The 121,896-nt window shown below is 48.9% G+C and overlaps 5 protein-coding genes across 31 annotated transcripts; all 5 read right to left on the bottom strand.

The window, feature by feature from the left end:
* Positions 1–254: 254 nt before the first annotated feature.
* On the bottom strand, positions 255–20,970 carry Akap8 (A-kinase anchoring protein 8). The gene is made up of 14 exons (XM_052746765.1): positions 20,867–20,970; positions 18,465–18,503; positions 16,903–16,935; positions 16,150–16,429; positions 15,281–15,770; positions 14,761–14,890; positions 14,530–14,576; positions 13,116–13,149; positions 11,288–11,375; positions 8,290–8,431; positions 7,920–8,013; positions 6,895–7,025; positions 3,222–3,317; positions 255–2,086 (listed from the first exon to the last, which is right to left on the bottom strand). Exons 1-14 carry the CDS (start codon positions 20,883–20,885, stop codon positions 1,631–1,633), a joined length of 2,079 nt encoding a protein of 692 aa, XP_052602725.1. The 5' UTR covers positions 20,886–20,970; the 3' UTR covers positions 255–1,630.
* Positions 20,971–21,224: 254 nt separating this feature from the next.
* Akap8l (A-kinase anchoring protein 8 like) lies at positions 21,225–55,058 on the bottom strand. Of its 3 annotated transcripts, XM_052746767.1 has the most exons (15): positions 54,929–55,058; positions 49,366–49,440; positions 43,007–43,039; positions 42,698–42,755; positions 42,515–42,595; positions 40,365–40,818; positions 40,175–40,271; positions 40,026–40,096; positions 39,686–39,749; positions 38,710–38,818; positions 37,150–37,291; positions 36,956–37,061; positions 36,624–36,754; positions 21,708–21,803; positions 21,225–21,595 (listed from the first exon to the last, which is right to left on the bottom strand). In XM_052746767.1, the coding sequence occupies exons 1-15, from the start codon at positions 54,939–54,941 to the stop codon at positions 21,299–21,301; spliced, it is 1,827 nt and encodes a 608-aa protein (XP_052602727.1). In that variant the 5' UTR covers positions 54,942–55,058; the 3' UTR covers positions 21,225–21,298. The 3 variants fall into 3 exon arrangements, with proteins under 3 accessions (XP_052602727.1, XP_052602726.1, XP_052602728.1); XM_052746766.1 differs by having other exon boundaries at positions 42,515–42,755; XM_052746768.1 differs by lacking the exon at positions 42,515–42,595.
* Positions 55,059–58,833: 3,775 nt separating this feature from the next.
* Positions 58,834–86,679, bottom strand: Wiz (WIZ zinc finger). Of its 24 annotated transcripts, none has more exons than XM_052746739.1 (13): positions 86,548–86,679; positions 84,820–85,082; positions 78,393–78,465; positions 73,724–75,873; positions 72,161–72,550; positions 67,651–67,821; positions 66,254–66,757; positions 64,892–65,281; positions 63,756–64,307; positions 62,168–62,695; positions 61,592–62,011; positions 61,166–61,361; positions 58,834–59,955 (listed from the first exon to the last, which is right to left on the bottom strand). In XM_052746739.1, exons 2-13 carry the CDS (start codon positions 85,022–85,024, stop codon positions 59,796–59,798), a joined length of 5,739 nt encoding a protein of 1,912 aa, XP_052602699.1. In that variant the 5' UTR covers positions 85,025–85,082; positions 86,548–86,679; the 3' UTR covers positions 58,834–59,795. The 24 variants fall into 24 exon arrangements, with proteins under 24 accessions (XP_052602699.1, XP_052602703.1, XP_052602700.1 ...); XM_052746743.1 differs by having other exon boundaries at positions 72,227–72,550; XM_052746740.1 differs by lacking the exon at positions 86,548–86,679 and adding an exon at positions 85,888–86,372.
* A 1,297-nt stretch (positions 86,680–87,976) lies between these two features.
* Rasal3 (RAS protein activator like 3) lies at positions 87,977–101,527 on the bottom strand. 2 transcript variants are annotated; one of them, XM_052746737.1, is made up of 18 exons: positions 101,486–101,527; positions 101,020–101,357; positions 98,035–98,174; positions 97,828–97,906; positions 97,661–97,722; positions 94,966–95,036; positions 94,447–94,573; positions 94,264–94,362; positions 93,302–93,838; positions 92,704–92,848; positions 92,353–92,497; positions 91,300–91,536; positions 91,004–91,205; positions 90,779–90,897; positions 89,650–90,040; positions 89,293–89,450; positions 88,638–88,701; positions 87,977–88,544 (listed from the first exon to the last, which is right to left on the bottom strand). In XM_052746737.1, the coding sequence occupies exons 2-18, from the start codon at positions 101,342–101,344 to the stop codon at positions 88,389–88,391; spliced, it is 3,057 nt and encodes a 1,018-aa protein (XP_052602697.1). In that variant the 5' UTR covers positions 101,345–101,357; positions 101,486–101,527; the 3' UTR covers positions 87,977–88,388. The 2 variants fall into 2 exon arrangements, with proteins under 2 accessions (XP_052602697.1, XP_052602696.1); XM_052746736.1 differs by having other exon boundaries at positions 101,020–101,520.
* A 7,544-nt stretch (positions 101,528–109,071) lies between these two features.
* Pglyrp2 (peptidoglycan recognition protein 2) lies at positions 109,072–118,232 on the bottom strand. The gene is made up of 4 exons (XM_052745686.1): positions 118,169–118,232; positions 114,273–115,277; positions 113,114–113,324; positions 109,072–109,099 (listed from the first exon to the last, which is right to left on the bottom strand). The coding sequence occupies exons 1-4, from the start codon at positions 118,230–118,232 to the stop codon at positions 109,072–109,074; spliced, it is 1,308 nt and encodes a 435-aa protein (XP_052601646.1).
* Between the last annotated feature and the right edge of the window lie 3,664 nt (positions 118,233–121,896).

Below are 121,896 nucleotides of genomic sequence, written 5' to 3'. Positions count from 1 at the left end.
GGTGCTGGCTGCCAAAGAAACCCGATGCCCTGAACTGGATCCCTGGGATCCAGCACACAGTGGAAGGGAGGTCTCTCACAAGTTGTCCTCTGAACTCCATATACACACCATGGCACACTCATGTGCACATACTAAATAAGTAAATGTAAAAAGAAAAAAAAATGCTGCTTGCCAGGAGGCCCTAGGTTCCATTCACAGAACACACACACACTCTTCAGACCACATCTACCCAGCAGCAATGATGAACAGCAATGTTTCAGTGGTATCACTTTATTGCTTATTAAGTTTTGACATTGATATTCCCATTAAAGTTCATCTCATATCCCAGTAATGCTCCTTGACAGAAGTGCTGCTGGAATTGCTGCAGTATTTTATTGCCTCTTTTGTAATTAATAATTCCCCACTGGCTGTTTCCAAGATGTGAGCTGTGTACAGTCAAGGATGAACACAGTATTGTAATGTCAAAAGGGAAAACAAAAATCTTCATTCTGATTCTACAAAACCTGGTACATGCTACCTTAAAGACATGCTAAGCCTCCCTTTCTCAGATTCAGAACTGCCAAAGAAATACTATTTGCTTAAATTGAAAATATATTCACTAATTGTATTAGCTTTTTACAGATAGATCCCATCTATGGAAATTAATATTTGTTTTCCATCAATAAAATAATTTCACGTGTTTACTTTTTGGTGGGAATAACGGAGTTAAGAGCAACAACAACAAAAACACAGAAATGCTGCAATGGAGAGGTGGAACACAAAGAGGCAAGACATGAAACGGATTAGCAAGCACTGAACAGCGAGAACCAATACCCTTGGCAGTGTCCTCCTAGGGGCTCCTAGGGGCTCAGGTGTGGAAGCTTCCTTGGGACTTTCTCAGACCGCACGCACAGGCCAAGGTTATCGCTGTGACATGGCAGATACCCAATGCTAACAGGATGCTGCCATCTCTGGTGAGGAACATGGAATTACAGTGGATTATAAAAAAACACCCAAAGCCCAGCTGAGCACGGCTGTATACACATGGTCCCAGTTCTCCAGAGTCTGAGACAGGAGGATTGAGTTTGAAGGCCAGTGTGGGCCAAGCAATATGCTATCTCAATGCCAAAGCTAAAATAAAGACCCAAATAAAAAAATTTTTGTCTGATCTTAGGCAGGACATCTTAGGAGGACGACAGATGGGGATGGGGGTACAATCTCACTCTCACCCACATGGATGGTTGAACTGTATGTCCCACACTACATGCCATGAGGGTGAATAAGGGAATCCTCTTAAATTAAAAAACTTGAGCAAGTTATAGTCCTATCAAGCTGCTTCCCAAGCAAAAAACAACCAACCAAACAATAGAAAACAAAACCCCACATTCTGTCAGTTGCCATATTTACCAAGTATTAGGAAGATCTACTTTTATTATTCTAACTGCAGCGCACAGAGAGCCATCAAAGGCCACTTGGGAAAATGGTTTACCTCTTTGTATTCTAACAGAGGTGGGAAGCCATCCACTGTGTAGCATCAGCCCTTGAGGTACATTGGGAAGGAAATGGCTGAGTCTTTCCATCAAATAACACACACCTAGTACTGCTTATAAAACAAAGAGATAACACATCCCTTGAAACAGGGAAGAAAAGGTCATTCTGTGGGAGTATCTTTAGAGTCTGCATCAACTTGTCCCACTTCATCGTCCATGATTCCTGGGATAGCTGTAACAGGTATGGTGCTCTCTGCTTCTGCTGCTGCCATGACCGCTTCACTTCTGGCCTGAGCGGCCTCACTTCGGACCTTGTCTTCGGTGTTCCCATGTTCAGATGCTGTTTTGCAGGTCTGCTCTTCTAGCAGCTTTTCAGTGTGCGGCGGGTCACTACTGGTCTCGGCTGTGTCCACAGAGCCTTCTACTTCAGCCAGGACTTCATCATGCTCTGCAGCTGGCTCGCCGTCCCCCTCCACAGCTCTTACCGCTGCTGTAATCACCTCTGCTAAGACTTCTGCAGCGACCTCCTCTGGTGTCTCCTCCTTCTCCTCTCCTCCTACATTCTCATCTCCTTCTGTCTCAAGATCAACTGTTTCATTGGCAAAAGGATCCTCACCCTGGACAAAGAGGAAACACAAGTCAGTGCCAGAGCCAGACAGAGGCCCAGTTTCTGAGGAGCTCCTGTTTTTAGGAATGGAGTCTGCAAAGCAGCATAGGATAGTAGTAGACTGCAGCTTTCAGTTCTCAAAGCTTACAAATTCAGAGTTTGATTATTTTTATTTATGAGAATTTCACACATATACTGCATTTACGCCATTTTCCCTCTCCTCGCTCCAACTCTTCCCACGTTCCACCTTTCCTCAAATTCACGGCCCCTTATTTGTTAACTGCCACGCACATTTTGGGAGGGGAATGTCGGAAATTAAATCCAAGTTATCACACATGCTAAATAAATACTCCACCACTAGTGCCACCCAGAGACTCTATTTGCACTGTTTTCAGCCTGGTTGTTACTATGGCCTTGGCTGGCAGCAATCCTTGGGCATATGGCTCCCAAGTGCTAGCATTACAGGTGTGTGCCACCATACAACCTTCTTTAATACTTTTCATTTCATTGATAGTTTGTTTCATTGTTTTGTTGTGAGACCAGGTCTTCCTATGTTCCCATGGTGATGTTTTCTGGGCTGAACAGATTCTCCCGAAGCTCCAGGGTAGCTTTGGACTACAGGCACGTGCCACTGCACTCAGCTTGGATGCTTTCTACAAAGCACAGCACCAACATTTGCTCAGTACTTTACAGCTAGACAAACAGGGCTTTTTGTGGTGTGTCTGAGTAGCATGGTACAGTGATCTACTAAACAGCACCATAACCCAAAGTCACAGACTGGCAAGAACCAAGTCTCTAGAAACCCCCATTGCCATAGATCCAGCCCTCATGTGTTTCAATGCCTTCAGTTATTCCAAAATCCAGAAATGCTAGTTGGGTATGGTGACACATGCCTTTAATCTCAGCACTTGGGGAGCAGAGGCAGGTGGATCTCTGTGAATTCAAGGCCAGCCTGGTCTACAAAACTAGTTCCAGAACAGCCAGGGCTGTTACACAAAGAAACCCTGTCTTGGAAAAAAACAAGTAAAATTACACAAATAAACAAAAATTCAGAAATGCTCAACACTTTAGCATTCTGTCTACATTCCATACAAATCTTCCATTCCCCAAGGCTTTTCTGGCTCACTAGATTCACAAATACAAACCTTGAGGTATTTTTCCAGCATCTTCACTATATGTTTGTTGTTTAAAACACTCTTAGCCACATGGAGACTTGTTTTCTTGAACTGCTCAGCAGCCAACTGTAAAAGGCAACCAAAAATGTAAAGTGAATAAAAAACTTCTTAAAAAAAACAAAACAAAACAAAAGGCAACCAAAAGTAGGCTTTTTAAAACCGCCAGCCAGACAACTAGGCAAGGTGTCTCAGATGGTTAGTTTAACTGTCAACTTGACACAACCCAATCGTCTGGAAGAGTCTCAATGCTCTACTGTCTAGATCAGGCTGGCTGAAGTCAGGGGGTGGCACCAGCCTCTGGACTATGTGAGAGAGAGAAGTATGCTAAGCACTAAGCATGCATGCATGCATGCATTCTCTCTGATCTGGACTATAATGCGACAGTTGATGCAGGTTCCACCTTGACTTCCTTGAAATGATATACCGTAACCTGGAATTGTAAATCAAAGGGTTTACACCAAGTTGCTTTTGGTCGGTGTAGCCAAAGTTTTCCTGTGTTCCACAGCTCGGTCCCAAATAAATACAGAGGCTTATTATTAATTATAAACTGTTTGGTCTAAGGCTCAGGCTTATTGCTATTTAGCTCTGACATCTTAAATTAACCCATTTCTATTCATCTATATTTTGTCATGTAGGCATGGTGTTACCAGTCTGCTGGCATCTTGTTCCTTGGGCAGCTGTATGGTGTCTCCTTGATTCTGCCCTTCTTCTCCCTGTATCCTTGAATTTACCACTTGGCTCGTATCATGCCTTACCATAGGCCAAAGCAGATTTATTAACCAATGTGAACAACATATATTCACAGCATACAGAAAGCTCGCCCCACAGCATTTCCCCCTTTCTGTCTAGTCAAAAATGAAAGTTTTCATTTTAACATTGTATCCCCTCCCCCAGATCCACACCCCTTCCGTCTTCCCTCAGAGAAGAGCAGGCCTCCCAGGGATTATCAATCAAACAGGGCATAATATGTTCCATTAAGACCAAGCACATACCATCACATCATGGCTGGCCAAGGTATCTCAGTAGAAGGAAAAGGGTCCCATAAGTAGGAAAAAACGTCAGCTGCCCCTCCTCCCATTGTTAGGAATCCCACAAGAACACCAAGGTACTTAGCCATAACATATATGCAGAGGACCTAGGTTCAGATACAAGGCTCCCTGATCTCTGTGAGCCCCCATGAGTCCTGGTCAATTGATTCTGTGGGCAGTGTTCTCATGGTGCCCATGGTTAGGGTATTTTATCAGTGAGAAATGAAACTAGGACACTCTGCCAAGCTGTCATGACATGCAACTGCCATCTTTCTTCATTTTGGAGAAAAATCTCAAAATGCTTTTGAAAGAAAGTACCAGAGAGCCCCTGAAATAAAAGCAGAGCAACTAAGTGGAAAAGTTTTAAGACAAAAACCGGTGTGACCCTGAAGACCATGTACTGTATGCAGAGGTAAGGCTAAAGAGTGAGCACTTAGGCATGGTGGTGCTCACCTTTAACTCTCCTGAGTTCAAGGACAGTCTGGATACATACCAAGTTCCAGGACAGCCAAGGCTACTTAGTGAGACCCTGTCTCAAAAAACCACAAAAAGTAAGTTGTGTGGACTAAATAGAAGAAAAGGGCAAATCTTTTCTTTTCTTTTTTTTTGGGGGGTGGGGTGGGGTGGGGTGGGGTGAGGTGGGGGAGAATGTTATATTGTCCTCATAGTAAATCCCAGCAGCACTAGTCAAAACTTGACAGACTGTGCCAAGCATGGTGATGTACACCTTTGAGCCCAGCCTCCACAAAGTAAGATCTCAAAAAACAGTTCATGGACCACTCGACTGCTTTGTTTTTTTGTTTTTGTGTGTCCCCCCCACCCCCAGACAGGGTTTCTCGGTGTAATTCTGGTGCCTGTCCTGGATGTCATTCTGTAGACCAGGCTGGCTTCGAACTTACAGAGATCCACCTGGCTCTGCCTCCTGAGTGCTGGGATTAAAAGTGTGTACCACCACTGCCACCCGGCTACTTGACTGCTTTGGCTTATCACTTCATGTAGACTGCTCTTCTGCTGATCTCTAAAAGTCCTAAGAGGAACTGGAGAGATGTCTCAGTGGTTAAGAACACTTGTTGCACTTGTAGGGGACCCAGAGTTGGTTCCTAGCACCCACACGCAGCTTACAACTGGAGCCTCTACAGTTCCAGGGGATCTGGATCTTTTTGGACATCCACAAGACCAGACACTCATATGATGCATCAGGTATACAAACAGGCAAAACAAGTGTACACAGAAAATAAAAATAAATCATCGGGCAGTAGTGGTTCATGCCTTTAATCTTAGCATTTGAGAGACAGAGGCAAGCCTGATCGACAAAGAGAGTTCTAGGATAGTAAGAGCTGTTACACCGAGAAACCCTGTCTTGAAAAACCAAACCAAAGCAAACCAAAACCACCCCCAAGCACTAAGAGATGGGTAGTCAGTCACTGGTACTCTATCTTGATTGAGATGCTAACCCAGTGGCCAGCAATGTAGCCATATCCACTGTCAACTGTGGTTGCTCCTACATATCTACAGCAGTTACCACACAGCACAGATCAGATGCTCTGGACTCCAAGAGCCATCTTAACTGCAGGGAACTGACTTTGTGGTCCCTTCAGATAACAAACTTCAAGGACATCCAAATGTCCTCATCAATGGCCCAGATGTTTGCAGAGAATCTATGCGTATGCTCCCTGTATTTTTGATGACTTATAAGCCTAGCATAACTAAGGCTGTGCAAACAGCTCTAAGGTATTGGCTGGGGAACACTGAAGTATTGCAGTGTGTTCAGTACAGCTGCAATTCCTCTACCAAATGTTTTCAATCCTCTGTTGGGTCAATCTATGATTGTGGAATTCATCGATGAAGGCAAACTATATTTATGATCAGACATTTTATGAAAGAAACAACAGCAACAACAAAACCTTGCTAACCCCTGGGTTAAGCCTATAGCATCAGCTTCATCATCAACGAAAAACCAAACCAGCTCTAAAACCCAGGTTGGTTCCCCAGGCCACTGAGCTCTGAATCACCCTTGGCCTCACCTTACAGAAACCCAGTTTCAATTCAGAATGTCAGCTACTATATACAACCAATCCATGCACCAAATTTCTGTGCCCACCCCACCAAGAGACAGAGCCAGGTGTGTGTGGAGGCATATACATTAATCCCTGGGAGGCAGAGGCAGGTGGATCTTTAAGCTCCAGGTCAGCTGGGGCTACACAGTGAACCTGTCTGCAATGAGAGAGAGAGAGAATAAGAGAGAGAGAGAGAGAGAGAGAGAGAGAGAGAGAGAGAGAGAGAGAGAGAGAGAGAGAGAATGAAAGAGAAAGAGAAAGAGAGAAAGAGAGAAAGAGAGAGAGAGAGAGAGAGAGAGAGAGAGAGAGAGAGAGAACAAGAGAGAATGAAAGCTTGCCTCTCAAATTAGTCTCCAAGTAGGTGGGAATAGGTTCATTCCACCAAATCCAACTTGCATTTTAATAGAATCGGGGTGATGGTTATAGTAAGACGACAGGCTCACTGCAAAACCTGCTAGTGATATGAGCATTCCTGGTACATCAAGGGTCTAATCTCACCCAACCGGCAGCAGAGGAATGGTCACTCCAGGAGCCAGCCTGCATCAAAGGAAGGCTTACCCTTCGGTTATGGTTATGGTCCACAGAGTGCAGATGCCGCTGGAGGAGCTGGTGCTGTGCAGGAATTAGCATGTCACAGGCCAGGCAGTGTGCGGCTTCAATCTTCTTAAAGAAATGCTCCTGGCCAATCCCTGGAATGGAACCCAAACAAGCAGTTCTCTTCCTCCTTTCCAGCACACATTATCTCCCCGGGCCACCCTCTAAGGATATCATTAGGACAGGGTGAGAGGGTGGAGCTCATTACACTATATGCTCCCGTAGGAGACCTGTCCCCACTGTGTGGTGCTGTGTCCACATCTCATCCTTCCAGCTGTGTCTATAGCAAGAAGAGGCCCATCAGGCTGTCTCACATCACTCTGATGAGCTGTTGTTACGTGTGTTTCACTGCACCCAGGGCTTCTCTCCACTGAGTGCTTTCCCCGAGGCCCATCAGGCTGTTTCACATCACTCTGATGAGCTGTTACGTGTGTTTCACTGCACCCAGGGCTTCTCTCCACTAAGTGCTTTCCCCACAGGACTTGGCTTCACATTCTTGGCAGTCCTGGGCTAGCACTGCATTGTTGTTTTTTAATTTTTAAAAAAGACTTGCATTTCACTTGCACATATGTCTGTTCACCACATGTGTGTCTGGTACCCAAGGAGGCCAGAAGAGGACATTGGATCTCTTAGAACTGGAGTTACATATAGTTGTAAACTGCCACGTTGGTGCTGGGCATCAAATCCAGGACCTCTGGGATTGATTATTTATTTATTTATTTATTTATTTATTTATTTATTTATTTATTTAATATGGTAGGGATTCTGTACCATCTTTTTTTCTTCTTCTTCAATCTATTTTATGTGTACAGGTATTCTATCAATACCTATGCCTATGTGCACAGAAGCCAAAAGAGGGCATTCGATCCGGGGACTGGAGCCACACATGGTTGTGAGCTGTGGTAACTGGAACCAAACTTGAGTCCTCCAAAAGGAGCAGCCAGCCTACACTGAGTCCAGAATAACCTGGACACTGGATCACAACTGACCTTTGAATGGATCTGGTTTAGGTTTAGGACTTTCCTTTTCCAACAATTCCTGACGCCGCTTCTCAATTTTCTTATTCCTGTTTATGATGTACTCCTAGAAGGATGGAGAGATGCCACCAAATGAAATGAGAACACACTATGCTGGGCATTTCTCAACTACACAAAGGTCGAGAAGATGCTACTGTGGCAGCTTCATGGGCAAAATCTGTTGTGGTTAGAACTATTATCACTCTGTGACACAGGTACAGATACAATAATTTCAATTTGGGAAAAGAAATTGGATCATGTTTGGGTCTCTCATTCCCCTTAACCCTCTGAAGGCTCCTAACACTTGCGGGCCTTTCCACGAACACACTGCAGCATCCTTTACCTGGAGGAACTCCACCGTCTTGTCAGGCAGTTTGGTACTTATAAACCGCAAAGTCTCTTTGTGAAATTTGCTTTGCAGATGCTTCTGGATTTCGTCATCTTCAAAGCTACGAAACTTGCATACAGAACAGGCAAACTGAATCCTGGAGAGGGAACGAGAAAAGAAGTGGCAACACAGGGGTCACCAGCTCATCTCTGGGTACAGAAAGGCAAAAGGAAACAGGGTACTTTTTGCTCTTAAGGGAGTCAAGGAGAGCGTCTCCCCATCTCAGTCTCTCAGGTGTTGAGCCACTAAGCCCAGCGAGGAAACAGAATTTACCAAACGTCCTTGTCTGAAGAGTGAGACACAGACTCAAAAACATTTCCTGAAAACTATTCTATCAGTAGCATACCAACTGTTCTGGGCCAAAAAGAATTCTCTAAAGTGATGAATGAAAAGGAGACATTCATAGGCTCTTTGAGCAGAGCTGATGATTACGGGCTGACATTTTCTGTTGCAATTCTATTCTCCTCTCTGACAATTTTTTTCTTTTTTCCTCCTTTCCCCAAGACAAGGTTTCCCAGGGCTGGAGAGATGGCTCAGCAGTTAAGAGCACTGGTTGCTCTTCCAGAGGACCTGAGTTCAATTCCCAGCAATCACATGGTGGCTCACAACCATCTGTAATGAGATCTGGTGCTCTCTTCTGGCCTGCAGGCATACATGCAGATAGAACACTGTATACATAATAAATAAATAAATCTTTAAAAAAAGATAAGGTTTCCCTCTGTGTAGCCTTGGCTGGCCTTCCCTGCCTCTGCTTCCCAAAGGCTGGGATTAAAGGCCTGCACCACCATGCCCAGATCTGTCTGACAATCTTAAATTCCTTTGAAATCTTGGGTCATTAGTGCTGAGACTGAAGATTAAAAACCGAACAAAAGGGGGCTGGAGAGATGGCTCAGAGGTTAAGAGCACTGGCTGCTCTTCCAGAGGTCCTGAGTTCAATTCCCAGCAACCACATGGTGGCTCACAACCATCTGTAATGAGATCTGGTGCCCTCTTCTGGCCTGCAGACATACATGCAGGCAGAACAATGTATACATAATAAATAAATAAAAATCTTTAAAAAAAAAAAAAAAAAAAAAAAAAAAAAAAAAAAAAAAAAAAAAAAAAAAAAAAAAAAAAAAAAAAAAAAAAAAAAAAAAAAAAAAAAAAAAAAAAAAAAAAAAAAAAAAAAAAAAAAAAACCGAACAAAAGGAAACAAAAAAAACCAACCAACCAACCAACCAATGCACGGGGCCACAGATGGAATTCAGTATTATAGCATTTACTTGGCATACACTGGGTTACACCCCCAACATCACAAAAATAAGTGTCACCTCACCTCTCACTGGCATGACAACAGACCCAAACCCTTTCATCATTTAGAAATAAGGGGTGTGTACATCTGCTTGCTTATGTGTGTGGGTACATACACCTATCAGGAGGCTAGAGGTCAGATGTCCTGTTCTATCATTCTCCACCTTATTCCTTTGAGACAGGGTCTCTCACTGAACCTGGAGCTAGGCTATCAGCCAGCAAACCCCTGTGATCCTTCTGTCTCATCCCCCGGTGCTGAGGTTACAGATGTATATGGCTATGTTGGGCTTTTCCCGTGTAGGTGCTGGGGATCTGAATTTAGGTCCTCACGCTTACACGCTCATCTACAGAACCAATGCTCACCCCAGACCAAAATGGCTTTTTTTTTGTTTTTTGTTTTTTGTTTTTTTTTTTTGAGACAGGGTTTCTCTGTATAGCTTTGCGCCTTTTCCTGGAACTCACTTGGTAGCCTAGGCTGGCCTCGAACTCACAGAGATCCGCCTGGCTCTGCCTCCCGAGTGCTGGGATTAAAGGCGTGCGCCACCACCGCCCGGCCTCAAAATGGCTTTTTTAAAATCTTCATTTGTTGGGGAGTGGGGCAAGTGTTTGTGCAGAGGTCAGAAGACAATCTGTGAGAGCTGGTTCTCTCCTACCATGTGGATCCCAGCAATCAAACTCAGGCCAACAGGTGTGCAACAACTGTCTTTACCCACTGAGTCAACACACCAGCCCAAATCAAGGGTCGATGAGCTTCTAGGAAAAGATAACTTTGTGTTTTGTTCTTGGATTCCTAGCTTCTACTGTTAAGTCTTTTGCTAAGGATTTCTCTGCAGAGGAAAATTATGGTAGTACCTGAGCTTTAAGACCAGGGATTATAATCTGGAGAAATTGCTCAATGAGTAAAGGCACTTGACACCAAGTTTAAAGACTTGCGTGGATCTGTAGGAAAGCACACGATGGAAAAAGAACCAACTCCTACAAAGTGTCCTTTGATCTTCGTAAGCATGCTGCAGCAAACACACACACACACAAAACCACCTCAGCATAAACATGCCCTATTCCACAATAAATAAAAAAACTAAGAAGTCATTTGGTCTGGGGAGATGGCTTTGCAGGTAAGAGCATCTGTTATGTAAAGACAGTGACAGGAAGCAAAAGACACTGATACAGCCACCAATGACTCTGATTCTAGCCAGTAGCTGCTTAACCAATGAATCATGAGGGACAGACCTATGGTGTATTAGAGCAGCACACTGTGGGCCTGGCATTTTTACCTTTCTTCTATTTTGAGACAAAATTTGACCAGCAGAATCACACACACAAGTAAGCAGACAGAATTGGGCACCCCTTTGGCCTGCTGAGGAGGCAAGAGATCCCCTGATGGGCATGTTTGACCTCCACAGTTCTAGCATCAGGGCCCTAATTCCAAAGGTGAGGAAAGACAGTGGTCTCAGAGGTGGATTCTCCAAGCAAAGTTAACTACACCCATCTTTCACACACTTCTCTAAGCTGTACCTCTTGGTAACTGGCTAAGATTTCCTGATAGTTGGAGTTACATCAAACTAAACTCCTGTGCATAACAGAAGGAGGACAGTGCCCAGATTCGACTGCCTTCAGTGGGGGATCTTTACCTACCTGCCAACCTGCCTCAGTGGTCTCTTACCTGTCAGCTGCTCGGTCCCGCATCCTGTCTCTCCTCCTTTGCTTCTCTCGTCTCTTCTTCACATCCTCGTCCTCATCCTCCTTTTCTCCTGTAACAGAAAAGTCCCCTCGAGACACTGAGGAGCCTGCAGGCAAGGTCAGCTCCAGGGCCAAGTTGGATGCTGCAGCTTGGCAGCCACACCTTGTGCCCATCTTCCATTTCTTTTGTGGCAGAGCCAGGATACCCCAAGGCACTGAGGAGCTATTAGAGGCTCCTGATGTACCAGGACCTTTGATGAGAACCCAGAGGAGTTGCCTCACTCCTCCCACGGCCTGATGGGCAGAGGCCCATCCCACTCATGGCCACCTACTCTGTTCTGTCCCAGTCTACTGGTCCAATATAGCACTCTGTTGTTGGGTCTTCTCCCACGACACTCAAAGAGCAGCAAATATCCCCACAGAGGCAGCAGTTGGAAGGCCTCAGGAAATAAAGCAAGCTGCACTGCCGCCCTCCATCCCACCTTTAGGTGGGCTGTGGTGACTGTCCAGTTGGCCTCACCTGAACTAAGGACTCAGCAGGTCTGACAGTCCTTGCTGGCCCGGAACCTATCTTCCACTCACAAAACAAAGAACCTTGGACTTTCCCAAGGCTGAGTGGGAAACAATCCTAGAAACAAAAATGGGAAGAGACCAATTGGTCCTCCCATCCACTCCCTGGGGCTGGCATAGCTCCCAGGAGAGCCCTGTGGCCAGCATCTCAGCATGAGACCACGTCAGATCCCCAGGCTCAGGGCCAGGGCTGGATGCTGAAAAAAGGTTGGATAAGCATCTGAACTGTAACCCCTACCCCTGATGCCAGTCCCGAGACTGTCCCACGAAGATGGCGACCGGCGTGCGCTGCTCAGAAGCCTCTCAAAAGGACGTGTGGGACTTTTGGCAAGAGGTCACTGCCTGAAACTATGACTGCTGTTTAATAGCAAAGTCATCCCGGTTGGGTAGCAGGACCTGTGCGCAACAAACATGTCACCTTTGCTTTAGCATTTACCCGGCCGCACGAGCTGCTGAATGCTGGGGGGGGACATCTGAGGGTTAGCTAACCTGAGAACCTTAAAGGAGCCAAGGGCCTTCACATCCTGGGGGGTGAGGGTTAGCCTGTGGTCCTTGAGGGGAACAGACTAGGACAGGCCCACCAAACAGGGAGAAAGACCAAGCGGCTGCAGGGTGAAACTAAGAACTCGCAGCACAGGCTGCTTCTCCAACTCACCCTAGTGAACAACCTTGTTGGGCTCTTGGTCCCCTGGCCTAGAACTGACAAGACCTGTTCAGTGGTAACTGCTTTTGAAATCTGGGCCTGAGAGCACCTTATAGGCCAATCACAGGAGGTATATGCTCTCTGTCCACACGTACTGAAGTTGCCACTATTTCTGACAGAGGCCAGGGCACAGTCTGAGGCTCACAACTGAGAAGAACAAAAAAACAAAATAAAACAAACAAAAACCCAAAAAACTAGATGGTGGCAATAGCGAAGATGGGCTAGAATATGAGAAGATGGGAATAAAAAAGGAGCCTCTTTCTCTTCAGATTTTGGAAACACACTTTCCTACCATGGGTATCACAGATACCCAGAGATGGGCTCCCCAACTCCTACTACCTGTATCTGCATCCACTGAGGCAAATGAACTCCTTTCAAGCAAATCTTGCCCCAAACATTGGAGCCAAGTTTTGGGGGTGGTTCCCACAGCGTAGGCCCACACTGCACAGCTGCGGCTCCTTGGCCATGAGCCATCCAGCTTGGCAATGAGTGTGGGTCAGAGAGAGGAAGGCTGCAATGGATACTGGGTGATGCCTACCTCTCTGCTTCCTGGAGTCAGAGAATTCATCCTCCTGAAAAAAGATACACGCAATGTCAGGCAGTGAGGTGGAAGTTCCAGAATTCTCTATAACCAGCCCAGGTCCCTAATACCTAGTGTGTGGTTTCACCATAGACCTTGGCCTACTACGGTGCTGGGAAATGAGGCAGTGTAAGGGAAGCCTCAGAGCCATAGAGCAGAGCCCAAGTGTCCTGTCATGTTTCACTACCATTAAAGGCCTACAAAGGTAACTTCTGTCTACAGTCACCAACTTGGTTCTCTCCAAAGTGACAGAACCTACCTTGGGGAGTGGGGGTGGGGTAGGGTGGTGGCAGCGGCAAATCCCATCCTGTTCTGTACCACAGAACAAGAGTTCATCCATTGGTAAGAGAAGCAGCTCCAGTCTATAGCATTCAAATTCCAGCACTGATTGGAAATAGGCTTTCCCAAATTTCCAAGTGTGTGTTTATCGTTCTAACAAATTAGGATAAACACAGATCCTAGGATTCTCTAAGGAGAGCCAGGTCTAAGAGAGCTGCAGAGGCCAGGCGGTGGTGGCGCACGCCCTTAATCCTAGCACTCAGGAGGCAGAGCCAGGTGGATCTCTGTGAGTTCGAGGCCAGCCTGGTCTACAGAGTGATGGCCAGGACAGGCACCAAAACTACCCAGAGAAACCCTGTCTCGAAAAACCAAAACAGCTGCAGAGACTTCCAGCATCAAGAGCTAAGTCAACTGAATGGGGAACAAGCAAGACTCTTAGAAAAGCTTCAAAGGGCCCTGTTTACACCCTGGATTCTACCTCCTACCACCCAAAAGAGAAAAGCTATTGAAGACCCCGTTAGCCCACCCTCACCCCTTCTCTCCACCTGATCACCAAAAGTACCCACAAGAAATGTTCTAATACCACACACAGGGAATAAGAAAAGTACCCTCTTCAGAAATGCAGTGTGGCCCGAGAACGGGCCTTTGCTGCCACTCCCCAGTGACTGGCTGTCAGGACAACAGGCCACAGACAGGGTCAGCAGCACCCTACAGAGTCCCACAATTAGGAGGCTGATGGCTAGACTCAACCCTGTAAGGCAAGGGAAAGGGTTTGGGAGATTTTTCTGGTGAAGAGAGCTCTGTGTGTGTGTGTGTGTGTGTGTGTGTGTGTGTGTGTGTGTGTGTGTGTGTGATGGGGGGCGGGGGGCGGGACACAACGACTGGGATGAGTGGAGGGAGGAGAAACTGTGGTCGGGATGTAACATACGAGAGAAGAATAAATCAGAGAGAGAGAGAGAAAGTTTTTACAGACAGGATGCTCCCTGTACTTGTGTGGTTGAATCCACCAAGACAGCTATTTTCACCTCTGTGAGGAAGAAGATAAAGAACAGAAGAAACCCCAGAGACAAAGAATCTGTGCAGGTGAACTTACCCCCTTGAATTCTTCATCTCCTGACCGTAGGTCACCAGCTCCATCATCTGCCAGACACAGGAAACACAAGTGTTAGCTCCTAGGTGGGTGGGCCCCAGAGCATGTTCGTGCTCCCAAGCTCACTGTCCACTGACAACAGGGTCTGAAGCTGCATCAAACAATGTCCTCAAGTCCTGAGCAGGCAACTGACTCATCTTACACCCGCCTGGTGCAGTGGTCCCCAGAGCATACCGTTTTCAGATAAATCTCCTTCACTGTCAGCACGGGCCAGTTTGGCATCAGGTTCTTCATACAATGGAAACTGCTTCCGCTTCCTGCCCATGTTGTCTGGTCCAAAGCGCTCAAACCCTCTCCTTCTGGGCTACAGATATAAGCACATGCCATGTACCGCTAACCTGGGCCAGTAAGATGCCCCACAGATGAAGATCAGGGTTTGTAAGAACAGAGAACAAAGGCAGGGAAAAGTCTTCAAAAAGCAAGAAATACGACATTTGGAGTTCAATGCCAGTGTCACGCCTGAAGAAGCCAGACACACGAAGCCACATGTGTGATTCTACGGCTATGAAATATCCACACCAGGCCAACCCAGGGACAGAGAACAGATGGGCCGATGGGGTGATCTAAAAACGAGTGGAAAGGCACACTGGGGAGTAGTAGCATCTTACAAGTACAGGAAGGCACACAGCTTTTACCTCAATAAAGCTGCTGGGAAGAAAAAGCAAGAAGGCCTGAGAGAACTTGGCAAACTTACCCAATCTCGTATCCGAGTCTGGGACCGGCCACATCCATAAGGCATGGTGTTACCAAAAGTGCCCACCCCCTGCATGCCCATCATGCTGTAGTCAGGGGTCATGGACTGGGAGAAGAGGGAAGGAGGTGGCCTGTTGGTGGAGGGCCCACCCAGACCACGTCCGCCCATGTAGTTCAGCTCACTCCAGGTAGTGGGTAGGGGCTCTGAGGAGGCTGAGGGTGGCATGAAGGGGTCACCACGTATGAAGGTGCTGGAGTTGCTCCGGTCCTGGAAGCGGCCCTGGCCCTGGCCCCGGCCCCTCATGAAGCCATCAAGGGAGCCCCGTTCTGGTGTTGGGTCCCGACAGTCATTGAATGTCCCACCAAAGCTACCATTTCGGTCAGCCCCCAAGTCAAAGTCATAATCATAGCTGTAGCTAGGGCGATAGGGATTATGCTCAGGCAAACAGGGCCTGGAGTCATAGGGCTCATACGGCTGGAAGCGGAAGGAGCTGCAAAGAAAGTATACAACCCATTAGGAGCAGCAGCAAGATTTGCTAATTTACCCAGGCTACCCAATCATCAGCCCTCAGCTTAACTTTACATTAAGCTGATCCCCTTCCATTCAGAACAAGAAACCAAACCAACCCAGAAGGCAAAACAGCCCAAGACCCTCATTCAAACACTGCTAACAAGAAGGAGCATGAAGCCCTTGTCAGATGAAGATGGAGTATGGGATTGAGTCCTATTGCAGCACCCCTTTCCCGTCGGGGTCCAACTCCTGTCTAACACACAGGAGCAGGGAAGAGGTCTTTCTAAGTATTGGTACCCACTCCCACCTCATGATGTCAGAAAGCGATTCCACCAGGGAGGGTGCAAGGCGATAATCACCTGTCTCGGTCCTGCATGCCCTCCCCAGTGCTGCTGGTCCCACCCCTGCCTCCTTCCTTGGACAACATGTCCAGACGTTGGTTGATCTTGGCAATGAGCGAGTCAGAATTGTCAGTACACGGCTCTGGGGCAAAAGAGGCCATATGCATGGCAGGGCTCCCAGCTGCCAGGCTACTGTCACTGGCCTTGGCGGCCTCCCATGAGGCTGGGCCATAACTATAAGGTGCTCCTGCAGGGACACTGGTGTTCTGGGCGCTATAGTAGTTGTAGCTCTCGTAACCTATCAGAAGAAAGAAGAACAACGTCAGACCTTAGTACACGAGGCCGCCCATGACATCACTGTGTGCAGGAGCACTCTGCCAAGAGGGGAAAAGTTCACCAACATCATACCACAACATACAAATGGTCAAGACTAGACAGGTGGCCACAGGTTGTAATAGCAGGCTTTCTTTAAAGACAGTAGGATTTATTTCCTAATCAAAGCCAGAGGTGGCTAAGAGCCTTGGAATAGCAATTCAGGGTACTGACAAAGACATTTGAATGCTGCTGTTTTTGCACTGCATCCACGATCCATCTCCAACAGGTTCAAACTCCCCCTCAGCACAGCCTAGCTCTAGAATTCCTCAGCACCCAGTGTCCTAGCAACTCTTAGCCATCAACAGAGCTGTGTACACAGCCAGGATGGGGAATGGGAACCTGTAACTGAGCCCCTCTGGGTGGCTGGCTGCTCAGCTTCCCTTCAGCAACTCTTACCTTGCCAGCTGGCCACACCGCTTCCATATGTACCTTAGGAGAAACAACACAGAGGAGCTTCAATGTCAGAACTACAACCCCTCTAAGGACAGCTGCACTTCACGGCACCAGAAGACAGGATGTGACAGTGGCGGCAGTGGTCCTTGGCATGCTCATGTTTTACAGAATGAGCACAAAACAACATCAATTATTTCTCTCCCAGGCAAGCCTGAGTCCTCCCCTGAAAGCTAGGGAAAGAAAGTAAACAGCAGTCCCCAGGATGCTGACCTACACTACAATGTCAACTGAGAGGACAGTCTGGCCTGGACCTTAGAGGGATTCCCCTATATAGGCTCAGTTCTCACCAGGAGCCCAAACCTAGTTACTGCCAATCATACCAATAGGGCATCAGTGGAAAATCACACTCTCAACTGAACAAGACCATATTATGTAGCATGGGTGTCCTCAGAGACCACCTCCTGGGACACAAGTTGATATAAAGAAAAGTGGCAGCCGGGCGGTGGTGGCACACGTCTTTAATCCCAGTACTTGGGAGGCAGAGCCAGGTGGAGCTCCGTGAGTTCAAGGCCAGCCTGGGCTACCAACTGAGTTCCAGGAAAGGTGCAAAGCTACACAGAGAAAACTCTGTCTCAGAAAACCAAAAAAAAAAAAAAAGCAAAGTGGCTTGCCTCCAATGGTGCTAGGGACATGTCATGTCCCAGTACTGGGAAAACAGGGGTGAACAAAAGCCAAGGCCATATCCGCTCACTGTTTTTGCAGAGTTCTTGAGTTAAAAATAGGCTGGCTTTCTTTCTTTCTTTCTTTCTTTCTTTATTTATATTTAACCCCAGCACTCGGGAGGCAGAGCCAGGCGGGTCTCTGTGAGTTTGAGGCCAGCCTGGCCTACAGAGTGAGATCCAGGGCAGGCACCAAAACTACACAGAGAAACCTTGTCTCGAAAAACAAAACAAAAAATAATAGGTTATTTCTCAAATTGGTCACAGGAAAGGTACCACCAAAACAAAAAACTCTCCATGACATACCAAATACAAAAGGAAACGCACAATTTGTACACACAGACTAATAGGGGTGAATGAGTGCTACTGGGGCCCAAACCTGGGGCCACTTGCAATGTTAAGTATCTACTGAGTCCCTTCAGATTTTAAAAGAAAACTGAGTAGTGGGAGGGTGGTGGAGCAATACAAGCAGTATTCTATTTACTAACCAGCCTCCTCTGCTCGTTTGCAGTAAATCATTCTTCCTTTTTTAGGTCCCCCCCCCCCCCCCCCCCCCCCCCCCCGACAGGGTTTCTCTGTGTAGCTTTGGTGCCTGTCCTGGATCTTGCTCTGTAGACCAGGCTGGCCTCAAACACACAGAGATCTGCCTGGCTCTGCCTCCTGAGTGCTGGAATTAAAGGCGTGCACCACCACCGCCCAGCTTCCTTTTTGAGAAAGAAAAAAAAAAAAGAAAGGAAGGTTGGGTGGGCAACTGTACCCTGGTGAAGGCAGATGTTGGATTCTACTACAAAGGGGCATCCAGTGTAGGGGACCCATGAGTAAACCCACCAAGCAGGATCCACTTACCCTGAGTGTTGGCAGGTCCAGCACTCCATGTTCCATAGCCTGTGAAAAGATTATGTGTCAAGATTCTATCCACCACCAAGAAAATGTGGGTTCTGAGAATCTCCAAAGTCTAAAGGGATTTCCCCTTTTAGAAGTAAGTGTCGCTGGGCGGCAGTGGCGCACGCCTTTAATCCCAGCACTCGGGAGGCAGAGGCAGGCGGATCTCTGTGAGTTTGAGGCCAGCCTGGGCTACAGAGTGAGATCCAGGACAGGCACCAAAACTACACAGAGAAGCCCTAAGAAATTGTCAACTTAGAACGAGGGAATGTAATACATCGCCCTCACCCACCCCTGCAACTGCAGACCATCACACTTTAGCTGGCTGAGCTGAGGTAAAGCAGGAAAATGAGGGAACCAAAATTGGGAGGACACAGGGCCAGCTAGGCAGCTTAAGCCGTAGTGTCCACCCTACTGGTCCAGCCACCACATAAGCTCAGATTGCTGTCAGAAATGCCCCATTAACTGAGAAACAAACCGAAGGGTTTTCTTCCATGTAACTAAACACTCAATGTCCCAGGCTTTCAAGCCTCAGCCTGACCCCCAGTGTTCCTTGCCTAAAGTCACTCAACACCTGTCTGAACAGAAGGGGGATTACATTCTCTTCATCTGTGCTCCTGGAGCCTCGCATACAGCTTTCCACAGCCCCGAGCTGTGTCAACAACCTAACTTTGGTAAAGTGAAGTGATATCCAGACTATATCCCTCACCCACCATTAACAAAGTCCCTTCAATATGTTGACTGAACAGGCACTCAGCAAGTACTGCCAAACCCAACCACTACTTAAGAGCAAAAAAAGGAGCTGAAGCTTCTAAGTTAGGGAACTCATCAACTGTCCTGAAGCTGTTTGTCTTCTCACCTCTGCAGGCTATGGCTTCCTGTCCCTGCCCTACCCTGTTAAGCAAGCAGCCCCTTTAACAGTAAGTGATCCACCTCTGGGCACAAACCATGTCCCTCTGAGACACTAGTCATTAGTCATTCTTTTTGTTTTGTTTTTGTTTTTCCAGACAGGGTTTCTCTGTGTAGCTTTGAAGCCTTTCCTGGAACTCACTCTGTAGCCCAGGCTAGCCTCGAACTCACAGAGATCCGCCTAGTCTAATTGCCATCGAACAGTCCTTGAGAGAAAGAAACCAGGGAGGCTGCAAGTACTTTAAGGGAGGCTGTAAAGTTTTTGGCAGGTAGAAAGTGGGGGTCACCATGAAGTTCTCTAATCTAAGGAACATAAAGCAGGGTTGTGACAGATACCTGGTGGGAAAAGCTAAGAATGGAAGACCTAGCTAGGATCTGAAAGGTCAAGAGTGCTAGACTGTCCCTGAAGATACCCAAGCACATGTGCTCATCACACCTCATGCCTCTGCCAAGGCCAGTTTCCAGGGATCTCAAGATCCTTCCTCTAGCGGCTGTAAGCCGCAAACAACTCCGTAAGACCACTTCCAGCCCCACTCCATGTGTTCCAACTGTCTCCTACAGGTAAATTTCGGCCCAGAGTAAAGGCCTCCCAGAAGTTCTCTAGAATCCTAGAGGTTAAAAGCAGATAGCTCGAGAAATGAAGTCTAGATGCAAAAAGGTGCTGAAATTTAAATTAGGAAAGGCAACGTTCCCGCCGTCCCCTTGGTCCCTCCAGGCCACCGTAACGTTACAGTCAAGAGTTCTAGTCCCTCAATAAACTGACACTTGGAGAAGGACAATTAATCTGTGGTCCTGGTTGGAGAACATCAGGTTTTGCACAAAACCACGCAGCATCTGTCCCTCAATGTCCGGTTCTTGGAGGAGTCCACCTCCCAAGGGCAGCACACAGCGCACACTGCAGAGACCCAGCCAGGCTGTCCCGAGGGGTCGCACAGCTGGGCTGACCGCGCGCAGCCCGCAAGGTTTCGGGAAAACAATCGCCGGACGCGCTCTCAACGATGGCCTGCTGTAGATGAATTCCCGAGACCCCGCCAGCTGCCGCCGCCGCAGCCCCAGCGACCCCAGCCAGACCTCGACCCCGGCGCGCTTTAGCCCCGCCCCTGGAGCCGCCATTTTGTGGCGTCTTCCGGAGAGAAGGCGGGACTGAGGCCGCCGGGTCAACGCGTCTGGGCCGCGACTAGATCCTCTAAGTTTGCGTGGTGAAAACGGCCCAAGGCGTCTCCAGAAATCCGCCACGGCACCGGCCTCCGCGCCTCATCCGCCCCCCAGAGTCCTACCGGCCAATCCACACGCAGCGCCCCGGGAACGATTGCGTGGAGGCCCAATAAGCGCGGCGCGCGCGCGTCCCTGCCGACACTCCGCAGGACCGGGTTGCGGCAAGCGCGTTCCGCCCGCCGGCTAGGCCCGTGTACCACCGCGCGGCAGTCTTCCGTGCGTGCATAATAGCCCGTACTAACCTCCGTAGCCTTGCTCCATGTCTTCGACGCGACCCGCCAGCAGACCCTGTTCTTAGCTTCCCTCAGAACGCATGCGTTCAACGTGCCGTCGGCTACTGAAAACGAAGGACGTACGTCTCTCCTCCTGGGCACTACCATTGGTTGGCCTCCAACTGAGCCCGCCCCCGCCGTCCCGCCTAGCCTTCCGGGTTGCTAGGCTATGGAGTTGGGTTTCAAGGGTAAGCTAGCGCGCAAGAGCGTCCAGGTTCGCGCACGCGTGAGCTGCTCTAGCGCGTCCACCCGCGCGCAAGCGCACTTAGTCTCCGGACACTTTCCAGAGCCCCGCCCTCACTAGTCAGGAACAACACAAATAAAGACCTGGGGTAGGAAAGCACTTTATTAAGCTGGGCTTCCAGTCTCGGCTACGCGAGCCCTGCCCGCTCTCGGAACGGGTTATGGAGCACCCCCACCGCCCTCCTCGTCGTCTTCCACGTCGAGACCCGGGATCCCTCGGATCTGGCACTGCAGCGCCCCGCCCAGCAGGGGTACTGCGCCCTCCTCCTCCTCTGGAGGCGGTGGAGGTGGCGGTGTTGTAGTCTCCGGGGCGGGCTCCAGGGGAACCGGGGGCTGTGCCGGCACGCCCTCTGCGAGCTCTGAAGCTTCGCCTGATGCTCCCTCATCCAGAGCGCCACCCTCCACCTCGTCTTGCTCCTTCTCCTCCTCCGGGCTGTCGGTGAAAGGATTCTCACCCTGTAGAAATTGATGGAGACCTTAAATGGAGGAAGGATTGTCGGGGCAGTACTGGGACCAGGCCCACGAAGAGATCAAGGGCTAGGACAGCGCCTTGGTCTTTTTGCCTCACCTTTAGATAGCGCTCCAGCTTCTTGCTAATGAGCTTGTTGTTGAGAATACTGCGGGCCACCATGAGAGAGGACTTCTTGGACTGCTCCATCATGAGCTATGGGTAGGGCAAACAGGGCTGGTGAGGCTGCTCTGGGAGTCCAGCAAACCCAGCTGAGGCTCAGATTTCACCAATAACTATACCTAATGTCCAGTCACTCTACAAGCATGGAAGTAACTAGGAATGTCCAATCTTGCTGAAATGCTCCATTTAGCCACACCACATTTACTGTATGTGAAATCTGATTTGCTTACAAAGAAACTATAGTACAAGCTGTACCAGCTACCCAAAGCCAAATGCAAGGCCTACCTGGACTTCAGAGTTCAAAGGCTACCTGGGCAACTTAGACTATGTCTCAGAAAACAAAAAGATGGTTGGGGGCTGGAGAGATGGCTCCGTGGTAAAAGCACTTGCTACTCTTTCAAAGACTCAGGTTCGATTTCCAGCACCCATACCGTGGGTAACAACTATCTCTAACTCCAGTACCAGGGGATCTGATACCCCCTTCTGGCCACCACAGGCAACCCAGGCACTTGATGATGAGCATACATATATGCAGACAAAACAAACAAAAAATAATTAAAAAAAGGGGGGGAGGGAGCTGGAGGTTCAGTGATAGACTGCTTACTTAGTATTCCTGCAGCTTCAGGTTCAATTCCCAGATACGCACACACACATACACACACACAGGTGTAATAAAACCTATTAAAAGTACAATGTAAAAACCATAAAGGGGTAAAGGAGAACCAACTCCCAAAAGTTGTCCTTTGACTTAAAACACACACCCCTCCTGCAAGGAGCAAATTGCCCTAGCACACAAGGAGGTTGGTTTTTTGTCTGTGGTTTTATTTTGTTGTTATTTTTTGTTTGTTATTTTGAGACAGGGTTTCTCTGTGTAGCCCTGGCCAGCCTCAAATTCAGAGATCCACCTTCTTCTGCCTCCTGAGTGCTGGGACTAAAAAGGCATGCACCACCACGCCCAAGGAGGTTGTTTAGAGTCTATAAGCACACCTATAAGCCCAACATTCAGGAGGCATCGAGGAGGACCACTGCCAGTTCAAGGCCAGGCTGACCTATATAGTCAGTTCACCTTGGGCTACATAAGACTGCCTCAAAAATACTAAAACAAAATGGGAATACAGACGAAACTTTATTTAAATGTTGTACATCACTGGACAGTGGTGGTGCCCGCCTTTAATCCCAGCATTTAGGAGGCAGAGGCAGGTGGATCTCAGTGAGTTTGAGGATAGCCTGGTCTACAAATTGAGTTCCAAGACAGCCAAGATTGTTACACAGTGAAGCCCTGTCTCGAAAAACCAAAAAAAAAAAAAAAAAAAAAAAAATTGTGCATCCTTTTAACTTGTAGGATCTGGACATAAAGAAACATATAATGGTAAGGTTGAAAAGAGACACTTCTCTACTGATGTATCAGTTGGTTACAGACTTTGGAAAGCTGTTTGAGAGAATACACCAGAAGTACAAATTTGCCTGAGTAATTCCTATCCCTGAGTTTAAGAACTAGAAATATGAGCTGGGCGGTGGTGGCGCACGCCTTTAATCTCAGCACTTGGGAAGCAAAACCAGGCGGATCTCTGTGAGTTTGAGGCCAGCCTGGGGCTACAGAGTGAGTTCCAGGAAAGGCTCCAAAGCTACACAGAGAAACCCTGTCTCAAAAACAAACAAAAAACAACCCCCCCCCAAAAAAAACCCCTAGAAATATGTATATTTACTAGTTGTAGGAGAACTGGAAAGCATTTATGTTCTTTAGTGGAGAAGTAGGTAAACCATTCAATCTAAAAGAATACCCTGCATCTTCTCCTATCAGGCCCTACTGGCACAGTGTGAAGTCTGGACCTTTTGTTTTGTTGAGACAAGGTCTTGCTGTGGCAGTTTAGCATGTTTTGGGGGGCTTGTTTGGTTGCTTTGGGATTATTATTTGTTTGTTTGAGGCATTTTGTAGGCCAAGCTCATCTGAGCTCACTATGTAGTCCATGCTGGTCTCTCAAACTTGTGGCAATTCTCCTGCCTCAACCTCCCAAGTGTTGGGATTACAGGAACATTTGAATATGCCTGGTTTATAAACTGGCTTTTGAGTGCTAGAATTGCAGATTTGCACTATCACATCTGAGTCACTGTATCTGGAAGACTTTACATCAACATGCTGGGTCATTTCTTCAGAGGTAGGAGTACAAACATGATTATTAAACAAAAGAAAGAATGAAGGGGAGTTTGTTTTCTCTTTCCATCATGTATGTACCAGGGCTTAAATGCAGGCTGCCGGGCTTGGCACAAGTGCCTTTACCTACTAGCCATCTCATCTGCATTCTGAGGTGTTTTTATACATTTTATCTCTTAACAGACTGAGTAACAGGTTAAGGTCATACAATCAGAATACTACTGTAGTTCCACAATAATTCTCACTAGCCAATACATTGTCCTGTCCTGCCCCCTCTATGTCTAGAAGCTGAAACACAGCTGTTTCTAGGTTTTGGTCATAATGACCAAACATGAGAAATACTTAAAAAGTACTGTACAACTTATATACTTTCAGGTTGGTGCTTTTAATTCTAACCAAATAAGTATCCCAAGGACCGGGCGGTGGTGGCACATGCCTTCAGGAGGCAGAGCCAGGCGGATCTCTGTGAGTTTGAGGCCAGCCTGGTCTACAGAGTGAGATCCAGGACAGGCACCAAAACAACACAGAGAAACCCTGTCTTGAAAAAAACCAAAACCAACCCCCCCCCCAAAAAAAATCCCAAGTGGTAGTGCCTGATTATTTAGTGCCTCCTCCAGCCTCTAGTCCAATAGTGACTCACACTTAACTGCAGTAGCCTTAAAACAACCGACTGTACAGCACTCAGGAAGAAAACAGTCTGAATGCATGTGTGCCAGCTACTGCAGAAGCAGAGGCAGAAAGATCAGGCTACACAGACCCCTTTTACCTGGCTCTTCTCAGCATTGGTTGTTAAATTTTTGCTGTCAGATAAAAAGAATGTTCCCTCTTCTGGTACCTTGGTACCAGCAACCCTGAGTGCTCTGATGTGCACACTGAAATAACCGTCCAGAGTTTCTATAAGGTCAACTCCCCTTAGCTTCTAGATTGCTTGGCCTGCTCGTGAAGATTTATTTGAACAGTCCAAGTAAACACATGATCTAATTTTCTCTCTGATCTCCTGATTTTTTATTTTTCACATTTAAAATCTCTAGAATTCAGTACATGGTACAAAGCAAGGGTACCGCTTTCTTTTCCACAAGTTTATAAAATACATTAGTATTTTCCTACTAAACTGAAATACAAGTCTATAATCCTACTTTTGTTTGTTTGTTTTGGCTTTTGTTTGTTTGTTTGTTTTTTTGTTTCTCTGTGTAGCCCTGGCTGTTCTGGAACTTGCTCTGTAGACCAGGCTGAACTCGGAGATCCACCTGCCTTTACCTCCAAGTGCTGGGATTAAAGGTGCGTACGTACAACCATGACCCAGAAATCCTTTTTTTTTTTTTTTTATAAATTTAAAATCCAGAGCTAAGGATGTAATTTGGTGAAGCAATGGCATAGAATGTGTAAGACCCTGGACTTGATCTCAGCACACAATCTCACACACACACACACACACACACACACACACACACACACACACACACACAGACATACCCTCATACCTCCATAAGGGCTCTAGAGAACAAGTTTTCTTCTTAGTCATTTGGTGGCTAGACATAAGCCAACCTTAGGTTTTTATTCCACCTTTACTTATCCTTGACAAATTATTTGTTATTCAACTATAAGATTCTTTCCCAGATCCAGACAGGTTAGAATAACACCAGATTGGCTTTCTGAAACTCAGAGAAATTCATTAGACCCCCTCTGGTCCTACCTGCATGTAAATAACATTGAGTTAAGCAAATGCTGAGTTCTGAGACACACAGGGCTCTTGTCAGACTCTGTCTAGTTTTTATCACTGGCCAACATCAGCTTTTTTTTTTCCGAGACAGGGTCTTTCTGTGTAGCTTTGCACCTTTCCTGAAACTCGCTTTGTAGACCAGGCTAGCTCGAACTCACAGAGATCCACCTGGCTCTGCCTCCCGAGTGCTGGGATTAAAGGCATGTGCCACCACCGCCGGCCAACATCAGCTTTTTAAATATTAAATTGTATTGGCTTTGCAGTAAGTTTTAGTCTGCTTAGCAAGTTCCTGAACTCACAACTGTCCTTTGTCCAGTATTTTGGCCACTGTTAATCATGCCATTTTTTTTTTTTAAATCCCATCTTCTTACCCCTTACCATGTTCTACTAACTTTAAGATCACTTTGCTATAATCATTTGGCTTCTCTAAGAATGTTATCACAGGGCTGGTAAGATGGCTTCAGTGAGTGAAGGTACAGCCTGCCAAGTCTAGGGACTTGAGTTCTATCTCTGGGATGAACAGGATAGAGGGAGAAAACCTAACTCCCAAGAAAATTGTCCTCAGATTTCCACATGTGTGTAGAATTAGTACACATGCATGCCACCATACACAAATAACAAAAGAATAACTGTACTTTTAAAAGAGATTACCGTTACATTGTGCACACTTTCCCTTCCAGTATTTTTTTTTTTTTTTTTTTTTTTTTGGTTTTTCGAGACAGGGTTTCTCTGTGTAGCTTTGCGCCTTTCCTGGATGTCGCTCTGTAGACCAGGCTGGCCTCGAACTCACAGAGATCCGCCTACCTCTGCCTCCCGAGTGCTGGGATTAAAGGTGTGTGCCACCACCGCCCGGCTCCTTCCAGTATTTTATTTCAAGAATGTTGCTAGATTCTTACTGAGTCACCCTTGCAGTCCAGGTAAGAGATGCACATGCGACCCCACCCCCCACCCCTCCAGACCGTCAAGACAGGATTTCTCTGTGTAACAGCCCTGGCTGTCCTGGTACTTCTTTTGTTTATAAACCTGGCTGGCCTGGAACTCAGAGATCCACTTGCCTCTGCCTCCTGAGTGCTGGGATTAAAGGCGTGCGCCACCACTGCCCAGTGGCTAATTATGATTTACTATGTGTTTAACTTTATACCTTCCCATCTTTAATAGCAAACTAATTATAGTTTCATCTTGGTATTATTTGATCTGATTTTTGGAATTAAAGTTAAAAAGCCTTCATAGGTGGGTGTAGTAGGCAAATGCTTGTAATCCCAGCACTTGGAAGTAGAGGCAAGGACACTGAGACTTGAAGGCCAGCCTAGGCTACACAGTGAGAGCCAATCTTAAACACAACAAAACACACACACACACACACACACACACACACACACACACACACACACGTAAGCAGTGGCTGGGGAGATGGCTCGCATGAGGACCTGAGTTCAATCCTAAGACACTCTATAAGAAAGTGGATGTGGTGGCATGTGTTTGTACTCCTAGCAGAGGAAGTGCAGACAAGCTGGTCCCTGGGGCTTGCTAGCCATCTCACTTAAGACTAACTACCTGGTGGGTTCCAGGCCAGTTAGGAGACTGACAAAAGCAAAAAGGAAGGAACGAAGGCAGGCAGCAGGAAGGGGTTCATGGTGACTAAGGAATGACATCCTGCGGTTGTCTTGTAGCCTCCAAAGCACATGGAATATATGTGCCAGCATGTATTGTTCATGCCTACACAACCCTCCCTAACACACACACACACACACACACAGTAACAAACAGAAAGCCTAAAATTTTACCTAAAGCTGACAGACTTCTAGCACAGAAGCCCGAGGGCTCTGTGGATTCCAAGCTCTAATGAAAGTGCTGAAAACTTAAAAATAAAACCTACCATTTGAAGTCTCTGGAAATGTTCTAAAGGACACACAGTAGATGAAGAAATGCTTAATGAAGAAAATACTTTGACCAGTGACAGCAATAATTACATTTCTCTTCCTGCCTCTGCTACCTGTTACTGAGGCTCAGTTCTAGATGCAGAGATAATAACGTAGTTGCCATACAACAGCCAAGGCTTTCTTAGGGCACAGCACGATAAGAATCTAAGGGCCACATATCCTTAGCTTGTTCATAAGGGAAGGGCCCAGGCTGAGAAAGAAGCTAAGAGAGAGGATCAGCCAGTTCATGTCCTTCATCTCTCTCTAAAAGTTAAGGAGTAGCACAGAGAGAAGTGCTTCTCTGTCTTCATCCTTCAAGCCTTGGCTTGAATTCTGCCGAGCGAGAGTCCCCCCCCACTTAGAGCACTGAACTCTCAGTATCTCCCAAAGGGAATGGACTTCATCACCAAGAATGAAGTTCAAGATGAAGGGCTCTCTCAAGCCAATGGAGAATGTGGAGAAAGAAATCTAGAAGATAGAGTGATATAAATCAACTTGAGGCTGGCTATGTTGCCACAAAGAACCAGCACAAGAGGTAAGAACAGCCTCCCTGGATTGAGAATAAATCTCAGATAATAATTTCAAAAACTGTAAGAAGCCCAAACTGGGTTAAATGGGTGCTGAACTCAGGCTATCAATACATGCTAGAGAGACATGCCACCACTGAGCCTCAGTCCAAGAGCCAGGATTTAACCAGCTCAGATTAGAGAGCAAGTTCAATTCCAGGGCACAGCTAAAAACAAAAGAACAACCAACCAGCCAGAAATTAATGTAGTTCATTAGCTGGTGTGACTAGGAAAGAGATTGATGGCCTAAAACTACTCTAGGTGCCAGGCGGTGGTGGCGCACGCCTTTAATCCCAGCACTTGGGAGGCAGAGGCAGGTGGATCCCTGTGAGTTCAAGGCCAGCCTGGTCTACAAAGCAAGTTCCAGGAAAGGCGCAAAACTACACAGAGAAACCCTGTCTTGAAAAACCAAAACCAAACAAACAACAAACAAAAAAAACCAAAACAACAACAACAAAAACAAAAAACAACAACAACAAAAAAACCACTCTAGGTGGTTCACGTCATCTTGCGGTAGCAGTAACATGCCCATGTTTTCCTCCCTCAGAGGATAACATCAAATTCTCACTATAGGGATGAAAGAGACCTCACTAGCAGATACTTCATTAAAGAATTTGGCTTGTCCTGAGAATGCAGCTTAGTAGTAGAGAGCTTGTCTAGAATGTACAAGGCTAGGAGTCTAACTCCAACACCCACAGAAAGGAACAAAACAAAACAGAATTTGGCTAGTCATTAAACAGGATGCTACATACGTGAAGGGTGAGGATCAGTGCTCAGAGAGGTCAGTCACAATGTGGTTTCTAAGACATCTAGATTATGAGATATCCAAAGAAAACTGATCCATGTTTAAAACAACAAACAAACAAACAAAAAAACCCTAAACAGGAAGCAATCCATGACAGTAACTGGATGTCAGTTTCATCATATTGCCTTTTTTTGTTTTTTTGTTTTTGTTTTTGTTTTTTTTTTGGTTTTTCGAGACGGGGTTTCTCTGTGTAGCTTTGCACCTTTCCTGGAACTCACTTGGTAGCCCAGGCTGGCCTCGAACTCACAGAGATCCGCCTGCCTCTGCCTCCCGAGTGCTGGGATTAAAGGCGTGCGCCACCACCGCCCGGCTGTTTTTGTTTTTTTTTGAGACAGGGTTTCTTTGCATAGCTCTGGCTGTCCTGGAACTCGCTCAGTAGACCAGGTTGGGTTTGAACTCAGAGACTGGCCTGCCTCTGCCTCTTAAGTTCTGAGATTAAAGTCCTGTGTCGACACCACTACCGCTGCTGCCACCGCCAACCACCAGCAGAAGTCCCTTTTCTTATAGTGATCTGATACAACTGTTCTCCTTATGTAACTGAATGATATTTGAGTACTCATTCACCAAAATGGGTGCCACCACAGCCTAGCAGTTTCATCAGACTTCAAAGTGGCAATTAAAAGCACATTTTAAGCTGGATGTGGTGGCACACGCCTTTAATCCCAGCACTCAGGAGGCAGAGGCAGCTGATCTCTGAGTTTGAGATCAGCCTGGTCTACAGAGTGAGTTCCAGGATAGCCAGGGATACCCAAAGAAACCCTGTCTCGAAAAAAATAAAACAACAACAAAAAAAAAGGGGGGGAAAAGCCGGGCGGTGGTGGCGCACACCTTTAATCCCAGCACTCGAGAGGCAGAGGCAGGCGGATCTCTGTGAGTTCGAGGCCAGCCTGGGCTACCAAGTGAGTTCCAGGAAAGGCGCAAAGCTACACAGAGAAACCCTGTCTCGAAAAACCAAAAAAAAAAAAAAAAAAAAAAAAAAAAAGGGGGGGGGGCGGGGGAAGCTTGAAGGCAACAAGAGAAAAATAAATCCTCACTTACAAGCTGATGTTTCACCCAGCAGGAGAAACCCAAAGGCAGTAAGAACACAATAGAAATACATTAAGAAAACAAACTGTCAACTTGGCTCTGGCTGGCCTTGAACTCAAGAGATCCAACTGCCTCTGCATCCTGAGTACTTGGATTAAGGGACTATGCCACCATACCAGGTATAAATCATACTTTGAAAAACACCGTTGAAAGGAAAGAAAGATTAAAAACAAACAAACAACCCCCCGACAAATAATCATCAATTAGAAGACAATACTGTAAAACTAAACTCTGCCCACTGTACCAAGAAGTAACAGAAAACAATACTGTAAAATAATAGGACTTCCCAAATTCATCTAAAAGTCAACATAATTCTATTAGAATACCAACAAGGTTTTTCAGAGAAAATGACAAGTTAATCCTAAAACCAAATAGCATACAATAACCAAATCAATCTTGAAAACAGTGTCAAGTTTAAATTTAATCATGAAGTTATGGTACCAGCTAACATAAAGACAGAACAAGTCCAGCATGTAGGCAGAGACACAAATAATACTTCTAGTTTGAGACTAGCCCAAGTTAGAGTGAGAATTCCTCTCAACAACAACAAATAAACAACCCCCCCCCCAAAAAACAACAACAACCAACAACAATGGAATAGAATTTAGAGTCCAGAAACAAACCCATACAGTTATGGTCAACTTTCTACATGGGGCAAAGTCATTTACAGGGGAAGAGAACTGTCTTTCAAGTGGTACTGGGATAACTGTATATTCACATGCAAAAGAATGAAATTAGGACCTGACCTTATACGATAAAACAATTAAAGGGTGGATTAAGGCCTAACTGTAAACAGTGAAACCAGAAAACTCAAGGGTTAAGCACAGTGGCTCACACCTGGAATATTAGCACTCAAGAGGCAGAGACAAGAAGACTGCCCCGAGTTCAAAGCTAATCTTTCTACACAGCCAAGTTCAAGGCCAGCCAGAGACACATACATAGTGAAACTCCATCTCAAAATGGGGTGGGAATGGAGGTGGAGGTCCTACATGACCTTAGTTTAGTGCATTTTTAGACAGTAACACCCTAAGCATAAACAATAAAAGGAGAAACAGAGACAGTGGATTTTATCAAAATTAAACTTTTGGCTGGCCGTGACAGTGCATGCCTGTAATCCAAGTAATCAGGTGGCTGGAGCAGGAAGGTTTTCAGTTCTAGGCCATTTAGGGGTAGCCAAACAAATTCCAGGCCAGCCTGACCTACACTGTAAGATCATGCCTCAAAATAAAACAGCTGAGGATGTCACTCAGTGGTAAAATATTTGTCCATATGTACAAAGTTGTAGGTTTGCTCAATTCCAGCATGGCAAAACAGACAAGTAAGCAAGCAAACCAACAAACAAAAACCATTTGTGAGGGGCTAGAGAGATGACTCAAGTGGTAAGGGTTAATTGGTTTTTCAGAGGACCGAGTGTGTTCCTAGTATCCACATTTAGGTAGTTCACAACCACCTGTAGTTCTAGCTCCAGGAAATCTGATGCTCTCTTCTGGCCTCCACAGACATCTGCACTCACATGTGCATATGCGCGCGCGCGCGCGCGCGCGCGCGCGCACACACACACACACACACACACACACACACACACACACACACACACACACACATTTAAAAATAACATTTAAATAATTTAAAACAACAATAAACATTAACAAATCCTTTTGTCAAGTAAAAGACATATTAAGAAGGTAAAAAAAATAGCCGGGCATGGTGGTACATGCCTTTAATCCTGGCACTTGGGAGAAAGAGGCAGATGGATCTCTCTGAGGCCAGCCTAGTCTACATGGTGAATTCCAGGACAGCCAGAGCTATATAGTGATACCCTGTCTGGAAAAAATAAAGTGGAAAAACCCACAAAATGGGAAAAGTATTTGCAAATCCTATCATATAAGAGATATGTGTCTCAAATATACCAAGAATGATAGGACTGGGGATATAGCTTAGTTAGTAGAGTGCATGAACAAGGTCCTAAATCCAATCCTCAGCAATGCAAATACAAAAACATCTAAAAGCAACACAAAACCCGAGTAACTGAAAAGAACACAATTTTTAAATGATCCAGGAATCTGAGTAGACTTTTACCCAAGAATAGCACTTTTTACTCACTAGGATGGCTAGACCAAGTGTTAGGTAGTAAACATGGTTGAAAAGGCTGGGCATGTAGCTCAGCTGGCAGACTGCTTGCCTAGCATGCATAAGGCCATAGTTCCATTTCCAACACTATGTAAACTTGGCATGGGGACACATGGCTATAATTCCAGACAGGAGGAGTAGGAGTTCAGCTACCGAGAGAGGTGAGTCTGGGCTACTGAGATCTGTCTCAAACTAATAACACTCGTGAGACTATAGAGAAGCTTGAACACTCCCATGATGCCTGTGAGTATATAAAATGGTGCAGCAACTTTGGAAAACAATTTCATAGCTGCTTAAAGCAATTAAGAATTACACTTTAATACAGACATTCTATTCCTAGGTATATAGCCAAGAGAAATAAAAAACATGTCCACACATTAACCTGTAAACAAATGTTCCCAAGAGCATTATTCATTATAGCTAAAAGGTGGAAACCCAAATGCCTAAGAACAATGGTTCTCAACCTGTGGGTCATGACCCCTTGGGGGATACTGAATGACCCTTTCGCAGAGGTCACATATCAAATATTTACATTATGAGTCTTAACAATAGCAAAATTACATTATAATTCATAACAATACCAAAATTATTATGAAGTAGCAACTAAAATAATATTATGGTTGGGGGTCACCACAACAAGAGAAACTGTATTAAAGGGTTACAGCATTAGGAAGGTTGAGAACCACTGCCTAAGATGAGTGGATTTAGAAAAACAAAAAACCCAGTATATTTAAACAATGAATACATTAATTCATACAAAGAATGAAGTTGGTACATGCTACAATGTAGAGATCCCTGAAAATGCCATGCTCACAGAGAAAGAAGCAATTACAGACCATGCATTATATAAGAATCTATAGACAATGTTAGAAATAGGCAAACACACAGGAAACTGGAAATTCCCTAGGACCAGAGCTGGATGAAACATTGGGGGGTGGTGGTGGTGGTGACAGCTAATATATTCTATAGTCAACTGTGGTGTGGTTGCAGAACTCTGTGGTCTGTGGGATCAACTCAAAACCACTGAATTCTAATTTCAAGAAAAAAAAAAGTTGTGTCTATATAGGATGTGTATGTAGTGTGTGTACACATGTGTACTAGTTAGTGTATGTGTACTTGTGTATAGGAGCTAGAGATGTTGGCTTATCTGTCTTTATCACTCTCCACCATTTTATTTGATTCAGGATCCCTCACTGAACCTGAGGCTCATCAATTTATCTAGACTGGCTGATCAAAGAGCTTTAGGAATCTACCTGTCTCTGTGTCCCTGGGACCTGAGATGATTATAAGAAGCCAAGACTGCCTGTTTCCATGGTGTTATGTAATGCTACTAGCTGTCTCAAACTCCTGCTAAACATGGCTTCCCCACCATGATGGGCTGTCCCTTTGGACTGTGAACCAAAATAAACTCTACCTTCTTTAAATGGTCACAGCAATGATAAAAGTAACTAATCTAATTACCTAGGTAGTTCTTAAATCCAGTGACAAGTGTCCTTATAAGAGCTACATAGAATAGCCAGGCAGTGGTGCTATAAACCTTTAATCCCAGCACTTGGGAGGCAGATGCAGAAGGATCTCTGTGAGTGCAAGGCCAGCCTGGTCTACAGAGTGAGTTCCAGGACAGCCAGGGCTACACAGAGAAACCCTGTCTAGAAAAACAAACAAACAAACAAAGCCACACAGGAGAATCATACAGAAAAGAAAGCTTTGTAAATGCCCAGAAGACATGGCCACCAGCCAAGTAAGCCAAGGAACATCTACAGTCAGTGATCAGAACACAGGTCTGCACCCTTGCACACCAGGCTCTTTATCAATTGAGCTACCCTTCTACCCTTGCCTTCCCAGTCTGTCTGTCTGTCTCCCTCCCTCCCTCCCTTCTTTTTCTTCCTGACATTGTCTAATGTAGTTCAGGCTGAATTAAGCTTGCAATCCTTCTCAGTTTCTCCAGTGCTAGGATTACAGGTGTGTACCACCAACCCAGACATAAACATACAAATAACATTATACAGGTAGATTTCTGAGACAGGGTTTCTCTGTGTTATAGCCCTGGCTGTCCTGGAACTCACTCAGATCTGCCTGCCTCTGCCTCCCAAGTGCTGGGATTAAAGGCGTGCGCCACCATCTTGCCACAATCTGTATATTGTAAAATGGACAGATTGTGATGCTGTTGTTGTTGTTATTATTATTATTATTATAAATGTACCTCAATTACAACTTAGTATTCAGTTACCAAAATATTAGTAATATATAGAAGTTTTTCTAGTCCTTCTGTAGTCTGAAGCATACTTTTCTTTCCTAAATAGAGCTTTACTCTGTAGCCCAGGCTGGCCTGGAGCTAACAACCCTTCTGTCTGGGCTTCCCACATGCTGGGATTACAGGTGTGAACCCACCATCATATCTGGCTAGTCTGAAACTTTCAAACATGTAGCATTTAAACTGCATTAAAATTGCCTCACCTGTAATTTCATCAAAGGCAAAATCTCTATGTCAATTCTGACTTTATATTTTCTTAGCTATTGCTAATTTTTCCTACATTTTATTAATGTCATGCATTCTCCATCTTCAATAACCTCCCCTCCCTAATGGGACTTAAGGCCTGTTCAACAGGAGGGAAATTATGCTGGTACTAGAAACCCAGCCACCTGCCAAGGCTGGTGAGGTCATGGATCTTGGAGGAGAACCTACAGCCACCACTTGACTCTTACAGCATAATCCTGAACTACATTCTAAATCCTTGTCCTTGTCCCCACTGCTTAAGTGCAGTCTCCACTCCCCATCAAGGAAACTTCTCTTTGTAAAAGTCAGGGACCATTACAGAAAACTACAACCAATCAAAATGCAGATTGTGGAGCTCAGTCCCAGCGTATACATTTATATAACTTCTGTGTCTAAGGCTCAGGAATTGTTGAGGAAGAAGGAGTGAAAAGACTGTAAGAGCCAAAGGAACAGGCAATTTGCTGAGATTGTATCTTCTAGAAATATCAGAAGCTACATCCATGAAGTCTCATAACATGGCTGCCTAAACGTTATTTGAAAAGGACAGGATGAAACCAATAGATAATGCTTATGTGAAATGGAAAACTCAAGAGGCCTCAACCTAGACCAAGAACTACAGGCAACTAAAACACGCTGAGAGTGGGAGAAACAGCCTTCCCCAGGGAAGAGTGCAGTTATCCAATTTTAGATCAGCTCTGGAGACATAAACATACAAATAACATTATGCAGACTGAGAAGGTTGCATTTATCTACTTAGGAATACACACACACACACACACACACACACACACACACACACACACACACACACACACACACACACGTTCTCATATGTAACAAGAATTAAAGAAAAAGAGGCCATGAATTTGAAAGAGAACAAAGTAAAGGAGGCATGTGGAAGATTTGTAGGGAGGAAAAAAGGGAGAAAATGATGTAATTCTATTATAAGCTCAAAACAAAACACCACCAAAACAAACACCATTACTTTGGCCTCAGAAAGGCCTGGGAACATATAAACCCGAGTGGTAGATGCGGCGAGCTGGTGTGGGCAGAGCGGACTCAGCACCGGCCTCTAGTGGGCCGACCTAGCAGCGGGTAGGGGGCATAATTAAAAACAAAGAAAGAAAGGCCTGGGAACACACTGGAAAAGGAGGTACAATGTACCCATTTTCCTACTAAGTGTGCTTCTTTCCCTGCCCCGCATACCATATACTTCTGTCCACAACCCTAACAGCATCACCGTCTACTCAGTTCCTGGGAATGGGAGTCATCCAAGGCTCCTGGTTCCCTCCCACAGGCCAATGTCTTGTTCCTGTCTTTTGCCAGCATTTCTCCTCTTCATTCCCAAAGTCATTCTTATCCACATGGCCCCAGACCAGCTCCCTATATCCTTCATGGCAGATGTCTCTAGTTCATCACTAACTGGTACTTTTACTCGACTACTTGAACACTGCCAGTGACAGAAGCAAGCCTCTGAAGTTACTTCCCTTCTCTCCTTTAGCCACATTAGTACTGTTCGTTGGCCTGTGTTTTCTGAAACTAATTTAGCTGTTGATCCTTGTGTATATGAAGGACCCATATCCCAAGGTGCTCCTTAAAAGTTCAGTTCAGCCGGGCGGTGGTGGCGCACACCTTTAATTCCAGCACTTGGGAGGCAGAGACAGGCAGATTTCTGTGAGTTTGAGGCCAGCCTGATCTACAGATTGAGTTCCAGGACAGGCTCCAAAGATACACAGAGAAACCCTGTCTCAAAAAAACCCAAACCAAACCAAACAAACCAAAAAAAAAAAAAAAAAAAACAAACAAACCCAAAACAAACAAACAAACAAACAAAAAAGGACAAAAGTTCAGTTTAATGTCACATCTGTCAAACAGTTTACATGTATCTCCTTGGCCTTCCTTCTTGTCCCTGCCTCCCTCCCAGTCCTTCATGGGTAAGCAGAGGCTACAACCCCAGAACACCCGGGCCCCAACTCACCCTGCGGTTCCGGTTGTGATCCATAGTCTTGAGATGCTTTTGGATGATTCCAAACTGCATCGGGATGAAGAGGTCACAGGCTGCACAATGGGCTGCCTCCACCTTCTTTACAAAATGCTCCATAGCAATTTCTGTAGGGGCAGAGGAAAGCAGTCATCATGGTCTCAAGTGCCAAAGACATCAGACTCGCTTAACTTTCCCTGCCACTTCTCCAGGAGCCTGAGACTCAGTGACCAGAGGCACATCACATCACTGCACTGAGAAGCAGAGAAGGGCAGGCTAGGGGCCTGCCTACCTGGTGGCAGCCATCCTGGTGGATGGAACCTCCTCACCTTGGGTCAGATCTTGGTCTCTGTAGATTTGTTGGATCAGACCATCAAGGTCCTCCACAGTTTTTCGGAGCTCCTCTGTCTTCTTGGTCTTGTTGGTGACATATTCCTATCAGAGACATAGATGTTTGTGTCGACTGCCCAGGGGTGCCAGAGACTGGAGACATCAGCAGCAGATGCGCTACTCAGAAGCTTACCTGCAGGAAGTCAGCAGTCTGCTTGGGAAGCTTGGTGCCTACATATTTGAAGTGTTCCTTGTGGAACTTGCTATCAAGGTGGCTACCCATCTCATCCTCATAGAAGGTCCGGTATTTGCAGAGAGAACACACAAACTGGATCCTGCCACAGGAGGGAAAGAAGCAGATGAGGCTGCAAGGGTCCCAGGAAATGTCACTGCTACTTCACCCAACCCAGCTGCAGGCCTTGAAACAGGCCTCGATTTGAAGTGCAGTCCCAGCAGAGGGGTAGGCTGGGACTGATAGGGTCAGGAGCAGGCTGCAGTTACAGCAACGTGGGGGTTAGGGGAAGAACTCTTCCTTCCCACAGGCAGGAGGCTGGGACCCGAGGCAGCTACTGCTGCAACAGGCCAAGAGTCGCTGGAAGGTTGTCGGAGGGCCTCTCTACCAAGGCTGGGCAGGAGCTTGTACATTTGGCCCAGATGGGGACCAGAAGGAAGGATGCCCTGGCGAGAGCCAGGAGGCTCTGAGGTGCAGAGTGGAGTACGCAGTCCCGAGGCAGTGCCTGAAAAGGTGCTGCATCTTCCTTCTGGGGTCGGGGGGACTCAAAGGCCCAGCCCATCCTCTGCTCAGAATGCCTGGGGGTGGTGTCAGGAGGGACGGGAGGCAGCAGGCCTGGGCACCTGCTGCCTCATCTTCCTCTTCCAAGAAGAGACCAGTCTGAGCTGGAAGGAGGGTGCCCGCCTGGCCTGCCAGAGGGCAGCCTGGAATCACTGGGCGAGGTGCTCTGTCTGGGCCTCGTGTCCACAGCAGAAGCCTGGGGTCTAGGGCCTGGGCTGGAACAGGCCGCCGTGGCAAGGGGCGGAGGAGGCCAGCCGCCACCGAGGCCTCGGGGCGGGTCCCTACCTCTGCCGGACGTCCTTATCTGGGCCACGGGGTCAGCTTTGTCTGAAGAGCCCAGGGGCCGGGCGCCGGCGAGGCTGAGTGGAAGGTCCAGCAAGAGCAAGAGTCTGAGGCGGAGGAGGCAAGCGCCATTGCGGGAGCCCTGAGGGCAGACAGACCCGACCAAGGGGCGTGAAGGGCTCAGCCACAGACAGGCCCGGCCAGAGGGGGCCGGTGGGCAGGGCCAACAGCAGACCCAGAGGCTGCCATAGCCCACTGGTGCTGTTATCTCTCCTGGGCACGGCGGCGGCCTCTTGGCAGCTAGCTGGGGTGGCACAGGCGCCTTGGACCTTGAGTCTCTGATGAGCTGGCCCCCTCCCTCAGGGGCATCGGGCCCCCTGCGCACCTCAGGGCTTGTGCGCTGAGTGACCTAGCGCTGGAACTTCTGGGTAATCGTGCTGAGCAGGGCCAGGTCTCAGGCCACAGGTGGCAGCGGTCGCCAGGTGGCCACAGAGGGGCAGGGGACGAGTCTGGACTTGGGAGCTGGGCCTGGCGGGAAGCAGGGTCCATGCACAGCAGAGCAGGTGGCGGCTCCCAAGGGAGGCCAGAGGGCGGCGAGATGGCAGAGTTATGGCCCTGCTCTCCTGGTAGCAGCCCCAGAGCGAGGCAGAGTCAGGGGGACAGAGGGAAGACAGTTACCTTTCCACCATTCGGTCTCGCTGTCGTTTTTTCTGCTTGTCTTGGCTTTTCTTGCTTGCCTGCAACTTGCGCTTGGCCTGGCTGCTCTCATCCTGGGCGGTCAGGGCCCCTGTGGTAACAGAAAGGCAAAATTACGAGCAGGACTCTAATAGATTAGACCCTGTGGCCTGTGGCTGAATCACCCGCTGTCCACTCCAGAGGGTCCATCTGAGAGCAGCTGTATACATAAAGCCTCAGGCCATGAGCAGGGCTGGGTGCCCTGGGCTGAGCATGAAGTAGATTTGGCTTAGGCACCAGGAGAGGGGGTACACGTGCTGACCCCTCTATTTTCCGGAACACGCTCACTCTCTGCAGAGTGGGTGCAGAGAAGCTAGAAGGCAAAGACAGGCTGTCTTGGTGGGAACACAGGCGTGTTCAGAGGGACTGGGTGGCGGGATGCAGGGAGGCCGATCGCATGGCCCTGCCCACCCCCCACCGGGCACCGCGGCAACAGTGGGCTGAGGCTGGATTTACTGTTAGGTACCTGCTGGCGCTCATCACTCAGGTGGGGGGACACGGACTCCCAACAAGGGCTGGAGAGGCGCTAAGGGAGAGGACACGCAAACCAGAGCCGTAAAAACTGCACCAAGGGTCCCAGCTCGGACACCAGCCACTGAGGACTCGGAACTGTGTGTTACTGAGGGACCAAGGGGAGGGGGTGTGCCTGGGGCTCCCCACATTTTTGCTTGCTGCCCCCACCTGAAGGCAAAACCAAAGTGCTAGGCTGGGGGCCACACCATTAATAACCTTCTCTTAGGAAGAACAGGCAGACTGGGAGGGCAAAATAAGACGAAGCCGTTCCTACATATACCCAGTCCCATAAGGAAGGTCCCCAGCCAGCCATATTTCTGCCACAACCCTGCCCTCAGCTGGATCCCTCCCACTACAAGCACCTGGAAGAGCCTCCCCAGTACCTAGGTACCCCTGGAAAACTTACCTTTTTCTGAATCTTCTTTGCCTTCTTCTCTCCCATCCTCTTTTCCCTCCTCGTCCTCTCCTTCCTAACACACAATTTTAAAATTCCACTTTTTAAAGGGCAGTTACTTATACTGGCTCTAAAGGATTAAGGGTCAGGACCGGGAGCATCATCCCCTTCCCATCATCTGCTGCACAGAGGCCTGCACATCCCCACCTCTCCCAAGGAAACACATTGCTAGTGTGCTAGCCACTCACCACCTATGCATACGGGTGACACCACATTGCCTGTGACCCCTGTAGCAAAGCCTCCTAGGCCCCCCCCTGCAGAAAGCAGGAGCCTGGGGTCCAGGGTTACTTACTGCTCGGGAGCCTTTCTCCATTGCCTCAGCACTTTCAGTACCCTCTGCAGCTTCCCCCTCAGTGCCTTCATCTACAAAGGGAGAATAGGCGAGCTCAGTCCAGGAGCCTCCTGGGGGCAGGGAGCAGGACCCCAGGCTGCCCAACTTACCATTGTCCGAGTCACTGTTGTCTGAGCAGTCTGTTCTCGTAGCTTTGCTGTCTGGCTCATCAGGACTGCCACCCAGCTTTCTCTTCTTCTTTTTCGTCTGGGTCAGAAAGAATGAGCCAAGTTAGAGGTGGTAGCCATAGTGGTAGCCATACCCCAGCAAAGGTCAGGAGAGGTATGCCAGCTTACTCACCCGGAAGTCAGCTGTGGTCCAGGTCTTCCAGGTCCGCCTCATCTGCTTCATGCCATTGCCAAATCCAAAGCCAAATCGGGAGCCACCAGAGAAGGCACCCCCACCACGCATGCCCTGGAACATGCCATACTCGGGGATGATGTTCTGGGAGAAGAGGGAAGGCAGCCGGGAGGCACCAGGCATGCACTGGCCCCGGGCCCCCATGGGGTCTTCCCACATGCGCCCATAGCCCGAGGCCATTGGCCGTCCACTCCGGGCATCCCGGGCCCAGCCCTGAGCCCTTGGACCAAATGTATCTCCTCCACGCATTCGAAACTGGTCACGGTAGGCATCGTATTGGCCCTCATAGGCCATTTCCATCTCAGGGTCAAGCTCGCCATAGTCATAGCCAGACCTGTAGAGGTCTCGTTCACTCAGGATGGCCCTTGAGTCACAGGCCTCATAGGAGTCATATCTGTGGAGACACATGGCAAGCATCAAGGAGAGGCCCTTGAAGTTCCTCAACTCCAAATGGCCTAGCCTATAGCTCTTGCCCTGTCCTACTCAGTCACTCCCAGTCTTAGCCCAACAGAAAATTCTATAAGATAGGCTTGTTGTTGTTCAGAAAAGCCACAGAATAGAAGATCAGAGGCAGCAAGAGTTCCTCATGGGGAACTTGAACACAGCCATGCACCTGTTTGGAGACCCTAAAGAGTGACAGATGGAAGGATAGCTCTTATCCAACTGAGGGACAAGGCTGCTTCCACAGCCTTTCAAGAGTATTTAACCTATGGTAATTACAATGGCCAAAGCTATTCCTTATGATCAGAGCTAGGCACAATGAATGCTTTTTCAATATCTATGAGAACACTGCGCTAGTTCCATCTTCGATGGTTGGGGGTACCCTTAAATCCTGTAAAGCTCTTACTACCTAGAACAAGTGATACGAAATGTGGAACATTTCTCAGGAGATATTATGAGCTTACCAAGGGGTCAGAAAGGGCTGGGTTTGTAGTTCAGCTGTAGAGCACTTGCCCAGCTTCAAGGCTGGGGGTTCTAGCTCTAGCACTGAAAACAGGCAAACAAAAAACTCAACACAGCACCTAATAAGGAGGCTGGACCACTTGCCTAGGACAGAGATGGTTTACCCTCAGCTATAGCCCAGGCTTAGGCTCACTTCCCACACACCTCACAGGTATAGGGCCCTCTCTGCACTTTCTTCTCCAAGCCTCACTGGGAAGCATCAACACTTGCAAAAGATAAGGCATCTGACATTTATCCCAGGCACCACTCCAAGGTATTATGGTATAGCAAGCTGCCCTGCAGCAGTGTGGACCATGTAAGCCAAGTCTCTTGCTCTTCCTCAGGAGACCTGGGGCTTTATTTGGTCCTCCCAGAGACCAGCCCAGCCCCTCCCTCCTCACTGTCTGGTCTCCCTCATCTATCACTCGAAGCTATCCAGTGTCCCTTCATCCTATGCTAGAAATATATGTGCCCTTCTTACTATGGCACAAGCACTCCTGAACCAAACTGAAACCAATTCAGCCAATGACCACACACATGGGGGATCCTCTGCAGTAGGACAGATTTGAGGGTGAGGAGCAGTCCTACCATTTATTTACACTCAGGCAAAGGCTGTGACCTGCTTGCACTTCAGTAGCCCTATCTACAAAACCAGGACAAAAGTTTGCCCCAGGGATGCTTTCAACAAGTACACACTTATAAGACACCAGCAAGTGGCCATTAAGTACTCTTATCTGCCTAACCTCTTGGGTGGAGATGACTAGGCTCCCAGAAGTTAGCCCCAAAGGCTTATCTCATCCTTCTCAGCAAACCCAATTTGCCCTGCCCTGGCACTATGCAAGATTTAAAATTTAGACTGAATACCTAACTGTCATGATACTCTACTCCTGAGGAGCCATTCTGTGGGTTTGGTAAAGACAACTGGGGCCTGCTTGCTCCCCTGCACACGGGGGAGTTGGCCATGGGGTTAGCAGGGAGGACGACAGGTCAGAAAAGGGGAGCACAGTGGACCTCATTAGGAGCACAGCATCTGGGGAGCACAGAGCAAGGAGAGAAAAAGCAGACACCAAGGCGTGTTCCGGAAAGATTCCAGCAGATAGGAGTGTTAACCCTGAAGAACCTTAGCCCCTAGCAGCACCCCAACTCACCTTTCTCCACCTGAGCCGTACACACCTCCTTGTATCATGTCTGTCTCCAAGTGCGGCATCATATCTAAGCGCTGGTTAATTCTGGATAAAACGGAATCGGCACTGGCGCTACCCGAGGCACTAGGGTTTGCATTTGTGTCAGAGCTAGCCATTTCCCAAGAGTGTGAAGTGGCCATACCATACCCATAGTTGGTGGTGTTATCCTGGCCATAGCCATAGCCATAACCATAGTTCTCGTAGCCTGCAGATAGGGAGACAGAGGGGTAGAGATAGCCGGGGTGGGGATAAGGGAGGAGGAAGCAGACACAAACAGAAAAAAAAGTGGTTTTGGTCAAAAACAAGCTAGGGGAACTCTTAGCCACTTGAGGCTGGGTAGGCCTTCTCATTGTGCTAGCCCTGGAGACACCCACCTAAACCCTGCTTGACCACATGGGCAGTTAGAGAAATATAAATGGTACTGTCCAAAGGAGAGGAGTATGGCCAGATACTTGCCTCTATTTGTCCCAGAGTTCCAAGTTCCATATCCTACAGAAAGCAAAAAGGGCAATTATTCCTATAGTAGCTTCTAGTACAATATGAACTTAAGCTTAATACAATTTAATTCCAAAGTAGTTGCTCTCAGTACCTGACTCAACTTTCCAAGGTGCTGAACAATAAATACCATACAGACAAACCTGGCCACTCCCTGCCCTGATACTCAGCTCTGGGGATGTGGTAGTTAAAGAGCCTCCTGTTTCTAACACTCTCAGGTAATAAACTTGGCTTCTACACTCCTTCCCTACAGACTTAGAAGAGGACCTTCCCACTTGTGGATAAGCACTAACTGGAGGAAGCAAAGAGCTCACAGTGCCTCAGAGACTGCAGGTTACAGTATCTGCCTAGCATGTGCAAGGCCCTGAGAAGCCTTGTATATAAACATACTGGACACAGCTAATTATGAGGTCTAGGAATAAAACTCAGAGTTTTATCCTGTATGACAAAATAACAAATGACTGAATGACTGACTGGTGAGTGACTTACTGACTGAATAAACATTAAAAACCTCTGTACAAAAAGTACATATTCACAATGAAATCATCACCCTGCTGTGGAACTCTGTCCTCTGAGTATTACATGGCCATTGCTGTCTTAAAGTCAGATCAGGTGTCACTGCCCTCATGATATCCTGCAAGATTGAGTCTACTTTAATTCACTTATGAAAGTGGTGAACAGCACACAAAGCTCCTTCCCTGCCCAAGGACATATGTACAGTTAACGATTGCTTTGAGGAAAACGCTTCTGTGATGTAGATGTCTGCAAGTTGTGTGTGTTCCTAGAAATAACCCCTCACCCATCTTCTGTAAGTAACCCCAGTTAAAATCAAGTTCACCAAGCTAAACTGGACTGGATTTTCTTCCTTTGGTCAACTATTGGTGTCATACCTAAGGTATAGACATTTGTTCCCAGTGCCCCAGGAAAAGCCATGCAACACACACTATCACCCAACTGGAGCAGAGAAACAAATGGTCCAGGAACCCTAACCATCTGCCTGAACAGGGAGGGCCAAGAAGTCCTTGAACGACGCCATTATGTCTAAGTGCACAGTTTGTCAGGGGAGGACAAGAAGTCCCTGAATGACGCCATTATGTCTAGGTGCACAGTTTGTCAGGGAAGGACGATAAGGGGCTCTCAGAACCAAGCGTGGTGATGCACATCTGCAACTCTAGCACTCAGAGGCAAAAGGACCTGTGCAAGTCCCAAACAAGTTTAGGCTACATAGTAAGTCCCAGGCCATCCTAGGCTACAGAGAGAGACCCTGCTTAAAAAATCCCAGGGGGCAGAGGCAAGCAGAACTCTGTGAGTTCAAGGCCATCGTGGTCTACACAGGAAGTTCCAGGTTATGAGATTCTGTTTTGGATGTTTTAAGACTGTCTCAAAAACAACAACAACAACAACAACAAACCCAAAAAACAAAACAACCCCTAGCTTAAAAAAAGTCTTTGAAAGAACAATCTGAATCATAAACTAAATGTACCCTGGGTCTGATCATATGTAGTAAAAATCCACACCTTTTGGAGAATAAAGTCCAAAGGTGCAAAAGCCACTTGAGAATTGAGTCAATGGGATTCCCCAGAGGGACACACAGTACAGATGCCCACTTTGCTCGTATCTCTGGTGAGAACCCAGTCATCTCCTAGTGCATGCTATCTCTGCTCCACTGACAGACAAACCATACTTATCCTTGGACAGGAAACCAAACAGCAGTGAGAAGACAGCATAGTCAATGACAGAAACAGGGAAACTAAGTGGCGACCATCTGCATTTGGGCTACACACAACAAAATGGGAGGAAGATGGAAACCAGTTAGAAATTCTAGAAGACTACTTCATTTAATAAACTGTGGCATGAGAACTCACAAAGCAAACATCCTTTCAGGATGAGAAAATCCAAACTACATGTCTGTGCAACAAGTATCTCAGAGCAACCAAACACATAGATGCTGTTCATACTGGAATGCTGCTTGCTGTTTAGAGAACATACGGAAGAGAAAGACCTTAGAAGAGAAGAGTGATCTAGGAGCCATTTCCACAGGCAAGAAAGAAGGTCAGCAGAGTCACAAGGAGAATCAGAGCTCAGAGCCTGGCCACAAGGTTGACAGTATCACAAACAGTGGACACCAGTTTTCAGGAGACAGGACTGGGAGTCAAGCACAAACACACTAGGACTCTGTGGGGCAGGCTCTAAGTGTCATCCAGGCTTTTGCTACCAAGGAGCTCCTAGAACCAAATAAGGTAGTACAAGGGAAGGCAGTGGGAGTGAGCCAGTGGACGACTTTACATTTCAAGGATAGACAAATGGCCTCCTATGACAGGATTGCCACCAGATGTTAAGCATAGGCCTGTAATCCCACTTACTTGGGAGGATCCCAAGTTTAATGCCTACACGAGCTACAGGCAAACATTCACTACATGCTACTTGCTATACCTGGAATGACTGCAACTCTCTGAGGGACTCTCAGGAGGTGGAGGTAGGGAGCTGTTCCTTCAGAAAGAAGCTACATCTAGAATGTGCGTCCATGAGAACTGCCTCTTCAGAAAAGGCATCTCTACTGACTCTGTCTAGAGGGAATGAATTCATGGTTGACAAAAGAAATTTATGTATGTATGTATGCACTGGTTTTTCGAGACAGGGTTTCTCTGTGGAGCCCTGGCTGTCCTGGAACTTGCTCTGTAGACCAGGTTGGCCTCAAACTCAGAGATCTACCTGCCTCTGCCTCCTCAGTGCTGGGATTAAAGGCAAATGCTGCCACCTGGCATAGTTATTTTTGAGACAAGGTCTCACTATATAGCTCTGGCTGCCCAGCTATGTAGACCAGGCTGACCTCAAACCTCACAGAGATATGCCTACCTCTCTTTCCCAAGTGCTGATGAAAGGCGTGTGCCACCACACCTGGCTATCAGAGGAAATTTCAAAAGAAAGCTAAGTTGAGTATGGTCCTCTGCACCTATAATCCCAGTACTGAGGGAGGAAAGTCAGGAGGACTAGCAAAAGTTCCATGCCATCTGGTGACACAAAACAAGATCCTGTCTCAAAAAGAGAAGATGACCATATTAAGAGATGCCAGCAGACCAGGTGAACATGTTCTACTGGATCAACATTAAGGATTATAATCTACCTGCCCAGCGAGATGACAACCAGGTTGTCATGGCTAATGTTGGTTGTCATCTGGACTTGACATCTGGAATCAACTAAAATCCAAGCAGCTGGGCAGCCTGTGGGGGATTTTTCTTGACTGGATCATTTGAGGTCAGAACCCACCCTAAATCTGAGCCACACCTTGTGGTGGCAGCCCACAGAAAAGGACATGGAAGAAGGAAGCTTTTGCTGTTTGCCTGCTTGCCCTCACTCTCGCTGGCAAGTTCCTCTATCCTGCTGCTGAGGTACTCCTCCGCTGGTTTGAGAACCTTCTTCTTCAGGAGTCCAGTGCAGACTGGAGACCAGAAGTTCCCTAGGAAGAATCCTCCAGGGGACTCCAGCACCAGCTTAGGACTACTGAGACATCTAGTCTTGTGGACACTACCAGATTCTTGGCCTTTCTATCAGGGTACAGTCACTGTTGGATTACCTGGACCACAGCCTATAAGTCACTCTAATAAACCTCCTTTTAATATGTACACACACACACACACACACACACACACACACACACTGTCAATTAGTCCTGTTCCTTTAGAGAACCCTAACTAACACACGGGTAGTTATCAACACGGAATTTTTTTTTTTTTTTGCTTTTCTAGACAGGGTTTCTCTGTGTAACAGCGCTGACTATCCTGGAACTTGCTTTGTAGACCAGGCTGGCCTCAAACTCACAAAGATTCACTTACCTCTGCCTCCTGAGTGCTGGGATTAAAGGCATGCACAACCATGCCCAGCTAAAATTAGTGGAAAAGTAAGTTAGAGGAAAAACTCATAATGCACTTGGGTGGTAGAGGCAGGTAGATCTCTATGAGTTGGGAACCAGTTTAGTTTTTTTTTTTTTTCCAATTACAAATAACATGGCCATGGCCTATGGCTCAATTTTCTTGCTAGCTAGCTCTTATAACTAAACTTAGCCCATTTCTATTAATCTGTATGTCGCCACGTGTTCTGTGGCTTTACCTTCAACACAGAATTTATGATGTAACTTCAGTACTAGGGGAGTCAATGTCCTCTCCTGGCTGCTGAGGACACTATGCACATAAACAATGCACAGATACACATGCAGGCAAAACATTCATATAAATTAAATTTTAAAAATGAAAATAAATTAATTAAAAAGTCAATGTATGGCTAAACACAGTGGTACAAAATGCCTTTAGTCTTACTAGGCAGAAACTGGCAAATCTGTGAGTTTAAGCCTGGTTTACGTAGCAAGTTCCAATCCAGATAGGGTTACACAGTGAGAACTTGTCTCAAAACAAAACAAAAATCTCTTCAGGATTTATTTTGATAAAATATGATGCAATGACTTTAAAATTTTATGTGCAAAAGCAAACAAATTATAAGTAAGACAGTTTTTTAAAAAGAGTAAAAAAAAGTCAGATGTGGTGGCACATACCTTTAATTCCAGCACTTGGGAGACAGAGGCAGGTGGATCTCTGTGAGTTTGAAGCCAGCCTGGTCTACATAGTGAGTTCCAGGACAGCCAGGGGTACACAGAGAAACCCTGTCATGAAAACCTCCAAACAAAACAAAAGAAACAAATAATTAAAAAGACAAGAAAGGTGGCACACGTCTTTAATCCCAGCATTCAGGAGGCAGATGCAGTCAGATCCTGTGAGTTCCATGCCAGCCAAGGCTACACAGTGAGACCCCCTGAACCCCTGCCTCAAAAAACAAACAAACAAAACCAGAGAAAAGAAAAGAAGAATAAATCCAGGCAGAGGCTGAAGTGATAGCTCAGCATTTAAGAACACTTGCTGCTCTTGCATGGGATCCTTTCAGCACCCACATGGTAACTAATAACTTTCTGTCCATTTCTACAGGATCAGCAGGGCACTGCACACATATGGTGCACAGACATACATGTAGGCAATACACCCACACAGATAAAATAAATACAAATAAATCTGAAAAAGAAAACTGGCAAAAAGTTAAAATGAAAGGACAAATCCATGGGACTCAAGACTTAAGAGATTTCAAGACTTATATTATCCAATAATTAACATACACTAGGCCACTGAAAAAGAACAGAGACTTCAGAAATAGTAATAGATAATGGATGTTCAATGGATACAAAGGCAATTCAACAGAACTACCTGAGTTTCATTCTGGAAGCCACATAAGGGGAGAAGGAGAGAACCTATTCCTAAGTTGTCTCCTCTGACCTTCACATGCATGCGGTGGCACACACACATAAATAAATGGAAAGAAAAGGGAAGAGAAGGACGCAAACAGGCCAGCTAGATGTCTCAATGGGACGCAAACGGTGAAAGAGGAGAACAAACTCCCGAGACCAGCTCTCCTCAGGTCTGGGCTGCACTGGCAGCGGAGCAGCACCTGCGGCGCTCACTGGGTGACTACTTCCGTTTATTCCCAGTTCACTTATCAACTGGGAAGTCCCTTCAATGTGTGTCCACTGGCTTAGACAGCCTAGCTGCAATCCTGCAATGCAGCTAGATACTCGGGGGCGGGAGGGTTGAAAGAACAGCTTGCTCTCTCCTCCATCAACCTTTTCCAGTTGCCTTCAGCAGATGGCGGCTCTGAATGGACTCAATACAAAAACCATAAACTGGGGGCTGGAGAGATGGCTCAGAGGTTAAGAGCACTGGCTGCTCTCACAGAGGTCCTGCGTTCAATTCCCAGCAACCACCTATGAGATCTGGTGCCCTCTTCTGGTATGGAGACATACATACCATAATAAATAAATTAAAAAAACAAAACAAAACAAAACAAAAAACAAAATCATAAACTTTCTCTAAACACTATTAAATTTTTTTTGCAAATTTTATTTTGTAACGCAATTGTAATGCTCTCTAGTAAAAACTTTGTAGATAACAATGTCATATGTTCCAATGTCAAAATCTGCTACACTCTAACAGGCTTCTTCCTAGATCCTCAAGGGAGATTTACTGAAGCTCTATCTTTGGTCAAGAACCATATTACTTCCACAAAATGTGAAAAAGTCAAAAGAGTCAATGTTTTACAGGCCAGCTCACTCAGTAGCACAGCTATCACTTACAGACTGCCCCAAAGAAGCACAAGCTATTCAAATGGGCCACAGTACCATTCCTCAGTTTGGATTTAATAAAGCAAGACACGGTGAGAGCAAAGCCTTAGAAGCAACCAAGCAGAAGGCAGAGCACTCTGGTTCCCACCAGGGCCACACTTACCATAATCACAGGTGGGCTGGGCGCTAGTGTCAGAGTATGTCGACTGCAAAGTGGTTTCGGATCCTTGGACAAAACCTAAACATATGTACAAGGTGGTTAATTTCCCCCAAACCAGCCATAGGAAAGTGACTAAGACGACATTTCAATAGAAACTAGCAGGCAGGTCTCCCTTCAGCTGAGAAACCTCTAAAACCTAGTGGTGCACAGATATGCACTCAGGCAAAATACTCATATGCATGAAATTAAATAAACTAATTTATTTAAAAAACAAACCAACCAACCCACAGAGGGGCTGGACAGATGGTTCAGGAGTTAAGAGAAACTGCTGCTCAATCATGAGGACTAGAGTCAGATCCCAAAACCCACATCAAGCAGCTCACAGCCACCTGTTAACTCCAGCTCCAAGGGGTCTAATGTCCTCTTCTGGTCTCCAGGGGCACCTTCATACACATGTCTGATACACTCACACAAACACATACATGTAAATGCACAGACACATATAAACAAAATACAAACTTAAATACACAAAACCGCAAGCCTCTGAAAGCAAGGCTGGGGAAACAGTTCAGCTAGTAAAGCGTTTGCTGCACAAGCGTCGAGACCTGAGTCTCATCCCCAGACCCATATAAAGGGTGGTGTACAGTTCCCAGAACTGGGGAGACGACACCCGTGAATCCTTGGGCTTGCTAACCAGTCAGCTTAGTGCAATCAGCAAGTTCTAGGCTAATGGGACCCTGCTAAAAAAAAACCAAGGTAGTTGGCACCAGAAAAATGACACCAAAGTTGACCTCTGGTTTATACATAAACCTGTACACATATTATGTGCATACACAACACTAAACACGAAAAACATTCACTGGGGAGTTCAACTGTAGAGAATAATCAGGATATTGTATCCAATCCAACCTTTTCCACTGCTTTTTTTTTTTTTTTTTAAATAAATCCATTAACAGCCCTGCCACCAAAACGCCCCCAGACTTTATGTAATATGGTAACTTGAGGTCTCACTGCACTGCTTAAGCTGTAATAGCTGGAACTGCAGGCATGGATTATCACAGTCAGCTATGTAATGTGGCTTCTCTTCAGGTTTTGTTTTGTTTTGTTTTCCACCCCAGAGGTGAGGATCTAATTCAGGGACCTGGACTCCACTACTGAGCCCTGATTTGGATTGTTCAGTAGGGTCTCGATACAGAACCTCAAATTTGTAATTCTCCTGTCTCCATCTCCCAAATGCTGGGGTTACAGTATGCACCCTGGTGTGGTGGGTAGTTTATTAGGCAAGCACTCCATCACTGCACTGTATCTCCAGTCCTCCTTTTTTATTGACTTTGCATTTTGAGATGTATTCACTTAGTTGCCCGTAAAGGCCTCGACTTCATTCTGTAACCCTGGCCGGTGTTGAACTTGTGACTCTCCTTGGATGTTAGAATTACAAGCCTGTGCTACCAGGCCTGGCACATACTGTGCAATTTACGGATAGCTGTCAGTTATCTGCTAGGGACTTATTCCAGAACAGGCTCTCCCATTCAAAGAAAGGTAGATTCGCCGGGCGGTGGTGGCGCACGCTTTCAATCCCAGCACTCGGGAGGCAGAGCCAGGTGGATCTCTGTGAGTTCGAGGCCAGCCTGGGCTACCAAGTGAGTTCCAGGAAAAGGCGCAAAGCTACACAGAGAAACCCTGTCTCGAAAAAAAAAAAAAAAAAAAAAGAAAGGTAGATTCACAAATGCTGAAGTCCCTTTTATATAAACTCTGTACATGGTTAGTAGAGATACACTCCCCCCGCAAATATTTTCAATCCTCTATTGGCTGAACCCACAAAAACAGAACTAGAAGATGTAGAAGGCTGAGTATACTGCAACTATAATGAAACACTACATCTTGACGGACACACATTCTGAGTTCAGTAAGAAAACTGCAGAGCAAAGCGTTTATGTTTACTCATAAGAGAGTCTTAGCTCCTCCATGAACAACAACAAAAACCAACTAAAGATAGGGACTGACAGGTGGGGCAAATCTGTATCTCCCAGACAGACATAGACATACAGACACACACACAGACACACAGACACACACACACACACACAAAGTGAGTACTTGTCGGGCACGCAGGAGTCCCTGAGGTTCCATCCCCAGTGCTGCAAATACAGAGATGGAGAAAGATGCTGATAACCAACCTCTGATATGAACTGGAATGATTCTGCCTTCCTGAGATGACAGTCTCCCCCACCTCACTCTAGAGTAACAGGTAGCTGGTGTGATCACTAAGTCATGTAGAAATGACTGACTTTTGAGCCTTCTGAACTGTTCTTGGATCTTTCTAGTCTGAGGAAAAACAGCTGCCACATTGTTAGAGTTCTTCTGGTGGCCCTACAGAGCAACCCATATGGCATATAACCACAGCTAGAATTAATTTGCCAGATACAGGAGCTTGAGTCATGTTGGAGATAGGGATTCCAGTACCAGACAAGCTTTCAGATAACAACTGTCACCCTAAATGTAATCTAGGCCAGAACCACCAGCTATTAGCACTTGTGGCATTTTGAACACAACGAAGCCGTGAGATAAGTGTTCTATAAAAAAAACAGTACATGTCAGACCTTTGTTCGAAGGCCTGATTATAGATTTTTTTTTTCCTGCTGTTTTCTCCTGTTCCCACCCTCCCCACTTCATACTAGAGATGGGTTCCAAAGCTGAATGTGCTGCTCTTGCAGAACTGAGTTTGGTTCCCAGCACCAGCATGTTGGCTCATTACCACCTGTAACTCCAACTCCAGGGGATCCGACATCCTCTTCTGGCTTCTATGGACATCCACACACATGTGCACACACCCACATATAGGCATACACACATACACATAATACCAGTGACATACAATTCAAAGCTTCCAGGACTTAACCTCTAAGTTATACTAAAGTGACTTAATCTAACACAAAGGAAAATGAGTTCAAGGCCAGCCTGGGCTACATTTTAAGATGGGAAGCCAGCCCAAGATATAGTGTGAGACTCTTTTTTGTTGTTGTTGTTTTTTCGAGACAGGGTTTCTCTGTGTAGTTTTGGTGCCTGTCCTGGATCTCGATCTGTAGACCAGGCTGGCCTCAAACTCACAGAGATCAACCTGCCTCTGCTTCCTGAGTGATGGGATTAAAGGTGTGCGCCACCACCGCCCAGCTTTAGTTCGAGACTCTTAACAAACAAAAGTGTCTTAAAATGTCTTTGAATTTAGTAACCTTTTACGGGTTTTTGTTTTCTGAGACAGAGTTAGCCTAGGCTGGTCTTCAACTTACATTCCTGTCTCTTAAGTGCTGGGATTATAAGAATAAACCACAAGGCCTGGTGGCAGTGGTGCACATCTTTAATCCCAGCACTCGGGAGTCAGAGCCAGGCAGATCTCTGAGTTTTAGGCCAGCCTGGTCTACAGAGCTGAGATCCAGGACAGGCATCAAAACTATATGGAGAAACCCTGTCTGGGGGGGGGGGAGGGGCGGGGGGGGGGGTGATGTACCACAAAGCCCAGCTTTCTGGTTAGTTTCTTTAAAGGGAAAGAACCATATTACAAAGTTACTGCTGGCTGGGCGGTGGTGGCACACGCCTTTAGTTCCAGCACTCGGGAGGCAGAGGCAGGAGGATCTACAGCTCGAGATCCAGGACAGGCTCCAAAACTACACAGAGAAACACTGTCTGGAGAAAAAAAACAAAACAAAACAGTTACTGCTGGCTTTTAGTCTAACAAGAGGAAAGGGAAACTAATCAGCTCATTAGCTTGGCTACTTCAGTGCCCACAAAACCCAGGATTACAGCCTAACAAGACCTGAAGCTGAAATTCAAACTTGGCCATTAGTAAACTAATTCAGTTTCCTCATCTGTAAATATAAATGCCTCATTCTCAAGCTATCTCATAAGATAAAATTCATCCTCTTGTTCTTCAGTAGCCCTGTTTCTAAATGCAGAAGAACAGTTTTCAATTCTTGGTCAGACCTGGTGAAGAGAATTACATCTTAATTCTAGAGACATTAAGCATTAGTTCTACTTAACGATTTTCCTTTCCAACTAATATTGCTGCAAAACCTCCCAACACTCCTACCTAACCTCAGATGTTTAGCATTTAAAAAAAAAAAAAATTGCGGTGGAAGCCATACTAGGTACTCCAGGCTGCAGAGCAGTAGTCCTACCCTTTATCCACTAGATGTCAGTAGCACTGCATACTCCCTTCCACACTCCAAGATGAGACAACAAAACAGGACTCTAGATACTGTCAACTCCCCCCCCCCCCCCCCCCCCCCCCCCCCCCGCCCGGAGGTAAGAGGCAGGCAGAATCACCCTGATTGAGAACCACTGGCCTAGGGGATGCTTGTTAGAAAACCCAAGGTTCTTGGCAAGCTTTTAACCAAGGACTAGCAGAAAGGGCCTATACAGAAGCCAGCAGCTTAGGTTCCATTCAGAGCCTTGAACATTCCTAGCAGAATGTGGGTTACCCAGCAACCACATTAAGTTCAAGCCTGAAATACCTCCAGCGAAGTAGGAGGCACTGTCTATGGCTCTATGGCGCTAACTGGTAAGTTTCATTGGTCACTGGCAAGGCAAACCCAGGCAGCCTTGGCAACTCACCCAGGAATGATTTACAGTCACTCAAACATATTCCACACCCCCTCATCCTGCTCATCACCCACCTTCCTCTTTGCTCAAATACCACTGATCTCCCTAGCAAGATCTAAGGAGGTAGGCAGTTCCAGTCCAGGACGGTATTGGGCCAGCTATCTATACTCTCTTTTATTCCGCTCACATCTCTTCTTAAATCTCACCTCTTCCCAGAGGCCTCGAAGCTCTCTGTGTAATGGCCGAATCCCTGCAGGTTACCCAGGACCCAGGAATACAGTGTGCACTTATTTATTGTTCTACTCATGTCTGCCCTCGCCTATAAGCTGCTTAAGAAAATTTTGTCAGTATTCCCAGTGCCTACTCATCACCTTTTCGGTGAGTTGAATCAATTATGTGGAGAATAGTCATTCCTTGCCAAGGTTCAAGCTCGGTCCCTAAAGCTCCCTGCATAGCTCAGACCTTCATATATTTACCGATCTCCCCCTCCCGGGGGCCTGGCGCTCCTCCCAGCTTTGGCCCAGATGAAGAGGGGAGTGGCGAGAGTAAGGATCCACGACGTTTTGCACTGAAACTGTGCGGGGGAGGCAATGGCGACAGCAGCCGAGACAACGGACTGATCTCAAATGCTCAGGCCTGAGAACCGACGTCTTAGGACGTGGAGGTCCGTGGGGCACTAGCCAGGGCCGTGGGCCGTGGAAGCTGGGACCTAACGCCGAGGCTCGGAGCCTACGGTCACAGAAGACACAAGCCAGGCTTCGAGCAGCCAGGAGTCCGGGATGCCCGGCTGAGGTCACTGGGAGCCGAGACTTGACGGATGCGACCCCGAAGCGAAGGGCCTGAGGCGCCATTTTGTGACCGCAGAGGGCAGTGACCGCGACGCCAAGGGAGGCGTGGGCGAGCCTGGCATGCCTCAGCCCGTCTTGACCCTCCCCGGCCCGGAGCGCGTCCTTCACCCTGCTGGGCCTACCTGTGTAGCTCATGACGGCAGCGAACACCCGAGCCGTGGACAGAGACCGCTGCTCCGCGCGTCTGACGCCACAACAATCTTTGGGGGCCCTTCCACACACGCCCAGCCCCACCTCCTGATCTCATTGGCTCGTGCCAGCCTCGGACTTCACGTCCATTGGGCCAGTTAGCTGTCTATTTCTATACTTCTTCGCAACAGTGGTTGGAGATACTGCCAACCCCTAATGGCCCCGCCCTACCACCGCCTCCTGTTACCCAAAGCCTGCGCTGATAGGCCAAATGGAGACGACGGGGAGGTAGAGTTCGAAGGGGCGGGGCTACGTGCAACCCAGAGGCCGGAGCCCACGCGTGGCGGGTGCCGGTGTCTGTTTGCTGGACTCCTGCCAGTGGTAGCGCAGGCAATTGTCCTAAGCTCCGCCACTGAAATGCTAGCCAAAGCCATTCATGTATTCCTTTGGCATTTGAAATGATAGCCAAACTCGTTCGTGTATTCCTCTGGCTTTTCAGTTCCAAAACTAGAATGGTAAAGCTACGCTGAAATGAGAAAATGAAGATCTAACTGCCAAACAAGGTCCTGACAAACATTACGTGAGATAATGTTTAAATAAATGAGCCTGGACACGTGTGGTAGGTGGCTCCTGTAATTCTAAGACACAGCAGCCTGAGGCATAAGAATGGCTTTGAGTTTGAGGTCAGATTATGCTGTATGAGTTCTTAGGCACTCCAGGTTACACTGAGACCCTGTCTCACGAGGTGAAAAACAGCTGGGGCCAGTTTCACGAAGTAAATATTATTTTCTCATTAATCATTACATAACAATCAATAGTATTTGTAAGGGTTGAGGATGTAGCTTGGTGGTAGAGAACGTTATCCTAGCATATATGGAAGGCATGTGTGAGATTCCAACACTGCAAAACAGGAAAAAAATGCATTTTAAAACAGAAAAAACCTGGTCATGGTGGCTTACACCTGTAATCTCAGCATTTGGGAGACTGAGCCTGAAAGGACACTGAGTATATGACTTTGTTTTAAAAATTAATAGTTGGACTTGGTGGCACCTGCTTTAATCCCAGCACCCAGTGGAAAGCAGATCTCTGTGAGTTCAGGCACAGCTTAGTTTACATAGCAAATTTATGGCTAGCCAGGGTCACCTATGTATAAAAAAATTATTTTTTAGATAAATGTTTGTGTATGGAATTTGTTATGCAAGCAATATATCTGATCGTATCACGCATTATTGCAAATCTTCACACATGAGAACCTGTGCTCAATGCTCAGTTCTACAAAACAAAAAGCGCAGCTCAGTACCAGCCTTGCTTTAAGCACCATGCCTGGCTGTGTGGGAAGTCATCATGAGACAGATCTCATAATTCCTGGGAGGGACACTGTAAATAAAACTTAGCATTTGGGAAACTGCATCAAGCTGTGCTTCTATCATTCATGCACCTTTTTGTGGTCTGGGGAAATTTTAAAGTAGGGTGTTGTATTAGTACTAAGTAATGGTTATCCGTTCATTTTTTTAGTTTTTTTTTTTTTTTTTTTGTTCTGTTTTGTTTTTCGAGACAGGGTTTCTCTGTGTAGCTTTGCGCCTTTCCTGGAACTCACTCTGTAGCCCAGGCTGGCCTTGAACTCACAGAAATCCACCTGCCTCTGCCTCCCGAGTGCTGGGATTAAAGGCATGCCACCGCCCGGCCATTTTTTTAGGTTTATGTATGTTTCGCTTGAATGTATATCTGTGCAGCCACACACATCCTTAATGCCTGAGGTGGTCAGAAGAGGGTGTTGGATACCCTGGGTTGGAGTTACTGGCTGTGAGCTGCCGTGTGGGTGCTGGGAACCAAACCCAAGTCCTCTGCAAGAGCACTATGTGCTCTTTGCCACTGAGCCATCTCTCAGTCCTTGTTACCAGTTTCTTTAGGGGTAATAATAATGACATTCCTTAAAAGTCTACATCCTTTAAAGAAACGTAAATAGTTAATATGATAGCCCCCAAAATGGGCTTCTCCATAATTTAGACGGGGAGGGGGAGGTAGAGAAGTATAGTTGCTGTGATTAACAAGGGCTTATTTTCACCACTGATCCAGGTAAAAATGTCGGGATAACACTCCCTCCCCAAACATACTTGTGCAGACCTTGTTGCACCATGCAGGAGCCACTTGCAGTGCACTCTGTGCATCTAATTCAGAACACGCAACAGAGGTCTGCTTTGTGTGCACTACTGCTTTGGGGTGCTGCTGTCTGACATCCAGATAAAGTAGGGCCCCATGATTATCTCCTCTAGATACTGTAGTTCCATTGTGGCATTTGCCACAGCAGTCATTTCACCCAAGGTTTTAATTTCTGATGTCCTCATGGGTTGAGCTCAAGCCAGTCAAAGGTTAAGGCTACTTCATTTGAGACCACAGAGTTGTTTATGCAGAGATCTGTTAGGCTCAGGAGTTTTAGGAAAAGACCCCTGTTGTAAGAATGGTAGGTGACCCTTGTAGAGGCTTCCCAGGGCTGGAGAGATGGCTTACTGGTTAAGAGCACTGACTGCTCTTCCAGAGCGACCCTGGTTCAATTCCCAGCACCCACATGGCAGCTCACAACTGTCTGTAACTCCAGTTCCTGAGACCCAACACCCATGGCAAAACACCAATGTACGTGAAATAAAAATAAATACATTTAAAATATTAAAAAAAAATCTTTCCCTGTTAACTGTGTGCAAAGACACAGCCATCAGTGAGTAGCAAGGCCTTCCCATGTTACTGTCATTGGATCTTTCAAAATCCACTCTAATGCTAGGCTGTGGTAGCCCACGCCTTTAATCCCAGCCCTAGGGAGGTAGAGGCAGGTGGATCTCTGTGAGTTCAAGGCCAGCCTAGTCTACAGGGCTAGTTCTAGGACAGCCAAGGCTACACAGAGAAACCCTGTTTAGAAAAACAAAATAAAAGATCTACTCTAGTGCTTTTATATATTAAAAATTGATTTTGGCCAGGTGGTAGTGGCATACGCCTTTAACCCCAGCACTCAGGAGGCAGAGGCAGGCAGATCACTGAGTTCAAGGCTAGTCTGGATTACAAAGTGAGTTCCAGGACAGCCAGGGCTGTTACACAGAGAAACCCTGTCTCAAAAAAACATAAACAAAAACAAACAAACAAAAAAGGAAAAAAAGAAAATTTTAAAAAGTTAAAACAAGGCAGGTGGTGGTGGTGGCGTATGCCTTTAATTCCACCATTCCAATCTGAGTTCAAAGCTGGCCTCGTCTACAGAGCTAGTTCCAGGACAGCCAGGGCCACACCCTGCCTTGAAAAAACAAATAAATGATTAAAACAAAACTCCTTTCCCCCTTGTTATCTGGGTTCTTGTCTCTTCTTGACATTTCCCTTGGATCTAGCAAGGTATAGCTCAGTGGCAGTACATTTGTGTGGTATGTTCAAGGCCTGGGATAAAGTCCCCAGCATTGCATTTAAAGTCTTAGCTTAAAGATAGCGGAGTCCCAACTCTGCAACCTCATTCCCACCCAAAGCTTCCAGCAGATATGCACTTCTACCCAACGCCCACCAGGAGCTCCTTCCCTTGGTTACAGCAAAAAGGCCAGAACAACTCCTGCAGGCGTGTTATCGCTGCTGGTTAAACCCAACCAACGCTTCTGTCTTGGCTCCCTTCCCAGACCAGCCAACCAGAGCCCTGGTTCCTCAGCTCAGGGGAGCCGCTTCCCCAGACAACCAGAGCCCCACCGCCACCCACAGTACCAAGGGCCAAAAGCTGAGAACTTGGACTTATCCTCACTTGTGTCTGGTCAATTTGGTGGCCAGCAGGGAAACCCAGGGACTCTGGCCAGGCACAACCCTGATCCCCAGCCCTAGCTGTCAGCCAGTGCCAGCCTGTCCACTCGACAGAAAAACACACACTGGCTGCCTGCCCTGGGGTGTTTCCAGAAGAGAAATTTAATCTAATTTACATATTTCTAGGTACATTGATAACCAAAAGATGGCCACTGAAAAAGGTTAAAAGGTCAATTAGCTCCCGGTATCTAGCTGGCCCAGGATTGCAAAATAAAAAGATCCACGTTCCTTATTCTCTACACAAAACGCATTTTTTAAAAAAGTGAAAGATCTAGGGAGCTATACATAGAAAGCAACAGTGAAGAGGGGAGGGTGGTGGGGGTGAGGAGTCCCACCCCTCACTCTACCCTCCCAGCCCTGGAGCCCCTGAGGCTCTGACATGGCAGGAGGCAGCTGTCAGCTCTGAGCTCTTCCAAAATAGGAAGGCCCCTTTTGGGGGGGCAGCCAACAAGAATTTCCGTGGCATTGTGGGCTCAGTGGGGGCTCCCAGGCCCTAGTGGGTTAGCAGAGGGAGCGTGGATTCCCCTGAGCAAGCACCGTGGCGAGATGTGGTCGTTTGACGTAGGAACTGTGGGGGCTAGGGCAGATCCCAGGTCTCACGAGGTGCGCGTGCGTGTATGTTTGCCTGTGCATGAGTGAGAATAGATATTCATGGGGGCAAGAGGGAACAGGGGTCTTTGGGGTCTTTGCAAATGGCCACGGATGGCAGACATAGCCCTGTCTGGTTGCTAGACAGAGGGAAGTGCTATTCTCCCCTGTAACCAGATTGGCCACCACCAAAGGCCTGGCTACTGCCCCTGCTGGACCAACCAGGTGGGCTCAAGGAGGTACCCTTGTGGCCCCAGAGTCCTCAGGTTGGGGAAGGTGGCTAGCTGGCTCCCGGCGCCCAGGTTGTAGTGTGCCCGGCCCCCAAGGGGCGCCGGTTTGAGGTTTTGGCTTGCTCCTTTGGAAACGGAAAAGAAAGAGGGAAACGGGAAGAGGACACAGAGGAGAAACAGGAGGGGACAGGTGGCACAAGAGGGGATCTGGAATGCTTGTTTGTTAGGGCGCCTCTACAGCTGCTGTCTGTGCCTGCGGGGCCTGGGGCTCCTCAGGCGGAGGATCTGCTTTGGAGAAGTTCATCTCCAGAATGTGCCGCTGTAAATGCCGCACCCACTCTTCCTGGATGGAAAGTGGGCCCTGGAATTCCACTTCACAGAACCTGCATAGGAAAACAGAGAAAGCAAATGACCAATGCTTCAAAGAAAGGCAGAAGTGTAATTCAGTGCAAGTGCTTAGGCATATCTACCACTACTCAGTGTAGAAATGTCAAGACCAGGACTCAAGGGAAGAAGTGTCTCCCAATGGACAGTCACCTCTTCTACTGTGGAATAATGGCAGGGTCTGCTGGGCATGAAGTCTTTAATGCTAGGTAAGCAGGGGATTCTCCAAGTGCTTCTGCACCTGATGTGTATGCTCTGAGATGGTGGTGGGTAGAGAGAAGCAAAACCTGTCTAGCTCTCACAAGATCTGTCCTTCTTCTTCGTTATGGTAGCCTTAAGCTAGGCCTCCAATGAACTTGAGCTCTGTGGCTCCAGAGAGTTGGGTTGAAATTCTACTTTTTTTTTTCCCCTTTTGTTTCTTTGGGAGACATGGTCTCTAAGTTTATAGCTCATGCTGCCCAGAAATTATGTAATCCAGCTGGACTTATACTGGTGACAATCTTCTTGTCTCAGCTTCCCAAGTGCTAGATTGATAGGCCTGAATCATCATGCTCAGTTTGGATGCTACTTTTGACTTGGCCTGTATTATATAGCCTGAGTTGAATTACCTCAGGTCTCAAAAGTCCCTATTTGCTGGTGTCTGGTGTGTGTGTATGTGTGTGTGTGTGTGTGTGTGTGTGTGTGTGTGTGTGTGTGTTCATAACTAAGTGTCAGCAAGGTTCTCAGTGCTTTGCTATTAAATTCAATCCTTACAACTCTATCAAGTAGGTCTGTATGAATTGTTTTATTTAAAGAAAGGGTTTTATCTTGTAGCCCTAGCTGGCCAGGACTCCTTACATAGACCAGGCTGGCCTTGAACTCACAGATATGCCTGCCTCTGCTTCCTGAGTACTAGAATTAAAGGTGTGCACCACCATACCAGGTTAGACTCTTTTTAAAGGTGGAAAAATGGAGGCAGGGAGCAAATAAGCTCTTGCCTGAGGTCACCAAGCCGTGGAGTGAGTTAGGACTGAACCCCAAGTCTGGCTGGCTACAAAGCTCAGGGTATTAGGGTGATATTCTGAAGTCCCACTGTCAGTGAGAAGAAGCCCTTAACCTGGGCCCTGCCATACCACAAAACAGCCCATGGGACCCCACCTCCCAACCTGCACAGAGACTGCAACATTTCCAGGCTTCAAATAGCCAAGGCCCAGCTAGGTCTTAGCATACCTGCACTTGAGGGTATAGATGTTGCCCACAAACTTGACCAGTGATGTTTGGGGGGGGCGAGGCACCAGGGAGGGGACTGGCCGGACCCGGGGTGGAGGCTGCCGCACTTCTTCCAGCTTCTGTTGCAGGTCATTGGCCTCCTCACCACCCCTAGCTGCAGAGGCATCTGGGGGGCGGGCTTGTCTGCGTTCAAATTCTAAATCAGAGAGGGATAGGTGATGAACAGGAGGGCTAGGGCTCTGCAGACACCCCTGCTTTCTGTGAGCACAAGGGGGTGGAGGTTGTTGGGACTCAAGACTGGCCACCAATATGCACAGGTAGAATGGCATACTGATAAGGGGAGAGGATTAAGCAACTAAGATACAGTGGTTGAGTGAGCCCTAGAAGGTGCCTACCGCCCTCCCGCCCTCCTCCACCAGCACTCACTATTGATATTCTGCCGTTGGTGCTCCTCTGACTTCACGGTCCCAGGTGGGCTGGTTGCCAGAGGCCGTTCACCACTGTCGGCTGCCCTGCCAGCCTCAGGCCCTGGCTCCCCCCCAGCACTTCGGCCAACCAGGGACAGGCCCCCAGGTGCCAGCCCCAGGGGTGGCCGCTTGTCACTGTCACGACCGTGGCCGGCGCTGCGGAACTTCTTGGTAAAGGGGCGGCCACCCTGGATGTAGCTTCGGTAGGCGCCCACTTTCTGGGGCCGGTGTTTGATCCACTCACTCAGCGTCTCGATGGGAGAGCCGTTGACACACCACTCTGTCACACCGAACTGCCGAAGGTGCGCCCTCGCATGGCTGGCTAGGGCTTTGCGGTTTTCAAAGTAAAGGCCACAGAGCTCACAGCAGGCCTCGGTGGCTACAGACAGAGGAGGTTGCTGTTCTAAGAGTGCAGGCATACCCAGGTAGCCTAAGCAAGGTCAGGAGCTAATCCCACCTCCCACAGGGACCTTGCCTTAGGGGCCCTGCTTGCCCTGACAAATGCCATCCCAAGACCCTACCACCCACTGCTTACAGGAGTGGGAGGTCTTCTCATGCAGAGTCTTTGCCTTGAAGGGCAGTTCAGTCTGGATGTAGGTCTTGGCCTTGACCTCTGCTGGGAGGAAGCGGTCCTCCTGTAGGGGCCGTTTAGTTGCCACTGGGCCCAGGTAGCTGGTAGCTGAGGGCTTGGCCCCTGTGATGGGTGACAGGCTGAGCTCCCGGGGAACCTGGGTTGGCCCAGCTCCTGGTTTTCCAGGCCGGCTAGCCAGGGGTGACAGAGGCAGTGGGGAATGCATAGCCCCAGGAGCTGCTGTGGGGGAGCCATCCTCAGCCAGGGCAGGAGCCAGGTCTCCAGCTGGAGGCTCTTTCTTGATGAGGCACAGCTTGGACTTCTTCTTCAGGATCTCCCGCAGTGTGTCGATGGGTGAGCCATTGACAGACCACTCAGTCACACCCATCTGGCGCAGGTGGGAGCGCGCATGGCTGGACAGGCCTTTGCGGTTCTCGAAGAACTCACCACAGAACTCGCAACGGATGTCACGTACTGGCTCTGCCCTGGATGCTGCAAGGGGTCCAGGGTAGGGAGAAGAGAAGGAAGGAGTGGCTATGGGCAGGAAGCCTCCAAGTTCAAAGTCCAAGGCAATGCCAGCCTTCTGGATGTCCCTATCCATGTGCCCCCTCCCTCCAGACTCCAATGAACTGCTACTTCAGCTAGGCCTTCAGAGTCCATTGAACTGCTACTTCATCTGGGCCTTCGGAGGCACTTCATACATCCAGCCCTTCTATTTGTCTTATTACCTCAAATTCTAGCTGGCTTCACAGGTCTCCCTGAGTGAGGCTGGGCAAGCTACTTCCTCTCTCTGAGCCTGTTTCCTTCTCTGCAAGATGGAGATGAAACCTCATCTCCCAATGTTGCTGGGAGGGTCTAAAATCAGAAGGGTTCAGAGCATGTGGCAGGGAGCTGGCAGATGAGCTCTAAGATGGAGCCTCAGCCACACTTGCCTGCTTATATAGCAGACAATCAACCAAAGAATGAAATAGTGTGACCGAGTGCCAGGGAAGCAAGTAACAGTAACATGATAGCAATTACAACACACAGGGAGATTTTTGCAACCAGGCACCATACTAAGTGCTTTATCACGCTTAATTCTCAAGAAAACTATAGACACAAAGGCAGGGGATTATACGGATTTCCATCTTCCAAATGAGGAAACTTGCCCAACTCACTTACTACTACATTATGATGAAACAGACATCTTGACTCAAATTTGACTCCAAATGTCAAGTACTGGATTACCAGGAATGTTAGGCCATCCCTCTACTCCTGCCAGCGGCAGACATTACTAATGGATCCTTGCAGCTATTCTCCCTGGGAATTTGGTTGGAGGCCACTACCAATTGGCTATACAGGACATTAGATATAATTACATGATTCTGCCTCTTCTGCACGAATAGCAGAAACAAGTGGCAGCTTGGGTACAGGAGTCTAAACAGCAAGTCCTGTGTTCTCTGGACTTACGTATCTTCCATTTCAGTCCTGTGATCTACGGATACTCCTAAGGGGGTGCAGGGAGGAGATCCAGCCAACTGGTCTACCTGCCCTGACATAGGGTCACACTTACACAGGTTCAAGGGTGCCATATCTTCTCGAGGCGTGCCCCAGGGACCCTCAGATGGGTGTGGCTCCCCATGAAGGGTCCCTGGCAGCATCTCCCGCTTGATTTCCACTCTCATTTGTTCAGGCTTCAGTTTCTTGGGCAGGGAGGGAGTAGCAAGGCCTGAGAACATCTTCCGGGCCGTGGGAGGAGGAGAAGCAGTTGGTGAGTGGCCCAGAGGACTGCCTGGTGGCGGTGGCAACTTCTTGGCCAGGGGTGAGATGTGAAGATCCGAGGGACTGCGGGCTTCTAGTGAGCTGCCAGGACCTCCGCTACCCACCACCTTGGTTAGGGCTTTTGGGCTAGGCCCTGGTGGGTGGAGGTGTCCACCTGGCCTGGATTGGGTCCGTCTCTTCAAGATCTCCCGCAGTGTGTCGATGGGTGAGCCATTCACATACCACTCAGTTACACCCATCTGCCGCAGGTGGGAGCGCGCATGGCTGGACAGGCCCTTTCGGTTCTCAAAGAACTCACCACAGAACTCACAGCGGATGTCTCTTGTTGGCTCTGGGCCTGAAGCTGCAGCAGGAAGAAAAAGGGGCAGTTAGAATTGTGAGCATCGTCAGGATAGTTACCTGCAGGAGTATCCTGTCCAGCTAGGCATGGGCAGCCATGTGTCCATAAGCTAGGGTAGTAGTGGAAGGCAGGTGCAAGTGAGGGAGCTGATGGGTGGGGTCAGACACTGGGCAGAGGCATGGGAGGGGAGGGGCGGCTTTAGAGAACTAACAGGACCTCTGTCCTAGCAGAGGGCAGTACCAATACTCCACAGCTTTGTGGGTCCCAACAAGGACAGGGCAGGAGACAGGACGCAGCCAGCCTAGGTACCACATGCTGTCCAGACCCAGGGCACCTTCCACACCAAAAGGTAGGACCTTCCCCTTGGCCTTCATTCTCAGGCAGGGTCATGATGGTAAGAGGTCAAGACCAAGAGAGAAGTACCAGCAGCCCACTGCCAACAAAATCTCTGGGTTGAGCAGGCCCACTGCCAAGGGCCCCTGTCTACTCCCTACGACAACAGGGAGGGAGTAGGGAGGGGGCCATGACCCCCCAGGGAGGGGCTCCAGGGCCCACAGGGAGGAAGGGCAGCTGAAGCGAGAACCTACAGAGGTTGAGAGGAGATGGCTCCACATCAGAGGCCCAGAAAATGCCGGCGGCCGAGAGGTCCTGCTTCCCCCAGGGGATGGCCATACCCGAGGCCTTCAGCTTGGCCTTCTTGGCCGGCGGTGGGGGAGGGAGCAAGGAGAGGGCCGTGGAGGCAGAAGGAGGCCGCCCCAGCTGGGCCAGGGCTCCCCGCCCGGGTGGGAGGCGGATCTGGATGCCGTCCCTCCTGATGAGCCCGTGGAGCACGTCTATGGGGGATCCCTTGGCATCCGGGTCGCTGACGCCCAGGTGGCGCAGGTGGGCACGGGCGTGGCTGGACAGGCCCTTGCGGGTCTCAAACCAGGCACCGCACAGCTGGCAGTCCAGCTCTCTGCCCCCGTCACTATCTAAAGCTGCGGAGACAAAACACAGGGGGGGTTCACGGCCGCCACCTTGGTCGGCCCTAGGGGATGAAGGCAGGAAGGTCTGGTGTGATTTTCAGCTGCCCCAGGTGGTTAGGGGTCCAAGTTTCATGCTGCAGACAGGTTTTTGTTTGTTTTTTAGAGGTTTCAGGTAGCAGGGCAGCCTGTTCTCTGCCTAGCTCATTGGCATCAAGTGAAGGTGGGGAGCTTAAGGATGTAGTTCTGCGACAAATCCTGATGCCCCAGGGCCTCTCCCTTGGGTCTTCTGCTAGGGGAACTATGGGAGAAGACAGAAGGTGAAGAGCAGGGGGCACTACCAGACTACCAAGCACCCCTACCCCTAAAACCACAGCAGATTCAATGCAAGTGGCTGCCAGAAAACATAGGTATCACCAGGCTCTAAAACCTGCCAACATACGGGAAAACATGATGGACACCTCAAAACCTGACTGCTGAACTTGGAGGGTTTCTTCCCAAACACAACTTGCCAAGTGTAAGACAGCCATAGTGGAGGGTCTCTACCTTTGTGCACAAACAGGGAGAAGCCTTGTTACAGATGGCCAAGAGACATGAAAAAAAGGGGCAGTGTAAGGACTTCCCGTCTGGTAGACTACTCATCTACCTGTATGATTCAAAATATCCCAGACTCCCACTAGTCCAGGTCCACAGGCACCCTGGTTACCTTCACCACCCCACCATCAGTCCAGAGAAGGGCAAGTGGCAAGTAGGACCCTAGCAGGCTCAGACCTGTAGCAGGCCTCCAGGGGAAGATCAGCAGAATGGGGGAAAAAATGATCATCTCAGGACAGTCCAATAGGAGACAAAATGAGTGCCTCAATCAGTACTGACCTGGATGACCCAGAAATTGGGAGCTGCAGGCCTCAGTTCCTACCCTGGGTCCTCCTCATCTGAGGACCATGTAACACCCCAGCACCCCCCTCAGCTCCCAGTACCCACACTCACTGAGATTCAGAGGCCCCTCATCCTCAGACTGGGGCCATTGTGCCTTTGGGGAGGTCGGCCGGGGACTCAGGGATAGCTGGGGGCTCTTGTCTTCAGGATTCTTGGGTGTAGGAGATCCTGCCAGAGTGAGTGGGGCCTTCTTGAGGAGTGGAGAGCTGGATGGGTGGGCCAGGCCCTTGGCTGAGAAGCTTGGAGGTGACTTGATGGCTTTGTTAACAGCAGGGGCATCCATAGGTTTGGCCAGGGCGAGCAGGCCAGGCCTGGAGGCCCCAGCAATCAACTCCTTTGGTGAGTTGGACTTCTTGGTCAGGTTAGGGGGCAGCCCAAGGGGAGCGTCAGGCAGGCCCTTCTGCTTCACCAGCTCATAGAGAAGGTCGATGGGAGCACCACTGCTTTCTGACTCTGCAACCCCCAGCTGCCGCAGATGTGAACGTGCGTGGCTGGACAGGCCCTTTCGTGTTTCAAAGCAGGCACCGCAGACCTCACAGGTGGTCAGGCTCTGGGCTGGAGGGTGAGATGGGGGCCAGGATGAAAGGCTATGAGGCCTTGCAGGTACACTAACCCATTCTCTTCTCCTCATCCAGGTTCAAAGTAAGTGTTCTGCTCCTACTAAATCCCTTTAATCCTGACAACAGTTCTAATTTGGTGGGGGTTGGTATTTCTGGTTTGGAAGTAAGGAAACTGAGGCTCAGAGAAGGCAAGAATTATGTTCAAGGGCATATGGCAGAAGGCCGCATCCTCTGTGGTCCAGCCAGTGGGGATGGGATGTCTTTCAGACCTGCAACACACCAGGATGCCCTGGCAGCACACTTACACAAATGTGTGTACACATACACTTACATCACATATGGAGCTATGACCTAACCTACTCTCTGTAACTGGACGCACACTTCAAATGCTAAGTCAGAGGTCCTAGCCTCGGTCCCTGCCCACTCCCCATCTGCTTCTTGACCTCCCTGCCCAACTTCAATGATACAAAGGTGAGGTTGGTTTTGCTCCTCTTAACATACCTAGGAACTAGTAAGATGCTTATCATCACTCTCAACAACCTTGTAGTCTACAGGAAAAACAAATACGTATCATATGAAAGTTCAGAACTAACAAGGTTGGTTAGTGACCTGGGTTTGAGTGTGATCTCTTGCCCACCTTGCCCACTGCTTCCCTGGATGCCCCTTCTTCACCCAGTAAGGCAGTAGCCGAGGACCACACATAACGGCCAAAGCTATAGAAAGTCAATGGAGAAGACAGCTGGGTCGCTATCTCCTTGGTGCCTTATAGTGCTGGAAGGAAGATGAGCGCCAATCTGGGAACCCATGTTAAACGACCAGGCCAGAGACTGCTTCTGTGAGCATGACTATCCCGGCCAGCACACATGCCTTGTCACTTGGGCCACTCACCCTTGAGGTCTGGCAGCTCCTGTTTGCTGCCATGAGGAACCTCTGCAGCCACTTTGCTGCTCAGCCGACTGGCCACCTGTTCCAGGGTCCCAGAGACAGGCAGGGTCTTCTTTGGGAGTAAGGGAGACCCCAAGTCCATGGCCACCATTGTGTTTTCCTCAGAACAAAGGCCTGTGGGGTGGAGGAGACAGGCTCAGCCCAATCAATGGGCTGTCCACCCCAAGAAGAGAACAGAAAGAATAGTACTTCTTCCTCATCCTTGGCATCTGCTCTCACTTCTGGAAGCCACTCATTCCATGAGAGCTGAGGCTGTACCCATAAATCCCCACAGCAGCACAATGCAGAGACACTGAGACTGTCCAATGACAAGAAAGACAAATAGCAGTTTCAGTCCAGCAGAAGGTTCACTGGTCTGAGAACACATTTTGAGCTGAGACTCCTGAGGACATCTTAAGAGAAAATGTCTCTCTGGGTAGAACTTATAAGGGGGTGAAGGTGGGAACAGTCAAAAGAGACAAAGATCAGAGTCGGAGACCAGAGAGGCAAGGCAGAAAAAGCAGGAAGCTGAGGACAGGGAGGAGGAAATCTCCACCAGACAAGGGAGCTAGAGCTTCAAATACAATAGCAAGTCCCAGCAGTAATCTATTCATCATCAGCTGAACTGCAAATGGCTCAAGGTAAGAAGCTGGACCCTGGACCAACTCCGGGACAGCAAGAATGGGAATGACACAAGTTTGCACGAAGTTTCTTAAGCTTCCATCCAGCGAGGCGCCTCCTCGGGTAAGAGGTATGGAGGGAGAAGGAATCAAGGGTAGTTTTCTTAATCTAAGTTTTCATTAAAAAGGGTAGGGATGGGGGAAACTGGGAGGCGATGCAGTCGAATTCTGAACAAGAGCTGAGGATGACGACTATGTGTCAGATGGGCTTCGGAGACGACCGCAGAATGCAATAGGGCAGGGGTTAGGAAGGTCGCTCCCTGCTCAACCTGAGTCCCACAGAGGCAAGAAGACAGGTCAGGAGGCTACCGAGATCATGACACCGAGTACTTTGTCAAAGTCTCCAGGTAGAAGTGGGCGCGTCTGTCAGATGGGGCAGGGCCAAAAGTGGCTTTCCACACTGAGGGGATCGGAACCGTGACAACTGGGAGCTTCTGAGTCTCCAAGAGAGGCAGGGGACTTCTGTCAGAGCCGGCGAGAGTCCTGAGGAGCGGCGGCAGAGTGCTTCCGAAGCCTGGGACTCTCCGGGAGGCTGAGGGAGGCCCAGGGCCCGAGCGCCTGAGGTGGGGGGGCCACAGAGACCGGACGGCCGGTGTTGCGGGAGGCGGCGGCACACGCGGGAGGGACGCCGACTTTCCCCTCCCGGAACCCTCCCCTCCGCCAACTCTTACCCGGCGCGGGCGCGGGCACGGGCCCGGGTCCCGGCTCCGGCTCGGCCTTGGGCCCGTCCCGCGACGGCGGCGGTGGCGGCGGCGGAGGCGGCGGCGCCGGGAGAACCACCGGGCCTGGACTCGGGGGACCTGGCGAGGGCGCCCCCGTGGTCGCGCGCTCCCGGGCGCCCCCCGCGCGCGGCCCCGCCGCCGCCTTGCTCTCCGCTTTTGTCACTCGGCACTGGGCGGTGGAGGCGGCCATCTTGGCTCCGGCGCACGCGGGGCGGCCGCCCCAGGCGAAAGCAGCGGAGCGCCGTGCGCCGCGACCGCCGAGCGTGCTCTGCTCCGCCCCTCCGGGCGCACCCAGGGCAACCTGATGAGCGTCGAGCGCCTCGAGCGAAATGCTCTAGGCGCTGAGGAACCGGCTTGCAAGCTCTTGGGAGCTGCCTGGAGCGCTAGGGCTCATGTACGCAGGCCAAGCTTCCAGCCGCCTCCAGCAGCTGCTCTAGACCGGGATCCGCACATCCCTACGGCTAGAAGGGGAACCCTTCAGCCAATATTAGCATGCAGAATTAGAACCCTGACAGCAGTGCTAACACATGCCTTGAGACCCTGTCCCATTCTTTTGTCTTACTCAAGGCTAACCTTCCAGAACAACCCTGAAAGACACTAGATCCTTGACCACGATGATCCTCCCATCCCCACGTCACCGTGGTATCTATCTAGCTGATCTCGGATAGTGCTGTCCTGCAATCCAAGAAACTCGGTCCCTCCTCACCAACGATTCTAGCACCCCACACTCCTCCCGCCCCAACTTCAAACAAGAGCGTCCAGCTGTTCCTTGACAGATGGGTGGGGCCAGAATCTGACTGCTGCCCCGCCCCCAACCTGATACCCTCCCCTTCTGGCTCACTTGGCAAAAGGGGAAGAGCCTACTAAAAGAACTGCCACGCAGGGCCACTGCCCCAACCTGGCTCTGATTTGGGACACCATTACTTTGCAAAGTTTTTAGGATCGTTTCAGCCACTTCTTAACATCCCCCATCTCCATGTGTTCCCTGAACAGGCCATAACTCTCTCCTCCCTCTAGAGAGCCGAAGCAAAGCTGACTCTGCTTCCTCACACCCAGGGTTTGGGCCAGCTTCCTTTGGGGAGTGACACACTGATTTTTTGGTGGAAATATTTTGGTCATAAGTGAATTTGACTGTTAAGTACTTGGTCTGATCCTTGAGAGTGTCTGGCCCAGATGCCAGATAAATGTGAGCATGATATACAGGCCTGTGTTGGGATAACACAGAAAAAGGGGTCAGAGCTGGAGTTCTCAAAGATTACTTTCTACAGATCCAGACATCCTTAAAGTTGGCTCTACCTTCCAGCCACTCCAGAGACATTATGAACCAAATCAGGTGGAAAAGCTGAATCCCTGGCGAGCAAGCTTTTGCAAAGGCAAGAAGCCCCATGTGCCACTCCTCTTTTCTTTCTGAGGTATGTCTGTGCCTCAATTCCTTTCTTGTTCAAGGAAGAGATGAACTTTTGACATTCCCACCCCATCCTTTACAATTCTCAAGTGCCTTTACTTGGCTTACAGATGGGATGGGTCCAGCCAAGCCCAGAATATACATTTAGGCAGGAGCCTGGAAGCTGTTGGTAGAGGAACCATAGAAGAAAGCCCAGTCCCAGTAACTGCATTAATTCTGCCAGTTTGGAGGTGTTTCATTCCTCAAAGCCAAGGAGTTTGAATTTCATTCAACTACATCTCACAGCTGAGTTCTCTGACCCTCATTTTTGTTTCTTGAGACAGGAGCTCTTCATGTAGCCTTGGCTAATCTAGAACTCACTATGTAGACCAGGCTGGCCTTGAACTCACAGAGATCCATCTGCCTCTGTCTCTGGAGTGCTGGGATTAAAGGTATGCACCACCATGCCCAGCTGAGTTCTCTCCCTTTTAAAAGCTCCCAGAAAGTCAACTTTTACAAGATCAGGTCCTTCACTTTTCCTCTAGTTCTTCTGTGTCCATTCAGCAATCTAACACCAAATATTGATTCTAGATTTCAAGACACTACCAAACAAGATGCTCAGAGTCCAGATCTGCCTATGTATGCCTGGAACAAAGCAAATAATCCACAGTTTCTTTCTAAGATGACTACCAAACAATCCTAAGGCTAGGAGCATAGCTTAGTGGTGAGAACATTTGTCTAACATGCATGAGGCCCAGGGTTCTATGTCCAGCACATCAAAGCAAAATAAGATAATCCTTTGCCCTGCCAGTTTGTTTTTTTGGCAAATCTGAGATCACAGGGGTTGAAATCTTAGTACACACAATTGCCTGAGTATGAGAGGGGTTTGTCAGAGTTGCTGTAAAGAACTGGTTGAATCTAGTTGAATCTAGAGACCGGATTCTACTCTTTTTTTGTAGTGAGTACCTGGAACCAAACTAAGGGTTTTGCCCATGCTAAGCATGTACTCTACCACTGAGCCACATCTCCAGCTAGAATCTAGATTCTAGATCTGTACCATCCACTACAGTAAGATCACCAGTGGCTCAGTACTAGCCATATTTTAAGTGCTCCATAGCCACATGTAGCCAGTAGTGATTTTCCAGGCCAGCACAAGTTGTTAAAGACTATTTCTGGCATCTCACAAAGTTCTATTGGATATAGTGTTCAACATAGGAGATTTTTTTTTCCAGAACAAAGAATTTGCTCTCCAACTACCTGGACTGTAGAGCTTAGCTCTCTCTTGCTATGTAATTCAGGGACGGTAAATTAAGTTCTCTGTGCCTCAGATGCCTCCTCTGTAAAATGGATATGATGAAAACACCCACCTTGATAGGATTGTTGTAAGGAGTTCAAAGGCTTTGTGCTTGTAAAGTGCCATTGCTTCTAGAAAGAACTCACTGAGAAATTGGATTCAGAAAGGGCCATGAACCAGCCCTTGAATAAAACAGAAATTACCTCTATATGGCAAGATACTAATGAGATAATTTGTTAGTATGCTTTTTAAAAAAGTCTGTGTATCCTAGCTCAGTCCTGGAATTTGCCATGCAGCCCAGGCTGGCCCCGATCCTCTTGCCTAAGCCTGAGGGCTAAAATTACAGGCAGATGAAATGCTTCCAGGAAAGCAGAGTGGATACCCTCCAACTCACCCATCCATCCCGCTGTACCTCTGGGGAAGGGTAGGGGCTCCAGTCTGGTCTGTTCCCTCCCCTTACCATCTCCGTAGATTGGCCCAGGGTCCTCAGCCCAGGTGGATGGGAAGGGCACGGTGAGAGGGAAGCGTGGCCGTCGTGAAGTCAGGAAGCTTCCAGGTGGCCCACCAGGCTCACGGCCCAGGGGACTCGGGGGCAACTCAGCTGCTGAGGTGGCCAGCAGCTCCTGCAGGATGTTGATGGGTGAGATGGTAAGCTCCCAGTTGGTGATGCCAAAGTCACGAAGGTGGGCCCGGGCATGACTGGAAAGGCCAGCCCGAGTATCAAAACCAGCCCCACAGAAGTCACATCGCATCAGGCTAAAGGTGCCCGGGTCGAAGTTAGCCACTGCAGAAAAAAGACAGATTTCCTGGGCTGGGGTAGTGGTGAGGGGAGCCACTCTCCATCCCAACCTCTACCTCTTTCCCAGGACTTCTTTCCCCTCTACAGATCACCCTGGAATGCCTGCCTTCCCTTCTGTTGTTGATGCTTCTGCCTGACCTGAAACTTTCAGCTTATGCATCCTCCCCAAACCAGACCCTCCAGGAAGCCTGATTTCTCAGACCCCCTGCTTGCACATCAGGCAGCATTAGGGACATCTTTCTAGAAGAGGCTTCTCTGGGTTTGCAATATGAGAGTACTGGATAGATACCTTTTCCATGTCTACTTTTGCTTGGCATTGCTCCAGTATTATACCTTAAATGTAGGTTGTACAAAGAAATAGACAAGTAGAGGATGGGATGCCCGGGTATGGGAGCCTCTCTGAGCCCTCAAGGTAGAGTTAGGGTTTCTTCTCTCAGATTCTAAGCCCTGGTCACTTGATGTCATAACTTCCTAGTTTCTTAGCTGTCTACCACCTATCCAACACTCTAGCATGTCTCTCTCTCTCCTCTCTCCTGTGTTTGTGTGTGTGTGTGTGTGTGTGTGTGTGTGTGTGTGTGTGTGTGTACTCTCATTCACTCAAACACCACACTAGCACCTTCCCCAAGTGGGCTGTGAACTACCCCGTATCAGAACTACCCAGTTGTTCTCCCTAGAGGCAGCCCTCTGGAATCAGAACCTCTTTTCCTGGAAATCTTCACGATGCACAAGGACCCCTATGTTCTGAAACCCAACAAGAGTCCTTTTACTTGGCTTGGGCCATGAGTTCTAAGAGAGCAGAACTGTTGTCTGGCTCACTGATGGGCCTCTCACGTTCCAGAACAGAGATGACCCAGTTCATTTATTGCATGAAAGGATCAATGGAATTATCTGCCTGGGGCTGACTGCTGCTGTGCCCAAACTCCTTCCTCCAGCTGCCATTGTGACCAGGGCATCCCTGAACATCCACCAACATTTGGTGATGACATTGCCCATGGCTCCCATGTCTCTCATGAGGGGAGGCCCCCAATTTCACCCTTCAGGATGTTAAAGTAGGATTCAGAGTGAGGGTGAGTAAGTTTAGAACTCTGCTGTCCAGCTCTGTGCCTCCCAGGCATGGAGAGAGGGAGATGGGTTCCCAAAGCAAGGCCGATGCCCTACCTTTTTTCTTTTTCTTCTGGAAGGAAAACCTGCGTTCAATGGCCTTCACCTCCTCTGCAGAGATGAAATGCCGAACATTGTAGCTGACACCCACACGGTTCAGGTGGCCTCGGACATGATTGGCCAGCCCGATGCCATTGTGGAAACGATCAGGACAGTAGGGGCATTTCCGTTCCTCATGCTTTAGAGCCATGGCCGTATCCCCTTCTAGGAGTGTGTCCAGACCCAGTGATCCACCCAAAGGTGTATCTAGGAGCAGGAAGTCCAGAGGGTGGGTGCTTCCCAGCCCCAGTTCCTCAGGGGGCAGCTTTGGGGATGCCCGGCTGGCTGCAGCCATGACTTGTGGCCTGAGCTTTGCCACCAGAACAATGGGCACCATTCCTTGGAGCTGCTGCTGCTGATCCTGTGAGGCCTCGACTGCCTGCAGGGCATCTTGGAAAGTCTGCTTCATCTCTAGGGCTGGTTGAGGGATGAGGCTAGGGATGGCTGGGGATGGAAAAGCCCTATTATCAGAAGTGAAATCCATTTCAGAAGTTAGCACTACATCTTCATCTTCCTCCTCCTCCTCCTCCTCCTCCTCCTCCTCCTCCTCCTCCTCCTCCTCTTCACTCCAAGGGCGACTCTTGTCTTCCAGTCTCTGCAGGTGGACAGTGCTTTTGTTTCTATTGAGCTGTATGGAGTAGGAAGCAGATGCCACAGGGGAAGGAAAGGCCAGCTTTCCAAGAGGCCGCTCGCCTGAGTTTAACAGTGGGAAATCTCTCACACCTCGCTGCTGATGGTCTAGGCCAAAGGCTAGGCCCTGGTCATATCCAGCAGGGTTCTCCTGCCACAAAGAGGCCAAGAGAGGCTCAGATTTGCCAAAATAGTCCATGGTAGCAGTATCAGGGAAGTGGATGTATGTATCCTGGCTAGTCCCTGGCTGGCTAGTGAGGTTTGACTCAAAGGTCTCGCCATCCTCCTCCCAGTGGGCATGGGCATGTACGAGCCTTGTGTGCTCCCTGAGCAGACTCTTGCTAGGTGCTGTGAAGTCACAGTAGATGCAGGTACTGAGGCCTGAGGAGTCTCCATAGGAGGGACAGACGAGGGTGCTAACATCTATGACTGGGCTGTCACCCCTGAAAGGTTCCTTGGCCTGCTGGCTGGGCAGTATCTCACGCACATGCAGCTTGGCATGTTGCATGAAGGCTTTAGAGGAATTGGTGCCAAAGACACACTTGGGGCACTGCAGCCGTGCCTCACGGCCCTCATCACCTGGAAATTGCTTCAGTTTTTGGATTTCTTCAATAATCTTCTGCCGGGAAGCCTGGTGTAGTTGCCAGTGCTGCTCCAGGGCAGTAGGCTCTGTGAAGGCCCAGCCACATTCGCTACAGGCCAGTGGAGCGAGGTCAGCCGGAGGCTCCTGGCCTGGTGCTCGGCGGTGCTGGCTCATGTGTTCCAGGAGGTGCTCCTTGTGCTTGAAGTAGATGCTGCACTCAATGCATGGAAACACAGCTGGCTCTTCCTCCTCCTCCTCCTCCTGGCTGTCCACCCCATCAGCTACTTCCTGCAACAGTTCACACAGGGATGGCTCTGTCTGGACTGGGGACAGTAGGGGTTGCAGTCGCTCCACAGATGCTTCAGAGTTCACTGTCCAGGTCTGTGTGGCCACTTCTGAGGCTGATGTGTGGAGGCCCCACTCAGAAGGCTGGGCCAGTCCCCCAAAGTCCTCTAGGTCCTCTCTGGTACCCATAACCTCCATGTCCAGTGTCTTGGGAGTGTCATCCACTGGCACAACTACCCTCCTGAAGGAAGTGACAGTTGGTGGCTGGGCAGGAAGGTCCAGGTGTAACCCTGCATCCTTCAAAGGCCCCTGCTCATCTGCATCTTGGAGCCAGTCAGACTTGTGGTGGCTTGGAGGGTATTTCTCTAAGAACTTCAGTTCACCCTGGTGGTGCAAGAACTTTCTAGAGCCCTTGAGCTTGGCATGGGGTTTCATAGTTCTCACAATAACTGAGTCCTCGAACCTCTGCTCAGACAGGATGCCCTCCCCGGCCTCCTGGACCATGAGGTGCTCCCAAGACCCCTGAACATCAAGGGATGCAGGGAAGGGGCCCAGAAGATGGGGTGGTGGGGAGCCCGGCTGAAAGTCCAGGCTGTCTCCATCCCAGTAGCTGCAAGGAAGTGCCAATGGGGATAGGTTAGCGCGAGCCTCAGCCTCCCTCCCTAGGGCAGTAGTGACAGGGAGTCGTCCCAGGCTGGCTGGAGCAGTTCCTTGAAATCCAGCTTAAGGGTGACTGTGAAGAGGCTGGGAGTAATAGGGTAAAGGTGAGGAAGTCCACGTGGACCTTTCCAGAGGTACTGCATCAAAGCCAGGTTCAACTCTTAGGGTGCACCTGTCCGTACAGCCCAGCCCTGCTGCATCATTGGGGAAATGTGCAGAGACCACAGGTCGGGGGATAGAGCCTCAAGACAGCATCCCCAAATCTGGTGGTACAGTCAACTCTCACCTTTCCCCAGAGAGGGTCCAAGGCTCTGACCTGGGCTCCAGGCTGCTTCTGTCTTGGTCCTCCCCAAACTGTGGCGATTTAGTCACATCGCTCCCCCAAATTTGGTGAAGGTCAACTTTGTGGCAGGACAGCTCAAAGGATGAACCTCCTCCCCTCTTGGAGGGGCAGAGTCAGGAGTGACTAATGGTTCCAGTGACCCTGACCTTCCTGGGTGGGAGATAGGTAGGGCTGGGAGGTCAGAGTAGATGAGGAAAGTGTTCTCTGGGCCTCAGTTTTCCAATCCTAAAAATGGAGATGATTTCCAAGAGTCAGGAATCTGGTCTTCCTTATACAATATCTAAGGAACTTTTCGACAGTTGTCACCAAATGAAAACGATCACACAAGGCAGGTGCTCATTTAAAAGCCTGCCAACCTTTCCCATGGGGATTATGACCCTACAACAAGATATAGTGTAAAGATAGGTATAACTCAAGTGCTTAGGAATCAGGGAACACTTTACCTCACCTGATGCCTGGTAAGCCTTGGGACTGATAGAACTCTTTTCAGGGGGACACAACGTCTTACTATGTAGCCCTGGAACTTATATGTAGTCTAGAACTCATTATGTAGACTAGGCTGGCCTCATACTCACAGAGATCTGCCTGCCTCTGCCTCCCAAGTGCTGGGATTAAAGGTGTAGTCACCATACCAGGTTCTTGTGCTTGCTAGGCAAGCGCTCTACCACTGAGCTAAACCCCAACCCCGGGACTTTTTAATATAAGCATTCCTGATTGGTTCTCTCTTCTTGTCCCCCCAGTGCTGGGAATTAAACATAGGGCCTGGTTCATGTCAGACAAACACTCTACCATAGAACCACATTCCTAGGCCCTCTCCCTTTTTTACAATTTTGAGACAGGAGCTTGTTAAATTATGCTAGAACTCACTCTGTAGTTCAGTCAGGTTTCGAACTCAAGATCCTCTTCTCTCAACCTCTGGAGTAGCTGCAGATTATAGGTCTGTACTACCAGGATGGGCTAGCTTATTTATTTATTTCAGACAGGGTCCCATTATGTACCCCAGGCTGGTATTGGACTCAAGACTGTCCTGTTTTAAACTCCCAGGTTCTGGGAGAGTAGTATGTGCCATTGTGCCCACGTGTACATATACAATATACATACATACACACACATACATATATATAGATATATGTTTTCTTCTTTGAGACAGGGTCTCAGTGATCCACTCTGGCCTTGAATTCACTCTGTAGCAGAGGAGGATCCTGAACTGATTCTCTTGCATCTGCCTCCTGATGCTGGGATTATTGATGTATGGCTCCCTTCATTTTAAGAGTCTGCCTTCACAAGGTGGGGTGGAGGGAGACTGATCACATCCGTGGATCAGGTGAGGAAACAGATAGTACAGACAGGCCAAGTGGAGGCCATAGGGCCACTTCTCTAAGCCCCATTGGTGTCATGCAATATTAAAAGGATGATCCTCTCAACGCAGTAGCAAAGAGTCAGTGGGCTGAACTGAGAGCCAGAACGTAACAGTTATTACTCAGTTCTAGACCTGTTGCTGATCTTGAGGTTAATGTAGTTATACGTTAGACCCAGCAGACTGATAAAGAGTGGCGAGGCTGGGGCTGTAACTCGGGGACAGATGGCAGAGCACTTGCATTGACCTTGTGCGACCTCCCTCCTTTGAGTTTTGTCACTAGCACCACAAACAAACAAACAAACAAACAAACAAACAAACAAACAAAGAATCAGAGTAGTGGCCATTGGGTTGATCCCTGTTCTCTACCGAAGTTCCTTGAGTTCCCAAGGCAAATTTGTGAAACATATCTTGTGGCAGCTTACTTTCCATTTTGCAGATGAGGAAACTGAGGCTCAGAGAGGCACAGCATCAATCTAAGCATCACTTAACAGACAGACTGGACTCCAAGGGTCCAACCTACAGACTTGTCCTTCTCTGGCCTGGCTCCTGGCAGGGGTAATGAGAGTTGACCTTCTGTGTTGCTATCAGACCTCCCCCCTTGCCCCAGCACACACCCAGGGGCTGGTCTATGGGGAGCCACCTCCTCCTGCCTGGCCTCTTGATTCCCTCTTGTCCCCTTTTCATTCCCCAGAGGGCTTCAATGGAGCCTAGACACACCTGCTTGTCCCCCTACCCTACCTGAGGTCAGGGCCAGCGTGGCACTCACCAGCTGCTGATCCGATGGGTGGCGGAGGTGGCACGGGGGAGGGCTTCGCTGAGGCCAGGATGGGGCTGCCCATCTGCAACAGAGAGGGGAGACCCTGAGGGTCTGGGGTCCCCCTGGCCAGGGCCGGGGTTCCCCTGGCCAGGGCCCTCCATACTTCAGCTCCAAGAGCCTTGTGGGATATCTCAGAAGGGCCCTATAGGCCCCCAACCATATCCCTCAGAGGCTTTTGACCTCTGTATCCCCGTACCCTGAAAGGAGGTTCTCTGAAGGAATCCCCTTAGGTCTCCTGGAGGACCCCAGGGACTTGCTGCCTTCCAGTCTTCCCCACATTCAACAACCAGGGTAGTGTTTGTTTTTAAGTCATACCCTGGGAAAACTCATATGCTTCTCATTTTAGCTACAGGAAGAAGCTAGAGTCCTACCTGCCACAATGGCATACACATGAGGGCTGGGTCTTTATTGGTTTCTCCAACTTCATTTGCCTTTCCTGGACCCTTGCTGCTGTGCCCTGATTGCATTCTCCCCCAATTCCCACCCCTATGAAGGTTTGAGTCCTAACTCTCTCTAGTCTCAGCCACCCTCCCGTGTGTGTGTGTGTGTGTGTGTGTGTGTGTATGTGGGTGTGGGTGTGGGTGTGTGGGTGTGTAAGTGTGTAAGACAGGGTCTCTCTATGTAGCCCTGGGTGTCCTGGCACTCGCTCTATAGACCAGGCTGCCCGCTAACTCACTGAGATCCTCCTGCTTCTGTCTCTTGAGTGCTGGGATTAAAGGCGTGCACCACTATGTCCAGCAGCCTCAGGACTTCTGCACTTGGCCCTTCTTGGACTACTTACTCAAATGAGATGTTATGGTTATCTCTCTTTTAACCTAACATTCATTTTTGTGCTACTAAGTTGGATTCTGTTGGTTGGTTTGGTTTTTATTTTATTTTTGTTATTTATTTATTTATTTTCTTTGTGTGTACATGGTCTCATGTAGTTCAGGCTGGCCTTAAATTCAATATGTAGCTGAGGATGACCTTGAACTCCCGATCTGCCTCTACCTTCTAAGTGCTGGAACTAGAGGTGTGTATCACTATGCCTAGTCTTAGTTTTGCTTTTGAGACAAGGTCTTTCTTGGGACCAGTTAACCTCAAAACTTACAATCCTCTTGTCTCTGCCTTCTGAGTGCTGGGATAACAGGCACGAGTCACCACACGTGGCTTTGTTTTGTTTTTGAGACAAATCTTGCTATGAAGCTCCAGTTAGTCTAGAACTCATGATTATAGCCCAAGCTAGCCTCATGTCCGTCCATCCTCCTGTCTCTGCTTTCTGCGTACTGTGATTACGGGCCTGTGCCACTATGCCTGGCATCTGCTTCATTTATTTTTCAGCTCTCCCAGGTATTGCCAGGTTCCCTCTGTGGGTAGCTTCATGTCTGGGTCCCCTGTAAGCACTTAAGCCCCCTGAAAACTGGGACATTTGCAGCCTTGTTCATGGCAGCATTCCAGCACCTGGCATGCAAGTACTAAACAAACACATGCCAGTTGAGTGGGGAGCCTGGCCACCCTGAGCCACGTGTGGCCCATGCCTGCCTTCTGGACCCTTTTCCAGGCCTAAATCCTAGAATGGAATCCCTCCTTGGGAATGCCCACCACCCCACAACAACACAGATAGAGCCAACTCTCCATTATCCGCCTGTAGAGCCAATGCCTGGAACCACCACAGGAATCCTGGCCTGCGCTTCTACCCGCCACGCTTGCCTGACATGCCAAGCATGCCAAGCAGGGAGGAAGCCAATTGCCTGGGCCAAGGTTAACACGCTGGGGGAACTTGTGCCCTGGCCAGGGCCTGACAGATGCAATTGCTGGATCCACCTCAATTTGAGGATGGTCCAGAAAGGGCGAGGCTGGCACAGATTCTTCCAATCCCCCACCATCCAATTTTCCCTGGGAATTGAAAGCTGACTACTGGGGATAAAAGAATGAAAATGAGGGGGTGGTCAGGAAGGTGTGGTCTGTCTGCTGAGCCTGACAAAAGGGGTTGTAACAATGGCATGGCCTCTCAAATGTGGGGCAGGGGCACAAAAATTTGCATATCAAGAGCAGAGTGGCTTTAGTCTTGACACTTGGACAGGGTCCTTCTCTGGGCTGAGGCAGTCCTGCACCACCGTGGGATGATCAACAATGTTCTTGGCCTCTACCTGCCCACAAGACACTAATACCTACCTATTCTGCAATCATGTCATCCGAAAATGTCTCCACACATTCCTAAAGTGTCCCCTGTGGGACCTGAGTGTCCCCATTTGAGAACCATGGAGGTGGACCCACAGGGAGCAGGATATTCTTGGATTTAAGGGCTGAAGTTATGATGGGGTGCTAGAGAGGAAAGTGGGGGCTAGGAAAACAACCATAAGAAACAGGGTCTTTCCTGGACATGTCACAGATGAGAGCTAATCAGGAGAGGGTGACCAATTAGTGGTTAACCAGCCCCAGCACAGTCTAGAGATGTGGGTCTGAGGGTCCCAAGTGTCCTGTTTCTGAAATTCTGAGTGTCCCAGATTTGATGGCTATGCGCAATGGCTGTTGTCTAAGAATTCCATGAGCCAGGGGGGCACAGTGGCCTCTTTGTGTGAGCAGCTCCAACGAGACTCCTATTTTTAGTGGCAGCAACTGTGGAGGAAGGAGACCAAGTAGGACCTACATCTGAGACACCTTGGAGGTGAGGCCTTTGCCCAGACACCTCCACAATGAAGGGGATCCAGAAGTCCCTGTGGGTCAGATGAGGCACCTGGGGTGCAACTCTGAGTCAGTGGCAGTGCCAGAATCCCTTACTGGCTCCTGCCACGTGGGGTCCCCGAGACAGCTTACAAATCAGAGGAAAGGTGTCCATGAGCCACTTAAACTCTAAGTCAGGCATCCTGCAGCTTGGCAGAGTAGCCAAGAATCTATGCTTTGACGTCAGACAGCTCCAAGTGCAAGGCCCAGCAGCATGACCAGAAGTTGCCTTCCAGGCTCCAAGCCTCGGTTTCCTCCTCAGTACCATGCAAACAGCCATGAACCCAGCTTCAAGGGGCCACTGGTGAGGGCCAATGAGATCACAGGAAGAATTCCATCCAGAGAAACAGCGATGGGGGAAGGAGGAGGTGTGTGTTCTGTGGTGTCAAGGTTGGCTTGATGATGTCCTGGGGTGGAAGCTGGAGGCTAGACTTGTAACCTCAGGCTTGCTTTCTCCGTGCTCTGATTCATTCCCTCCATGAATCCAGAAATGACACATTCTTGGTTCCCAGGACTCCTGTCCCCCAAACAAATGGCAGGCATGCACCAGACTCTTCACTGATCTGAGTGGAACATGTAAGTCCCACAAGACTTTGCTGCACCTGCGAAGCCCACCTCAGAGGTATATGGGACTGCAATGGGGCTTTGGGCAGGGTCCCAACTGATAGCCATAATGGACGACAGAGCGGGAACTGGGCATATCCTTGTCCAGGCAGAGAAGTTTGGGGTGCCATTCTTGGGAGTCCTTGAGGAGCTCTGAGGGCTTCATGGGGATGAGGGAGTGCCCAGGGTTCAGGATGGAATAGCAGCCTGTTCCTATTTATAGACATCACAAGACTCCCAGAGGACAAGCGTCTAGTCTACGAAGGTGGGGGGTGGGGGTCAAGCAAGCTGAGAGGGCAGAGGGAGAGACATCCAGGCCTTCATCTAACATGTATGATCCTGCTTCAGCCACCCCCACCTATGCTCCCATTTGCTCAGGGAACCCATTAAGGATGGGTTTGGTTCTCCTTGGTGGCCACTTTCTCCTCCTACCTAGGCTGTGAAATAGGTACACACACGAATCCCTGGTTGCTCTCCAGTCGGAGTATGGGGTGGTAAAGATACACACTTACCTACCTACCTACCTACCTACCTACCTACCTACCTACCTTCCCCATCTCTCCAGCCTGGGTCATATGCCACATGGAGAATAAATGCCCAGTCCCTTGGAAGCTACAGATTTCTTAAATTCCCACAGAGTCAAGACCCCAGCCCTGCCTGGGCTAGCTGTGTGACTTGGGATAAAGTCCTGCTGCTCTCTGGGTCCCGAGGAGGAGGCAGCTCAGGGATAACCCTCTGCCCTCAGGATTTGTTACCCACCATCCCCCTGTTGCCTCACACTGGCAAGTGCCAGCAGTCCCCTCCAAACCTTTACAAGTCAGGGCTCTCTGTCTAGATAACTTCTGCCTCTTCCTCAGGTTGCTTCCTCCTCATTCTGCTTCTTGGTTTGTGTTTATCTTCCCTGCCCCAGATAAAGGGGTCCATGACAGCAGGGATGGCGTGTGCCTAGACCCCTCTCTACTTGACTCTATGAAGGTAGGTTCATAAATCCCTGAGCATCATAAGAAGTACTGTTGGGCAGATCAAGGAGCTTCAAAAGTACAGACGGGGGGCTATGGATAAAGGGATCTGGGAACGTGGCTGAGTGGAAGAGTGCTTCCCTAACTTGTTGGGACAACAAAACACAAGAAAGAAAACAGAAAGGAGAAAAAAAGAAGAAAAATTACTCAAAAACTAAAAAAGAAGCCAGGCATGGTGGTACACAACTCTAAAATGCCAGCACTCGGGAGGCAGAAGCAGGCAGATTTCTCAGTTCAAGGCCAGCCTGGTCTACAGAGTGAGTTCAGGACAGCCAGGGGTACAGAGAAAGCCTGTCTCAAGAAACAAAAACAAAAATAATAACAAATCTAAAAAAAAAAAAAGAGGGACTGGAGAGACGCCTCAACGTTTAAGAGCTCTGCTTGCTTTTCCAGAGGACTCAGCATCCACATGGCAACTCACAACTGCCTGTAACTCCAATCCCAAGGGATCTGACTCCCTCTTCTGGCCTCTGCAGGCACTGCATGCAGGAGATGCACAGACATACACGTAGACACAAAGCATACATACATATAAAATAATAATAATGGAAAAAACCAAAAACTTAAAAAGAGGAGGCCCAGTGGCTCAGTAGTGTCTGTAACTCCAGCTCTAGGTAGCTAATGCCCCTGGCCTCTGCAGGCACCAGCAATCCTGAACCACATATCCACATGCATACTTTCATACCATTAAAAAAATATAAAAAAATAAGATGAGGCTTGAAAATGTTGATTAGTGGTAGAGTGCTTGCTTAACAAGGAGACTGCACAAAACAAAACACAAGGAGAAAGAAAGAACAACTGGATGAAAGAGAAGTTATTTAAAAATTAAAGAAGGGCTGGGATGGAGCTGGGTGGAACAGCATTTGCAGAGTGTGCAAGGGCCTAGGTGCAATCCCCAGTTCTACAAAAAATAAAAATAAAAATAAAGAAGGAGGAGGGTTGCGAGGCCACATTACTGCCTGACCCTGTGACTCTGTGACTCTGGGATGCTGACTTCACCCCTTCAGGTCTTGGATTCACCATTTCTAGTATGAGATAATGAATAACTGAGGCTATCTCTACAAAGGTCACACAAAGAATTGGGCATATAGGAACCACCAAAGAGGTGCTTGGAAGTTCTTGGGAGCCAGAGTTTTTTGGGGAAAACCAAGGAGATGAAGGGAGAAGTATTCCCCAGTCACATCAGATTCCCGTTAGGTCCTTAAGCATGCCAGGCTCCTTCCCTCCACAGGCCTTTGCACTAACTGCTCCCACCACCCGGTGGGCATTTCCCACCATTCATTTCCTGCTCTACCTCAAATAGCACTTCCTCAGGAGTCTTTTCCCAGGTCCCCCAGGCATGATCCTGGCACTCTGTTTAATATCTGCATAGCCTCAGTCATCACCTCCCTGTATGACCTTTGTTCAACGGTTTGTTGTCCATCTTCCCTTCTAGAATACGAACCCTAGAGGACATGATTATTTTCCCCAGCACCCAGAACAGAAACTGGCACACAGCCGGTGCTCAGTATTTAATGAACGAATAACAATGTGTGAGGTAGGGACAGTGTGAGCTACCCTTGTACTGGTAGACCAAGGTAGAAAGGGGTGACATGCGTCTCTAACTCCCTAGTCTTTACCTTACCACTAGAGGGCACAAGCTGTTTTGGCCCATGGCTCAGGAGCTACACCCCATCAAGACTGCAAGAAGGAGCTGAGTGAGCTACACTGATGGGAATGGGTGGCCACCGAGGAACAAGTGGGCTTTGTGCAAAGAGCTCGGGATGCTGGTATGGGTATTTGGATACAGCTGTTGTCTATCTAGCTCCGAAGGAGGGAGCCAGGCCACTCCAAGTATGGATCCTAGTTCCTCAGGGCAACTGTGAGGGCTCACAGAGGCATCTGTTTTCATAAGGGCAAAATAAAAATCTAAGCAGAGCACCTAGAGAAGGCTCTGGATATGGAGCAGAATTTGAATCTCAACTCAGCCCTTTCTGAACTGGGTTACCTGGCTTTCTCTGAGCCTTGGGGACTAAGTGGGATGCTTCCTTAGGGCCACAGAGCCCTCTTACCAGAAATGCCACTTCGGCCATCCAGAACGTCTCGGGGTCCTTCCTTCGTGATTGGTAGGTAATGAGCAGATCGAAAAATATCACCTTCCCCCTCAGCAGCTTCAGCCCCACCCTCGATGTCCTCTCTTGGAGCTGGGCCAGGCAGTCTCTCTGGGCCTCGAGGATGATCTGGGGCAGCAAGGCCACCTGCCAGTAACCCCTCCATGGGTGCTAGCTGCGGATCTTCACTGAGTACCTGGCAGATTCAGCAGGACATTGTGGGCCTGGGGACAAAGAAAGGGAAGACCTTAGGAGAGGCAAGAAAGGAATTCTGTCTCAGGTTCCCCCTCTCTCAACACCTCAGTCCTCACCTTCGAGGCCTATTGCCTCAGTTTACCTCTCAGTTGAAGTGAGGGAGGTGTTGAGGCCCATTCACATCTATCATAACCCAATCACCTCCACTATCAGCAAGCTTCAGCACACCAAACCTTTCTCTTTCCCCAGCTTCTTCACAGCCTCCATTTATCTCACTTACACATGCACACTCAAGTCACCTCAGTCTTCCCTCGTTAATCCTTCTACCTTCCCCTATTCCTCCCACTGCTCACTCACAGCTTCACCTTTTCCAGCCGCTTCCTGGCTTTCCTGGAGCTGCACAACCTACAGAACCATGCCTCCAGTTTACAGGATCCCAGCCACTTCCACGCTCCCAGCTCATGAACGCACTGTCTCAAGAAACCCATCTTTGCCCTCATACTTTCCTCACTTCTGCTGCCCCATACCAATTACCCCTACACTTTTCCCACACTCGGACCCTTCTCCCTAGCAGGGTAATCCAGAGTTCACACCTTAACCTCTCCACAGTCTCAAGTGGCCCCACTATTAACCCTTTCCCTTCTCCTCAGCATGATCTCTCATGCATACCAAGCCTGGGCTCCTCCACCCTGCCACCTTCCAATAATATTGGTTGCATCCTCCACCGATATTGGTTGCTCTGGCCGGAGAATGAAAGGGACCGATGGGGCTCCTGTTTCAGAAATAAGGACCCTGGGGGGAGGGGGGCTGGCTGTCCTCTCCACCTATAAATACCTTCAAGGTAGAGCAGAAAGTGAAGGGCAGGAATGAGGCGCTCTCCCCAGGGAGATGGTGGTGAGGCCGGGCCCAGGCAACCGGGGCGGGGCCGGGTCTCCAGGCCTGGTAGCAGGCGTTGCCCTCGGGGGCCTGGGTGCTCCCGGGGGGCCTATACGGGGTGGGTTGACAGTCCTGGCAGGAGGGGTCCCTGCCCAGGCCTGGAGAAAGCACCTGCGGGTGCCCACTGGGGTGGGCACTGCCGGCGGGGATCGGGCAGGACCGCAACTTCGGAGCACTTTGGCAGCTTGGGGAGGGGGCTCCGGTCCAGATGGTCGTTCCCCACCCTACCCGCCGCAGGGGTCTCAGAGGTAGGGGTGGCGCTGCGCGGACGCACCCTGCGGGGGAGCTAGGGTCCCGAGAATGCGCCCTTCGCCCGTGCACCTCGGGGCGGGAGACCCCGCGGGACGAGCCGAGGTGTGGGGGGGAAGACACCTGCCTTGAGACCCCCCGCCCCTCCCCCCACCTGTACGGCCCCGCCCCCGACCAGGCCCCGCCCCTGTAGGCCCCGCCCCGCCCCCCGCCCCGGGGGTCCCACCCGGCCCGGCCGGGCCCAGGCCACCCCTTCCTCGCTCCAGCTCCGCCCCGCCCGCGGGCTTCCCAGGCTGGGTCTGGCCTCACCCGGGAGGCGTCGCCGCCGGCTGGGAACTCCCCTCCTTTGCGCGGCCGTCGCTGCCGCTACAGCTGCTGCCGCTCTGGGTGCCGGTGCCACGGCCTCCGCAGCTGCCGCTGCCTCCACTGCTCGGGGGACATTGTCCCTTTAAATCGCTCCCCCCGCCGCCCCGCCCCCCCGGCGCGCCGCCGTGACCTCAGCGCGACAGCCCCGCCGCGCCGCCATGATGAGGAGGTCTGCCCCCCCTTGTGCCACTCCGGGGGGGGGGGGTCCAACGGGCGCGCCGCCATATTGGGAGTGGCCAAGCAGGCCACCCTTAAAGGGTCCGCAGGACCTGAGCGTCTAGGGAGGGGCTCTGTTGCCATAACAACATCTTCCTGCACCCCACTGGTTCTTCCTATACTAGGTTGGTTAGTAACACCAGATGAGTGGGAAGGAAGCAGAGAAGTTTTCCTTTGGGTCATTCTTAGATCATTGAGGACTCCACCCAGTCAGTCCTTAGCTTCAAGTCTCTTCCAATCACATGGTCACTGGTCTTTCTTCATTGTTTACATTGGACTTCAACATCTCCAAGACCCTAGAACTACTTGATGTCTGTCACGAATGCTAAGCTCTCCTTCACTTAGTCTTAAGATCTCAACCTCCAGACTAGCTCTTGTATACACATCACAAGCTTTCTCCCATTCATCACCATTTGTCCACCCGTTTATCCACATGCTCAATCCATCAACCACTCAACAACCCAATGAACAAATCACCTATCCATTCATGCCTCTAAACACTTACTATCTATCCAAAAACTCACTTAACCTATCCACCCATATCCCATATACAGGGCCATTGCTTCAGCAACCAAGTATCTATTTATCCATATAATAAAAGGATTCAACAATCCGTCTAACATCCACCCATCAATTGCATATTCATCTTCTCCAAGTGACGAAGACAGGAGTTCATGTTTATTTACTTTATTATCTTCCCATGGCTCATTTGGGAATCCCAAAAGACCTCAATAAATGTGAGATATGTATGTGTATGTACATTTGATTACTCATTAGTTCAAGTATTAATTTCCTATAGTGAGTCATTCTTCTCTAAGTAGACCTATCCATTATGATTAGTGACCTGCCTTAAACATCTACCAAGTCAAACATTCAGTGAATGCTAACCTAGTCATCTGTCTATTGTTTCATCTACCTTCCCTTTTATCCATGAGTCAAATACCTGTGCATTTACTCAACCAGCCACAGAATGCAACTGTATTCTCCCCTTACATTCTCTTACTTCATTTGCCTCTCAGACACATGCCCTCCCTGCCTGGACTGTGATTTGAAATCTAGAAAGATTCAGTCACTTGGGACCTGAGATACTGATAGAGGATGAGGTGGCATAGGAGGGTGGGAGATCTGTGCTTCACTGAAAAGCAGGCATTTCCCATAACAACGATTAATACCTTTTATTGAACACCTTTAACAAAGAGTTGTCTACTACGTAGAGAATTTTAGATACATTTTACAGATGAGAGAATGGAATCTCCTGGAGTGATGGCCTAGATCACAGCAATGGAAAGAGTCTGTTTATTACTTCCATCTTTGAGGAACTTTAAATTAGGTAAGAATTTGGGAGAGCCGAATGGAGAACTGGGTGTGCTCTCCGACTAATCATTTGTAGGGGTAGAAAAGCCAGTGATTTTACTGAAATAGAGATTTATTGGGCAACCTCACAGTATCAGAGTGATTGGCACCTCCCACCCTGTCCCCCACTAACAGCCATGAAGGCTGAGGCAGAGGCATACAACCCTCTGTAGTGGCTCGCTTAGCTTCCAGACCACGTGGCGTGGAATGAGAGCTCAAGTGCCCATTGACAGCTCAGCTCCATTGACACATGGCGTTTTGAGAGGCAGGGGCTGGCTCCAGGACCCTGGTGTCCTTGAAAGAAGCTGCAGACTGTGGAGGGTATCCTTCAGCTGGTCCTGAGTACATTCCATCTCAGTCAGACGGTGCTCCTGGGAAGGCAGTGGAAATGGGCTTGGAGTCAAGGTGGGGGTGTTCACCAAACGGACTCCCCACTCCCCTCCAGTCTCAGGCAAGAGTCTCACCAGACTTTTTAGCCTGTGGCTTCCGTTGCTTGGAAGACCACCCTCAGAATCCAACTTTGAGATCCTGTGGGGGTCAGAGGCAAGAGAGGGGGCAGGTCAAAAGCTGAGAAACTCCCTTCTATCCAGGGTGGACAGCCAGGGATCCAGTGGTTGGGGCTTGTTCAGATTAGAGAACAGGGGGTGTCTGAAGGAGGGTCTTGGCAAAGACTAGCCAAGTATAGTGGTGTAACCCTGTAACTTCAGCACTGAGGGGGCTGAGGCAAGAGGATGGAGGGTTCGTGGTTAGCTTGGGCTACATAGCTAAATCCTGCTTCACAGAAGGAAAAAAGGAAGGAGGGAAAAAGATGGAAGGATTAATCAATCGCCATTTGAAGGCAGAGACTGACCAATGGACGAGAAGGGCCGAGATGGTCCAATCCGGTTAGGAGGGGCTGGTTGAAGGGGTGTGAGTAAAATGACCAGCCAAAGACAGGTGTGAGATAGGTCCGGCAGTATGTGCAGGGGCCTGGGGTGGTAACTTGGAGGTTGCTCATCTACGGAATGGAGCTGTTAGGACCTGGGGGCGGGCTTAGGCGGGGAGGGACTTTCTGGGTGAGATCTGGCTGGCCCTGTCAAAGAGGCAGGGATCTGAGCTACAGGGAAGGGCGGGACTCACCCAGCTCCCAGTCTGGAGTCCAGGTCCTGCAGCTGACAGCGCAGCTGCTCCTGCTGCTCCGTCAAGGCCTGGATGTGGGTACTCAGCGACTCCACCAGACGGGACAGAGCTTTCTGTTCCTCGCGGAGTGCAGCTACCTCGCACTGTATCTCTGCTAGCTATGGAAAGATAGCAGCTGTAATCCGACCCATCCTCGGGTCCCATCCTCATTTTATCATTTTTCTACTCTGTTAGCGAATTTGTTGGGCGGGGAAAACAGTCTCAGAGTCGGTTAGATGAGTCCTAAGGTCCTTTTTTAGTTCCGTTTCTACCCGCGGCCCGCCCCACTCCCAGGCTAAGATTTGGGCCGGATGTCACCTTGCCCACTGGTCGGTGAGTTCCCAAAGCTTGGTATCGGTCCCCGGGCTGGTCCAGCTGGCGCTGCCATGGCACCGATGGCTTCCGAGGCAGCGATGCAGAAGCTCCAGTCCAGGCCCGTCGGCATGGCGCTGGGCCAGTGCGGAGTGAGTCTTTGAGTCTCGGCCTGGGACCTGCAGAAGGGCGGCGGCGGGCAGGCCGCCTGGCAGGGACGCTCTGTGTGCGCTGCACTGGCCGAGGCCGCCTCTGGGACCGTTCCTCATCTGGACGCCGACGGGCCCAGCTCCCTGCCCCTTGAAAGCTGCGCAGAGATTGGCTCTTGGAAATGAGAGGGGTGTGCTTGGGGAGGTCTCGGGGTGCCAGGAAACCGGGTTTCTCCCCTGAAGAGAAGCTGGAGGTGGGATGCGGAAGTTCAGACCCTCAGTTGGCCCCGGAGATAACTCTAAATGACCCCCCTTTTTACACCAGTATATCTCTATCTCTTAGGACCACACTTTGACCCATGACTTTGATGAGACGCTGTCCTTAACTTCTGACTACCATCCCACTCTAATCTTTTCTCCCTCCCCAGCTTTGGCTCTGACTTCTGACCTTGACCTGACCCTTTCCGTAACTCTGATCCCAGTCTGACCCTGGCATCGACCTCTGCTCACAAGGGTATCCACTTTCTTCCCAATTGACCCTATCTTCTTCCCAACCTCTGGGCTTGAACTGACCCTGTTCTTGCTTTTTGATAGAAAATGGTGTCTAACCTGGAACCCCATAACTAGTCCTATTTGTCCTAAGCCCGAAGCTTGACCTTTGCTCCTCTGACCTTTGCAACATCATGTCTCCACCTGACCCCTGATTTGACCCCATCCACAACCCCACAAAGCTACCTTCCCTCACCCTGGCGGTGACCCTTTCCTGACCTCTGACATGACTCTGTCCCAATCTTGGACTCTATCTGATTCTGTGAATATTTACCCTTTGACCACACAGTGGGCCACTCCTCTGCCTGTCTTTTTACATGATGCCATCCCCAGCTTCTGACCTCTGACCCCAACATGATCCTGCTCCTGGCATTATTCATCTTAACATAGGGACCCCTCCTGCCACCCATGAGAACCCAGGCCAGACTTGAGGTTACCTGGCATGGACCTGGGTGCGGATGCGGGGAAGACGCATTGGCACAGACACTGGAACAGGCCGGCCCTCTTCGATGGCTCGAAGTATGGTGGGCAGTGGTTCCAAGCTATCTTGGGTTGTCTGTCAAGGCAGGCAAGGAAGATGTCCTGTGAACTCTCTGGCACCAATGCCTCCCAGCCTTTTTGCCTTTTTGCCCTGCATCCAGGGTTCTGGGTTCAGGCCACACCTGGTCAAGTTCAGCAAAGATTGTGCAGAGTTGGACATGAAGAACTGCCAACTGGAGGGCCAGGTCTCCACTGCCCTGGTAGCCCCTGGGTGTGGCATTTGCGTCCACCACGGCCACCTGGTCCAAGAAGTGTTGCATGGCTGGTCCGTGATCTTCCAGGAAGCTATTCATAAAGGCCATGTAGGCTTCCTTCTCACCAAACCTGAGTTGGAGCCAAACTGGTTGAGTCATGACAGGCACCTGCCAACCCCCTACTCCCCGATCCCATTATTGCCCCACATTCTCCCAGCACCTACGGAGCACGGTTGGCAAGATTCTGGATAACCTTGGCGATCAGTGTAAGAGTTCGGGCTGGGCCTGGGGCCGGGTGCTCTGGTGCCAGGCCAAAGAGGCTGGGTGCCAAGATGGCAGGGCATAGGAGCCTCAGGAAGAGGGAGGCACACACCAGCCGGGGTCCCAGTGCCTCAGAGCCACGGGCTTTGCATGCTTCTCGCCAGCTTGAGAAGACAGTGCCCAGCTCCGCTGGGAACCAGCTGGGGCAGAAGAAGCAATGGTTAGAGGCAGGGGATAGGGACATAAAGATCGTGGATGATCAAGGTCATAAATCCAGAGATCAGGTGTATGGGAAGCACTACACAGCTTATCTGTGATTCATGAAGCCTGTGTGTGCTTTCTTTTCATTGAGCCTGTTGTTTGGGTTTCACGGTTGGGGATATCTGGATAACAGTGCTTGGGGCTTGGATCCCAGAGGCTTATAAGAACTTACAGCACAAGTATAGCAACCTCTAGAGTCTACTCTTAGATTTGCAGACAAGATCACATGGGAACAAAGGCCATGAGTTTGGGGTATAGTTATAATTCCACATGAGAGTGAGGTGCCTGAGTATAATATGACTTAAGATGAGGCGAGGGTTACAGTGTTACCTGGGATCATAAATCACAGGATTAAGCATGCAAGTTATCCTAGGGTCAGAAGCTAAGGGACTGGATGCTCATGTTTCCTATAACCAGTTTCATGAGATTTGGGATACAGGGGTCATGGGATTAGGAATATGCATCATTTGGAATTAAAATCTTATGTTGACCAAGGTTAAGTGGTCGGAATCACTTGTGGTTAAAGGCAAAGGAAGTGAGTCTTTAGGTTACTTGGGGTTAGGTGGTATGGCATGAATGTAGGGTTTTCCAGATTCAACAAATAAAACCCCGGTGGTTAAATTTGATTTTGATATAAGCATATCTCCAATATTGAATCAAATTTAATTGAGTGCCCTGCATTTTGTTGGTTGGTCAGGGCAGCGCAGTGGCTGAGAGGCATGGCTGGACTCGAGTGCTGGGTCCCTGGTTCTCACTTGTAAGAGTGGATGATGGCTTCAAAAACCTCCTCACAGCTGTTTCGGAGTCTGGCTTGGTGTTTGGAGAGCTCTGGTGTAGGGCATTTGCTAGGATCCACTTCACAGTCCTCAGTGGAGGCACAGAGACACCGCAAAACTTCCCCTGAGGTCCAGAACAGACAGTCTAAGGTCATGAACCCAGACACATCACACCCAGCCTCCAACCCTATCTTCAACTTACTCTGGAAGCACCTAACATCTTGGGGAAATAGCAACACTGCACTCCCACCCGAAGGCACCATTCATTCCAAGAAGACAGGTCACTCGGGGCTTCCTGGACCTCTGGCACCAATCCCTCTCTCAGCTTACCCAGGGTCTCCTGGAGGTACTCCTGTGCCACCAGTTTCATGTACTCATCAATGGCTTTGGTAGCTAAGGTATTTTCGCGGAATAGCAGCGCTTCACGGCCTCCACAGCGCGCCAGCTCTGAGGTGCCTAGGTCTGTCACTAATGCCTGTGGAGGACAGGGATCACATGGAATGAACTTGGGGATCCCAACCATTGGCCCAGCTTTCATACCTAGGCACAGGCCTTGTCCCATCTTGCTGATGATATTCAGGCACAGAGCTCAGCTTTTAGATGAGATCACAATCTCCACCTTTCACAGCAGAAATGGAGCCGATTAGCCCCTCCCCTCTTGCTGAAGTTCAGACCTCAACCCTCTCAGATGAAGTTCAGGGTCTGCCTCTCATAGTTCAAGTTCAGGCCGCATCCCTAGCAGCTGAAATTCCAGACTAGTCTCAAGTAGTTGAACTTCAGGAGTCGTCCCTCATTGGTTGAGTGTGGCCCCGGCCCTCACGGCGCCTTGCCCTGATGGACACTGTCCAGGCCCTTCCTCCCCAGCATAATTCAGAAAGCGCTATCTGTCTGCTCTGGGCCACCTATCTGCGTAGACACGGCTGCTCACCTGCGCCCGGCCAGTGGCCCGTAGCACGCGCACCATGGCTGCTGCCAGCTCCTCCTTGGCCTGAGCAGACAGCGCTGACTCCAGCGCCTCGCACAGGCGCGCGTAGTGGAAGGTGAGGAACTCCGCCAGTTCTTTGTAGCGCTCCGACGGCAGCACGCGCAGACGTCGCACCCTTATCCTCGCCCGTAGCGCCGCGCCGGCCGGCGCCCCTAGCACCGGGAACCAGCGTTCCAGGCCTGCGGCGGGCGCGCGGGGGATGCTCACCTCGTCCAGTTCCAGCGTCACCCTGCCCACGGTTGCACCTGCCGGGCGGGCTCCGCGCAGCCGCAGTGACAGGCGACGGGCTGGTGGCAGTGCTTCGAAGTGGAAGCGCTCTGCCCAGAAGAGCTGACCTGGGCCGGCCCGCGGAGCCGTGCGTGCCAGTAGCGCCCCGTCCAGCCACAGCTCCGCACGCACTCCGGGTGCCGCTGCTCGGGGCAGCCCCTTGGCCTCGTGCACCCAAACGGTCAGCCAAGTCTCTTGCCTCTCCACGTTGTCCTGCGTACAGGAATGGGATAGAAGGAGTGAGTGTTTCGGATGTGTCTGCCCTCCAAGACGCGCACTGTGACTCCCATGTCGCAGGACCCCTTGGGGAAGAGGCTGGGGCCACGAATGTCTGGGAGCCGTAAGCAGAACACATCTAGCTTTGGGAAGTGTCGCACACATAGGGGTTTAGGATATAAAAAAAAGGAGTAGCCCCGAATTGAGGACTTGGCGACTACTTGGTAGGCAGGGCTTGGGGAGCAAATAGATCCAGAACTGGATGCGGGGGCAAGTCTGACATTTATGGGGCTGGTGGTTGCACAGGTGTGGACTAGGTGGGTGTGTTGCACCGGAGGGTTTGGGGCAAACTGGGTGGCGTGTAAGGGCCAGGGCCTGGCTTGTGGAAGGGCTTTCTTTGTCTGTCCCCTCCCTCTCATGACCTGGCTGGGCTGGAACTGCCGACGAAGGTCTTCAATCCAACGGTCTTTCTCAGCGCTGGAGCGGCAAGAGAAACAGCGACTCCCGCCCGCCCAGGTTACCTATTGGGTACAGGAATCAAGGATTTAATAGAGGCTAACATGGAGCCAAGGTTTAGTAGAGGCGAAGATAGGTTCCTCATTTACCTGGAAGCAGTGTGGCTCCCCCAGGAGGCTAGGATGCAATGGCCAGACTCGAACATCCCTCTCAGCACCCAGGTCCAGCTCAGAGAGTGTGGCCAGTGATTCCCTAGAACCCAGAGCACTGGGGGGTCTGGAGCCAGGGAAGGGGAACAAGTGGTCATTCCTTGCTTACTCAGACCTTAGCTTTCTAATCTCTAGTCATCCTAGCTGCTGTCCCTTTCAGTCTCTTAGCGTTGGACCTGCTGTTTCCTTCCCCTCAGCCCTTTATGGCTTAATTTCCATGCATTCTTTGGAGCTCCCAGATCCAGGGTGTTCGGTTAGCTTCTATTCCAGAGACCACTCCCACCCTTCAACCAAGAGATGAGAAAATGGCTGGAGTCTGTGTAGCTCCAAGTTCATGCGGTGTGGGGCAGAATAGAGAGAACATGGGAGGGGTCAGGTGGAAGTGAGGATACGGAACCCAGAGGTGCAGACTGGCACAATGTTGAGCTACAAGCCTTCCAGCTTCCCGGAGACTCTTACCCATCTCGAGGGCCATGGGCTCCCAGCTCTGACCTGGCCTTTTTCTTCTCCTTCAGCCTCTTGAGTAACCCCTAAGGGGGCAGAGAGGTATGTGAGCCAGGTAGAACCCTGTGTTCTCTCCTCAGCTCTGTCCTCCCAGAGTGTCCTTCAGGATCTGCTAGTCTTGGGGGACCCAGCCCATGTCCAGGCTGCACTAATATCTATAACCAGCAGATGATGTTTATATTTATGTTTTGCAATACTGGGGATGGAACTCAGGACCTCGTGAGGGGCAAATGCTCTTAATTCAAGAGCTATCTTGATGCTATCTCCCCCTCCCCAACGACTTGCATTTCTTTCTCTTCCCTCTCCCACCTCCCCTCCCTTTCTTCCTTCCTTAGCCACGCCTTTTGAGTTAGTGTCCAAGAAAGTCAGCATGTGCAGTAATAGAGGTTAGCAAGCACCTGCATGGTGCAGGGAGACAGGGGCTGCTGAAAAAGCCCAGAGTGTCAGGGAAAGCATGTGTAGGCTTTCGTTCAATATCCAAAACAGTGACAGAAAGAAGGAAAAGGAAAAGTTATACTTCTTGAGTTAGAACTCAGTAAAGCAGGCAGGCTTCCGTTTCTAATGCTTACAATATTTTTCCATGTGTCCTTGTGTGTGATGTGTATGTGTGCATATGTAAGTGAGTGTGTATGCACATGTGTATGTGCGGTCCTGAGGCTGACATCAAGAGTCTTCCTCAGAGCCAGGCATGGTGGCACATGCCTTTATTCCCAGCACTCTGGAGGCAGAGGCAGGACAATCTCTATGAGTTTCAGGCCAGCCCGTTGTAGAATATTATTTTAAGGTGTGTTACTTTGGTTTATGTTGCATTTGTTTAAATCTATGAAGCTGTGTTACTTTGCTTGTCTAAAACACCCGATGGTCTAATAAAGAACTGAACAGCCAATAGCAAGGCAGGAGAAAGGATAGGCAGGGGTGGCAGGCAGAGAGAATATACAGAAGGAGAAATCTGGGAGGAGAGAGAGAGAAAAAAAAAAGAGGAAGTAGCCAGAGAATGAGGAGAACTCCAGGGGCTAGCCACCCAGCTACACAGCCAGCCACAGAGTGACAATAAGTTTACAGAAGTAAGAGAACAGGAAAAGCCCAGAGGCAAAAGGTAGACAGGATAAGTTAAGGAAAACTGGCTAGAAACAAGTCAACCTAAGGCCAGGCATTCACAATTAAGAATAAGACTCTGTGTGTGATTCATTTGGGAGCTGGGTAGCAGCCCCCCAAAAGATAAAAGAGTAAAAACAAACAAATAAACAAACACAAAAACAAGAACACCATCCTGGTCTACAAAGCAAGTTCCAGGACAGCCAGGGCTGTAACCCTGTCTTGAAACAAACAAATAAGCAAACAAAGATTCTTCCTCAGGCTCTCCACCAGGAGGCAGGGCCTCTCACTGAACCCAGAACGCACTGATTTGACAGCTGCCGGTTTGTCCTGGGGATTTCCTTTCCACCTTCCAAGTACTAGACTTACAGGCAGGCTGCCATGCTTACCTAGCACTTGCATGGGTGCAGAGGATCCAAACTCTGAGTCTCATGTTTGCTTGGCCACTGAGTCATCTCCCCAGCCCCAGCAGCCAGAATTCTCTAGAGACTCTTTATAAAGAGGGAACAGGGTGTGGTGCCTCACATCTATAGTCCCAGAATTTAGGATGCTGATGCAGGAGAATTGCTGAGAATTTACATACCAATTTGCAGGAAATTCTGGACTATAGTATGAAACTGTTTTAAAAATATAAAACCTAGAGCCAGGCGGTGGTGGTGCATGCCTTTAATCCCAGCACTCGGGAGGCAGAGCCAGGTAGATCTCTGTGAGTTTGAGGCCAGCCTGGTCTACAGAGTGAGATCCAGGACAGGCACCAAAACTACACAGAGAAACCCTGTCTTGAAAAACAACTAACTAACTAACTAACTAGATAAATAAACAAATAAATAAAACCTAGCTCGGTGGTGGTGGCACACCCCTTTGATTCCAGCACTCAGGAGGAAAAGGCAGGCAGATCTCTGAGAGTTTGAGGCCAGCCTGGGCTACAGAGTGAGTTCTAGGACAGCTAGGATTGGGCTTAGCATAGTGGTGCACACCTTTGATCTCAGGACTTAGGAGGCAGAGGCAGTTGGATCTCTGAATTCAAGGCCAGCCTGGACTACATAGTGGCTACATAGAGAGACCCTGTCTGAAAAGCAAACCAACAAAAACCCCACAACCTTCCCCCCCCCCCCACAATATATATCCAAACAAAAACAGAGGAATTTTCTCCTTAGCTCTATTCAACCAACAACAGATGAAGAGGCTCAGAGCTGGCCATGATCTTACCCATGATCCTTTTTTTGCCCTGGCCCTCCAGGCCCAGGACTGTAATTCCTACTATTCAGGAGGCAGAGGTAGGAAGATCATACATTTTAAAATAGTTGTCGTTTTGTGTGTATGTGTGTGTTTATTTTTTTAGGCCATCTCAATATGTATCCCTGGCTTGCGTGGAACTCACTATGGAGCCTGAGCAATTCTGTCTCTGTGTACTGGGATTATAGGCATGCATTACCACACCTGGCCCTAATATATATATATCAGGTCTCCAGATTTAATTAGATGGTACAGCATGTGTGAGGCCCAGGTCTGGGATACCTTGTTCACTCCCACCCTGTCACACTGGCTGCCATACCCGAACATTGTGGACCTGGTTGGAACCAGTAGCTTCCAGCTCAGTTTTTCCAGGAGTGCGATCTGTGGGTGGTTAGAGGTAGGAGGTTAAGGGCAGGACCATGGTAGATTACGAATCACTTTGAAAAGCACCCCAGTTCTACAGCCTCCCCAGTCTCCCAAATTTACCTGGATCCCGGAGGTTCCCCATGGATGCCTGCATGTTGCTTTCTGAGCTGGCACTTCCCATCCGGATTTGGCGAGGACCCTGTCCTCCCATAGAAGTTGGCAGTCAGAAAGGGGAGACAGACAGGAGGGCGGCGCCTATGTTTCTGGTGATCACCCCTCTGCCACTGCGTCTGTCCAGTTCCCTTCCCTCTCCTCGCTCTTTCTTACCTCCTCTTCACCAAGCAGCACCAGTCTTCCTTCAAGCAGGGTGAAGCCCCCGATGTCCCAAACAGGCATGTCAGGAGTGGGAGGCTCAGGGATCTGTGCAACAGGTGGATCTGGGGGTACTTCCAACTCTGGCTCTGGCTCTGGGAAGAGGAGGGGATGCTGATTTCAGAGCCTCCCCTTTCTCCCTCTGATGCCCTCCTGCATGTTCAGAACCATGCCAGGCTGGCTGTCGTCGGACGAATCTCTCCCAGTACTGTGTTGACCACTTTACATGCCTTCCCTCACTCAGTCCTTCAAAAGCTGTTTAAAGGGCATTAGAACCGAGGCCCAGATAGGCTGAGTGGCCTACCCAGAATCACACAGCTTTTGAGCGGTTAAGCCAGGCTTCTAACACAACCATTCTTCTCTTAACCAAGAGAGTGGGCAAGGCTGAGCCCCGTAGGACATTGAGCTAGGAGGATGATGAGTTCCCGGCCAGTTTGGGCTACTGATTGAGATCTTATCCCAAAAGGGGAGGAGGGAGGGAGAGAGAGAATATGAGAATGAAGGGGCAGAAGCCTTGGCTTCTTACGTAAATAACTAATCTGGGGCCAGCAAGGGGGCTTAACAGGTAAAGGTGCCAGCCATGGGGGCCTGATGTGAATTCAATCCCTAGAAGGTGAAAAAAACAATTCTCCAGTTCTCCTCTGACTTCCACATGCTGTGCACATGCCCACTGATAAAATAACTTCTCTAAGGTGGAGGGCATTCCATCTGAGAAAGCTGTAGAAAAGAAACTGGAAGTATATGGGAGTTTTCTTTCTTGGGGAGGTGGCACTGGAGTAGAGTGGGCCAGGGAAGACTCCCCTCCCCACCCAGAAAGAGTGCATTTGCACTAGGTTTTGAACTGAAGTTTGAATTTCACCCAGCCAAGCTGAAAGGGACGGAAGCAGGAGTGTCTGAACAAAGGCCGGCAGAGGGGGAAGGCCCAGGGAGATAAAGGGAAGGGTGAGAAAGGCTGGAACTAGGGTTGGTTTGTTTGTGGTGCTGGGGATTGAGCCCTGGGCTTGGCTACACCCAACCCCCAATCGTGGGAGTAGTAGTTGTGAGCCGTGGGGCATGGAGAGCTAAGAAGGAGCAGGGCTGCTTGGTAGAAAGCTCTGCCTGGATCCTATGTCGAGGGCAACTATATGGTGGACCCTGAGGGCCTCAAAGAATGATTCTGCAGGGCTGGGGGCTTAGTACTAGAGCACTTGCCTTTCCTGTGTGAGCCCTTAAATCGGAAAAAGAAAAAAGAAATAGTTGGGCATGGTGGTGTACACCTTTAATCCCAGCAAATGGGAGGCAGAGACACGCAGATCTCTGTGAGTCAGAGGCCAGCCAGGTCTACAGAGCAAGACCCCGTCTTGGGGAGAAAAAAAAATCCCTACAATATGAAACCATTTTTTTCTAAAATAATACTATATACTGAGTTGCCATTTATGACGTTTGTTTAGTGTGTGTATGTACACACTCTCTTGTCTCTCGCACAAGGGCAGGCCAGAGGACAGCCCAAATTTGTTTATTTGGGGAGTGGAATGTACACCAAGCTTCATGTGGAGGTCAAAGGACAACTTTCAGGAGTCAGTTCTCTCTTCCACCCCATGGGTCTTCAGGCTGTCCGCCAGGTGCCTTTGCCTGTCAAACATCTTGTCAGAGCCTCATTTGTTTTGAGATAGTCTTGTTACACAGTTCAGATCAATCCTCCCCTGCTCCTGCCTTCCAAGTGCTGGGATTATCGGTGTGCATTAATATTCCTAGCTCCGAAAGGAATGGAAGGTGTTTCAAGAACTTCTAGGAAAGAGCTGAATTAACCTTGAGCTTCCAGGAAATAAGGGCTGAATCTTCTCAGTTTGTTTCCTACTCTGCTTCCCCACTAGGGGCATGACTTTTTTTTTTTTCTTTCTTTTTTTCTTGGTGATGGGTATAAAACCCACAATCCCATGTTAAACAAGTGCTCTACCACTGAACCACATCCACAGCCCCAGCTCTTTCCTACTCATGGATGTCTTCGTATATGCTAGGCCCTGGGCTCGTACTCTGCCTGGTCTCTAAGCTTCATAGTCTCCACTAGTCTCCTAGTTCTCCTGTGGCAGCATCTGTCAGCTTCACATTGACGTGTGTGTGTGTGTGTGTGTGTGTGTGTGTGTGTGTGTGTGTGTGTAACTAACCCCCCACCCACCCAACTCTGTGAACTCTTCAGGGCAGGGGGTGTCTTCTGCTTTGCCCACAGCTGTCCTCAGTGCCTCAGGTAGGGACTAGAACCAATTCAATGTTCAAAAACCGTCTGCTTGGGCCAGCATGATGACTCAAAAAGTAAAGACGCTTGCCACCAAGGCTAACCATCTGAGTTGGAACCCCAGGACCCACATGATGGAAGGAGAGAACTGACTCCTGAAAGGTGTCATTTGACTTCCTCACTGGAACTGTGGCTTGCCCCCCCAACATAAATTAATACACGCAGGTTGTCCTCTGACCTCAGCACATGTGCTGTGATAAGGGAGATGAGATATGCCCACATTCAGGCACACACATACAGATGAACGAGTAAACATCTGTTTGAAGGAGTGTGCTCTTCAAGGCAGAGATGGGGAATTTCAGAATCAAGCAAACAAAGTAAGGCAGAGGCTGTAAGGCAGCTGAGATTCAGAGCCAGTCAGTGCCTTGGTCGGTTAGATACAGGAGACAACCATCGGGGCCAAGAGCCTTTGAACATCCAGATAGCACTAAGGATGCGTCTGTTCAATGCCCCTTTCTCCGCCTGAAGCCCAGCTGCCCGTGAGTCTCCCTCACTACGGTTTAGGGGGAAAGACAGATGAGGGCTGCTGGGGGCCCCAGCCACTTCCTGCTGGGCTTTCATACTCCCCACAACTTCCTGTGTCTAGAGGGCTGATGTTAGGTTGACAGACAAACACCCAGGCATCCGGCCACCCAGCCTGGTCCCAGCTCGGGTGGGGGAGAACATACCTGGGGCCTTGGGATTTGGCTTGGGCTCCAGCGGTGCCACGTTCTTGTGCCTCCCCCACAGGGTCTTGGAAAACCGGAGGCGACTGGGCCTTGACTCCTTAGGGGGTGCAGAGAGGACCCGACGAAATAGAGATCGAGGGGCTGGCTGGCTGCTCACCATGGGCTCCTGATGGCTCAGGGTCCTTCCCCAGCCGGTGAAGCGGCCCCAGCGGAACCCTCCAGCAGCCCTCTCCCCTCCGCCTCCAGTGTGCCAACGGTAGGACGCCAGCGCAGAGGGCGTCGCGGGCAGCGTTTGGGTGGCTTCACTCGGCAACGGTGGGTCCATGGCGGAGTCTCTGCTGCGAGACCAGAAGGTGACAGTTCTGCGCATTGTCTGCCCACATTCTGTCTTCATCTTCCCCGGTCTCTTCTCAGCTTTGCCTCCAAGGAATACTTTTGAGGGTGCCAGACGCACACCCTCCCTTACCTTGATTTCCTGCCCAGTCCCAGAATCAGCAGCCGTCTGCACTGTGCCTAGCTTCCTTCTTCGTAACCTAGCTCCACGTGACCCTGCCTGTCTCTTCCCCTCTCCCGCCCCCCCCACGCCGCCCCTTTACAGTCAGGCTGGGAGGGCATGATGGGGGCAGGATGCGGAGGTGGGGCGTGGAAGAGAGGTGGCAGTGCTGGCTTCTGGCAAGAAGGACTGAGATAGTGCACCCTTCTCTCTTTGAGCTTCAATTGCCTTCTGTGAAATGGGAGCACACTAGATAAATGCTGGCTGGCAAGGATACAGGGCCCCATGGAAATCTCCTGCTGGCCATCCTGTGGAAGGATTCACCTGTGTAAGGAAGCTGCCACGATTTTATTGGAATGAATTATTTATTTGTTTGTTTGTTTGTTTGTTTGTTTGTTTAATTTCGGGGGTGGATGGGTTTGCTGAAACAGTGTTTCTCGGTGTAATAGCTCTGCTGTTCTGGAACTCTCTGTGTGACCAGGCTGGCCTCGAACTCACAGAGATCTGCCTACCTCTGCCTCCTCAGTGCTGGGATTAAAGGCATGCACCACCATCGCCCAGCTTGGAATGGATTTAAAAAAAAAATCAACATTGATTATTATTGTGTGTGGATGCCACAGTGCTCATGTGGTGGTCAGAGGTCAACCATGTGGAGTTAGTTCTGTCCTACATTTAAATGAGATCCCAGGATGGAACTCAAGTTCCCAGGCTTATATGGCAAGTGTCACTGCCCCCTGAGCCATTTGCCACCCTCCTCCACCCTGGGAGTGGAACCTAGGGCCTGAGGATGCAAGGCCTATGCTCTACTAGTGAGCCACACATCTAACCTTCTTTTTATTTTTATTTTTTATTGCACGGACTGGGCCTTGAGCTCACTGTGTGTGTAGCCCAGGCTAGACTTAGACTCTTGGTTCTTGAGTCTGAAGACTTGGCTGGACACTTCCCACCCCAGTGTTACTGTAGAACCAAAGATTAAGCATGTTCAGCACAGCTGTAGCACTCACTGAGTCATACCTCCAGTCCTTACACAGTGTTTGTCTAACATAACGAAACTCTGGGCTCAAGTGGGGAAATTAACCAAATGAAATCAAACAAACAAATAAAAAAGGCTGGATATCTAGTGCACACCTCTAATTCCAGCACCTGAAAGGCAGTGGCAGGAGGATCAGAAATTTAAGACCAGCCTTGTCTACACACCAAGTTCAAGGCCAGCCTAGGACATAGTAGACACCCATCTCAAACAAAACAAAGGAAGCCATCTTCCAAAAGTCTCCTTTATGTCTTTACTCAATCACTAGCCCCTCTGAATAAAAAGATTTATTTTTATAAGTTTTAATTGTGCAAGTGTGTGTGTGTGTGTGTGTGTGTGTGTGTGTGTGTGTGTGTGTGTGGTACTTGTGCTCATGCAAGTGGGTACAGATGCCCAAGGAAACGTGTGATCCCCTGGAGCAGGAGTTACAGGTGGCTGTCACAGGTTCTGGGAACTGAACAGGTTCCGGTCCTCTGCAAAAGCAGTGCACACTTCACTACTGGACCGTCTCTCCAGCCCCGATTCCCCGACTTGTAGTATCTTCATTTGCTTGGTTCTGAACTTTTTACTTTTCTTGTCTTTCCTTTTTATTATTTGAAACAGGGTCTTGCAATACAGCCCTGGCTGCCCTTAAACTCATGGAAAATCTCCTCCTCAGATTCATAAGTGCTAGGTTTTTAAGTGTGTGCCACCACTCCCAGCAAGGTTTAGAACTCTAAATGAATGGACTCGCTCAATGTCTACTCTTTAGCTTTTGCTTTAGTTCAGCACTGTGATCCTCCTGACAGCGTTAGTTCAAGAACTTCCTCATTTTCCTTGCTATGTGATACTCTTCAGATGGAGACGCCGCCAAGTGTTCGTTCTGACGTCAGTGAACACCCGGGTTATTTGGAGTTATCAGTTGCAGTCTTGGTGGACATGTCTATTGCATGTTTTCCTAGCAGGAGAAATGCTGGGTCAAAGGAAACCTAGACAATCATGCTAGGCTGGCCTTGAGCTTGGTGTGTAGATAAGGCTGGTCTTAAATTTCTGATCCTCCTGCCACTGCCTCCCAGGTGCTGGGATTAGAGGTGTGCACTAGATATCCAGCCTTCTTATTTGTTGGTTTGGTTTCGTTTGGTTTATTTCCCCACTTGAGCCCAGAGTTTCATTTATGTTAGACAAACACTTTATCAGTTGACTATATTTTTAGCCTATATGTCTTTTTTTTTCCACACAAGTGCTCCTATGTAGCCCAGGTTAGCCTTGACCCTTTGATCTTCCTACTTCAGTGTCTTGAATGCTGGGATTGATCACTGTGATCAGTATTAAAAGGCACCCCCACCCTGTGTGTGTGTGTGTGTGTGTGTGTGTGTGTGTGTAGGGAGTAGAATATGTCTGTGTGAGAGGGTATCCACAGAGGCCAGAAGCACTGGATTCTCCTGCAGTCACAGCTCTTTGTTAGCTGCCGGATGAGTGCTGAGAACTAAACGTGTGTTTAGGAGTATGTTCTCTTAACTGCTGAGCAATTTCTCCAGCCCCCATCCCAGATTTATTTTTAAATGTGAGTGAAATTCATACAACATAAATTTCACATGCTTTGGTTTTGAGTTTTGGTGCTGATGACCTGGGTATGTTCTGTTGTGAAATCTCTTTGAGGTGAATTTTGGTGTACTGTCCAGTATCTTTGATGTGCTGATAGATATTTACTTGAAAAAGAGGTGGGGCCCTCAAGATAGCTCAGTGGATAAAAGGCACTTCTCTGGGACCCCATGGCAGAAGGAGATAACTGACTCTCACAAGGTATCCTCTGACCCCTACACTCTTCTGCATGACACATGCACATGCAAAATAAATAAAACACAATAAAAAAATTAACCAAAAAGAAGTGGGTAAATGTTCTGGCAGAGGTGAGTCAGCACCATTCTGACCCAGGTTGGAGTGCTGGCCATCCTCTTTCTCACTGTGACCTCAGACAAGTCATTTCCTCTCTCTGAGCTTCCTTATTTGTAAAGGATGATGGTATCAGTCTCAAAAAGCTCACACTCAAGGGCTGGAGAGATGGCTCTGAGGTTAAGCAAGAAATGTTATGGCCTGGGTGGCCCACGAGCATCTGTATGTCCAGCTCCACATGACCTGAAGCCAGGTCTGGCTGTTGAGTGTGCTTACACTCAACGCTGCAAGTGCACATACCCGTACACAGATACGCATAATTAAAAACATTTTAAAGGTCACATTTGACAAATGTTTCCTGAGTGCTGACTGTGTGCTAGATGGGGTGGGGGAGGAGAGTAAATAAATGTGATTTCTGTCCTCCTGCTCCCCCAGTCTGGGGAGGGGGACAGGTCCTGAATCCAATGGGACCTTATGAATTTGTGTGGAAGACTGGGAGGAGACAGATGTACTGGAGGAAGGATGACCAGGTGAGCAAAAATGCCACTCTTCTCAGGCTGGAGAAGTCAGGTAAGGCTTCTCCAGGGATCTAACCTTTGCAATCTGGAGCATGAGACGAAAACAAAAGATTGTTCCAAGTCAAAAGAAGACTTTGGACAAGGGCCAGGATAACAAGAATCCGTGGGGCAGTGTACACATGGAATCCTAGGACTGGTTGTGTGCACAGGAAGATTGCATGCCACAAGCTTGAAGCCAGCCTGGGCTACATAGTGGACTCTGTATGAGGGGAGTTGGATTCATGGAGTGGGACGGATAAGGATGGCTCCTTGGGCATACAGTGTTGGCAGTCACTGAGGTCCCACACTTGGTTCAATGCTCTCCCTATTGTGCCTGTCCTGAAACTCTTGCTTTGAAAATGGAACATTGTACAAGGTGGTGGTGGTGGCGGCGGCGGCGGTGGCGGCGGCGGCGGCGGCGGCGGCGGCGGCGGCGGCGGCGGCGGCGCACGCCTTTAATCCTAGCACTCTGGAGGCAGAGGCAGGCGGATCTCTGAGTTCAAGACCAGCCTGGTCTGCCGAGCAAGTTCCAGGACAGCCAGGGATACACAGAGAAACCCTGTCTCAAAAAATATATTTATTCTTATGTGTAGGAGAGCTTCTGTTTGTTTTTTGTCTGCATGTATGTATGTGTATCACATATGTGCCTGTTGCCTTTGGAGGTCAAAAGAGGGCATTGAATCCCCTGGGATCATACATCGTTTCAGACAGTTGTGAAACTCTGTATGGGTACTAGGAACTGAACCCAGGTCCTCTGAAAGAACAGTAAGTACTCTTAATCATTTGAGTCATGGCTCTAGCTTTACACACACACACACACACACACACACACACACACACACACATATATGGAGAGAGAGAGAGAGAGAGAGAGAGAGAGAGAGAGAGAGAGAGAGAGAGAGAGAGAGAGAGAGAGAGAGAAGGTCTCCTGAATCCCAGGCTGGTCTTGAACTTCCTATATATCTGAGGATGACCATGAACTCCTGATTCTTCTGCCTTCTGTCCCTGAGCTGTGGAATTATAGGTGTACACCATCATGCCTGGTTTCTGCAGTATTGGATAGAGATGGAATTCAGGACTTTGTTTTTTTTTTTTGGTTTTTCAAGACAGGGTTTCTCTGTGTAGCTTTGCGCCTTTCCTGGATCTTGCTCTGTAGACCAGGCTGGCCTCAAACTCACAGAGATCCTCCTGCCTCTGCCTCCCGATTGCTGGGATTAAAGGCATGTGCCACCACCGCCTGGCCGAATTCAGGCCTTTGTATATGCTAGGCAAGCATTGTATTACTGGGCTACACCCTCAGCTCTATTTTTATCTTATTTATTTATTTATTTATTTATTTATTTATTTATTTATTTATTTATTTATTTATTTGTTTGTCTATCTATCTATCTATCTATCTATCTATCTATTTATTTATTTATTCTGTCTTTTTTTCTTCTTCTTTTTCTTTTTTGTCCCCCGGAGCTGAGGACGGAGCTGAGGACCAAACCCAGGGCCTTGTGCTTGCTAGGCAAGCGCTCTACCACTGAGCTAAATCCCCAACCCTTTTTTTTTTTTCCCTAGACAGGGTTTCTCTGTGTAACTCTGACTGTCCTGGAACTCGCTATGTAGGTCAGGCTAGCCTCAAACTCACAGAGATCTGCCTGTCTCTGATTTTCAAGTGTTGGGATAAAAAGGCATGTACTGGCTCCTGTTTTTTAAAGTTTAATTTTTGAGATAGTCTCACTAGGGAGCCCTAGCTGGACTGGAGCTTGCTGTGTAGACTAGGCTGGCTTCAAACCCACGGAAAAATGCCTACCTTTGACTCCAAGAGCTGAAATTAAAGGTGTGTCCCCTTACCCAGCCCTATTTTTATTAAACCGGTAATTTAGAGGGTGCAATGTGATGTTATGGAGTATTCCTACAATGGAGAATGACTGCATCAAACTGGGAGGCTTTTTGTTTGCAGTGCTGGAGGTGGAACCCCCGTCCTCAGATATGCCAGGCAGACATTTACCTCTGAACTGTGTCCTCAACCTAACGAAGGCGGTGGTACAGTTATGAAAGCCAACAGCTGTGTGCATAGCCCGATATTCCTGTTCTCCTGTGTACGTACTTTAGACAGGCCCACCTCATGCAAACCACTCGGTGTGTACATGTGCTATTCCATGTTCTGCCAAATTGGGGGGGGGGGGGGCGTTGTCCATTTACAGAGGTCAGATGAGGATGTTGTCAAGTGTTCTGCTCTATACTCTCTGCCTTATTCTCTGGGGACAGGATTGCTCACCGGACTTGAAGCCTGGCTGGCAGTCAGCAAGCCTCAGCAATCTTCCTCTGCCCGCCCTTCACAGCACTGGGTTTACAGGAGCATTTGGCGGCACCCAGCTTTTTACAGGAGCAGTGGGGATTTGAACTCAGATCCTTGTGCTTATCTGCTGAGGTGTCTCCAGAGTTCTTCAGTTGTATTATTTTGCTGCATACTGCTCCTAACATTTTCCTTTCTCTTTTCCTTTGCTTTTCTAGTGCTGGAGATGAATCCCAGGGCCCCCAATACACTGTGCAAGTGCTGTGTCACTGAGCTACAGGCCCAAGCCACATTTTTGTTGCACGATTTTTTTTTTTTTAGGATATGGGGTCCAATCTGTTCCTCATGTGATAAACAATCCCAATGTGCCACTAACACTCCCTGAAAGGGGTCCTCTACCACTGACCCAGGTTCTCTGCCTCCTAGGCTCAAGGATGACAGTGAAGGGTATGTTCCATGCTGTTTTCCTGTAGAACTGAGTCTGCAGTGGAACCTGCCTTTTGTTTTGTTCTGTTTTTGGAGACAGGGTCTCACTGTGTAGCCCTGGCTGTCCTGGAATTCACTCTGTAGACCAGGCTGGCCTCGAACTCACAGAGATCTACCTGTCTCTGCCTCCCAAGTGCTAGGATTAGGATTAAAGGCATGTGCCACCACCTTGAGGTGGGAACTTGCCTTTTTTTTTTCTTTAAAGATTTATTATTGTAGATAGTGTTCTGTCTGCATGCATGCCTGCGTGCCAGAAGAAGGCGCCAGATCTCATTATACATGGTTGTAAGCCACCATGTGGTTGCTGGAAATTGAACTCAGGTCCTCTGGAAGAACAGCCAGTACTCTTAACCTTTGAGCCGTCTCCCAAGCCCCCAGGAACCTGTTTTATAATACTGCTTTCCCTGGCTACTTTTCCTCTAAGTTTTGATTTCTCACTCCCCAACAGGAAGTTCTAGGGTTGCCTCCAAATCATTTTATACTAAAATTTATTTGTTTTTGTTTTCTTACGTCTGTGGTAGAGATTAGCCTCTAGCCTTGGTGGGAAACAAAATACAGTGGCCCATTTTCAATACAGAAGTCCCTTAGATGAGCTTAGGTTTCAGATAAGTAGAAGGCATTGGGTTCCTTTTCCTAACAGCTTGTGCCTTCTTGTGTGGCTAACCTTCTTTTCAAACCAAAGGTTATTTACAGATTGGAGACACAGGCCATACATTGAAAAAAGGGGGAAAGAACTTTTGAGTAGAATCATTAAAAAAAAAAAAAAAAAGACCACTTTTCTCCCGAGGGAGCTTGCTCGCCGTTTTCGTTCCTCAGGACCCACAGCTTCAAAGCAATCCTCCTTCCCTAAGCTCTCAAATGCTCTGATTACACATGTGAGCCCCCACATCCAGCTTTGTTTTGTCCTGCTGGAGTCCGGATCAAGAGTCTTGGCCGGGCAGTGGTGGCGCACGCCTTTAATCCCAGCACTCAAGAGACAGTGGCAGGGGGATCTCTGTGAGTTCGAGGCCAGCCTGGTCTACAGAGCAAGGTCCAGGACAGCCAGGGCTACACTTTGAGACCCTGTCTCGCAAACCAAAAACAAAACAGCTTCTTGTCAACTAGGTTCTCTACCGCTCAGCCACACACTTTGCTTGCATTTTGGTCGGAGTTGGCTTTTTTTTTTTATTAAGATTTTTTTTTCCATTCGTTTCCTGAGTTGGCTTTTGAGCAAAGCCTAAGTAAGACAACACTCATAGAGATTTCCTTTCAGCGGTCCCTTTATTGGAGGTCTGTGGTCTGTGGCTGCTCAAAGAACCATCAGGAATAGAGCCTCCTGGATCTCCAAGGTTCAGTCAGAGGCGTTTTTGGTTTTCAGCCTAGAAGAAGTAAGAGAATATGAGACTTAGGGTGTATGTACAGTTGGGTCTGCCCTCCTTGCTGTGGAATCTTGGATATGGGACAGGCAAGGGGCCCCAAGTGAAGGAGTGGACACAAAACTGACTGTGGTTGGGTGTGGTGGGGAAACATTTGTAATCCCAGCACTTGGGAGGCTGAGGCCAAATGATTTTGAAAGTTCAAGGTTAATATTGGGCCAGCCAAAAGTGGTAGCCCACGCCTTTACCACCTTTAATCCCAGCATTTAGGGGGCAGAGGCAAGTGGATCTCTGTGAGTTTGAGGGTACATGGTGAAAACCCTGTCTAAAAAACAAAAACAAAAACAAATCCAGGTTCCATAACAAGTCCCTATTACACAAACCAAACCAATCGCAAACCTGTCTGGGGGCAAGGGCGGAAGGATAGCATAGCTTAAGGAAAAGGAGTGGCAAGGTAAGTAGAGACTGGAGGGTCAGCAGTTCAGCATCATCCCTCCTGGGCTTGTCTCAAAACGGGAAACCTTGTCTCAAACCCAAAGCGACGACCGGGGGATGGCTCAGTCAGCTAAGTGCTTGCCTTGCAAATGTGAGGACCCAGGTTTGACCCTCAGAACCCACATCAAATGCTGGCCAAAGTGGCAGCTTCCAGTCCCAGCACTGGGCATCTGGAGACAAGGGGACCCTGGGGCCAACTAGCCAGTAAGCCTAGCCTGTTCGGTGAGCTTCAGGCCAGTGAGAGACTCTGTCTCAAAGGAAGTAGACGGTTTTCCTGAGGATGACACAGGAAGTTGTCCTTTAACACCACAGATATCAGAACACACGCTCACACATACACAGACATGCATTCAAAAGAAGAAAAAGAAGTAGCAGTTGGATGTGATACACGAGGAAACCTTGCGATCTCAGCACTTGAGGTCGAGGCCAGCGAGGGCTAGACCTCAAGACTGTGTTTCACAAACAAACAAAACAAAACAGACACAGGTAATGGGATTGTCCTGGTGTGGTTAGTTAGTGCTTTAAGTCAGAGTCTAGAATGAGACCTTTAGGCTGGCTGTGCCGGCGATGTCTAGAATCTTCAGGAGTCTTGGCAGGTAACCCATAAAACAAACCAAAACCAAAACCACAAGAATCTTCAGGAGGCGAGGCTATCAAGACCCCTTCAGTTGAGATGAGCAGAGGAAAGCAGAGCAGGGGTAGGGACTGGACTGAGGTTGTGCAGGCAGTCGTTTGCGGGGAAAGGGTCACAGTTCAGGTTAGTGTTGTGTGAACAGAAGGCTTCTGGATGGGAGGCTGGAGTGAGTTCTAGGCTAGGTGGCCTAGGCAGAAGGGTTTTGACTTGGGCTTCAGTAAAGCTCGAAGTAAGGACCTAAGACAAATTGCTCTTCAGATGATAGCTTTATTTGAGTAGCACCAGGCCACAAACAATCCTGACAGGGCCCTACAGAGAGAGAAACTTCAGTTCCAAAACACCTCAGGAGTTCCTGGCTCTGACATACTTCAGGGGTGAGTGTGGGGCTTGGGAGCTAAGAGTGGGTATTCACACCATGGTCTACTGCCAACAATCAGGAAAGCAGTCAAGCACTAGATAAGATTTTGTTAGCCGGGCGGTGGTGGCACAGGCAGAGCCATGTGGATCTCTCTGAGTTTGAGGCCAGCCTGGTCTACAGAGGAGGTTCCAGGATAGTCAGGGCTACACAGAGAAACCCTGCCTCAAAAAAACAAAACTTATTTTTTTTGGACAGGGTTTACTCTGTGTAACCCTGGCTGTCCTGGAACTTGCTCTGTACACCAGGCTGGTCTTGAACTCAGAGGTCTACCTGCCTCTGTCTCTGCCTCCCGAATGTGGGATCAAAGGTTTGTGCCACCATGCCTGGCTTAAATAAGAAGGTGACGTGGGAGTCGGAGAGATGGCCAGCAGTTAAGGGCCCTTGCTGCTTCTGCAGATGACCCAGGTTCTGTTCCCAGCACCCATGTCAAGTGGCCCACAAAGGTTGGTAAACTCCACTACAGGGGATCTGATTTCCACTTCTCGTCTCCTTGGGCATCGGCACGCATGTAATGCACATACATATATGCCGACACATACAAATAAAATAAATCATTTTTTAGAAAAGGGTAAACTTATAATTCAAGATTGCTTTGGTGTTATATAGCAATTTCCTAAGAACTGAAATAGTCCCTAAAGGAAAGAATTAGGGCCCCTCATCCAGGTTGGTTAGATGGGAAACTTAAACAACTGCGGGGAGCGGGGGTGGGGGGGGGTGGGGGGGTGGGGGTGGGGGGTAGGGGGGGCAAGATGGGGGACGGGACTGACCAATGCAGCTGCCAAAAACTTCCCAGAGGGGATCCTCCACTAGTGAGCTGCCTGCAAGTCATGTAGAGAGAGCTTCAGGGTTGCAGCTTTCATGAGTCATCACCCATGTTGAGGTGGCCATTCCCATGATACAGCTGTTTTTAAGTCATCCTCGATCCTGTAAGGAACCCCTCCTCTACACTCCTGTAAGTACCTCGGTGAAAACAACCAAGTTGGACTTTGTAGAGAATTGTTACTTTGGAAGGCTCCCTATTTGAGGTGTGTACCCCTGGGAAGGCTGTTATAACTCCTGGACACGAGTGTCAGCATCAGAAAGGCAACAGTGTCCTGCTATACAATTTCAGAGAGACTTTCGGTGGGTGTGGCCTGATTTGGGGGGAGAGAGCTGGGCAGCTGGAGGCCTGTAATCTAATAGGTATGAGTTATGAAGATCAGACTGAGGTTATAAGTCAGAGGGGTGCCAGCAGAGATGTGAGGAGTTAGGCAAAAGAAAAGATGGATGAGGCAGGACCAGAGCTGAAGTCGTGTCGTCAGAACAGACAGGACAGACAGACGATGCCATGGGTAGTGACTGAAGGCATGGCCTGGCTCCTGGCCCCTGGCTCGTGCTTCGAAGGCGCAGGGGTGACAGGCTAAGCTCAGGCACAAGGACAGGCAGACTCACCTCCGTGAAGTGAGGCCAGGTGCTCAGCAGGGTGAAGAGCGCATTCCCAGGGCAGTCAGTGCGCACCAGTTGGCGGTGTCCCAGCAGCTTGTAGTCTGCCTGCAGGTGGCCTGCGCGAATGGCGCAGCTCGGGAGCACGTCGCGCACCGTGTTCAGTGCCGCGTCGCTGGGCAGTGACCCCGTGTAGTTGCCCACGAAGGCCACGCCGAAACCGCGGGAGTTGTGGCCGAGTGTATGCGCTCCCACCCAGTGCCAGCCGCGGCCCTCATACACATAGCCGTCGGAGCCTACCACGAAACTGTGGAGGGGATGGGACGTAAAGTGCAGAAGGGCGGTTATGCCCCTTACCTGGCCACACCCCAATCTTGCCACGCCCCATATTCTGTCCCTGTGCCATATGACACCAAGTGCGGTACCCGGCATCTCTTTCATCCAATTCAGTATCAATTCAGTACCCCAGAAACCTTTCTTGCAGAATAGTGCAGAATAGTGCAGAATGCCTTAATCATAGCATTCAGAGAAAGAAGCAGGCAGAACTTCAAGAGTTCGAAGCCAGCTTTTTCCACATAGCAAGCTCCAGGCCAGCTATGAGACCTTGTCATATTAAAAAAGAAGAAGAAGAAGAAGAAGAAAAAAAAAATGGCAGCCCGGTGGTAGTGGCGCACACCTTTAATCCCAGCACTCGGAGGCAGAGGACGGTGGATCTCTGAGTTTGAGGACAGCCTGGTCTACAGAGTGAGTTCCAGGACAGCCAGGGCTACACAGAGAAATTATGTCTCGAAAAAACAAACAAAAGCCTTACCTTTTCTGAATCCATCCCTAAGAACTGGACAAGTGCCTTTTCACTCTTCTCCCCTCCCCATCCCTTGCCGGATTTATAGCCCCACCTCAATCCCGGACCTTGCTCCTGATCCTGACCACCTCCTGGTTCTTGGCCACGCCCACTACAGACTCCTACTTCTACTTGCCAGTAGTCTCCGCCCACTTGTTTTACTCCCTGCCTTCCAGCCTCTCCCACAGTGGCCTAGGCCAGGTCCACCTGTAGCCGATGTCATCCCAGTGGCGCACGTCCTGGTGGAAATGCTGCATGGAGCGCATGTTGGCGGCGCAGCGCTGGAAGGTGGTGCAGGGTGGCGCTGGCACGTACGTGTGATGCACATATAAGAATCCCAGCGGCAGCCTGAGTGGCGTTGGGTTGCCTCGATAAGGTGCGGCTCCCCAGCGGCAGCGAGGGAGAATGGCTGGGCATCCTTAAGGGGCAAGGGAGACTCTGATCATCAAGTATTTCCTTCTGGAAGACTGAATCTCTATTAAAATGAACTTGTAGGCATCCCTCTGGCCTCCAGGATTTGGCAAGAGTCTAGTTTTAGGCTAGGGAGATGGCTCTGAGGGCACACACACGACAGATAGATAGATAGATAGATAGATAGATAGATAGATAGATAGATAGATAGATAGATAGATAGGTAGGTAGGTAGGTAGGTAGGTAGGTAGGTAGGTAGATAGGTAGGTAGATACGTAGGTAGATAGACAGATAGACAGACAGATAGATAGATAGTATTGGGATCCACAGTGTGTTCTACCACTTCCAGGAGAAAGCCCAAAAGTGTGAGCATAATGGTGCATCCCTGTTAATCCCAGCATTTGAGAGATTAAGGAAGGGGGCTTGCAAATTCAAGACCAGCCTGGGTTATGTAGACCTTGTCTCAATAAAACATGTAAAAAAAAAAAAAAAAAAATCCGACCCCATTGGGTTGACTTTCAATTGTGTGCTACCGTGTGTGTGTGTGTGTGTGTGTGTGTGTGTGTGTGTGTGTGTGTGTGTGTTGGAGCTCAGGGTATCCTGAAGCCCAGGCTGCCCTTGATATCTCTTGATCCTCTGGCCTCTACCTCTTAAGAGCTGGGATTACCAGCGTTCACCACTATGTACAGTGTACTGTGGTGATGGGGATCGAATGCAGCATCGTGTGCATGCACTCTACCAACTGAGTTATACTCCCCAACCCCTTTTTCTAAAAAAATTAAATCAAATGAACTCCTATTTATTCTTCAAGGACCAACTCTTGCATTTCTTTGACCATGTAGCTGTCCCTATCTACAGACTCTGCTGTCCCCCCTGGATTTCCTGGGCCTTGGATCCCACTGACCGCAGCAGGCTGAGAACATCTATTTTATGAGGGGCCAGGGGATTTCCTTACCCAGGAAAGTCTCAGTGAACTCCTTGGTAGCGAAGGTGGCTACCTGAGCCAGCGCTTCTTGGCTCACGTTCTGCAACTGAGGTTGTCCTGGCTCCAGCCTCTGTAGCAGAACAAGGGCCTTCCATACCTGCTGGGCCAGGGCAGCAGCTGAAGTTAGAGCAGCCCCATTCTGCCTTCGGAAGTTACTTCGGAACCTTGGCTCTCCAGCCACCCCAGCTCCATAGTACTCTCTCAGCAGGTGGCTGAGGGGTGGCCGGGGCCTAGAGACCTGACTCAAGTGGTCCCCAAGGAGAGCTCCATCCAAGGCACCATTGAGGAAAGCCATGGTGAGCCTGGATGCCTTAGGATCCAACAGTGTGAAGACCCTGGGGGCAGAAAGCTGGTTCCAGCAACCCTCAGTTCCCAGGCCTGGAGGACTCCGAGTCTGGGAACCATGGAGGAATGCCAGACCCAAGTCTCCAGCCAAGATGCCTGCCAGGAGTCTGTCCACAGTGGTGGGAGTCTTGGCTTTGTCATTTGGTAAAGTGGCTCCAGCATCTGTAGAAGAGGCATTTGTGGAGGTATCCATGAGTCCTGACCAGATGGCTCCAATGTTTGTCAAGGTGTCTCCAGCATCACAAGGGGTGGCCAGGCAGTCTGAAGGCCAGTTGGTAACACTGTGCCCTTGCAAGCCAGCCTCTAGCCCAATCAGTAGAGGCTTCACGGCTACAGTGGAGCCATCCGGTGCCAGTACCACTCCGTATTCCTGCCCATCCTTTACACTATGTTGGGCCACTTCGGAAATCAGGGCTTGAAGCTCTGGGCTCAGTGAGTGTTGTGGCTCTGTAGTGTTGTGGCTCAGTGCCTTCCGCAGCAAATGCTGGTGAAGAGAATTGTGGGGGCTGGAGTTATTGGCTGAGAGAATCCATGCAGAGGCAGTGCGGTTGGCCTCAGTCACCAGCACCTTTTGCTCAAGCTCAGTCAGGGCCTGGATGATGGAGTCCATGACCAGGGGTAAGGAGGATGCTGCAGGAGGAGAGGATGCGTCAGCCCAGCAACCCAGCTCCACTTGTTCCTGAACCTCCCCCTGTTCATGTCACATTTTCCTAATGTTCCTACCTCTCCATCCAACACGACTGTGATCAGCACTATGTTGTGTAGAGGAGGAAACTGAGGCACCCAGACTATTGCCTGTTGGTTAAGGAGGTTGGATTGTCTATGCACACTGGGGAGCCATGGCAAGATTATGAGCAGGAAAGAGGCTTGGCCAGGTTGGCATTTGTGGTGGTTTAAACCGGAATGTCCCCCATAGGAGCATATATTTGAATGCTTGGTCATTAGGGAGTGGTGCTACTTGAGAGGGATTAGGAGGTGTGGTCTTGTTGGAATAAATGTGGCCCTCTTGGAGGAAGTGTGTCACTGGGGGTGGGCTTTGGGGGTTCAGAAGCCCAAGCCAGGCCCAGTGGCTCTCTCTCTTCTTCCTGCTGCCTGTGTGAATCCTGATGTAGAATTTTCAGCTCTGTGTGTCACCATGCTTCCTACCATTCTAATTATGGACTAAACTTCTGAAACTGCAAACCAGACCCAATTAAATGCTTTCCTTCATAAAAGTTGCTGTGGTCATGGTGTACATTCATAACAATAGACTAAGATATCACTCTAAGATTGTTGTTTGGGCTATTATATGGAAAGGATTTTCAAGGTGCTAGGATAATGAGGGGCAGACAGTAGAGAGGTAAGAGAGGAAGATGGCTGGTGGTGTAGTGTTGGCAATGAACAAAAGCATGGAGATTTTCTACATATGTAGGGGTAAAGACAGATCATTTAAAAATTACTCTTGGTACTGGAGAGATGGCTCAGAGGTTAAGAGCACTGATTGCTCTTCCAGAGACCCCGGGTTCAATTCCTAGCACCTACATGGCAAGTCACACCTGTTCTTGTTACTCCTGTTCCAGGGTTTATGACACCCTCACACAGGCATCCATGCATCCAAAACACCAATGCACATACATAAAATAAAGATAAATTATTGAAAATAAATTTACTATTATTTTAAGGTTTATATTTTTTATTTTTAATTGTGTGTGTGTGTGTGTGTGTGTGTGTGTGTGTGTGTGTGTAGGTGCATGTGGAGGCTAGAGGTTTTAGATATACTGGAGCTGGAGTTACTGGTGGATGTGAATCATCTACTGTGGGTGCTGGGAACAGAACATGGGTCTTCTGCAAGAATGGTGCACTGTCGAGATCCGCCTGCCTCTGCCTCCTAAGTGCTGGGATTAAAGGCATGTGCCGCCACTGCCTGACTGAAAAAGGCTATTTGTTCAATGTTCCATTGCTTTGAAGAGATGTCATGACCACGGTAAAAAAAAAAAAAAAAAAAAAAAGAATGGTGCACTGTCTTAACCACTGAGCCATCTCTTCAGCTCAGACAGACAGTTTTTGGTGACATATTAGAACTGGGCAGTTTTAGAAGGAAAAGTATGTTGAAGGATACCCAAGGGTTATGTAGCAATTTTCTCTAATCTGAGGCCTCTTACTAAGGCTCAGGAAGTAAACCAACTTGGAAGTCTCAGGAAACTCCTAAAACCCAGAAAAGTTAAGAGGTTCCTCTCCCATTGTTATATAAGCAATAGCAACTGTAAGGAAGAAGAGATGCTCCCACCAACCAAGCTGCCAGAAAGTTCAGCAGGGAGCTACAGGAATGCAGCTTTTGTGAGTCATCATTAATGCTGGGGTGGGCTTTTTGGTGATGTAGCTGCATTTGAATCACCCATGTTCCTATAAGCAATCTCAATAAGCTCACTGGTTTACTGAGCTAGATTTGAATGGAATAATTTCTTTGTTCCACCATACGTACCCTATGTGGAGCATAAGATGTTCATTATGGCTTCAGAAGTAGTCACACGACACCAAGGAAGCTGAGCATGATGGCTCATGCCTATAATCCCAGCACTCAAAAATGCTGAGGCAGGAGGACCACCACAAGTTCAAGACTAGCTTGAACTACACAGTTCTAACCCATCCCGCCTACAAAATGAGACCTTGTCTCAAGCAAACAGATACACAGACTGATGGGCAGACAGACAAACAGCCCATTGGGAAGAAGAGAATAGATTTTTTTCCCCTCTTCAAAGAAACAGAATTTAGATGTTAACCTAACATGGTTAACCTGGTAACCACCAGGTCCAGAGAGGAGTTAGGGTTTGTTGAATAATTGCCAATGTTTGTTTAAACCTTTACTATGTGCCAGCGGTCACTCCAAGTGACATATATAACTTATTTAATCCCCACAGGATAGTATAAGGAGTGTCTTGTTAGCTTCCTGCTACAGATGAAGCATCTGAAATGGAGAGGACACGTTAGCTGCTTCAGGCTACACAGACAGAAAGTGCAGGAAGTATAATTTGAACCTGGAAAGGCAGGTTGTTTAGTTTGTCGCAGGGGCTTGTGCAGGCTGACCTGACCTCTCACACTTTATATATCTCAGGCTAGCCTCAAACTCATGATCCTCCTGCCTTAGCCTCCTATGTTCTGGGGATTCAGACAAGTGTTTCCACACCCAGGGCGTCCGGGCCATTTTAATCCCTACACCCTAGTGTCTGGAATCTGTGCTCTTCCTTGGGCAATTCATTCTGTAATTTTGTTTTTTCTTAAAATATCCTGTCTTTTCTGCTTCTCAATCAAACACAGCCCTCTCTCCTCCCATCCTCGTTGTGTGAGTCCCTTTTCTAGGAAGCTCCCCTTAATTTTTGCTCCCAGGCCCCCAGGTCTTCTCTCTGGCACCCCTTCCTTGACTCTATGGGGGTTGGGAACATGTGTGGTGTCCTAATGGCAGTTTGCTGAGAGCTGGATCCTTGCCCCACTAGGGTTCAACAAAGCAAGCACCCCTCCCCCCAGGCCTCTGCCCTTGGACTCACCTGTCCCTGGCTCTGGCCACAGCAGCAATCCAAGCAGGATCCAGAGGACACCCCTGGCCTTCATCATTGTGGGGCTCCAGTTCCAGGGCAGAGGCCCAGCAGAGAACCTCAGAGGTGCCGGGAGGAGAGAGGTGGGTGAGACCTGACTTATCAAAGTGCAGCAGGAGAACACACTCACCCCAGCTGAGTTAAGGGCGGGAAGCAGCGAGTGTGGGAGCAGAGAGTCTGGGTCAAGGTTATTTGGGTCTCAAAGTCTCCCCTATCCTGTCCTGTCCCCGCCCAGAGTCACATGATAGTAAGACAGATCCAGGTCAAGAGAAGCCTGTAGACTGGGAAGTTCAAACTCCAGAAATTTTTGTGCCCCCTTTAAAAAATATGATTAATTTTTTTTCCAGAACTGGAGATTAAACCTAGGGCCTTATGCATGCTAAGCAAGCACTGTACCTTAGAACTATATCCCCTGCTCCCCTTTTACATTTTATCTTATTTTATTTAAAAGGCTTTAGTGAGTTCAAGGCCAGCCTGGTCTACATAGTGAGTTCCAGGGCAACCAGGGCTATTTAGAGAGACCCTGTCTCAAAACAACAACAACATAAAACAAAACTTATTCCTATGTTTAAGCTAGGCGATAGCTCATGCCTTTAATCCCAGCACTCTGGAGGCAGAGGCAGGCAGATCTCTTGAGTGTGAGGCCAACCTGGTCTATGGAGAGAGCTCCAGGATAGCCAGGGCTACAAAGAGAAACCCTGTCCCGAAAAAATCCAAATATATATAAAGGCTTTTCAGTTTGAATTTGAATGTATTATTATTGTATGTGTGGGTAGAGTGTATGACCATGAGGTGGGGGTGTGGGTATGTGCATGTGCCATGGCATGCAAGTGGAGATAGAGGACAGTTTTTGGGACTCAGTGTTCTCCTTCCACTTCAAGATCTAGAGATAGAACTCAAGCTATCAGACTTAAACAAAAAATGCCTTTATCCGCCAAAACATCTCTCCAGTCAACTATTTTTTAATTGTTAACATGTGTTTGTATGTATGTGGTTTTTTCGTTTGGTTGGTTTTTTATTTTTCTTTGTTTGTTTGTTCAGCTTTATTTTTTTGTTTTCCAGACAGGGTATCACCATGTAGCCCTGGAACTCTATAGACCAGGCTGGCCTCAAACTCAGAGATCCACCTGGGATTAAAGGCCATGCCACCGGCGCTGCCTACCACCTCCCCAACCCCAGACTGTCTGTGGGTTTTTGAATAAGAGAACAATGCCTATGAAAGACAAAAGAGAGCATTGGATCCCTTGGAGCTAGAGTTACAAGCTGTTGTGAGCTACCTGATGTGGGTCCTGGGATCTGGATTTAGGTTCCCAGCAACAAGTAAAGTAAGTACTTTTTTTTTTTTTTTTTTGGAGATGTATACCTTTATTCCCTGAATTCAGGAAGTGGAGGCAGGAGGATCAGAAATTCAAGGTCACCTGTGGCTGCATAACCAGTTCAGGGATATGTGGCCCTGTCTTAAAGTTCACTAATTCATTGCTTTCATTAATTAATTTAGTAGCCACACTTCCTTCTTTTATTATAGCTGGCCTCCTTTCAGATGGGCTGTACTCATATTTCACGGATAAGTCAGCTGTGGTGGCACAGGCCTGTAATCTAAGCATTTAGGAAGCTAAGGCAGGATAAAATTTGAGACTGTGTGGAGCTGCATTGGAAGGTCCGGACAAAGAGAAGAAGTGGGAGGGGCTGGGGAGAAGACCCAGTGGGTAAGAGCTCTTGCTATGCAAGCCTGAGGACCTGGGTTCACATTCCCAGAACCCTCTTGAAAAGTTGGGAATGCTGGTTGGTGGTGGCACATGCCTTTCAACCCAGCACTCAGGAGGCAGAAGCAGATGGATCTCTGTGAGTTTGGGGCCAGCCTGGTCTACAGAGTAAGTTCCAGGACAGCCAGGACTACACAGAGAAACCCCGTCTCAAAAAAAAAAAAAAAAAAAAAAAAAAAAAAAAAAAAAACCAGCCGGGCGGTGGTGGCGCACGCCTTTAATCCCAGCACTCGGGAGGCAGAGCCAGGCGGATCTCTGTGAGTTCGAGGCCAGCCTGGTCTCCAAAGCGAGTTCCAGGAAAGGCGCAAAGCTACACAGAGAAACCCTGTCTCGAAAAACCAAAAAAAAAAAAAAAAAAAAAAAAAAAAAAAAAAAAAAAAACCAAAACAAACCCCCCCCCAAAAAAAACAAACCCAAAAACCTGGATGTCTTTGTCTTTAATATCAGCGCAGTGGGGGGTGGGGAGGGGTGAAGACTTAAGACCCATTTTTCGACTTAAGCTGGCAGCTCTGCAAAAGAATAACTGAGAACCATAAAGAAAAAACAGGCAGCTCATAAGGAGCAGAACTAATGGTCTCATAATGGTTACATTCAGGCTCACAAATTTTAAGGTATCTTCAAAGGGGGCTAAATGAATTTCAGGAGGCCAATAAATGTTACACAGAGCCACTCCTGAAAAGTAGGTTGTAGCTGGAGTTTTCTCTCCGAGTCCCGCCAAGCCCCGGCAGTCTGACAGCCCACTTATAAAATAAACACACAGACGCTTATATTATTTAAACTGTTTGGCCTAATGGCTTAGGCTTCTTGTTAACTGTTCTTATGTCTTTAACCCATTTCTATTAATCTATAAGTTGCCACGTGGCTCTTGGCTTACCGGTGTCTTAACATCTTCTCATGGCGGCAGCTGGCAGGGTCTCTGCCTCAGCCTTCCACTTCCCAGCTTTCTCCTCTCTCCTTGTCCTACCTATTCTTCCTGCCTGGCTACTGGCCAATCAGTATTTTATTTATTAACCAATCATACATACAGAACATCCCACAGCAGTAGGTACTACACCAGCTTGAAGAGGATTGTGAAAATGAAAAGGCTTAGCTGGCATGCTACTGCTAACAAATGGAGGTCAGTGACCTTCAGGGTTATCCTTAATCTTCAAGGTCTCAAACATACTTGAAAAAGCAGTTACCATACATTACCTTCTGGAGAATCCAACCGCATGGCTACAGTTCCTAGGCTTACGTTAATGCTTGCCAAAGCTGGCCATATTGGGCTCTCAATCCCCATTTAAAGTAAGTACTTTTAACTACTGAGCCATCTCTCTAGCCCCAATTCACTTTTTTTTTCTTTTTTGAGACAGAATCTCACATAGCTCAGCCCGGTTTTGAGCTCCGGATCCTCCCATTTCTACTGCTCCACAGTACTGGGATTACAGGTGTGTGCCATCACACTGGTATCATTTACTTCTCATTTTGAGACAGGGTGTTGCTGTGTAGTCTAGGCTTGTCTCAAACTCAGGGTCCTCCGACCTGAGACTCCTGAGTGTTGGGATTATAGGCATGTACTACTACACCCAGTTTAAATTCTGCCCGTTCTTGGGAGTGATGCTTTGACATCAATCTGTCTAGTACACTGTGCCCTGTCTCAACAGTGGCAGCTCTGTAGCTGCCGTCTGCCACTGGAAGAACCTCTCAGCTGCCAGGTAAGACAGACTATGCTGGGCAAGGTGGAGGCTTGTTTCTGTTATCTGAGTATTTTTTCCTTTATTGCTTCTTTCTTTTCTCTCTTTCTTTCTTTCTTTCTTTCTTTCTTTCTTTCTTTCTTTCTTTCTTTCTTTCTTTCTTTCTTTCTTTCTTTCTTTCTTTCTTCCTTCCTTCCTTCCTTTCTTTCTTTCTTCTTTTTTTTTGAGACAGGGTCTTACTATG

The sequence above is a fragment of the Peromyscus californicus genome, unplaced genomic scaffold (genome assembly GCF_007827085.1).
Source record: "Peromyscus californicus insignis strain IS unplaced genomic scaffold, ASM782708v3 Scaffold_1__1_contigs__length_55948999, whole genome shotgun sequence".
In the NCBI taxonomy this organism is placed as follows: Eukaryota; Metazoa; Chordata; class Mammalia; order Rodentia; family Cricetidae; genus Peromyscus; species Peromyscus californicus.
The sequence above is the reverse complement of the archived record's forward strand: the minus strand, read 5'-3'. Positions and strand labels throughout refer to the sequence as shown.

What these genes read in the sequence shown, in the direction of transcription:
- Akap8 (XM_052746765.1), bottom strand. An exon ending in AGACTCGGATACGAGATTGG is followed by an intron (nt 14,891 to 15,280) that starts GTAAGTTTGCCA and finishes TTATATCTGTAG; the next exon opens with CCCAGAAGGAGAGGGTTTGA. An exon ending in AGACGGTGGAGTTCCTCCAG is followed by an intron (nt 8,014 to 8,289) that starts GTAAAGGATGCT and finishes CCATCCTTCTAG; the next exon opens with GAGTACATCATAAACAGGAA.
- Wiz (XM_052746739.1), bottom strand. Translation starts at nt 85,024, where the DNA reads ATGGAGGGGTTACTGGCAGGTGGCCTTGCTGCCCCAGATCATCCTCGA. An exon ending in GCCATCTCCTCTCAACCTCT is followed by an intron (nt 64,308 to 64,891) that starts GTAGGTTCTCGC and finishes TTCCTGCTGCAG; the next exon opens with CTTCAGGCCCAGAGCCAACA. An exon ending in TATGGCACCCTTGAACCTGT is followed by an intron (nt 62,696 to 63,755) that starts GTAAGTGTGACC and finishes GACCCCTTGCAG; the next exon opens with CATCCAGGGCAGAGCCAGTA.
- Pglyrp2 (XM_052745686.1), bottom strand. Translation starts at nt 118,232, where the DNA reads ATGAAGGCCAGGGGTGTCCTCTGGATCCTGCTTGGATTGCTGCTGTGG. An exon ending in GTTCACTGAGACTTTCCTGG is followed by an intron (nt 113,325 to 114,272) that starts GTAAGGAAATCC and finishes TTGCCCCTTAAG; the next exon opens with GATGCCCAGCCATTCTCCCT. An exon ending in TGGGATGACATCGGCTACAG is followed by an intron (nt 109,100 to 113,113) that starts GTGGACCTGGCC and finishes TACTTCTTCTAG; the next exon opens with GCTGAAAACCAAAAACGCCT.
- Akap8l (XM_052746766.1), bottom strand. An exon ending in CAAAGAAGATTCAGAAAAAG is followed by an intron (nt 38,819 to 39,685) that starts GTAAGTTTTCCA and finishes CTGTTACCACAG; the next exon opens with GGGCCCTGACCGCCCAGGAT. An exon ending in ATCACAACCGGAACCGCAGG is followed by an intron (nt 21,804 to 36,623) that starts GTGAGTTGGGGC and finishes CCCTACCCATAG; the next exon opens with CTCATGATGGAGCAGTCCAA.
- Rasal3 (XM_052746736.1), bottom strand. Translation starts at nt 101,413, where the DNA reads ATGAAGACAGAATGTGGGCAGACAATGCGCAGAACTGTCACCTTCTGG. An exon ending in GCCCATGGCCCTCGAGATGG is followed by an intron (nt 94,574 to 94,965) that starts GTAAGAGTCTCC and finishes CCCTGGCTCCAG; the next exon opens with ACCCCCCAGTGCTCTGGGTT. An exon ending in CTCACCGACCAGTGGGCAAG is followed by an intron (nt 89,451 to 89,649) that starts GTGACATCCGGC and finishes ATCTTTCCATAG; the next exon opens with CTAGCAGAGATACAGTGCGA.